The 121,896-nt window shown below is 33.9% G+C and overlaps 1 protein-coding gene and 1 pseudogene across 2 annotated transcripts; one reads left to right on the top strand and one right to left on the bottom strand.

Annotated features, from left to right (window-relative positions):
- Window positions 1-19,203: 19,203 nt before the first annotated feature.
- LOC118605721 lies at window positions 19,204-19,322 on the bottom strand (annotated as a pseudogene).
- Window positions 19,323-32,263: 12,941 nt separating this feature from the next.
- On the top strand, window positions 32,264-108,255 carry GABRG2 (gamma-aminobutyric acid type A receptor subunit gamma2). 2 transcript variants are annotated; one of them, XM_016167109.2, is made up of 10 exons: window positions 32,266-32,914; window positions 55,945-56,096; window positions 57,553-57,620; window positions 59,524-59,744; window positions 63,053-63,135; window positions 65,824-65,961; window positions 99,683-99,835; window positions 102,001-102,206; window positions 104,319-104,342; window positions 105,782-108,253. In XM_016167109.2, exons 1-10 carry the CDS (start codon window positions 32,808-32,810, stop codon window positions 106,055-106,057), a joined length of 1,428 nt encoding a protein of 475 aa, XP_016022595.1. In that variant the 5' UTR covers window positions 32,266-32,807; the 3' UTR covers window positions 106,058-108,253. The 2 variants fall into 2 exon arrangements, with proteins under 2 accessions (XP_016022597.1, XP_016022595.1); XM_016167111.2 differs by lacking the exon at window positions 104,319-104,342 and having other exon boundaries at window positions 32,264-32,914; window positions 105,782-108,255.
- Window positions 108,256-121,896: the final 13,641 nt, after the last annotated feature.

The following is a 121,896-nucleotide window of genomic DNA, read 5'->3' as shown; positions in this document are numbered from 1 at the left end:
GCTAGAGTGAGAGAGAAGCATTTCTCTCTAATATTAATCAATATATATTCTCAGAATTAATTCATTTTCTTTAGCTTTAATTATAGATGGGAAAAAGGTGATGCTGTGGGGTTAAAAGGAATTTCCCCAAGTGTATTAAAAGCAGGTATCCTGTTTTCTAGTCCAATACTTTCCTACAACATTGTTAAAAAAAAAAAAAAAAAAAAAACATTTTGAAGTTTGAAGCTTCTTCGTGACTTGTGAAGGTCACAGGAGCTAATGATGAAGGGTAAACAAAAGAAGACAAATATGCCCCAAAATTTCAACAAGGAAGATAAGACCCATGTTTATATTCCTGACACCCATCAGCTTGGGCCCTAAGAGCTGGTTTCCTCTGCTCATTGCTGCTCATTTTCAGCAAGTCTCCCTAACTAAAAGAAGACAAATAAACCATCGGCGGAAACTAATCTATCCACATTCAATTAAACTGCGAAGCAATTACTTCTTTTCCCCTCAAAGAGTGCAATTAGTCCCCTTTGAAAATTTACTCCAGCTCCAGGAGAAAAGCAGAACCTCTGAAAATATACGTCGAAAGCAAAATGTTTTGAACAGTCTCCTCACCCTTTCTTATCCATCTGTGACTTCATTTCTCCTTCAGGTCCCACCTCCATTTGTTCCCCTAAGATGACTTCCTGCAAGTCACTTTTTCCCAAGACTGACTTTTTCTCACAGTTCTGAGAATGCAGAGGCAGCGTGATGAGTATAGCAGAAGGCGCCCTGGCCTCGGAGGATGGCCTTGGATTTCTGGCTCTTTGGTGACTTTGGGCTTTCCCCTCTAGTCTTTTCTCTGAGCTTCAATTTCCTTATTTTTAATTTGAGGTGTTTGGATTTGCATGGATATTAGCACAGAACACTTAAAAAAAAATTTTTTTCCCATCCAACTCTTAAATAACACTCCTCCCCCCATTGTGCAGCTGCTGTAGTTGAAACAGAAAGGGGCAGTGGGGGTGGGAAAGGGCAAAAACTAGGGTATTATTCCCTCCCACTAATGACCAGTCTCTCTCAAGCTGTTGGGTATATAGGGAGCAAGCCACTGAACTAGACAGTCTATGAGGTTCTCTCTATACTGAATAACTTGATTCTCCCTAGTCTGTGAGTGTGATCTATCGGTACTAGAGAGATCTAAGTTTGTATTTGGGGACCTGGCTGAGCCCTGCCAAGTTATTACTAGGCAGATAGTTTCCTCTTTTGCAAAATAGAGGAAATAAAAATAAATTTCTCTGTGTTTTTAAATATTAATATACCTTTTCTGAAACGTTTTCTACAATGTCTTAGCATTCTTTCTGGAAAAGTAGATATAAATCTCCCTCATCTCTGTAACTACTTCATACTATTCCAGAGCACAGATATATCGTAATTACCATTCATCTATTTATTGAACTTTAGGGTGCTACCATTTTTTGTTTTTGTTTTGTTTTGCTTTGCTTTTGCTGCTGCAAATAATATTGCAATAAATATCCTTCCTTCTGTCTCCTTTCACGTGTGTAAATGAATATTTGGATAGTGGGCCTGAAGTAGAATCAGATAATCAATATTTTCCATTATAGTAAATAACATCAGATTACCCATTTTGCTATAACTGTACCAATATTTGAAGTCACCCTATTTTTAATTTGAGAAATGTAGAAAATTTGTAAATTTTGTGTTAATTTTATTTCTAAACTAGTTTAGATCTAACACTTGTTAAGTACTTAAAGAATATTTATTAATGACCAGATCTGCTTTTCTACTTATAATGAATATGAAAATAATAAAGTTTTATATAATTAGTATTTTTTCTTGTCACGTTAAGAAATTAAAGAACTTATGATTTTAGCTAAATTAGGAGTTAATGCTGATGATGGGGACATTTGGAAGCCAGGTCTAAGATAAGATGTAGTTTCATATTGAAATGAGCAATTCGTATTACTTTGAAGTTGGACAGATCTGAGTTTGAATCTCAATTCTCCCCCTTTTATTTATGTCACCATGGGAATTTTACTTTACCACACTATGCATTAGTTTCTAATTTATAGAGTGAAGTTTGGATAACCTGTATTTCAGGACTATGAAAAGGTGATTCACATATAATAAATATAAGAAAGCTAATTTGGCTCATAATTGCTACCAGGTTTTATTGATCAGACCTAAACAACATGACAGCCTAGTGATCTATGCTGCAGACTTTATATATCTTTTTCATTTAATGTTCCCTAAAACTTAATGAAACAGATATCAATAAATACATATTTTTTATTTTGTGAAATTTGGACTCAGTTTTTTTTTTGGGGGGGGGAGGAATTCTAGAATATACAAATTAAAGGAAAATAAGATACATTTCTAACAGTGAAATAACTGTGTTTTCAGTCCATCACTTCCCCAGCAGTAGTGGAAAAGGCCAGATCTATGACAGCTGCTTAATAACTTTTTTGGCAAACTTACCCTCAAATTCTGATTTCAGGACAAATTGAAGTCTGGAGCTTAAACAAGGACATACAAAACTTTAGCATTTGTTTATCTATCAATTGTCTGGAAGACAGACATAGAAAGACTTGTGGGTTGGAAGATGGGGCAAAACAATTAGAGTGTGATTTGCTCAATTATTTTTAATTCCACAAATAAGACGGTGGCCATCTGGCATTTGGCAAGGGAAAAATTCACTCACTTAACTCTTGGGAAAAGCTAGGGGCTTGAAGATCATTGCAAAAGATGAAGCCAATGCTCTGCATAAATTAAATAGCATGCTTGCTAACTCAGTGTCCTCACCCTTGCTCTTAGCAGCATCTGACACCAAGTATCTCCCTACTCAACACATTGCAGTCACTTTCCAAGTGGTTTCCATCAAGACATTAGTTCTTTCCCAGACAAAGAATATTAAATCACAACACAACAAAACCAGAAGCAATATCTCCCAAGGCAACCAAACATGGTTCCAGGGCCACAATTGACCTTTCTTGACTTCTAGGATTCTTCACCTTTTCTAAATCACATTTATCTTCAGAGCCTCTAAGGCTCATCCTACTTCACTCTGGAAACCTAGGATGTCCATGACCATGGTGGCTAGTCACTGCCCGACCCTCACTGTGACCTTCTGAATACTGCCAGTGTTTGATTACAGCCTGCCCTAATCTCTAACAGTGAACCTCTCTGAATTCTGCTCTTGGCACACCCATCTCCAGCAGGAATGCTGCTTCTGATTTTTAGATACCTCATGATTCCAAATCACCTTAAATATTATTTATTGCTTATGTTTCCTTCTCTCATGGTTCTACTTTACTACCTATTATTTCATTAATCTGTACTCTCAGATAAGGATAGGAAATCTTAAATCAACTATTTATCCAGCTTGCTCCATAGCCCATCATTTCCTATTTCTGCAAGGTTACATTCCTTCCGTTTCACAATATGTACCATTCCTCAGGATGTTGCCATCTCATGACTGCACTGTCACTGTAAAACTTTTTATTTCTAGTCTTTCCCTTCTTTGCAATATTCCAAACTACTGGTTGAAATTCCTAAAATATATATTTAGATGCATGTTGTAAAAAAACTCCTAAAGCATCCTGCTGAACATAGAAAATAATCCCATTAAACACTCAAGGCCCTTTATTCTCAGTACTTATTAACCACCTTTGTTCTCCTATAATGCCTCAAAGCTAGCTAGGCCTCCTATCTCCATTCCCAGAACACTTCCTTTATTCCTACTTTGCAAATCCTCATGCCATCAAATGAAATTTTAAAAAGAAGCAATCTTCAAATTATTTACTGAGGAAAGCTAGGGAAGAAATACACAGTGGTTTAAAGAATTGCTTATCTTGAAGAAATATGGTTAGGATTGACTTTTAATCCATTTTTTCTATAAATCTCTACTATCTACAGTCTTTAATTAAAAAGCACTGCTTTTTAATTCAGGAATACAAAGTCATTTTCCTACTTCAGGATCCATTCTCTTCTTCCTTTTTAGTATCAGAATCTATCTGTCTGTCTGTCTGTCCGTCCATTCATCCGTCCGTCCATCCATCCATCCATCCATCTATCCATCTATTGCTGCAAAGAACAAAAGACTATGTAGGGTCATATGACTTAGGTACTGCCAATGAAATGCAAGAAGTATTGTGTTAAATTTCCAGAAAGTTGGCTCATTAGGAGTTAAATTCAGCTATATTATTTTTATTTTCTATCTTCCTTAGCCATTTGATGAATTTCCAAAACTCCAGCAGCCAACTTGAACTGTGACATGACCTTAAAAGTGGATGCCATGTGTTAGAGTGTTGGACCAGAACAACAGGAGCCTGGGGTCCAGAGTCATAGTGTGAAACATTCTCACCTGTCCTGGCTTATCTACCTCCAGACTTCTTTTATGTGAGAGAGAAAAAATGGAACCTGATTTATATGGCTGTTGCTGTAGTTGTTTTTACTTGTTGTATGTACAGAGAATCCTCAACTTAACTAAAACAGGGAGATATAAAATATATTACAATCATGTTGTTAGTAATTTATAGTAATAAAATGTATGTTCTCATAAACAGCATTCAAATGATTTCGATAATTTATTGAGAGAAATAGCTAATTACATAGTCCTGGGAACCCTAGGTTCAATTATTGAGTGACATTTCTAGGCTTTATGGGTGAGGGCAGATTTTCCTGTCTTTATTTTCTTTAAAATATATATATATATTTTATGTTATAAACTTCTTTCAGGCCTTAGCCTTTTGAATTTTAAATTAACAAGCTCATACAAACTAAAATCTCTTGCTTTCAAGGTTCAATTATCCCCTAAAAGTTTCAAAAGAATTCTTTATTTTAACTTTTTTTTTCTGTACATTTGATTCATTGCTCTGATCTACTTTAACATGAATAGCTATGTAAAAAGTAGGGTGTGGGGTAGGGGAGGATGATTGATAGGTGAAGCTATCTCCAGGAGTTATGATATCAAAATATTGCCTCACCACAAATAGATTATTTTAATGCACTATGAAAAGTATAACATTCAGGTGTCCTGAGCCCATGAAGCCATGGCTTTGTGGTTATGAAACCATGACTCATATAATTCAGTTTCGAAAGGCCATTGCTATTATGCAGAAATATTTACAACCAAATATTAATGAGAAATTCTTATTTTTCTTCACATATTCTGAAGGCCATTACAGAAACCTGATTCATAAATACCTAGCAAATTTTCTAATGCATCCTTTTAATCTCCAAACACTAAGATACACATCCCCTCCTGAAGTTGATCCAAAGATGACTTGTCTTCTCATCCTACTTCTCACTAGATTATTCAAGACCAAAATCACTTACTCTAAAACAGAGTGGCACTTTTCTTCATGTTGTGTGTGTGTGTGGGGGGGGGGGTGTGGAGAGTGGACGGCTTTCTAAGTGAAGTTGTAATCCTCTTTAGATACAGGCCAAAGGGAAAGACTCAGCCCATGAAATTCCTAGCAATATGCACTAAATGCTGTGAGAATAGAGAAGAAAGGTCTCCACCTGCCTATAGGTGGGAGGAATGCCAAAGGTGGGCCAGGAAAACATATATGGAGGAAGTAACATTAAGTGGGGTCTTAAAAAAATGGATAATTTGCCAGAAGGAGAAAAGATGAGCTTCAAAGGTATGATTTTCCCTTTTCCCAACTCTTCTAATTCATACTTTTCTCTCATGCATCTATTAGTTCATATAATTGGTGGTTGTGTGTGGTGTCTGAACATTGCCTCTTCAATCATATGACACATTCCTTGAAGGTAAAACTATGTGTTACACTTATTATTCCTAACAGAGCTATTTAGTGAATTACAGATACTAACGGATAGTTTTTTGACTATTGATGAAAAGGTGATAAAGATTCTACTATCCTTCTATGTCTCTTCCCTCCATGAACCCAATCCTTTCATGCTAAATTCAGATTGTGCTTATGTGTGGCTACTTTGAGGCCTTCAAAATCTTCAGCCCATAGAAGGAAAGTGTGGAAACTAACTCAGAAGACACTCCTTTATTTAAGTGGAGCTGGGAATAGAAGTCTGGAGGAGGGAAATTCCACAAATGATCACAGGCATATTATTTGCAGATTAGCTAACATATGGCATGTTTAACTGCAGTTCTAAAATGACAGTGAGACTAAAATTGATGACTCGTTTTTAAGTTTCAAGTCGAGAAGACTCTTCGACGTCATTTGAAAATGTCAGTGTTTTGGTTGGCTATCAAAATTGCTAAAGCATTTTCAGAGTTTAAAGAATGAATTAGAAATTCCAAAATGGTTGAAGGTTTAAGGGGAAATAAAGATATTAAAGGGTTGGATTTCATTCATCTGGTATAGTCACAATCTCCCTCTTTCTTCTCCTTCACTTTGAGCAAAACCACAAGCAGTAAAATTAAAACACATTGCTAGAACATGATATTTATAAACTTTTTTGACATTCATCTTGAAAAACAACAATGACAACAAAGCATGGCAATCTAAAGAAGGAAAAGAACGACATTAACACTCCAGAAAAACATTGTTCATATTCAGCCTCATATTGGGGTGTGTGGACAGTGAAGAGATCTCCCTGTTCTGAGCTAGACCATGTTTTAATTCACTGTAATCACAGTGAGACATAAATTTCAGGACTCCATAGAACAGAGTGGACAAAAGGTTTCACATGACCACTATGCCTCATTAATTACAATTTCCCACTTTATTCCCACGTAGGATTTTTGTATCATTTAAATCCCTACTTGAAGGTGTACATCTGTAATTTTCTGGAAGTTCAAGGACTTGACAGCAGACACTGTATTTGCCTGAGGGAAGGGAATAATGAGTGCCAAATTTTTGCATCCAAGACTCTAGCAGACTCCACAACACGGCAATTCTGTTCTTTAAACTTTGGATACATAATGAGACCCAATTACAACTTTTTTTATAGTATTTTAAATAGTATGAAACTGAGTTTCTCACTAACATGTTTATGTAGATCTATTTATCAAAAAATCAAGTGAAGAATACTCCTAACCAAAAGTGAAATTTAACCAAGAAAAAGTGAATATCACTCTTCTTCCCTCTGGACAGATGTGGAACTAATCGTGTAAACAGATAGTTTGACTTAAGGATTTTATTTCTTATTTATTAGTATATACTTTCTTTTGTAAAAAGGAAAAAAAACATATTCTTGCTGTTGTAGACTGAATATTTGTGTACCTCCAAAAAATCCATAAATTGTGGCAGTATTTGGAGATGGGGCCTCTAATGAAGCAATTAAGGCTAACTGAGGTCCTAAGAGTGGTGTCCTGAACTTGTAGGATTAAAATCCTTTTAAGAAAAAAACACTAGAAAGCTCTCTCTTACAGTCGGCTTAGAGGAAAGGCCATATGAGGACAAAATGGCCATGTGCAAGCCAAGAAGAGTGTCCTCACCAGAAACTACTCCTGCCAGACCCTGTGAAAAAATCTCACATTTTTGTTGTTTAACCCACCCAGTCTGTGGTATTCTGTTATGGCAGCCCAAGCAGACCAAGACATATGCCAATACCAAGTAACCTTAGGCTACTTACTTATAAAAGGCACAGTCAGGATGATAATGCAGTCTCCAAATGCAGAAAATGTCCCCTGCAGAAAACTAGCCATGATTTTTAGGTTCCACAGTTTTCCAGTTTGTCACCATAGCCCCATAGTCTTAGTGAAACTTTTCCAGTGTCCAACGTAAGCCATCTGCCTGGGGTATACCAGAGCCTCAAGCCCAGAATTAATAAAAGCTCCCAAGAGAAAAACAACAATAACAACAACAACAAGAAAAATAATTGGTCAGCAGGTAATTATCCACTCCCTTAATCACAGGGGAGGCCAGCATGGTGGGCCCTATGAACTCAGAGACCAAAATTAACCACATAGGATAGTCCTAACTAAAAGCGGGTCATAGTAGGTAGTCATGTCCTGGGCCACTAGCTTCCTTGACAACAATTGATCTTTACCTTAAATGATTGTATTGTCTTTTTGAGTCTAAGATAACATATCCTTGGAATATCAAAGTAATTCCCTTTTTCTGGATCCCACAGGGTACAACCCACTGCACCAGAGCAGGGGACCACAGAACGCTCATTGTTTCTTGGTCCTCGAATACCATCTATATTAGCTATCCTGTACCTATCAAAGTAAAAGAAGTGTATCTCTTCGCTTTATTTTTTATCCAATACTAGAGATTTCTGTTTTGCTCTTCTCCTACCTCTTTATTCTACCACCAATGATTTCATGTAATTCTCTTTATGACTTCTTTAATTCTAATGCGTAAAATAAGCTGCAAAACTGCCATTCTCTGGAGCATTTTCTAAATCTGTTGAAAATTTGCTTCCCAGCAATTGTCATCAGTTTGGCACAAATAAATTCATTAAAATTCTCTACAGGTTTGGACATTTCTTTTGTCAACAATACAGTAAGAGATTTTGCCTATATCAACTATATTCTACTTAGAAGTATAAATCTGGTAGAAATTTTGTGAACAAATTTTATCAGGACTTTCTCAGTTTGTTACTTAAAAAACGATGAAATATAATGAATTTTATCAAATTTTTTTTTAATGTTTATTAACATTTGAGGCTTTTCTAATTTAATTTTTTAATCTGGTGGATTATAGCAATTAATTTTCTAAAATTAAACTACCTCCTTTACTTTTTGTGATACCTGTAACTTTCTTATCATTGATTTTTAATTGTTGGTTTTAATTTGTTATCATTTTGTTAGAATATTACTATATTGATAAATAAGCTTGAAACATATCTATGAATATATATATGTATATGTATGTATGTAAACATATGTAGAGAGAAATATCGATGGCCAAATGCTATCTAAATAAGTCACATACCACACTTCAACACCTTACTGTAAAAATGTCAATTAAACATATTTAGGAATATCTGTGGTCACCTATATTGAGATTGCATTTAACACTTCAAGATGTATGTAACTTTTACTCAAATTTACTATCATAATTACAGTGTTGTGAAATATATTCTTTAACCTATCATTCTTTATCCCACAAAATACTGGGAAGAACATTTGGTGTAAACCCAATAAACCTGTGATATACACTATTCTAAATGTGAACTTTTAATTTTCAGACACATTATTGTTCTCAAAAGGACATGATGAATTCTTATGCACCTACACGTGTACATACACCTACCATATGGTATCTTGTTCCTGGCATTTTCTCAAGAGGGAGCAAAATTCACTAAGGCTGTCATTTTGTCATCTCCAAAGAAAAGATTCTAATTTTAGTAGTCATCTATCAGTATGGGTCTAATTAACTTAGATTCACTACATCCTGACATTAATGCCTCAAAGTTCAATGGCTTGAGACTGTCCTCAAAAGCTTCAAGAACTTTTCTTTATTGTTTTCTAGTTTTCGATTTTATTGTCTTCAGCATTAATTTTCAAAATCCCTTTTCTTTTATTTGTTAAACTGATGTTTGTCTTTTTTCGGTTTTTTAAGGTAAAGATTTTGAATATTGACTTCAGATCTTCCTCTATTCTAATATATGCATTTCAAGCTATAAATTTCCCTCTAACAATTATTTTCAGTGCATTCTACAAATTTTGATTAGTTATATATTTTCATTCTGATTTAGTTCAAAAAAAATTTAATTTCTCTGGGGAATTTTTCTTTGACCCATATGCTATTTAGTAGTATGTTGATTGATTTTCAAATATTTGGGGATTTTCCACCTATGTTTTTAAAATTAATTTCTAGTTTTAATTCAATTTTGGTTTGAGAACATACTTTGTATAATTTTTATCTTTTAAATTTGTTAATGTGTGTTGCATACACTAACATCTAGTATCTTGGTGAGAATTCCATGTGGGCTAGAGAAGAATGTATATTCTGCTATTATGAAATAGAGTATTCCCTAAATGTCAATTTTATCAGATTGATTGATAGCATTGTTCACTTCATCTGTGTTCTTACCAATCTTCTGCCTGTTCGATCTATCAATTACTGACAAAGTGGAGGTTGAATTTTCTAACTATAATAGTGGATTTATCTATTTCTCTTTTTATTTCTGTCAGTTTTATCTCATGTAATTTGACATCTTTGATAGGCACATGTATGTTTAGAATTCTTATGTCTTCTTAGAGAATTTACTTCTTTATCGTATGTAATGAAATGCCCCTCTTGATCCTTGATAATTCTACTTGTTATCAAAGTCTTTTTTGTTTCAAATTAACATAACTACTTCAGCTCTCTTTTGATTATATCGATGTGATATATCTTTCTTTATCTTTCTACTTTTAACCTAGCTAAATCCTTATATTAAGAATAGATTTTATTAGACCAGGTATAATTGGATCTTGTTTTTTTTACTTGGTAAATCTCTGTTTTTAGACAATTCACATTTAAAATTATTGCTATAGTTAGATTAATACCTACCATGTTTAAAACTGTTCTCCATTCTTCATAATTGTTCTTCGGTGCGCTTTCCTCATTTTTTCTGCCTTCTGTTTTTAATTGAGAATTTCATATGTTCCAATTATCTTCTCTCTCAGCATGTCAATTATACTTCTTTAAAAAAATCAGTGGTTACCCCATAATTTACAATGTACAATTTTTACTGAGTCCATTTACAAATAATACGACTCTGTGTCAAATGTACAACATGTATCTTATATTGGAATATTCCTAATTTAGCACTCATTTTTGTTGTGATATTCCAGTTACCTTTTTAAATTATCTATGTGCTATAATTACATCAGATTACATTGTTAATAGTGCTACCATTACATTGTTACTATTATTATTTTAGTTATTTTTCAGCTTAAGTGAGAATAAAAAACAAAAAATACTTAATTTTATTTTAATTAATTCCTTTTCTAACATTCTTCCTTTCTGTACGTAGATCTGCACTTTTGAGCTACATAAATTCCCTTCTCTCTAAAGAACTTCTTTTGAAATTTTGTGCAAGGCCGGTCTACTGAAAACACTTTCCTTTTGCGAAATATCTGTATTTCTCCATCACTTTGAAGGATAATTTCATTGGATATAGAATTATAGCTTTTTAAAAATTTTCAATACTTCACACTCATCATACTTATATTATTTTTGAAGTCCGTTGTAATTCTTATCCTTAATTGTCTATAAGTAAAGTGTTTTATTCCTCAGGTTTCTTGCAATGTTTTCCCTTTATCTCTAATTTACCACATTTTAAATATAATATACTTAGGTGCAAAGTTTTTAGTATTTATTCTGCTTAGTATATTCTAAGCTTCCTTGATATATAGTTTGGATTTTCTCCACTTTTTTCATCCTTTTCTAAGTTATCTTTAATATATGATTATAGTTATGTTAATGACTTTTTCTACAATCGGTATTGTGATCATCTCTGGTTATGCTACCACTGAATCTTTTTCCCTCTTGATTACCTGTCACTTTTCCTTTCTTCCTCACATATTTCTTTTAATGTTCATTGGGCATTATGAAAGATATGTGATTGACATATATAATGTTACCTTCTTCGAAAGAGTATAATAATCTATCGGGCAGGTAAGTTACAAGCATCACCTTACCATATCAAACTTTGGTTTTAGGCTTTTCTTTTTTTTTTTTTTTTGGTGAGTTTATTTCATTTTTTTCCATTAAAATTATAGCATGATCTTTATTCCTAGGCTATGCCTCTCCCAGATGTTTCTGTAGCTGCTTCTGAATTTAAGCTCTACTTAAACAACAGTATGCAAATCTGAACTATCTGCCCAGTTCTCCAGCGTTCAGGCAGTTCTCACTTCTAGGATTTCTCGTCTTCTCCTCTCTATATATAGCTTAGGAGTTGGTATAGAAGCTAAGAAGGGTGACTTTCAAAGTTCCTTCCCTGCTTCCTTCTCAACTTCAACACTATGACCTCTGCCTGTTGAAACCACTACTATCTACGTGAAACCTATTTCACAAGTCCACATTTACAACAGAGAATGATAAAAAATGTTAATGGGGGTCATGGCTGTGGGTTACTGACCCCTGTTTTACAACACACTCTCAGGGTAAAAGTAAAAGTGAAGTTCAACTCTTTTGCATCCCTTCTCTCAATAATTTTGCCAGCCATGCAGAACACACAAAAAGAAATGACTGACATTTTAAGGTATTCTATTCAGCTTTTATAGATTTTTTTTTTTTAAATAGTGAGGTGGTCTGATGACAGCTAATCCAACTTTGTCAGAACCAGTGGTGATTTATTTCCACGTGAAGTTTATGGTTCAATTATAACAAAAAGTAAATATCACTTATATTGTAATGCTAAATTTCTCCCAGGACCTCAAAAGCAGATGTGAGGTATAAAGATTAAAGGAAGGACAGTGGGGGTGGAAATAAAGACAGACAAAAAGAGGTATAGGAAATTGTTATATATTTTTTGGCTTTAACCAAAGAAGTTACATTGTATTTCTGTCTCAAAAGTGATCTTGACTAGAAAATGTTTTTGCTTTGGGCTTTTTAATTTGGTTACTGCCAGTTTTCATTTGATTAACACAAATCTTAGATATGTTCTGATTAGAGAAATATATAAATATCTCAGAGCAATATATAAATAATTTGAAGCTTACTCTAACTTTGAAATTCTCTAAAGTATTTCCCATTTCCATTAACATGTATAATTCAGAGGTACTTGGTTGTTAGAAGCTGTTGTTATATTCTCCTGATCTTTAATTATTATTATTTTTGTAAAAGATTCTATATTTAATACATAAAAAATGCCTTCTGAGACTGTTGTGTTGTGTGCTAGGACTTAAATAATGTTATTTGAGAAGAAAAGTTACTTAATATAGTTCTTAACTTAAAGCTCAAATACCTTAAGATAAAAATTATTTTCCTTTAGGAGGGTATTTTCCAAATTCAAAGAAAAGAGACTGAGTCAAACTTGTTCCTAGGTAGCTAGAAAGTATTGGGAGGGAACCCACAAAACTAGGAGTAGATGATACCTATGTCTCAAGGTCATACGGGCATTCAAATTCTGACTTAAGTCAGCTCACATCCTTCTCTTGACTCTGAAGTGATGTTTGTGGATGTTGAAATAAAGCCAAGTCATTTGTGTCTACTAGAATTGCATTTGTAAAATCACATACCTATTGTAGGTAAATGCCCTTGAGCTGAATCCAATACAAAACGAAGAATACTAAATTGGCACAAAGAGGCATTCCCTGCTATAACTGCTGCAGGTATATTCATGCAGAAGAAAGATTAGAAATATTTCCAAACTATAGATGGTTAAATTGCCTCTGAGAAGAAAGTATTTAAAATACAACTGTAATGTCATCTCCTTATTTGTTATATAAATGAAGATCCCATTCTAAATATAAACTTTGATATGTAGAATTAAAGGACATCAAGAAAAATTCTATTTGACAGTCATTGTAATTGATGACCTATGGACAGGAAAAGCCACGCAGATTCCCATTGCAAATCCTAAGAGCAACCACTTATTGAGTTCTTAATACAGTGTCAGCCACTTATTACATAGGTTACTGTTATAACTTCCCCAAAGTCTTATAAAGTATTATCTCCATTTTGTAGCAAAAGAAACTGAGAGCCAAGATGGTTAAGTCATTTCTCACAATTCTGAGAACTAGCCATTGTGCAAGCAGAGGAACCCCAGGTCTCTCTGGATCCAAAGCTAAGGGTCTCAATGGCTGTGCTTCTAGCTAATATGACAGTTATGCAAACGTAGTTCAATAGGTTTATTGACTAGCCAATCATATTATTAGCTGGGAGGGAGTGAGATCACTTCTAATCTACCTCAAAGTCCTGTTCATTTTCATTATTTTGTTCTCTTGTGTTAACTCATTTAACAAATATTTACGGAATATGAATTCCTTAGACATTAGAAATTTAAAACAAGACAAAGTCATTGCTTTATGGAAATCACATACTAGTGAGGAAGACTGAGAGTAAGCATAATTAAGAAGAAAAAGTAATAAGATAATTTTCAATAGTGATAAATTCTGTGAAAATCATTAAATAGAAATGAAATGAAATTTAATAAGGGTAGTCAAGGGAGACCCTTTTATTGTATGTGTGGAACTCACATTGGAGTTGATAAAATGATAACTCACCCTCAACATTTTGAAGCCTGAATTTCATACCTGTCAAGTCTCCAGTTTAGTTAATTCAAATTCAGATTTGTTCTCCATTTCTTTAATGTTGCTTCACAGGAAGTGTTACTGAGCTCCTGACATGGAGATACATTCTTCTATTGCTAAAGTTCTTTCTAACCATAGATGTTTCTTTTTTTTAAGTGAACTTTTTTTGAAAAGAGTAATTGGCTCCTGGGATAGTGTAACTTCAAAGAAAATGATTATTTTTTTCCATTGCTTGTTCTTTACCATTTCAAAAGTTCCTTTCGCTCATTGTTAGTCTAGTTGGACAAGTCTCTAACAGTGAGAGACAAGTAATCTGCTTAGTGGAAGAGGTGTGTCAATTCATGACATGGTGGTGAGTTTCTTTCTTCCCTAATGTGTTAGGATAAGCATTAATTAACCAGGAGAATGGAGAAAATGTAGTCATAATACTCAATAGCCTTGTGGGCACTAGCGTTTAGTTGGTTTTCCTGAATCGTGTAACTGTTCACAGCTTGTGCAAACCAATTACTTAACTAATGCTTACCTTTATATATATATATATATATATATATATATATATATATATATATATAAATTACATATAAACACTGAATGTAGAGGCAATTAGAAACTTATTATATATATAATATATATAAAAGGAATTTATATATATACATATAAAAGGAATCCAAGCTAAAATTAAAATAATAAACAAGTTAAAATTAAAAACACCACAAAATTCCTTTCACTATAATACATTTCTATATTTATTGCCTGCTCACTTTACTAAAGTAACTTCTAAGTTAAATTTTTATTTGTAATGTTTCCTGATAGCATCAAATAAAAACACTGGATGTAGAGGCAATTAGAAACTTGTCTTACACTGGAGAATATGGGCTACTGACAAGAAAGGCTTTAAAAATATTCTTTGTTTGGAGGACAAGATATCCAACGCCTATTAAAACTCTGAAATAGCACTGTAAATGGTAATTACATATTGTTTTGCTATGGCCAAACTATGATTAAAAGAATATTTATATTCTTATTACCAAAAAGGTATGGAATATTTTTTCTTATGCTTCTTATTAATTGGAGTGATATAATCTCCAAAGGCGAGAGTAGAGCCATCTGCTCTCTTTGCTTTCTTGAATTATTTTGTGTTAGCTTCAACAAGGTGTTTTTGGAGGTTTATTGCAAAGCATTTCACTTCGCTGGAGCTTAGGCTTTACTGTATAAGCATAACCAAACTGAATTCTCTGTGGCTTGTGCTCATCATTTAAAAATAGCTATATTTCCAAAACAAAGCTCAAAATCTATTTAAAAAACAACAACAACAACAAACAAAAACAAGTTATGACAGGTGCCATATACAATGCATGATTGCTAAAAGCAAGCTTTGATAACCAAGATTAATTTTTTGTTAACTCCTTTAACTTGTCCGAATAATCATTACATGTCCCTAAATTTTTGTTGCACAGATATTCAGCTCTCTGTTTCTCTAGCACTTTTTGTAAAGCCCTTTAGGGATGGTTATTTGAAGAACGAACGTCTCCTGTTTTCTCCTACTAGCTATCCCTTCGTAATGGTGTTCCATAGTAATACTTTCTTCTCCAAGAACCATCTAAGGCTCAAGTATGATTTAATTCGCCTACCATGTAACTTCAGTTAATTTATTCAATTATCTGTGATCCCCAGAATTTTTTTTATCTCATCAGCATCTATATAAAAACTCACCTTCCCATCTCCTGTCCCTCTCTTCCTGCAACACATATATAAACACTGAAGTGTTTCCAGTAGGGCATCAGCAAACCAGAGAGCTTGATGTACATAATCTAACACTCAGAATGATCTATATACAGTCCTGAACTTGTATCCCTCTACCTGATAAAAAAACTTATACACATATTCATAAGTGATGTTGAAGCAAAGACATTATGAATCTCAACCCTATAATTATAGTGAATAATTAAGGTATTTATTTAAATATTTTGATTATCGTGAGAAGCAATTTTTATTTTTCTATGATTTCCAGTTATAGAAAGTTTTGAATTTTATTATTTAAATAAACTGAAATCAACACTTTCTGTTAACTTGCAGCCCAGCAGCCTGATATTACATCTCACACATTATCGATGATAATAAAAATCCTTGCAACATTTTTGGATAATTGTCAGTATGTAATTTAAATACTTTAAAATGTACCCTTCTTTTGACCTAACACAAATGCCAGAAATCTATCTTACGGAAATAAAGTATAAAATAATATATATACACACATACATGTATACATACATCGTATATATATAAAAATATGTGTATAAATATTCATTGTAACTTTACTTGTAACTTTACATTGTAACTTTACTGCAGGTTTATTATTATTATTATTATTATTATTATTATTATTATTATTGCTTTTGCCTGAATGGCTCACGAGAGTGGTTGTGTAAACACCCACTTCCCACCTTTCATCAATCTAGGTCTTTCAGCTGTACCGGCTACCATTAGGCAGGAAGCATTACATATAAAACATTACATGTTTTATAACAATAAGATGGGCCCGTGATTCCTTCAATAAGGAAAGATTTTGTTGTATTATGCTATGTTTTATGGACCTTCAAGAGTAAATTCTCTTTTTGTAAATGAGGGAAATAGAGATGCGAAGAAGGGAAATGACTCACATAAGATGTACAAGTTTTTGGTTACATGACTAAGGAGTTATGACTTGAGGGTCAACATATTTTAGACTTCTTCCTTCTTCCACTACCTGTCTATATGGAAAATTAAAAAAATATATATATACATATATATATTTTATATAGACATTACTTAAGTAAATCTAGAATGTAAAAATATTTTAAAATAAACATTTATTTAGATTAAGATTTAGCATAATATCCATCATTTAGTAAAATACTCAATACATGAAAGGAAGGAAGACATACATTTAACATACATTAATTATAAAGTATACCACCATTATTAAATTATCAGTTCATTTAAGAATATATCTATGGCTAAAAAGACTTAAGTAAACTTTAGAAGTATCATTTTTTTAAAAGATTATTTTAAATATATTTGAATGCAGAGGCTTTTAAGCAAAAACTGATGAGTTGTGATTTTCCCACGTTAAGTATATATGCTGGTTAACCTTGCATTTTCATGTCTCATTTTGTGCCTTTTGAGTTTTAGGGTATATTTGGTGATCAACAATGGAATACATCTCAATCATTAGATATGATACATTCATTAATCAAACAATTAATGATTATACATACATCATGAGGAGTTAGCTCCCTTGTACTCACAACTATTTATGTATGAAGAATATGGGTTGATGAATGTAAATGTTTTCTAAGTGAAGGGATAAGGATTACATACTCAATCACTGATTAGAAACTATAAAGATTATGTACTTAATCACAGCTTAGAGACTATAAAAGGGCGATCTTAATACCTCTTTAAAAAATTATCAGTAGATGATATCAAATGTCAGCGACTGTGTTGTGATACTAGAATACAGTGCTGGTAGAAGAGTAAATTTATACAGTGACTGAAAAATAATTAGTAAATGCCTGTTAAAGTTGAATTTGCACACACCTTAAGGCTCAGCAATTTCGTTCTAAAGTATATATTCTATACGTATGCACCCTATATATTCTCAATTCTTGTATACATGCAGCAGAATAAATCTTTAAGAATGTTTATAAAAGAATAGTTAGTAATTGAATAAACAGTGAGTTACCCAAATAACTACCAACAAGAGATGAGGTAAATAGTTTGTGAAACATTAATTCAATAGACTAAAATAGAGCAGAGGAAACAATTTTATTATAGCTACACAAAACAAGATGTGAACTGAATGAAGAGTAAAGAAGATACAGAATAATCTCATTAAGCTACATTTTGAAAGAAAGAAAATTTTTAAGGGACACACACATATCTATCTCAAAGAAAAGCAAAAGAAAAACAAAGAAATGATAAAAAAAATCAATATACTGGTTACTCTGAGGATGTAAAGAGGAGATAGAAAGAAAAAAGATTGAGTACCTGGAGAACTTCAGGCTAATGATAATAATCTTTTAATTAAACTGAATGATGTGCCGACTGGGGGTTACCATATCTTTATTCTTTATACTTTACATATATTTTATAAATAGTCTTCTGTAGCTACTCAATATTTAATTTAAAAGCCATTTAATGAAGAATGATCGAAATTATATATTTGTGTTTAAAATAGTTACTTATTTTTATTAAATAAAAATTAAAACCCCAAATAAAATTTTAAAAGAGGGAGAACAAAACAAACAGTACTGCTTGGGATTCCTGGCATTAGCTATCAATTACCTGGTGTTTCTCACTCGCGATGTGGTTGTGGCGAAACTCAAACTTTGCCTGTCTCTGGATCTTATTTCTGGCATGTACTGCATTAAAAAAAATAACTGGTAAGAATTAAAACTGCTGTAATTTCGACTTTCACAGAAGTCAGGTTCTTAGCTAAGTTTAGTCTGTATTTCCTTAGGGTAGGTATGTGTGTGTGCGCACGCGCATGTGCACATGTACACATTCCAAAAATATGCAGGACTCTGAAAACTGAAACCGGATAGACATTTTATCTCACTTGAGAAATCATTTTTCCTTTCAGGAGCTTACAAATATGTTTCATGAATTAAATGAATCCTGACTGTTTGATGACATGTCACTATTATTACATTGTGAATTGCCACTCGCGAGGGAAGTCAAAGCTACCAGGCCTCCCAAAAGACTTGTGGGAAGTAGAAAGCAGTAAAGTCAACTCACATAGGTTTCTTTTCCTGTATTATATGTCAAATGCCCAAGGCCCATCTCACTTCCTCTATACTCCTTGACAAGGCTAGGCTGGGGATTAACCAGTGCTCAGTTCTTTAATTACTTTATTCATCTAACACAAGTTCTACAAAATGTGTTTTCACAAGCAAATATGTGTGGGAAATACACTCTCAAACAAAGATAATAAGTTTCTTTACTATAGAACATTTTATTTATTCATACATTTATTTATTTATTATTTAGGCAAGGCAACCCTTGGTTGACCTCACAGATTGCAAGGACCTTGTCAGGTTACAATCCCTTATTTTTTATGCCAACAGCATCTGGTCTTTCAAGGTGATCTCCCATCCAAGTACTAACCAGGCCTGACCCTCCTTAGCTTCTGAGCTCAGACAGGATCAGGCTCGTCCAGGGTGGCATGGCTATAGACACTACAGAACACTTGAGAGGACATAAAACACTAACCTGCATTCTGATTCCCTTCTAAGTGGGCAACGTTGCACACATTTTTCTTCAAATTCATTTGATCATGTCGGTTTTTCCTCCTTGGAGGATCATCTTATAGGATTAGTGATTTGTGTAACAGACTTTGAGAAATGCTGCTAAAATTTATCCTATTAGAATCTATTATGGGGTGGCAGAGTAGGCATAGAAGCAAACTAAAGTGAAACACTATACATATACTCTATAAAATATTACAAAAAATATTTTATAAAATCATACTTTTTCATCTTTTGATATCTTAAGGTACTATTAAAGGTTCCTTTTGCCTTTAATATTTCCTCATCATCATGTTCCACCTCCCGCCCGCCAATATATTCTAAATTAATTAATTAAAATGAATATGGCTTTTAGAGTTTATATATATATATACATATATATATATATATATGTATATATATATATATATACACACACACACACACACATACATACACAGATATCTTTGGATAAATTCACCTTCTCTTTAATCAGGCCAAAGAATTTTCACTTTAAATATAGAACTGTGTCTCACTCAAGCTCCTCTACAAATATCATGCGACCCACATCCTACTTGGTTGTTTTTAGATTCTTAGTCCTCATAAAAGGATAAGACCGAGAGGTGAGAGAAAAAGTCAGGTGAATGTTCTGTATGAAATGGAATAAAACATTATTTTACACTCCATATGGAACTATGCTTTATTTAAGTGTGAAGTTGGAATAAAAATAAACTATTATCCTTTTATTATTACCATGTGGGTTTTCAGAATTTTCAGTTATTTTACACCCAGCCATTTTTTTCCACAACTTTATCAAGGTCATGCAAATATAGGATTATTATATTCGTTTCTATATAATGATTGGAAATGTGCGAGACAGCAAATTTAGATAACCTGTATAAAGTCACAGGGGCTGGTGTAACATTTATGGTGTAACAAGAAACTAGAGGGTGGGATAAAAGGAACATTAAGAGCTCATTCTGGATTTAACACTATTGAATTCTATATTGTGATAATGTTCTTTCTGGCCCCAATGTATTCCAGTAACATCAAGGAGATACAGGAACAATAAATACAACCAAAGTCCTATCTCAGAAAAGTCTTGATACTTGATACTAACCACATGGATAAATTTCTAAATCACTCATTCATCTTAGGGGTGAATGTAATAGCAAATGCTGACTGACCTGGGGTTCATTTCTGCTCTACTTGCTTGGGCATGCATCGATGGATATTATAACCCCTTGGTCTATAATAGGTGGAATTGTGCCTACTACTAGTCCATAAAACAAAAGAAAATGACATTCAGAAGCTAGATAGATTTTAAATAAATTAAACAAATAAAAAATAAGGCAAAGGATGTAATACTTGATTCCATAATTCATAGTCTATTGACTGGATAAGATTTATAGTTTTGTAGAACTGGAAAACTATCCTTCAAAATGATTCTATTGTATTTTACATACCATCAGTCTAAGATTGTGCTATAAAGTCTCCAGAAAATGAAGTTTGGTAGAAATGTCAGCTATGGGGTAAACAATTTTCAAGTATATTTGATAACGACTCTTGCAATTTCCACATAGATTGTACATATGAGCAAAGGAAAATCAGGAGTTGAGATTAAGGTATCAACTTAAGTGTAGAAAAATATAGGAAAAGGATACATCTCCATTCTTTATTGTGCACTGAGACTACTCTGTGGACTGAGAACATGAAGCAAATCTTTGATTGCAATGTAACCTCTTAAAAGCTTAGGAAACTATCAGTTGGTAAATGGCAGTGTTTCCATATGTCTATTTGTTACTTAAGCTTTGAATCAGTTCTTACAGAATACTCTGATTCACATTCTATACAATAGGAAACCATTCCTCAGACAGGTTAATTAAACTAATGAGACTTAAAAACTGGAAATAGCTATTACAGAATTCCAATTCAAATGTTTCTGATTCCAACAACCACTATCTTAAGCACTAAGACATGCTGTCCCTAAGAAAATCAGAAGCATCATTTAATGTAGAAGAGGTATCTTTTTGAACCTTGAAGTAATATTATTGTGATGTCCCCTATGTAGAAAGCCAATTTGGCATCACTCCCACATTTATCTCACCATCAGGGACAAATTTGTCCATATACAGATGTGAAATTCAGGATGGTGCAATTCTTTTCTACCTGTGAGATCTGAGGGAAGCCACATTCCCCTTTCAGAACTCAGTGTCCCCATTTCTACAAGAAGGTTGGAGCAGATGATCTTTAAGATCCCTTTCAGATTAAACCCTGCTCAAAATTCCATCCATTTTCCCTTTAAGCCTAAGATTTTAAAACTCTTCTAACACATGATTCTTTGGGAAAATTGAATCAAACTATAAATAAAGAGACATTAAGACTCTTCAATTTAAATATTATAGATCTACTTCATTTATTTTAAACCTTGTTCTTTATAGAATTCCTTGGTATTCCATAATGCACCAAGTTTATTCAGTTAAACATCTATGTGAAATCATAGATGCATACCTCCCTAACCCTGTTTAGTTATGCAGCAAAGTAGCATCCACATTTTCTATGTCATTTAATATTTTAATATAGTCTTAATGAAACATATATATTTCCTTCTTTTTAAGATTCTTACCTCTTTCAATAAAAGTAGATTGTGCTGTTTTTATTTTCTTGTTAACCTGTGTGTCAACACAAATTAATATTTTAGCTTCTTAAAAAATCCCCCCAAAGCATGGCATTTTACTCAAGAATTATTTATAAAATAAGTCAAAAGTGGCCTTGAATTTAAACTTACACTTAATCTGTGACTACATAATTCATAAATAAAACAGTCTCTTTAAGTAATTACACATCACATAGGAGTTTGAATTTTCCAAGAGTTCTTTATTCATTTAAAAGCTGAGGACCAAAGTCTAAAATAAAATGATAAATGACTAAATGGGTCCACCTCAGGCAGCTGGAGATGACAAGGTTAATATGATCTAAAGGGAAATGAAAAATGTTTGAAAGCATGAATTATTATGTTAGGAAAGAACATTTTGTTTTCCCTTTTTCTCTGCTCATACCAAAAGCTTTATGCTATCCTAGTTGAAATGAACGAATTTTTCTCAAATGGAAATAAAACTTATATCACTGGCTACATTTCTTTATACTTAAGGAATACAAAGTACTATTTAAAAAGTAACCAAAATAAACCAGTTGGTTGTCAGTTTGGCAATTACCTGGGTAGAATCAAGATTCCAAGAAAGAAAGAAAAGAATACCCGTCGAAGGAAAGAGTGGAAGTTTGAGAATGTCACCAACTCAATGGTGCAGACCAAGTTCTACCATTAAATCAAACCTGCAGCCAGCCAGAACTACCTAACTGAATCCCATCCCCCATGCCTTGAAGTAATAAACACTCCGTTTCTTCTGCATCCCCAGTATCATAACTGATAACTGCCATCCATACTGCTTTATTGAAACGTTAAATGTCCTAACTAAAAGCAAAAAAGTAAATCATCCTTTGAAGACTGAATCAAACAAACAAAAAACAGTCTCAAATATTGCAGAGTACTGAATAAAAAGAGCTGAAACAAATACTTTATGGTGATTGTCTTCAACTGCAAATTGAAGTTGTTTTCATAGGGGATGAGGCTTAGAAGTCAGAAAATCTGCATTTCCCATTCTGGCTCTGTTATTAATCAGCTGGGTAGCTTTGGACCAGTCATTAAGTCTCTCTGGGACTACATTTTCCTTTGTGTACAAAGAGAAGCTTTGGCCAAATATTTTCTAAATTCAATATTAGGTCTACCATTATAACTTTTTTTCACTGACTAATTAATTTGATACTGATTAATGTAAATGTAAAGGAAGTAACCTAAGTATTTAAAAGGTATCTAATTTCATAAGTATAACATCAATGAACTACCGTAATTTCAAAAAGTTTTAGCTCGTGGTCTATTCAATGGCAAATCCCCACAAGTGGCCATGTGTGATACCTTAGAATGTTGACGAATATTTCATCATCTTAAATCATTTTTCCAAAATGTACACATAGCTCCATAAAGGAAATCACCAGGCTGTGTTCCTCATGAATCTATGAGGCCATGAGGGGCTTGAGATGAAAAACCATAGCGGGCTCACCCTTCTATCCCTAGCACCTGGCACAGTGTCTGACACCTTAGTCAACAACTAGCAGTATTTGTTAAATGATGGAACTGATTAACTTAAAAGCATACTGGTTTGTCCTGGTTTCAGAAGATTAAGTTCAAAAGTATTTTCTATTAGAAATAGGATTCAAGCAAGTAGGAATAAATTTTTTAAATAAGAGAAGTAGCTAGTAGAAGTGAATTGAGCAGTAATGACAAAGGAATTCTCTGTCTTATTTACTGTCATAATGTCGTATAACTATCCCCACCATCTATCTCCGGAACTCATTTCATCCTGTAAAAGGGAAACCCAGTACCCAGTAAATGATAACTCTTCATACTCGCCTTGCCTCTGTCCCTGGGCAACTATCCCACTTCCTCTCTATGTAATTTTGACTGTTCTAAGAATTTCATGTAATTGGAATCATGTAGTGTTTTTGTTTGTTTGTTTGTTTTTGTTTGTTTGTTTTGTGAATGGTTTATTTCACTTAGCATGATGTCCTTGAGTCTCATCCATGCTGTTGCATATGTTAGAATTTCATTTAAAAAAAAAAACTGAATAATATACCATTGTATGTATATACTATATTTTGTTTATCCATTTATCCACTGATAAACACTTGGATTGTTTCCACTTTTTAGCTACTGTGAATTCTTCCTCTCATTCTAAGCCACAGATTGGGAGTTTAAGGGAATCACTCGAAGAGAATGACATGTGTTTCTTGGAGAATGTGGAGGACATAGGGATCTATACCTCACTCATAACTGTAGCAGTCCCAAGGCAAGAGGCTGAGACTCGAGCCTTCTGGTAACAGGAAGAGACTACATGCATGGGAAACGTTCTGTACCTTCAGAGCTTGGCAACAAAATTGTGTATTCACCATGAGTCAATTGTAGCTCCCAGGAAAGGGGCTTGGCTGTGGGCATCCTTAAAGATTCCACGTAAAGGACTTCTAATCAGTCAAATACACTGAGATCTACCTAGTGAATCAGAAACTGAGGATGGTCATCAATACCACTCAGATGCATTTTCTGCACCAGAAAACTTCTGGTGGCTTTCAGTGGGATCTCTTAGGAGCTCTCCAAAGTGCCTCAAAACAGACAGTGATTTTGTATCTAAGGCCCTTACACCAAATGAAAATGTGCTAGTTGGGTGGTTTCTTTTCTCCTTCCTGCCCTAGTTAATAAGCAGCTATAGGATGCGTACGTGTATATGTGTGTGTGTGTGTGTGTATGCGTGTGTGTGTGTGTGTGTGTGTGTGTGTGTGTGTTTATGTAGCAACAGAATGAGGGAAGGCATACCAAGAAAAAGCAGAAATATCAGTTAGTCTACTTTCCTTTTCAGATTTCTTATCCTGAAGTAAATTTTTTCAGTGCTACAAGCGTGTTTTAAATAGCAAGGTATTTAGAGTTTTGGGCTAAGTTGAGCTGCACGTGTCAATACTTGGTAAATACCTATTTATTTATTAGCTGACAGTGCCAGCTAATGTGAGGATATGCCTGGGATTTCATGAGGGAGAAAGAAGAACAAGTTCATGGAGAATTTTTGTGAGAAAGATCTTATAAGAACCTATGCCCTAGATACACTGAGTTGGTTATTCTGGGAGAATCAAGTTAAGGGTCTACTAGGCAGTTTGATATTTGTTTATGAAACACGGAAGGGTGCTGGAAAAGGGCAGACTTTTCCAGTAAAAGTGAGAATGGTAGGAAATCAAGTCACTGAACTATAACCTCTTCAAAGGCAAGGAATACGTTTGATGCAATTTGTTTAAATTATACCCAGAATGAGGCCCCATAACTATTAGGTACTAAGAAATGTTGATGTCTGTTGTTAAGTAATAGAAAAATACATAATAATAATAATAATAATAACAATAATGAATATTTTTAAAATATTTCATATGGGCCAGCAATTTTATAAATTATTTATGTATATATTAATTCATTTAATCTATACAGCTCTATGAGCTCAGAATTATTATCAGGCTAGATGCTGATGAGACAAGTATAAAAATCTTTATCAGTTGTGACCCAGGCATGATAATAAAATTTCTAAGACTTAAAAAGTGGATCTTTTTTCTTGCTGAAACCTCTCACTTTTTGACAAAGACAGTAGAATTTTTTAATGTATTTTTTGTAAGTACAAATAAGTCATGTTTTCTTTTAAGTATTAATTTGAGGTGCTTTTATTAGTTTCCACAATAAAATGGTTTGATAATTTTAAACTAAAAATCTTCCTAAAGTTTGGTAGATCCATAGTGAATTTTTTTAACACATATGTTTTCTGCTGATTCAAACTGTGTCAAATAAATTGTGGTATTTGCAATAATGACTTCATATTTTTTTTGCCACAATTAAAATTTTAAAAAATGAAATCAATTATTTAAGAAGTAATTAGCCTTTCAACTGAACCACAGACACACAAAAGGAAATTCATTTAAATGTATTCCAGGAATACCATAAGTTAGCACTATAATCATTTGCTGCCATTTTAATTTGTTCTTTATTTTATCCTACAGTTTTAAATCCTCTTTTATGGGGTACTTGAAGGAATTCTGAAGCCAATGCATACTATAGTTCCAGGCCTGGTGTCCCACCAGTCCGGGCCACTAACACTGTAGCACCGAATGACACTCCTGTGACTCCAAAGTCTAAAAGAAAGTCCCTGAGAGTCACATCATTAGCAATGAGAGACATTAGTCTGGGGAAAGCCCACCTCACCACGTCATGACTATCTAGAACAACTGAAGATCATTACAAGATAATATACAGCATTGATCAAATTCTTATATCATGTGCCATCCAGAGTGAATGTTGAGAATGCTCACAATTTTCAGACTTTAGGTTTGACATTTGGAAAACAAACAAACAAACAAACAAACACTATATCCAGTGATTTAAAAGAATGGCCAACATACACTATTATTCCAAATGTAAAATGACACAATATTTCTGGAAGATACTTTATAAGAATCAGATTTTCAGTGAACATTTACTCTATGCTAGGCCCTCTTTTTGGTGCTGGGGAGAGTGCATTGGATAAGGCAAGTAAATGCCCCGACATCGTGGAGAACTGACGTGTAGGTGTGGTACAAAAGGATGAAGACAGAAGTGGAGATGCCCTTTGAGGTGCAGACTTCAGAACTCACACATCTGATCATTCTGTTGGACAAAACAAATTCTGAGGCCGGTCCCAATTCAAGCATGGGGAGACTCCACCCCTAAGTCTGGCTCACCTAGGATCCCAAGCAATGAGGTATTTTGACTCTCCCATGAGATACAAGAATAAGATTGAGATAACTAAGCCAAACATTTGTCTCCAGTTTATTTTAATGTGCAATAGCATGGGCATCGACCCCTTTAATGTCATGCTGTAATTAAAAGAGCTAACTTATTTGAAAATGTTACAGATATTTTTTCCCACCTCACTCCCCAAAAAACTGCTCTCCAAATTTTAGGTCACCGAATGCTAAAATTGAAAAGATCCATGTATATCACCTTTACCATCCATCATTGTACTGATGAGAAAATAAGACCTAGGCAAATGAAATAATTTCCCCAAAGTCACAGACTTAATGACAAAGCCAAGATTTCTGACTCTGGGCTATATCCTTTTTTGTATTACATTATTTTGCCTCTAAAGTTTTACTGGAGTTGATAGTTAAGGAAGTGAATTAAGAACTATGTATTTATCACCACAATCATGTTCCTGAGACACTGTTTACAAACCATGCTTAAGAGTTCAGTTTATTATATCAGATTGCCTGGGTTTAAAATCTGCTCTGCCATGAACTATATAATGAGATCTATGGATTATCTTGGGCAAGTAATTTAGTCTCCCTAAACTTTAAACTTCCCATGTATAAAACCTTGATATTAATAGTACTTGTCTTATAGTTTTTAAATGAGGATCCAGTAAGACCTGTCACACAGCACTGTGCCTGTCACAGATTATGCTTATTGATAAGAATATTCATTTTATCAATATGATTTTTATTTAGGTGAAATTAACCTGTAGTGAAATGCTCAGGTCTTAAGTGTATAATTTCATGTGTTTTATCAGTGTATAAGACTGTATAACAACTTTCCTAAACAAAATATAGAATATTTAATTCACCTCAGAAATTTCTCTTGTACCTTAAACACTAAAGGCAACCTGTGTTCTGATTTTAATCGCATCGATTTACTTTGCTGCCTTTGAAGATGACCTAAATGGCATCGTCATGCAGTATGTACTGATTTTTGCCTGGCTTCTTTGGCTTACCATTCTTTAAGATTCAACCATGTTACTGGAAAGCATGGATGTGTGTATCTGTTTGTTATATGTGTTTATATATTTATATTATATATGCATGTGTTATAAACTCCAGCATGCACTGTTATATTTGCATTTAAAGCTGGATGTATTTTAAAGGAATAAAGATTTAAAAAATACACACCTTTTGTCTTTTTACATATTAACCATTTTCAGTGCTCTTAACTTGTCATAGATATGGGTTTCCATCTGGTGTCACTTTCCCTCAGCCCGAAGAATTTTGTTTGGTATTATTTTTATCTCAGCTCTGCTTGCGACAAATTCTCTCACCCTTCATTTATTTGAAAATATCTTTGCTTTTGTTTTTGAAGACTCTATTTACTGTATATAGAATTCTATGTGTACATTTTCTTTCAGCACTTTAAAGATTTAATAAGTCAGCCATCATTGTGGTATTAGCTTCCAGCAATAGTGATGTGTCCTTTTTCCCTATATACCTTCAACATTTTCATTTAATTTTTAGTTTTTAGATGTGTGACTAAAAAGTTTTCACTGAATTTATTCTGCTTCAGGTCCACTGAGTTTCTTGGATCTATATGTAATATTTGTAAAATTTTTGGAAATTTTTGACCATTATTACTTTATATATGTTTTTGCTTTATATATCACTTTGTCAGGAAGCTTGATATTATCTCACTGTTTCCAGTAACTCTTTTACGTTTTTTCAGTATCTTTGTGATTTTTACATTGGTCCTTTTTATTGATATGTCTTCAAGTTTACTGATTATTCTGTTTTTCCTACTGCTATTCTGTGATTGCTAATCTGCTATTAAAACCCATGCACAATTTTTTCTCTTCAGGCATTGTAAATTTCAGTTCTAGAGTTTTCTGTTTTGCTTGTTTCTTTAAATAGTTTTAATTTCTCTACTGAGATTCTCTACTGTTTACTCATTGACCATATAAACATCATAACCATTTTTCCTTTGAGTCTTTGAACTATTTAAAATAGTTAACTGAATGTCTTTATTTGCTAATTGTATCTCAGGTTTTATTGGTTTATATTGACTGCTATTTTTTTAAAATATGTGTTTTATTATGTCTCACTTTGTATGTCTCCTGGTTTTCTAACCATGTATCACGCATTTTATATATTATCACCATCCTAATTTTTAATACTCCTCTGAATGTTGATTTTTGTCCCAAGATGAGTTAATTATGGACAATTCATCTTAATTTTGTGAAGGATTAGTTTTATAGTGCTTTCAGGTTAGTTTCAGTTTCGCCTTTAGAATACAGCAACTCCTAGTTCTAAAACAGGGAAGAGTTTGGGTCCTTCTAGGATTTTAAAGGAAAGACTGAAGTGCTTAACAACACTAGCTTCAGGGGATTCAAATTCCAAATTCAGTGTCTCCTTCATTGAGTGGCAGCTGAAATATTGGGTCAGCTCTTTCAGTTTTTGCTTTCTTCCCCAGCACCTTGGAGTCTTTTTCCTTTATTCACTCAATTCAAACCTCTGACCAAAATCTGCATACAAATTTGGAGTCCTCCCTCTTTGTTGTTACTTTGTTTCTGTGATTTCCTCCTCAATACCAGCAGCTCAAGCAGCGCCACATTCTTCTCTTACACCTCAAACCAGTAAGATTGATCCCCTCTGCTGATTCTGGCCATCTCTGGGCTTAAGGGTTTTCCTGTCATGTGGGACTTTTTCATGCTAAAACCAGGTAAGTTCCAGGCAAACAGGAAAAAGTGTTGGTTATCCTTTAGGTGTCCTCATGGGAAAAACTCTCATTCCATTAAAATCTACGGCCAAATCTTCACCACACACTGCATGCTTTTGGTAACTTTCTAGTACTTCACAGAGTTATTTAATATTTTGCCTATCAGTTATAATTTTTTTTTACAGAATAATTAGCTTACTTCCTAATTTTCAAACCAGAACCTAAATAAAATGAAGTCCCAACCAATTAAGAGATATGGTATCAACAACTAAACTAGTGAAACTTTTGACCTCATAATTCACTTCTGGATATAGTAACAACAACAACAACAATAACAACAACTCATCGTTAAATTGAAATTAAAAATAAAACTTTTTTTTTTTCCTGAGAAAAATAACCTGTTAAACAATTCTCCAATATATTGACAATGACTCGTTTGGATGAGAAGATATAGGTGGTAGTTTTTTTCTTTCAACTTTTCCGTATTTAAAAAATTGTAATATAAATGTACACATATATTATTTACAATAAACATATATGCATCATCATTGTCAAGTAAGAGTTATTTAAATGTGTTACCTATGTATCTTCTTAAAAATGGGCAAAAATAAATATAGCTAAAAGGTGATTAGAAAAACATTACTAAATAAGATCTCATAAGTTACAGGGAATTAACATGTGTTGCTAAATTTTAGAAAATATATTAAAATACTTTTTTTTAGAGAGCAGCCACCAGATAGGAAAGATCCACAAGAGGCCAATTAAAGTTTACTGGCCAGGAATAACACAGTTAAAATTGCACTCAGATACTATAAATAGTAAAATTTTCTCTGTGGAATCTCTTAATATCCTCGAAGGTATTGCACTATTGAAAAAGATTATAACTCACTGGGATCATTATGATACTATTAAGGGACCGGTAGATGAAAGATGAATTACTGCTTTGTGAATATGGTAGCATCTATTTTCACAGTTTCAAAATGTTTATCACTAAACTCAAGAAAAAGAAATTATATTGGAAAATTGGAAATATTCTGGATAGTAGAAGAAAGAATTGTCAAGTAGATTTATTACATGGTATGAAACGATATTTGCAACCTAATAGCCTACATATCTGCTGGGCTTGGCCTCCTTTGTGTTTTAAAAATTAGGACATTTCTCCTCATTTTATTTCCATTTCCTCTGGAAACTGATGTAACGGAGCAACTCCATTCAGATAGGATGTGGTCGGTCTGGCGTGCGTGGTCTCCACCGCTGCACTGATTCACCAGCCTATCTGTTTCGTTTGTCTCGCTTGCTTGGTTTTTTGTAGGCATCTGAGTATGTAAGCCTTAGCCTACAAAAATATGATTGAATATCTTCACTAAAACAATTATATAGCTATAAACCACTTAGAGGGGGTTTTGTAAAAAAAAAAAAGAAAGAAAGAAAGAAAAGAAAATGTAAATATAAGGAAGGACAAAGTTCCTCGCAGTGCAACAAAAAGAAAGAAAATTACAGAAAGAGGGGGTTTACATTTGCTCTGACTCTAATTCAATCACAGTAGAAAGAAATTAACTGACTGTAGCCGTGAATGTTGTTGTTCTAATTGTTTTTTTTTTTTCTCCTTATGTCATAAAATAACTGTTTAAGGCAGAGTTCTAAAGGCATGAAGCTTTCCAGGTGTGTCTATTAGGCCTTTTTTGCTTCTTAGTCACAGTGTGTCTCCTCAGCCTATGTCATTAACAGAAGCCACAAGTAATTCTCTCTTGCTTCTCTTGGGTATATTTTAGGGTTGAAGATAAATTGCAAACCTGCTCATCTCATATTCTATTCCTATGCCTCCTGGACTCCTTATTCATGTTCCCTACTTGGAAGATTTGGTTCTTATAGAAAATTCACTGATTTTGATATTGACACCCTGCTATGTTCTAGGAAGGAGACCACTGGTTCTCTCCACCTCTATATGAACATCTTTGCTGTGGTCTTGACTCTACAGGAACCTTGAAACACTCTTCTACTTTCTTTCTCATGATCAATGAATGGAGTTTTCTCTGTGATGGATAAACTATGTAGGCACAGAGGCATATCTCCCATGTATAAGTATTCATAGTAACATCCTAGGCAAGAAGGAAGCATGATAACACTACTCATTCACTTCGGAAATTTTCAGGATTTTCACAAAGCGAAACAAACAAACAAAAATGTTGATCCCACACCACAAACAGAAATCCATTTATATTGTTAAATGTCCTATTAACACTCTCCTTTTGTCCAACTTCGCTTCAAAAAGCACTCTTTTATTTTGTGGTCTATATTGTTTACTCAGTCAGCTATCTCCATGCAATTATATTCTTCAACCTTCAAGTAGTTTGTGTCTTTACACTTTCACTGGAAATAGAGGACAGAAAAGGGAGGCGTGAATCCTGGGGAACACAGAATTTCTTCATGTCTTTTAATTCAATATCTTTTCCCTTCAGTCAAATTGAAAGTCATCAAATCTGCTTTCAGACAGAATCGTTTACAGAGAAACACACAGTCCTTCCCCAATCTCTGCTTCCCCCCTCCCCCCACAATGTGATCACGATTTCTAAGGCTGCACAGTATTAAAAAAGCATTCTTGGCAATTTGAGGAGACAAATCTTATGTCATTGGTGATAGTTTATGGGCTTGCTAAAGCATTTCTTGTCCCCATAAATGCCAGCCCTCGCATGCCTGTGTGTGCGGTGAAGGGTTAAAAAGCGCTGGAAAGACACCACGCATGTGTTAATTCATGCTGCAGCATGGTGCGTGCATCGCTTCCACTTTGACCTCAGAGTTAATCTGCGTGACAGTTGATCATGCAGAGATTCTCGTGATTTTTCTATATCTCACACACACACACACACACACACACACACACACACACACACACACAGCTCAGTCCCCTCTAAAAGAAAAATCATAACAAAGCAAACAAACAAACCTACAGCGATGGACCTGGAGGAGTATGTGTGAGTGTGAGGGGCATGAGTATGTGTACAAGTGTGCACGCCTTTCTCTCTCCCTTATTTGTCTCTCTGTGTCTTTCCCTGCGCCCTCCCCCTGCCTCAATTATATTATTACCCCAGACTTGGAAGCTGCTCCTGAGCTGACGCTTTGATGGTATCTGCAAGCATTTGTGCTGATCTTATTTCTGCCCCCTGAATATTAATTCCTGAAGCTGGTAGCAATACATCTCCCCAGTGACGGGACCTACTAGAGGCAGGCGGGGGGGAGCCACCATCAGATCATAAGCATAATAATACAAAGAGGAGGGATTCTTCTGCTACCGAGAGGCAAGAGGAGAGAGAAAGGAGAGAGAGAGAGAGAAAAAAAAGCGATGAGTTCACCAAATATATGGAGCACAGAATGCTCAGTCTACTCGACTCCTGTGTTTTCACAGAAAATGACGGTGTGGATCCTGCTCCTGGTATCGCTCTACCCGGGGTAAGATGTGCCGTTTTCGGCGTTTTGTTTCAGAGAGGTGGGGGAAGGGGTGGGTATGTGGCACCATGGAGACCACCCAGATTTAAAACACTCTTCTGGGATGTGGGGCTTTATAATTTAGGGGGACGTGAGTCTGCCGGGAAGGAAAAGGAGGGAAGAAAAAGGAAGGTTACTTTTGTTTATTTATTAATTTATTGGATTTACTTGTTTTGTTTTAGGTTGGAAAAGCTAACGTCATAAAGACTTTGTGTCTGGGGAGTAGTATTTTGATATTACTGCAAAATGAGGTCTAGATAGGCTGTACTGGTACATGCTCCTGTTTGAGGCCATGTTGGAGGCATTTTGGGTGGGGGGTCTGGGGGAGAAAACTGCAAATGAGTTCCTGGCAGACACCTGGGATATTGGAGATATGTGTTTTTTTTGGTGTGGGGAGAACGGGAGGGGTTCTGTTCCTGAACATGAAAGTATCACTTGCCTCTGCACTTTGGCATTCTTAAAATCAGTCAGCCAGGTTTTCTATCCAGCCCCACTGACTTAGCAGCAGGCTCTCTGACGGGCAACCATGGTTCAGCACCAGGGACAGCAGTCCCGCTTAGGGCCAAATGGAAAAAAAAAAAAAAGCTTATCTAACCAATTAGGACTTCTCTAAATTTAAACAGGACACCCGTACAGTGCAGAAAGAAGGACGCAGGGGCCAAGGGGCCCATCTGGAGACCCTGTTCTGATTATCCCGACCCCCCTTTTGAGATGGGAGGGGGACTTTTGGGGGCATGGACTAGAGAACCAGTCAATGAATGCATGGAGGAATGTATGTCTGCGTTGCTGCAGTATTGGAAAAAAAAAAAAAAAAATGCTGAACCAGGGGAATGTGATGCCAGAACCGTGAAGTATGAATTAATGCCTCAGAGCCTGGCTGCACTGAGTAGCAAAAGATGGGAAGGGGTGGGAGATGGATACGCCAAAACCCTGAGCAGGTGGGTACTTTGAAGTGCTTTGCACATAAATTTTCTTGAACTTCCTCTTATCAAAAGTACCAGGGAATATCTCTGCATGTACAGTTCACCATTTATCTACCCACCTAAATGGCCCATCCCATACACCTCAGTATTTCCGGCAAGGACCAAAGTCAGGTTAGAGTTCCACTATTTACATTACTTGCACTCTCTGTAATGTCATTTTGAAATAAAACTCTATATTTAAAGTAATTCTAAATTCCTCCCAAAACAGAAAGTAAAAGCTAGCTATAGAATATATTAAGCCATTGTCCTAAGGTTTTTGTGAGAGTTAACACTCTTATGTAGTAGTTATAACAAAAGGAGATAAAAGGTATGGGGATTAAACCATTGCTGCATTTTATTAAAAATGTCAGGCTAACTTCTCTGATCCTTAATTCTCTAGGGGAATTAATGGGAGATGCAGATTTTTGATAAAGAAGAGACCCAGGCAAAATAAGGAGTGAACATCTCTCTATGGAGTTTCTAAGCAGAGAGAAGTTCTGCTTAATTCTTCCAGCACTTTTCATACTTTCCTCATTTACTATAAAAATAAAGTGCATTTTCATTAAGAGTACAAGATAAGTAGCTTTCTCAGAAGAAGAGAGAGCCTTTTATTGGAAATGGTTTATGTGCAAATACATTTTAGTGGAATCCTGGGAAAACATTTTTCTATTCAAAATTTGCACACACATACTTTAGGGGGCCTAATGTATGCCACTCCTAATTTATTTCAGAAATTAGAGTTGATAGTTGCTTACAGACAGAAACTATCATTCTCATATTTCTACCTTTTATGAAACCTGTGGATTAAAATCTAGAGAAGACATAAGGAATTATGTTTTTCCTTCCTATTCATTTACATCCATCTTAGTAAACAATTTTATAATTAAATAGATGAGGATATTCTTATTTTTTTATCTCTAATGGTTTTATTTTAACCAAAAATGTGTAATTTTATTATTATTCATAATAGTATCACATTTAAAATGTCTATTTTTTATAACAGTCTCACATTTTCTTTTCCAATATTATATAAAAATTAAAACTTAGAGGTGCATTTTAATCTTCAATTTTTAGCACGGTAGCCTAAATGAGCATTTTAAATAGTTCCGAATAATGTGAGTTATGTGTCATGTAAATTCTCCTACGGGATAATTTCTCTGTTTTTCTCAGTAATGACAGAGAATCAAGTCATTGCAATTTGGTGCAGAGAATGTGATTAGTTTCAGTTTTCTGCAGTCCCATAAAGAAGACATTTGATTGACTGAATAAGGCTAGATAGAAATAAAAGCTTTGACCTGGAGCTGATCCTAAAGAAGAACCATAAGTGACTGGGAAAATGTGGGATCCTAGGAGACAATTTGAAAGAGGGGTTTTGGGTAAACCATGGCATTAGAACCACCTAGAAAGTTGGAGGAAAATTTTTTTTTAAAACTTAATTGACCTTTTCATTCACATAACTCCAAAGAATAAGTTTCCCTCCCTCGTTAAGTTGACTAAATCCGTCATGTTGTGTTTACACAAAAGTAAAACAGGGAGAAATAGAAAACACTGAAGTAAGGATATTAATAGTTAACATTTCTTGTTATATGTGAAAGTTAATTTCTGAAACTCAAAATTATCTAAACTGGCACATATTTTGTATACAGTGCTGTCATAACCATCACTTGAAGAACTTGTAAAATGATTCCTGGAACTTACACCTAAAGATCCTAAATCATTATGTATGGAGTGGAGTTCAGAAATATTCATTTTAAACAAGTACCCAAGATTGTACATTGAAGAAAAGTGGTATATGCCTCACTCATTTCCAAAAGTTTATTCATCACCATATTTAATGTTTACAAGTGCATTGATTGTTGATACTTTTTTTATTCAATTGAGTATAATGAGTCACATACAGATTATTTTGTGTAGATAAATTAAGCATAATATACAAACCATAAAGGGTGAGGGATAGTTACAAAACTTTTAATGAACTCACCTTATGTGTGAGAAAACATTTGTTGAAAATATAATAGAGACCTCCATCATTAAAGGTATATAAGCATGAGTATGTAATTATATTTATAAACTAGATATACTCCACATGCAAATATTCATACATATAGGTTTAAAAATAAATTTCCTAACTTTATAAACTCTTTTGATGTAACTACATTTCATGCCAGTGTAAAATTACCTTCCTTAAGGAAAAGAAATTGGGAAACGATAAAAAAATTATTTAGAGTAAAAAGGAATAAGTGCTAGAAGTAAAAGTGTTTTATTTTATTCTTAGAATAAAATAAGATTTTATAGTATACTTAGAGTAATCAAGAATTATTTTTCAAGGATAGATTGAGTAGAGGTGAATTTGATTAAACTCTGGATAATCTAACCCTCACTTTGAAGTGCTAGCACTTAATTTTTAAAAGAAAATTGAGTTAAAGATTTGTAAATATATTCTGTTCTTAGCTGTGGCCTGAACAGAAATACTTCAGGTGACTTTTCTTATGAGTTGCTAAAGTTTTTTTAAATCTCGTAACTCATTTTTTTCAGAGTGTTTATTTCTCAGGCTATTACTATACATGTAGAGGAATTTTATGATTCTTAACTATAACCCTATTTGATTACAAAATTAATCTCAACAGACAAGCTTGCTGTTTCCTTTCCTTCCTAAGGTTTTACCTAAAAAAAAATATATTCCTTGAGAATATTTAATTGTTTAGTTGTAGACATAACATTGCAAATAGTCTACTCTGAGGCAAACATCTACCTGAAAAAAAGACAGAAAGAAAAGAAAAACATATTACCAAGGACTTTCAGAATCCACTGGTCTACCACCTCTAGACAAAACATGTGGATTGTAGGCAAAAACTTAAAAATTCGCGTATAAATAATTAGTTACATAAATATCTCTCTGATATTAAAATAACTGAATCAGAATATTTAATGATAGAATCATCTGTTCCATACATTTTAAAATGTGCTTCATGCAATGATTTTAATAAAATTGAAATGAGGTTAAGACCGACATTAGAAACTATCTGTTTTGTAAATATTATATTACTAAAGTCGTGGCTGTTTCTCACTGTCACAGTTTTCTAGCCATTCCAAGACAGACTTTTCAGCTGAAGTATAATCAGGCTGTACTGGGATGATACATGCTTGTGGTTGAAGGGGAGCAGAATTTGCCATCAAAAAATATGCCTCTTTGGCATGAGGATTATGGCTGATTATTTTTAAGAAACAGCAGACATAAGAGAAGCTCGAAAAACTAGGAAGTTACCTTTTTATAAGAGACATTTACATTTATAAGGGAAGTCTCCATTTGTAAAGGGGTCTTTCTCCCTGTACCAAAAAGTGAAGGATGCCTAAATCTCTAGGAACTTATCAGTGGAGAAGGCAGGGATTTAAATTTTTATAATAACTATACTTTCAGTTTACTGTGCTTTGCCTGATAACCTCCCATGACCGGCTGTCCCTACCCCTAACATCTTTTGTCTTTAGCTGGAGATCATACGTACGGTAGTGGCTTGGGCCGTTGCAGGGAGTTACTCAGTTTTCCAGGTAGCTTCCATGTATACAGGAGATGTATGGTATACATGTTATTAAACTTATTTGTCTTTCTCCTGTTAATCTGTCTTTTTATTATAGCCAAGAACCTAGAAAGCTAGGGAGAAATTTATTTTTCCTCCACTACATGGTTCCCCAAAGTACTTCTGCTAAACTCACTGGTGGCAGAAGATTGGTTAAAAGTTATAATTAGCACAATTCAGGAATTGTTTGACCACCACGGGTGCTGGCACAATGTAAGTACTTAAATATTCGGGATTTCAACTGGAATGGGCATTCCAGATGTGATACTCTATACAGGTAGATGTGAAGAAAAGAACTCATTCCTCTACTGGTAGGTTATAAGAGATGTGTGACACCTTCAAAGGCAGTATGGGGGAGAAAGAAGCTTTACCCTCTTACGTTCTTTTGGCTGGCTGGTCTAATAATTAAATCTACACGAGACTGATTAGCAAGAGAAAATATCTAAATTTAGTTACACACGTATGCATGGCAACCTTGCATATATGAGAGAGTCAGAGATCTCACATTCATGAGAGCTTCAGAGATAGAAAGGGAAAATTATTTATATATATATATATATATATATATATATATATATATATATATATATATATATAAAACATTCTCAGCTTCAGAGATAGAAAGCTAAGGATGAGGTGAGGCACCTCAGGGCTTCAGAGGGTCATTGTAGGACAATAAAAAGACCTGGTGTTCAGTAATTGGTAGTTTGCCCTACCATATATGTATGTCAAAAAGGATATCTCTGATAGTTTATTATGGGCAAGACCCCTAAATCAAATTCTTCTGGGTAGTTAATGAGGATGGGGGGTTTCGCTTGAGCTCACAGGGTCTCAGTGGCCTTTAGCTTAAAATAATCCACATTCCACAGAAACACATCTTGGGGTGGCTCATTCAGAATCCCTACATCACCAATTAAATAGTCCCAACATAATATCAATTTCGGACTTTCAAAGCTGAACCAAAATTTATATTTTATAAATATATTTATATATTTTAATTAATACATATATATTTCGCACATATAAAAGTTAATTAATATATATTATATATACTTAATTTTTACTAAGATCTGTGAAGTAGTTATCGTCAATCACATTTGACGACTAGGAAATCACAATTATAGAGAGATTAAATCACCTGCTTAAAAGCAACACACGACTGGAAGTGATATAAAATAATAAAAACATTAAGTAATATGTATATGGATAGAGAAAGAGAGAGATATTTATAATAAGTAAACATGTATACATATTACATATGTATATATGTATATATGAAATATGTGTATTTATTATATATATTATATATTATATATACATGGAGAGAAAAATATATATATTTCTCATCCTGGGCTTCCTGTCTTGCTTCCCTTGGTGAATACCTTCCAGAAACTAGAGGGCACCTCTCAGTCCAGTCAGCAGCACAGTTATCACCAAAGTCACTGTGAGTCCCACCCATGATCTGCCAACAGTGATTCAGCTGGAGACTTTTCCTTCTGTGGCCCCCACCACTCAGCACTCACTCAATGTTTCTCAACATTTTCTCCCAGACCCCTCCTCCTCCAGCAGGGCCTCCGAAGGCCCATCACTCCCCTGCCTTGTCTCCTTTTTGTATAAATAAAAGACAATTTGGAGTTGCCTCTCAAAAAATAAACAAATATATATACACACATAATAAGGATAACAGGTTATATTTTAGATCTATCGTTAATTATTTTCTGAAATTTTCACCCATTTCATCCCATCAATATTGTTTTCTTGTAAGTGTAATACTCTAGATTATGTATATTTATCAGCTTTAATTTTTAAATTATCCAATTCCATCTTCAGACAATAGAATTTAAAATGTCTTATTTCCAATCATTCCACTGAACAAATTAAAATATTCAATCTGTATAGTAGCATGTTTTGAGATCCTTAGTCTCCATCAATCACAATAATCTTAAATTTACCTTCTTATTTTGATTGAAAGCTCTAGATAGAAATGCTTAGAAATGATATGCTATTCAGTTGTTTTATGAGTTCAAGAACATGTTAAATGGCATTATTTAGATCTGGGGCCAAAATTATGCTTAGAAAATATATTTTCGTAATGGCTACATCTATGTCTACGTCTATGTCTATGTAAACAAAGCACAGTTTAATCTGCATGTCATTCCATTTTCAAAGAAAAGATCTTGCGCTTCCATTGAGCAAATTTACAGAATAATTTGCTCAATGCTGTCCTTAAGTTTTTCTGCAAAAATCATTAGAAAAGTAAAAGATAAAATCAAGGCAACTATATTGAATATTAAAATAGAAATAACATTACAATATCTGGATATGTATATTCAATATGTAGATATTTAAAGTTGCCATTTTTAATCACCTCAATCATACAAGCAATTGTTTGGATACCTAGGGCATGCAATAACTTAATATTAAGTAAAATTTCTAGGGGATTAAGGAGCTATAATTCCTAAAAATTGGGGCTTTAATTTTTTCTAAGAATGCATGCATCTTCTTATCCGGTCTATAGCCTCAAAGAGTTAGATGAAGAAGATAATGTTTTGTCTTTCAAAGAGCTGTAAAATATTAGATATGGAGAGGTTACAGGACTTGTCCAAAGTCCTTTAATAGTTCCTGTACAGCCAGATTTAGACACCCTTAGTCTCGTTCTAGTGCTAACACCACATTACACAAGCACAGTCACCCCTTTTCTTTCTAAAAGAAAATAATTGGATTATTTCAAAGTATAAAAGGTCTCTTCAGTTTGCTTTATGGGGAGGGTTATTTGCTATTCATTTCTTTCCTATTCTAGAAAATAAATATCTTTTAAAAGGAAATAAAAAAACTTTTAAGTTACACATTAGTTTAAAAATAAAATTTAACTACAAATCATATTAACCCCCATAATATTATGAGTGTAAAATATGGTAATAATACTATGTCATTATAAAACTCATTGTATAATTCTATAAAGTACCATGTCTAAGTGCTAAATAAGTAGCATGAATATTACATTCTCTACCCATTCATAAAGAAAACCGAATAAATACCAATAACATACTAGTGGGGAAAACAAGAAATGCTTTTTTAGCAAAGATCCTTTGTAATAATTGAAACCCTACCATGAACTGAAATTTAGTTGTAGAACCAAAATTTATGTGGTGAGACAAATATATACTGAGCTCTGTAATTTATTTGGACTTATTTAAATAATATGGCCAAAACAAACTGAATATAACTTGTCAACATAATCTTAGGAGGAAGAAATAAATGGCTGACTCTTATGTTCTTTTGCAAGTTATCAGCCCCTTTTTTATAAATTGCTTTTGAAAACATACTTTAAATACATAATTGAGGAAAACAACTCTAGTTACAAAAGATTTGTAGGTGCAGGGCTTCTGCTAGGTCTGTGCTAGGAACTGGATATATAATCATGGGGCTGTGGAAGCCATGCTGTCTGTCATCATCAAGTTTGAAATCTCATGGGGTGGCAATGATCAAAAACATGTACAAATAATTATTAAATTTTAACTCAGGTAAATGCAACACAAGAAAGTCACATGGTGCTATGAGAGAATATAATAGTTCTCTAGCATAGTGAAAGCTTAGGACAAAAATACTGCAATCAACAAAACAGCTGAAACTGATCAACAATCATCTATTTGGTTTTAATATCCCAACATTCTTTTCTTGCTCATAATAATTTTTTGCTATATTTGGTGTTCTCTATTGGAGAGGTTTTCACTCTAAAATGAATAGCATTTTTTTTGAAGTGGTGTAAATTTTTAAAAAATATTCTGAAAAATATTTTCTTTAGTATTGAAAAATTTATCTATGTGATAAAGCCCATATTAAAGACAAACAAAGCAACATGGTGATATATGACATTATTTTAACGTAGACTAAATTTACAAATCAATGGCTAGTTGATGAGTTTTTGCTCCACTTACTTTCTATTCTGTAGATTTTCAAGTTACATGAATGAAAATGGTCTATTTTCCCACCATCATCTGCAACTGATTCATCTTCTCTGAGACTTTGTGAAACCAATAGAAGTAGTTGAAATACAGTCAAATAGTGAAAAAAAAAATTACCTTAACTATACATACCTGTTTTAACTAATTTCATAAAAATTAAGGCATGAAAACTTGGATATAATAAGATCAAGAAATAACAGTAATATGTTGGAGCTTTTTTGAACTAAGTGCAAAATACCCTAATATGACCTATAAAATACTCACAAAATGAGATTTAAGTGCCTCAGTGACTTTTCAATATTGATTCATTATAATCTAGAGTATAAATACTAGTGATTATGTGTTAATAAATTATCAACTGCTTTTTAAAAGCTATTTTACCTATTCTCTTCCAGTATCCCCATTCATCTTATTCTACTAGAATAAGCAAGTATTTAGTTCCTTTTGAATAATCATCATTCTAAAAGCAAGGTGTCCTATCCTCATGCGCACATACTCAAATCTGAAACTTTTGGATATTTAATTAAGATCTCGAGAGTCTTTTGAATTTTAGCAATAGCTAAAGTGAGGGTAAAGTTGTATGTATCAGGTGTTTGTTTTTGTTTTATTATGTTTTATTATTAACTTGTAGAAGTACTTTATGAATTTTAGGTTAAAATATTTTGCCAGGTATATAGTGAAAATATTTTTTGCAGTTTTTGGTATGGTGTGTATATATTATATATGCAAAATATTTGTCAAGTAAAATTTGTCATTTTTTTCCATTAGAATTAATATTTTTCTGTCCTAAGAAATTTTGTCTCCCCTAAGTTTGGAAAGATATTTTTATATATCTTTATAAGCTTTGTGGTTATAGCTTTTCCATTTAGCTCTACGATCCATCTCAAATTATTATTATTTTAATTAATACATGTTAGAAGTCAATATGCATTTTCCCTATGCATTCATCTAATTGTTTCAGCCCAGGTTTTTGCAAAGATTTTCCTTTTTTCATCAACATTTATCAGTAACTTTGTCAAAATGTTATTAGCATAAATGCCTAGGTCTATTGCTGAAATCTGTATTTCATTCCATTGGTCTTTTTGTCTACGCTTATGTCAGCACTATATGACTTGGATCATTGTAGCTTTATAGTAAATCTTAAAATCTAGTAATAAATATGAAATGCATTCGTATATATTCTTCTTTTGTAAGACTGATTTGTCTATTTTAAATCTTTCTAAAACATACAAAGATATTGTATGTTTTAGAACATTTGCCAATTCATACTAAAACAAAATAAAAATGCCCTCTTGTGTATTTATTGAAATGGAGTCAAATATACAGATCAATTTAGAAAGTACTGATATTTTGAAAATCTTAAGTCTTTCAATCCATAAACACGATTTTCTCTCAATCTGTTTTGTTTTCTTTTAATTCTTTTCCCTACCTTATTGTATATTTCAGTGTAGACATCTTGCATGTTTTCCTTAAGTTTATCCTTAAATGTTGTGTGTGTTTTATTCCATTTTAAATTACATATTTTAAAATTTATTTTCCAAATGTTTATCACTATTACATAGAAAAACTATTTTGTATATTAATTTTATATCTTGTTATATTAGTTCTAGTAATTATTAATTTTAATAATTTTTGTAGATTCTTTATAATTTTTATATATAACATTGTCATCTGAAAATAAAGACAATTTTATTTCAGGATGACTTCTTGAAATATGGTTATGTTAAATAGTTATGTTAAAGGTTTGCAGTAACTCCCTTTTCTCCTATATGATAGAATCCAATTGTCTTAGCTAGAGTTGTAGGCAATATGGTCATATATTTACTGTGGAAAATGGAGACATTTTTATAGTGAAAGAGGACATAATTATTAATAATTAGGTCAGGGCCACAGGTGCCAACTGGAACTTTCCCAGGCAAACTGGGCATATGATCACTCAATATGGTCCTCTGTGATCTGATCCCTGACAACCTCTCCAACATCAGCTCCTGTCCCTCCATCAGACACAGTTGACTGCCACACTGTATTTTATTATATTCCTTTAAACGCCAGTCTTAGTTTCCTACCTCCTGTCCATGTACCATTTTTAGGGCCTTTTACCCCTTTTCCATTTTCTTTTGAACCCTTTAATCTTAAAGAATTTTCATCTAAGAGATGTTTTAGGATCTGAGAGATATATTTATTATAAATCTATTCTATTTCATGGTTAAATAGATGTCATAATGAATGATATTTAACTCGGTTAATTATTATTTCTAAAAGCATGAAAAACATTCAATAAGAAAAGTGACTGACTAGATTAAAATTTTTTTCCAGTCATATCACATGCCACCTCACCCAAAAATTTTATAAAATAAAATAAACAGCAAATAAAATCAACTCACTGTGATAAAGCCAAGGATAAGTTGGCATCCAAATACTCCTTGAAACATCCATCTCAATTGACTATGATTTTCCAGGTACCCTTGAGGTCAACAGGCCATTAACAGTTTCCAAGATGCATGATGAGAGTTCCTTTCTGTAGATTTGCTGCCATTTACATTTCACAGATCCATTTCTCTGATGAATGAGCATCAAAGTAAACTCTGTAGAGAATCACATGAGGAAAGAGAGATATCCTCAATTTTATTCTACTTGACTTCGGATTCTAAGTAACCTCACAAATGCATTCTTAATAGATGCTTAAGTATGCACATAAAGCAGAAGATTGCAGAAAAGGGTTACACATTCTGATTTAGCTGATCTGAATAATACTCTTCTAATGCATATTTATTTAGTGGAATACGTTTTGTTTAATTCCTATTTGCTATGTTCATGGCACTGTACATAATAGCATATTATGTACTGCAACCATACTTTTACAAGTTTACTTATCAACCATATTCTACCTTATATTGATTTGTTTCACTTATTGCCTCTGATTTAAGGAAATTGTGTAACCATATACACATTCTACACAATCACTTTTTGAAATCTGCAAAACCATGTGATTCTGTTCTTTTCTCCCTTGACATAGACTAACATGGGATATCATTTGACTCTTGCTGAGCTCTAAACTGTGAGGTTAAATGTAGGATTAAGAAAATGAAAAGTGAACAAATGTCTTCCTTCTTGTTTCCTGCCTTCCTGCCATAAATAAATATGTATTGAGTTCCTAATACTTGTTTTGCACTAGGGGTTGGAGATAAAACAGTGAGAAAAAAAGACCTCTTCTTAATCCTCTTAGACTTTGCAGTCTGGGGACAGGTAGACAGTAAATAAATAAACTTCGAAACATAGTAAATATTGAAGATGTGGTGTCATGGAGAAAATTAAGGAAACATTTACGTCAGATAGGATGGTCAGGAAAGGCCACTCTTGAGCAATGGATAAAAAGTTGAGACTGCAAGGAAATGAAAAAAATCCAGCCATGAGAAGATTGAAGGGAAGAGCTTTCTCATCACTGGTAATAGTTGGAGCAAGGACGCTGAAAGGAATGATAACATGGCATGCCTTAGGAACTAAAAACGGGCCCAGATGGCTGGAGGACAGTGACTAAGTGTGGAAAAGTCAAGATATAAAGTTTGGGAGACAGAAATCTGCTTCCTATTGTATGGCCTTACAGCCATAGGGAAGAATTCGAATTATACTCCACATAAGGAGTTTGCCTCATGGGAAATACCTCATACAATAACACCATTTGTTTTATTCTTAAGGAATAAGTGTGTCTCTATGATTTGGGAAATGGTGAGGGTTGCAATTTATCTATCTATTTTCAATTGCTTGGCAATTAACTAAATTGTTGACTTTTAGCTTCTTTAAAGTTACACAGGGTTGTTCTACATTTTGCTACAAAATCTTAGCAGGATAAGTGATAGTTATTGATGAAGCTATTAAGTCAATTATTTGAGGCATAGTAATTATTTTATGGCATGATTATAAAAATCTTGCACTATATTTAACTGTTTATACATATATGTATGTATAAATATATATATATATATGTTTATAAAAATAAATACTTTGCATCTCAGAAAAGGGCAAATTAATCAATATGATTTGGGGGCATTTATTTGAATGACTAATTTTAAAATTTTAATGGATTCTCATAGAGAACATATTTAAAAGTACACTTATTTCCTATCTATAAAATATACTGTTGGACTTTATCTGTGTACAGCAGAACTAGAAAGGGTAATATCCTACCTAAAGCCTGAAACAGATACAAAAATCTATGTTCGGAAATAAAAAGAAACCACAGTTCCACTTCATTAATAACGTTTTCTTTCTTACCAGGAGATTTAAAAAATTTTAGGCTCCATTACCTCATACTTTAGTATCAGGAAATTTTACAAAAATCTCATGTCAATGAATATTCTGAAAAAAATCAGTGATTTACTTTCCAGCATAATAGCTTTGTTTTTATTTTTAAGTTTGCATAGAGAAAAATTGACCTTTATCAGTAAACAGTTGTGTGAATTTAAACACAAGTGAAAATTATTGTAATTTTGTATTCCAAGTCAAGATACTGAAAAATTGTATCTCACCCTCAAAATAGTTCTTTCCTGCTACCTGTTTGTAGTCACACCCTCCCCTACCCCTACCTCCTGGAAACAACTAGTATGCTATTGATCACCATAGTTTTTTTTTTTCTTTGCAAGATTGTCATATATGTAGAATCATATAGTTCACTGAGCATACTGCCTTTGAGATTCATCTAAGTTACAGAGGTGTTAAGCAGATTAAAAGAGGTTCAACATTATTACTCATTAGGTAAGTCCAAATTAAAACCACAATATGCTACCATTATCCATCTATGAGAATGAGTAATATAAAAATAATACTGGCAAGACCAAACGTTGGTAAAAAGGGAACGACTGGCACTTTTATACATTTCTAGTCAGTGTAACAACTGAAATGTTCATACCTTGCTGGTGGGAATAAAGAATGAAGAACAATTTGGCAATTTTGTATAAGATTAAACATACACTTAACATATTACTCATTTTCAATACATTTTGAATGTATTTGAATTGATATGCTTGAATATATGTCTAAATATATGTATCAGCCTTCATTAGTATCAGACAATTTCACAAAAATTTATGTCAATGAATATTTTGAGAACTTCAGTGATTTACTTTCCAGCATAATAGCTTTTAAATTTTTTTTTGTTTGCATAGAGCAAAATTGATCTTTTATTTGTATACAGTTGTGTGAATTTAAACACATATGCAAATTCTTATAATTCAGTATTTCAAGTCGAGATAATGAACAATATCAGCCTTCATTTTCATACACTGGCTCTCAGTGACCTTTAAACTATCCTAAATCTGGGATAGTTTAACTTTTTGTTCATGGACTGTGAGAAAGTCCATAGAGTTCTCTTATCCACCTGTGGCCTCCTTGTGAACAATTTTTGCATGTTTATACGTATTACTTTATACTTTGCTAAAAGAGGAAACCAATGTTTTATCAGTTCCCCAAAATGTTTTATGTTCTCAAGAAAAATAATCTTACAAAAGGAATTGAGATTTGGAAGTGATACAGACAACGACGATAGAAATAACCTTGATATCAAGTTGGAGGTACTGGTAGACAGAGATTAGTCATATTCCACCGTGTGACAATGTTTTTATTACTGCTTTGCACTGTTAAGTTTCCTAGCTTTTCACGTATTTGTCTCCTTGAATAGATGAGAGATGTTTTGATATCAGTGTTGTTTCTTGACCTTCTTTCCATCTGCAGCTGTGCCTTGCACAGAAGAGTCTCAAATATTGCTGATTAACTGAAGGGTCAAGAAATTTAAATCTATAAGTCATTGTGTCCCAAATTTGGCCAACTTCATGGTTGTCACCACATATAAGCGACATTTAGTTATTTTTTTACTTAATAGTTTTCATAAAACTAATATCTTTCTAATATAATTATTTGACTTAACACACTTAATAAATGCAATAAAACCTGAAAAATCAAGTTCACTTTTCATAACGTGGACAACTACAAAGTAAATGTAATGAAACTGAAACAATATTATCATGTTTTAATTACATATTATTATCTACCAAAAGTGATAAGCTCGATGTTGCTCTCCATAGAAAGTAGATTAGCAATTGGGAATGTGGTTAAAGACAAATTACAAATAAAATAACACTTTGTCCTTAATATAACTGGATATGCTGAAAAATGTTAAAAAGGGAAAAAGTGTCTAATTGCATATTTCCCTCTCTTTTAATGTTATGCCTATGTGACAATTCAAATTGTATTGGGTACCGGGGGAAGATGTCCTAAGCTTTGAGAAACACCATTATGGGGCGATCTTAATAGGACATAAATATTGATGGCAATCATGTGATGGCATGTAATTAGGCAGCTCATTTTAATATTAGCTACAACTGTTATATATGTATATTTGTAAAGAGAGTGAATTTTACCAAGTTAGTTTTCATGAACATTGAATCTTTAAAAATAACCCTTACTCACAATAATCCATTCAATATTTTGAAAAGCATTCATCTGGTGTCTTGTAAAGTGCCAGACACTTATAAAGTTTTGGAAAATGACACTGTCTAAGACACTAGAGACCTAATATTCTTCTTTTAACTCTTATGCCCAAACTAAATTTTCTAAATGTTTTTGTTGTTGTTGTGAGGTAAAAGGTACAAAAAAGTGTATAAGACATAAATATGGATCAGTGAATTATCACTTGAAATAAAAACCCACATAACCACCAACCACATCTAGAAATAAAATATTGCCGACGGTCCAGAAAACATCCTCATCCCTCTCTCGATCTCTAGCCTTTTATCTTCCCTGAAAGTAATCATTATTCTGACTTTAAGATCTACAGTCAAATTTCACCTGTTATTTAATTTTATATAAACAGAAACATACTATACATGTGTATGTGAATATATGTGTGTGTAGGGGCAGTGTATGTGCATGTAGCATCTTTTGCTCAAATTTTACTTTTTTATATTTATTTTGCTGCACATAGCAGCAGTTCACTAATTTGTACTGTTATATAATATTTTATTACGTGATTATACCATATTTTATTTATTCATTCTCCTGTTAATTTGAGTTTTATTACTTTCTATTAGCAATAATGCAATTACGAACATTGTTGTACATGTCTTTGAGTAGACACATGCATGCGTTTCTCTTTGGAATAAATGTAGCGTTGTTCCTTCTGAGTTACAGAATGCACAGGTGCTCATCATTAGCGGATAATGCCAAAATTTCCCTCCAGCAGTATATGAGTCCTAGGTACTCCATCTTCTCCCACTTTTATTAAAGAAGGGTTAAAACAAACAAACAAAACTACAACAAGGGGGCTAACCCAAAGAAAATGGACTTCAGTGATAATCTTAGAACATGATCTGACATTTTTGTTTTTATTTCCTGTTTATACCCCATTGACCCGCATAAACACTGTGGTTGCCTTCTCCACATTTTCCCTCCTTACTTTCTTAATTATATCAATTTTCATTTGGTATCTATGAAGCACATATGCTTTTTAGGAAACCGATTCCATCTTTTGATACTAGTGATGAAACATACAACTAGACTAAAATAGTCAATATAGTCCCATTTTATAGCCATAGAATTTGGTTTCAGATGCATGAATTCATAAGTATTTGGGCTAATAATACATAGAATGAAACTTTCTGGAGACTTTTAGATAAATAGGCATCTTACTGTTTTGAAGAGAACTTCTGGAAGAGTTTGTTTCTGTTTTCATGGATGTTAATAATAAATAATAGAGATAAAGAGTTACTGCCAACATCTTGTGGCCACAAAGTCAAACCATCTTTGGGTTGAAGCTGATCATGGATGATAGAAGGGTGAAATAAAAAGAATCTGAGTTTTTCCAGCTAGCACATTATCCTCTAGGACCATCTATGTTGTCGTAAATGGTGAGATTTCATTCTTTTTATGGCCAAGTAATATTCCACTGTATATTATGTATCATATATTTTTTATTGATCTCAGTCATAAACTAGTTTCTCATCCTAAGGGAAATGAGCCTGAGCAACCATTTACTTTGGATGATCTTTTTATTGATGAATGTACACTAACAGAAGCTTTCACCTCAATTCCTGTTTCACAGCTTTACGGCTTAATGGTTAAACATTTTGGTTTTGGCAAAATGAAGTGACGATTGGTAGATCTCACTGTTTTATTTCATCTGTAAAATGGGGATACTTATAGGAATATCAGTGTTTTAAGGATTAAGTCAGACAGAGAAAGACAAATACCATGTGATTTCACTTATATGTGAAATCTAAAGAACAAAATAAATGAACAACAAAACAGAAATAGACACAGATACAGAGAACAAACTGATGGTTGCCAAATGGGATGGGGGTTGGGGGACTGAGTGAAAAAGCTAAAAAGATTAAGAAGCCTCCCAATTTAGTTTAAATATTTGGGTACAATGAAATTCATATTAGAGAATAAAACCCTACACATTTTTTTGATATGGGTCATTAGTGAGTGCCAATAAAATAAACAGTTTGCATTTTATATAATGGAATATATAGTTTTGATAACTGACTCAGTTGAAAAAACATTTCCCAACAGCTGTTAACCCAATATAAAAAATCAGGTATGAGCTAAGGAAATCATTGTAAGTAGGACAATTCACTATTAGAACTGATACTTAATGATTTACTTCCCTGCTTTAACTCTCCCCTCAGTACATGCACACACTTGTCTGTACATGCCTGTGCATAGAGCACCCATCTCAACAGGTTCTATGCAGATGCCTTACATGTCTTCTTGGGAGGTACAGAATCCCTGAGTTCACTAAAGGCCCTACATGAAAAAGCTACTGCTGTCCCAATGCCCCCATTCACTGAACACCACCACAGTGTCCCTCAAGATCTCCCAGTCCACCTGGAAAGTACAGAGCAGAGTCTTCTCCTTTTATCAGATTCTAAGCCCCCCATGCCCTCTGAGGATATGTACTCACATACCATACCTGCTCCTACATTTTCTACCAAAGTTTACCTTCTGCAGTGTCTAGTGGACATTCTATGAAATGAACTAGCTTATATGCATGCCTTATCCTGGCAGTTTGCATGATTTCCAAGCCACAAAATTGTTTCAGTGAGGGAGTTTATCACAACCATTAAGTTAAACTGTGGGCTTTGCTTTTATTCCCTCCTGTGAGGAGATCAAATCATTGGTATCTGCTATGGCAAGCTTATGAAATTTGAATGTTATTAACTTTGTGTTGCAGTTAACGTACTTTAATTGAGCTTAGGCATAAACTAATTTATTATCCTAAGAAAAAAATGAGCCTAAACAACCATGTATTTTGGGTGATTCTATTTTTTGATGAATACACAAGGCAAATTCTTTGGCCTCAATTCCTATTTCAAAGCCTTGAAAGCATAATGGCTAAACATTTGGCTTTGGCAAGCTGAAGTGACTATTGGTAAATATTATTGCTTTTTACTTCATCTGTAAAGTGGGGATAATTATAGAAATATCAGTGTTTTAAGAATTAAGTGGGAAAATGTATGTGAAGTCCTCATTATTCCTAGAGCATAGTCAATATTTAACAGTAGTCATTGTAGTTTTTATTATTTATCTTAGCAAAACTAGTTAGTAAAAAAAATTGATTCTTCTTATTAATTAATCATGCATCCATGGAATTTATAGTCTAGCAATGCAGACAGACAATAAGTAAATGAATAAATACACATTATGAAAATGCTAAGAAGCAAATAATGGACTGGCTAGAACACATAAATGTGGGGTGAGTGACAAAGTTAGATAAAAATGAGGGACGTCCTCTATAAGAAGATGATATTTGTGTTGAACATTGAAAGGTAAGAAGGAATGAGCCATGGCAAATATTGTTTTTGGAAGTCGACAGCAGAAAAGATCAGAGGCTGTAAGGATAACATATGCCAAGGTACTGGAGTTTGGCCAGGTTTCTGGAACTCGACAAACTCTCAGGTAGCATGATGATGTAAGGAACAATACATTCTTCTGCTACTGATGCTTTAGGAGTGTGAGATTCCCACTGAATTTTACAGCCTGGTGAGAATTTAGATCCCTATGAGTGTAGTAAAAAGAAGGAATCGATTTCATGCTACATAGTGGAGATTCACAATACAGGTAATATGAACAGAGCAGAAAATCCAATGCACAGGAATTCTTGATAGAAAAGTTTCAAAATCATGCAGTTTATGGAATTTTACATTTTAATCCAGATATATCAGATTCCCATAGATTCAATAAAGCTCTAAGTTTTGTGGGGCTGGGGGTGGATCTAGTCATTGTACTCTCATTTTGCTGAAAATATGCCTTGGAAGATATATTTGGACATATTTAAAATACTCTGCAATTGATTCATTGTGCCTATAAAACAGAAGCAAGCCAAAACTTGTACCAACAAAATATTAGTGAAACTAATGTTTCGAAGGAATGAAATGCTAATCATTAAAATATTTCAAGAATAAAAATAAGTGAGATTTTATTTATTCAACTATTTACCTACATATGACAGAGAAAGACAAATATATACTCTGTCTTCACGATGCCATACACCAATAGATTTGAAGATACCTGAATAAAATTGTTCTTATATCTGATCCAAATGTTTGGTGTTGTACGGCCTTGGGAGAGTATAATGACTAGATCCATCCTTATCCTCCATGAAGTTTAGAGTTTTATTGACTCTCTGGAAATCTGAAATCCCTGGATTAAAATTTAAAATTTCATAAACTACATGATTAAACTTTACAGTGCCAAATACACAGAAAAATTCAAATATTTACAGTCTCCATTGAGATCAACCTCTCATTTAACTATGCTATCCAATATCTGTTTTGTTTTTATGTCACTTTTTTTCCCTAAATAGTATCATTATTTTTCTGATAATAAACATGAACTCATTACATGTTTGATTCATGCATAAATTTAAATCATGCAGAAAACTGTAAAGGTGAAAACAAAAATTAGTATTCTAACTTATAACATGAAGAGTTAGAATTGAAAGATCTAAAATAGGAACCTGGGAATCTGTATTTTTAAAAGAGCACACATCAACACACACACACACACACACACACACACACACACACACGAGCACCACTGTTTTGAACATTCTATGACTGAAATTCTCAAATTTTAATATGCATATGAATCACCTAAAGATCTTACCAAAATAGATTCTGATTCAGGAGTCCAGGTGCTACCCAGGGTTCTGCATTTCTAGCAATTTCCCAGATGCTCATTTTGCTAATCCAAAGCTCTTGGTTAGACGGTTTTCTAACTATTTTTTGAAAGCTTTCAAAGATGAAAACTTTAAAACATTTTCTGGTACTGTCTTTCAGAAATTATCACTCAGACTACAAAAAAAGTATTTCCATTAAAAGTTAATTAAAAAATAACTTCAAATTGAGACTTTTCCATTTACAAAATTATATTTTTAAATAAAGGGCCCAATAAAAGTAATCACTTTTAAAGGCTGTTTAACCAGATATGTGCCTTTAGCTAGAAGTTCGAGTTTGTGTTTGCTCATAGCTCATTCAATGATTAAGTCAGTTTCACTGAATCTTTATTAATCTATTTTTATCTTGGCATTCTCATGCCATTCATAATTCTACAGAATGCCTTATCTAATGGTCAGACTTCATTATCCCTAGATCATTCATCTATAAATGTGGATGCTCTTGACTCCAAAGAATTCTAAAGAAAGAAATAGCCAACAATGAATGAGAGAGATTCCTTTAAAAAGACAAATCTGGAAACAATCACAGTTTATACATCATCCCTATTAATTTAGACTTCAGTGGGAAAGATCTAGAGAATAAAATTTCATTTACTTATAAGGTAGGGGCTCATTGTTTTTGTTCTTGAAAAACATCGGTTTTTAGTTCTCAGCCCATATTAGAATAAAAACCCGGAAAAGCATCTGTAGAAGAAGGTTTTAGTCACATGGTTGAAACTGTTGCTACAAATCTAGCAGTGGACATTGTATTGCAATAATAATAAGTATAAACATTTTTAACACTATGTGTCAGGTGCTGGGCTAAGCATTTAATAAGTATTATCTTAACTTTCCACAAAAAAATGTGATAGGAATACTAGTAATATTAACATTATTTTAAAATAAAAACTTTGAAGTTTAGCAAGGTTAAATATCTTGCCCAAGGTCATAAAACAGTGACAGAGGCATGACACAAATCCAGAAAGCAGACCTGGTAATTTCCTACTCCCAAGTATATGCTCTTAATTTCTCTATTCTGTTCTATCTTTCCATGGCTAAATAGTCATCCTGAAGTATGAAAAAATCTGTCACTGACACTTTTATATGAAAGGTGATGATGCTGTGAGATTTATTGGTACAATTATGGAAAGTAACATTTCTACTAAGCAAGTATCCCTCATCTTTTCATTTAATGTATTTTCCTCCTAGTTCACCAGATAACAGTAGTGATGATGATACAGCACCATCAGCCTTGGGTCATTTATTTATTAAGTATGAGAAAGTGCTAAACACAAGCACACCAAACAGCTTAACATATATCAACTTCCCTTGAAGAAATTTTAATGGGGTGCATTTGGCTGACAGAGACAGACAGAGACAGACACAGAGGGAGAAAGGGGAAGGATGAAGAAGAGATTATTTTTGGAAAGGTCTTTTTGTATAAAAAAATTAAACAGTAGTAAAAAAGAAATCACATTCTTTTCTCAATGGAAAGATTTACAAATTTCTTAGCTATTTTTGTTTATATTTTTCTTCTTAAACTAGTAAGATTTAGGTCATAGGATTAGGGTTCTGTTAGGCAGAGTTAATAATGCTCTGAAGAAATGCTGAATTGAGGGATTTATTACTCTAGCAGAGAACTGGTCTTAGCCCATATTGAGGCCTTTCTCTTTGAGAGCTGTTTGAAGGTTTGTCCGGTTCATCATATTCTCTATGAGTAACCTATGAAATTCACATTTTGCTTAAAGTTGCTATGCTAACTAAAGTACAGAATGTAAGACACTGGCTATGTTAGATTTTATATAGATCTGTGGCTCAGTTTACATAACGTTTTCTATTCATAAAGCTTTAAAGGAATATAAAAAGGGATTTCTTACTTTCTAAATTGATTCATGACAGTGATTACTCTTAAAACTTCATCTACCCTATTGATTCTCACACCATATTAATCAATCAGCTTTTCCACCATATTTAATCATCTATCTATCTATCTATCTATCTATCTATCTATCTATCTAATCTCCAAGCTACATATATATAAAACAGAGCCATATGTATGACTCAGTATGACTGAAGAAAGGTAATAAACATGATATTTCAAAATAAACACAAAATATATGTATTAATATTAATTCAGGGTAATGTGGCAGTGATTTGACTTCTGACAAGACCCATTCTATATATTTAAGAAAATAAACTGAAGATGGGCATGAGGAAGGGAATTTTATATTTTATGTTTGTAACTTTTTTCACTGTAAACCACAGAAGTAACTATATTTATTAAGAGCTAATAAAAATGAAAATGGCAGCTTTTGCAAGGTTTTGCTTTATGCCTAGATCTGGAAAATATAATTATCTTGTGTTGAGGGAGGGAGGAGGATGGAATCCCAGGGGAAAGACAAGCAACAGTAATTCCAACATCCTTCCAAATTCAATCTTAGCTTCTGGCCCAAATGTGGGGGTGTTCTGAACAGGTTTGAGCATAAAAAAACTAAACCACAGAATCTGATGTAGCTTTTTGATCACTCAAAATAGGTAATTCATTTCTATAATTGTAATATACTAACCAATAGAATGAGTTTCCAGTTTAGGAACTTTTGCTGTAGTAGAGAGTGCTTTAAGGCCTGTAACTATATTTTTTTCTTCACAGTACCAGGTTCTTAACAATCAAAGATAAATGAACCGCCCTTGCCTTCAGTGCGAGTCAGGGGAAAAAAATACACATACACACACCCTGGGGGGAAAAAAAGGCAGCGAGACTGAGTTCTCCTTAGTAGTTCAATTGAGGGGGGAGAGGCTTGTCTGGCAGTTTGTGGGAGTGAATCTAATTATCAGTCTCTTACTTTCATTAATAGGTTTGGAGCAAGTTAACTTCTCGAAGGAAAAATAGTAGACATTATGCTTGAATTTGTGGACTACATTATTTTCATTTAAGCATCACTTTCACAAAAACAGTTTTTTGAAAGGTTCTTCCTAAAGCTGGGCAGGTGGGCATGAGTAACATCACCTATGGAAAAGGCAAAAATAAGTGGTAAAACATGGTATACCTATAGATGGTTGGGCAAGGCATTCTGAAAACCAGAGCACACTTTTATAAATTTGAATCTATATCTGTGCAGTTTAATTACCTAGACTACCCCTCAGATCAGAATTTTCACTATAATCTATTTCTATCCATTCCTGTAATCTGGTTTCATTTTTCTCATTCCAACAGTGGCCTGGGGGGAAAATTTAACTTAGATGTAGTCTGTATGTTTCCTGACCAACATTTTTGTTTTCTTAGACTCACTAGCCAAAAATCTGATGACGACTATGAAGATTATGCTTCTAACAAAACATGGGTCTTGACACCAAAAGTTCCTGAAGGAGATGTTACTGTTATCTTAAACAACCTCCTGGAAGGCTACGACAATAAACTACGACCTGATATAGGAGGTATGGTAAAGTCCTCTGTAGTGTGGTATAGTGAGAAAGTTATAAACATTCCTACCACATTAGAAGAAAATATCGGCATATTTCAATAACCAGAACTATTTAAATGATACTTTCATTATGTTGTAAAAATAGATAAAGGATGTATAATTAACATTCCAGTCTGGGGGAGGAAGGGGCATTGATAAGTTCAAATAAAGAAAGATAATTTTCAAGTGAAACTTGAGAACTAGAAACTAAACTTTTCTGAGATATCCCAAACAAAGGTTGTAAAAGAAAAGTCACACTTCTTTATGAAGTAATATCAAAAACAAATAAGCAAATAATCATAAAGAAAGGATATACTGATTACTTATTGCTGTGTAACAAACAATTATAAAAATCTCAGTGGCAAATAATAATATGCATTTACTTAGCACTTTGGTGGGGTGGTCTAATTTAATCTAAGCCAACCTGGGTCTGTTCATTTAGGAAGCTGTACTCATTCCACTCCTGGGACCAGCAGATGAGTAGGAGTAGGATTCTCATGGAAAGAGCTTGAGATTAGAAAGAGCACTTTCGTCCTTATCTTATTAGCCAAAGCAAGTCAGATGGTCAAGTCAAAGTTCAGAGGCAGAGAAATAGCCTGGGTTGACCCCAAAGGTGTAGACACAGGGAACAGTGAAGAATTCAATCCACCATAGAAATTAGGGCATTGCTCTTTCAAGGAAAGCGGATAAAAATGAGACAAATGTTCTTTTTGAATCAGAGCCCAGAATGATATTATGAATCCTTGTTCATTAAATGTCAAATGAAAATGGAGCACATGCATTTGGTCATGGATGTAATACTACATGATTTTTAATATTAGTCCTCTTTGACAAATAGATGTGTACTGGGTTTCCATATGGTTTCCTCTGAATCACAAAATCCATTAAGTCATTGAGAAAGATTAATTTTGTGTTGGTTAGAGGCGTATGAGGATAAAGTGATCATAAGGGGAGTCAACAGGTACAATGGTTTAAGAACGATTCATAATACTTGTTGCTCTTTATATCTACTTTATCTTTCTAATGCTATTTTTTCTAGGTTATTAAGGAGTTATTTCTTCTACATGGGTTAATTCAGGTTACAATGCTAAAAGAGATTTCAGAGCTTAAAGGAAAAATGGTAAAATTCAGAATATTTCAGAGAAGGATGAAGAAAATCTGATTTTTTTCTTATTTGTTCATTTTTATATAGTCTTGAAAGGATAATCAATTTCAAAACTCTGCTATGCTTACTTGTTATATATTTTCTACTTAAATGGAGATATCCCTTTGAAAATAAAGTTCTTTAAATGTAGCACATTAGTTACTGGCACCAAATTAGTTGCAAATAAATCATTTCTAATGTAGCAAAATAAATGTATTTCTAGGATCACAAAGATAGAAATATTTTGCCTCTCTACATGCACATATCTGTATGATTTTCTTTACAGTGAAACCAACATTAATCCACACAGACATGTATGTGAATAGCATTGGTCCAGTGAATGCTATCAATATGGTAAGTTTCCAATAGTTTGTCTATTTTGTTAACATATTAGAGAAGACTTGTAGTTATGATGCAGGTAGCAAGACATATGCCAACAAAAAATTTTGGAAGGGAGAGATAATCTTTCAGATTCTTTTATTCTCTCTTGCAATAAGAAGATAACTTTTTAATGATTTTACATGAGAATTAAATGTGATGTAAGTATAAAATTTCTGTAAAAATGCTGTATTCTTAAAATTTAAGGATAACTGCTTAGTACAAAATAAAATATAGTGCTCCACTAGTTTTTAGACTATTAATGGTGTGGAGAGGACATAGTTTGCCTTGAATCAGAATTGTTTCTCAGAGGAAACAGTTGATTAGATGTAATGATAAATGTAACTTTTTATTGTATAACACTTTCCGTTCAAATCTGAAATTAGAAACCATCGGAGGCTATAATAGGATAGAGTAGAACATGCAACATAACATAAATAAGCTGAAAACGTTAACATGGTTTTTACCAAGCTAACTATAAGGACACTTCATTGAGTAGAGAGATGAGAAATTTTAATTGCTCTCACTTGGGGTGAAAAAGAAGTATACCTCCACCTGCATAGTTTATGCAAATAAGTTTGTTTGTTTAATCATTAAACAAATGCCAAAATTCTCAGAATGTTTAGCATTCTGATGCAAATCGTAACAGTTAAGATGAAGAAGCTATATATGTAGGTTATTTAAGCATAGAACTTACAATGAGACACAGCAGCAAGAAATGCAAGGAAATAACATATATAAAAAGTATGATGAGGCAAAGGAATAATCTTTCTGTCATTTGGCGCTCTTCATCAGAAAACAGTGATAAGTGTAGAGAATTGAACTAGGAAATGTGGATGACTCTCATCCCTCAGTTCTCATATTCTAAGAATATTGTTGTTGTTGTTGTTGTTTTAAATTTCTCATTGATAGGCATAATTAAAATCAATTTACAAAATAATGCTAAGTAATACACAAATATGATAGTCAGACTACAACTTGGGCATTCTGACTCCAGGCCTAATTATCTAAATTTGCAACACACTTACTTCTCTTTGATTAAAATCAATCTCTTGCCATTTTAGTGATATATACTCGAGGATAATAATTTGTCATCATAGGACTTTGAGAATATGTCTTGTGACAGAGATTAGCACAATTTAAAATTATTTTTCATTGGTTAATTTCCTCTGGTTAGAGAAAGGACAACTATAATAGTTAAAACAAAAGTTATCTTACATATTGTATTGATGTTTGTTATATTTGCCAGATACAGTGAAAAGCACTTTATGTGTAGCCCCTTTTCCTATCCTCACACTACCTAACAAGATAGGTTCTTTGGGGTCCCCATTGTATTATGAGGTGACTGAGCCTCCAGAGCTTTAGTTAGGACTATTTTTGAGTATTGTGGACTTTTGCCCAATAGCAGGGTTTCTGAACTTTGGTGATTGTTTTCCATAACATATTTAGCAATGTCTAGAGGTATTTTTTTAGTTGTCATAACTTGGTGGGTAGGGTTGGTGTTTGTGCTACTGGCATCAGGTGGGCAGGGGCTAGGAATGCTACTAAGCATCTTAAAACACTCGAGACAGCTCCACAACAAGGAATTAGCTAGCCAAGAACACATGAGAAACTCTGCTCCATAGACACCAAGTGCAAATGATTGTATCAGAGCTATGATATTTTGCCAGAATTTATTTAGATGAGTCTATTTTTTTCATAAAGATATTAACTGGTCTACAAAAGCTGAGTGAGTGTTCTTTGCAAAGTTTGGACTATTCGAAGCCAAAGTAGCTTTGCTTCATGTTGGCAGTGAGAACAAAAGCGATACATACAAATGCTCTACGATATAATCCTATGTATTAAAAATGTTCTATTTCATCTTTTTTCTTTAAAATAGGAATATACGATTGATATATTTTTTGCCCAAACATGGTATGACAGACGTTTGAAATTTAACAGCACCATTAAAGTTCTCCGATTGAATAGCAACATGGTGGGGAAAATATGGATTCCAGACACTTTCTTCAGAAATTCAAAAAAGGCTGATGCACACTGGATAACCACCCCCAATAGAATGCTGAGAATTTGGAATGACGGTCGAGTGCTCTACACCTTAAGGTATTCTGGGAAAAGAAAGGCGTAATTGCTGGGAATAAAATAAAGATCAACCGCACTCTCTTAAGACAAAAGAAATTTCAAGCCTACCTCAGGGTTGGCATGTTTGATCAAACGTGACACTACAAAATTAGTTGTTCTTTTTGTTATCAATGAGCTTTTTCAAAGGACTAGTGATAGGTAGAAATCATTTTCCGTGACTTATGTGAGAACTCAGTTTTCTCACAAGGACATAAAATTTCCCTTTCTTTTGTAAGATCACCTGATCTTTGCATCAGTCTTGGTTTGTGTGTGTGTGTGTGTGTGTGTGTTACTGCTTTAAAAAATGAAAACTAAAATAGTTAGTCATCCTTGGGACCACCATTTGTTATGCTTGAAAGTGCCTCTGTTTCCAAGGAAACCATTGCAAAGGGAGAACTTTGATATGGAAATCTCCTGTTTGTCTTTCTCTTTGTAGCTGCACAATGGCAAGTAACTAGAATAAATTCCATCTCTCAGCCCCTACTCCCCACTATACTGATATAAGCTGTCTGACTTAATTCATTGGCTATTTTGGAAATAGACATCTTCTGGAAAAAGTTGGAGCTATATATATTTTTTTGAACTTAATCATTAAGTGACATTTGAAAGGTTTCTACTTAAATTATTTTATGCTATTATCTTAGCACTTCGTATTTCCTTGCATTTAAAAAAATTTTATGCTAAAGAGAATATATTATTAAACAACATAATAGGTAAGTGCATAGACTTAAGAATCTGAAAAATCTTGCTTTAGTGCTTAGCTCTATATCGTACCATCTGAACGTATTAGGGTAACTCTCCAGAATTTCTATGTACAGAACTTGGGGCAGCTACCTGGTAGTAGGGGTCTTGGTGCTAGAAGATGTGTCACAGAGCTTTGTTTGTATAGCAAGTTTAATATTTTTACCTGGTTACATTTTTAATTAGAGAGATTAGGTGGAAACTGACGGAGATTACCGGGAAAGAAGGCACCACTATTCCCATGATACCCACCACACCCAATGAAACAAATTCTTACCTTTCATTTCTTTAATGAAATGAAATGACTCTTATCTTACAGAGTTGTTATAAGAACTAAATGGGGTGATATGTAAAATGGTTAATGTGGAGCCTGATAAATAGGAGTTGCTTTAGCAGATATTAAATTTATTTGTATATGTATATTTTAGTAAAAGATATAAATATAATTTTTCTAGTTCTTAGTATCCTGTAACTTTTAGCTTCAAAATACTTCATGTTAAATGCCTTTGTGACATACTTTAGGCCTGATATAATATTCAACATACAAAATAAAATATTTTAAAATAGCCACAAAACTTTATATCAGTTAAACAGTTACATCAGTTACTAGGAAAAATGGCTACAATAATAAGAGAAATTCATTGCGTATATTTTGAATTCATCATGGGTTTTAAGTCAGAGATAAGGTAATGACTAGAATTAGAATACAGTGGAAATAAAAGTTTTTATGATAAATCAGATTTCAGTCTAGCTTTTGAAGTATTAAGGCAGTCCACTATCTCAAGTCAATTTATCATTCTCTTAACATTCTAGTCATTTTTTTCACTTCTGTTAATTTGCAGAATCACTATGCGAGATTTAATTAGAGAAACCACTGCAAAGATGTTGCTCAAGTTTGAATGAGTTGCCAATCTATACTAAGAGATTATTTTACTCATTTTTTTTTTTAAGGCAAGGCAACCCTTGGTTGACCTCACAGAAATCAAGAAACTTGTCAGTTCACAATCTTTTATGTTTTTATTTTATTTTTTTATGCCTACAGCATCTAGTCTTCCTAGATGGTCTCTTATCTAAGTACTAACTGGGCCCGACTCTGCTTAGCTTCCAAGATCAGATGGGACTGGGCTTGTTCAGGGTGCCATGGCCATAGATGAGATGGTTTTGTTCTTGTTCTTATCTATAATGAGTTATAAATGTATGTGTATGCATAGATAAAATATATGTATGCCCTATGTTTCTGTAATCTATATATTTTTTAAATTTCAATAATTCCAGTTTACTTTGGAGAAATAATACTAAAATATCAAATTTAATTATAATTTCTCTTATGAATAAAACTAATATTTTCTTTGGAAGAGCATATATTTAGCGAGTGACAATGATTAAAACGTTCAGCTATAGAGGCAGGCAATTGGGTACAGATCTCAATGGTGCCACTAACTTTGTGACTTTGTGCAAGTTCAAGTATAAAAAGCCATAATAACTCTTACTAAATGAGAAAAAAATTAACCTTACCAAGTACCATGTAAACAATTAATGGCTCAATGATTATTAGTTATATTTTAAGATCAGTAATTGCTCTATTATATCATAGAAAAATAAAATATCCCTGGTTAAAATTATGCTAACATAGAAAATCTTTTAAAGTAAACAAATGTTCATAAAACAACACTTTTATTACTTCAAGACTGATATCATTATAAGAAATAATAGCTAACAAATATAAAATTTTAAAAATCAGCGATCTTCAGCAGTACAATTTTAGAGTATGTTCAGACTGCTTCAAAGGTGGTCTAAATATCTGGAACTCCTTTAAATTTTCTCCCTTCTAGAATTCTAGCCTATACCGAGATCCAGAAAACGTGCATGTTTAATAAGTATCTTTGATGTAAACTATTTGAGACTCATTTCAAATATTTTTCTAGTATGTCTGCATATATGTATTTAACATTTCTTGTTTGCCATTAGATATTTTTTTACTTCAACATCCTATTTAATAGCTTTATAGTGTTCTACCATAAAAGAGCACAATACTCCATTGTGAAACATAGATATTTTTAAATTCACATATAATAATTCAAAGATAAAAGCTAACAAGTACTATTAACAGAAGCTTCTACTTTAATTAGCAGATAAGATCTGAGAATTATCAGCATTCATATATATGCAAACAGTAAATGAGCTTAAGTTCTTAAAACAGTTTGTTCTATTAAGTAACGTAAATACATTCACTGAGCAATTCATCTGTGCAATAATTTGCCAAAAAAATAATTACATGAGCATAAATTTTGAATGAATAAAGTTGAGGACAATGAGAACCTATTGTTTGGTCTGTTAAAATGAATGGATTGCATTAAGTCTTAAATAATTTTCTCCTGGACTTAGTGGATTTCTTCAGTGAGAATCACCTTGTGTTATCAATAAGAATATGAGATAGATATACTATCCAGGAATAAAGATTAAGAATGGTCGTTAGAAATTGTTCTACTGTACATTTTTAAAACTATGTCTAAAATCTTTCAACTTATGTTTCATATCTTTCTACTTAGGTTGACTATTGATGCTGAGTGCCAATTACAGTTGCACAATTTCCCAATGGATGAACACTCCTGCCCCTTGGAGTTCTCCAGTTGTAAGTAATACGCATTCTATGTTTTGTATCCCCTCTCACCGAGAATCTAATTGTAATACCAAATAACTGGGAGATTCACAGGGAATGCAAAATTGCATTATGCAATGTTGTTGATTTTGAAGATTTTGACAGTTTCTTTCATCCTAACATGAGTTTGTCCCTGTTAGAGATTCTTGCAAAAAAGAAATCTAATTTAGTGGGAATTACAAATGTTTCATTGAGGCGTAAACTTTTAATGAATTGGAAGTGGTTGCGTGGACTCCTTTGTTGAGAAAAACCTTAGAGCAAGGCCTGGTCCCAATAGAAAAAGGTAATGGTGGATTGTACATGCCCCTCCTCCCATGGGCCCAGAAGAAGGGAGGTGTAGCACATTTGCTGCTCATTTTCTTTCTTACCTTGAAGGATGCACAGAGATCCAACAGGGTTGTCTGCTCATTCCAATTTCTGTACACCTGTTAAAGATATCAAAATTGAAAATTACCTTCTCTTCCTCCTAGAGTTCTCATAATATCTAGAACTACTTACCTACCAGTGAGTAAAAGACTGATTTATGTTATTTTATGGGTCTAGTTCAAATCCCAACTCCATCACTACAGACTTGAGCAAATGCCTAAATCTCTCAGCAAGTTCTCATTTCCAGGTGCCCAAAAGAGATGATAAGACCTGCTCCACCATAATTGTTTTGTTGATAGAATGTACGTAAAATGCTTGGTATGCTACCTCACACATAAGATTCAATAAAAAGCTCTATTATTTTTATTATTAATATTATCGTCAGTAATAGAATAAAGTGAGATCTATGATGATTCTAACAAAAAATACAGTGAGATTTCATAATCTTCACAAATATTTCCCATCTGAATCAAAAACAAGCTTCAATTCTCCTCAAATGTTTGCCTTGCTACTTGTTCAGCATACATGTTAAATTGCTCAGTTCCTCCTAATTTTCGGTCTGCCAACTGTACATACCAAGCAGAATAAAAAAGTGATTATGAATTTTAAGTTTTTATTTTTATAAATATACTCTTCCAATCGGGGGGTGAGAAAGACTCCTAAGAGCCAACTAAATCATCATAATGATACTTTGAAAAAAAAAATCAATGAGAGAAGCAATCATATGTTTATCATTATGTCAATTCCAGAAGGAACAAGAAAAAACCTCACTGTATATCATATATATTTAGAAAAGTTCTCATTATAAATATTATTTCACATATTTTACTTTATCCAAGAATGGCATATTTTAAAGTGAAAGCTTCTCTAAACTTTAGGAGACTAGGTTTAATTTTTTTTTTAATTTTCCAACTAGGACTACCCCTCTCCTGAGTCAGGTAAAGCTTAAGAACTGATGATTTCTGTGTCATCAGGTTGCCTATTGACAACTGTCTCCGGAACCTGAACACAACTTAACATTCCTCATTTCTATCAAAAAATTAAATCCACCAATACATTCTCCACAGGAAGTTTCCTAATATCATTATTCTTTTTCTCAGTTTTTACCACATCCTGTACCCACCGACATCCCTGCTTCATACCAATCTGGATCTCCTGCTTTCTCTTTTATTTCTTCTTAATTATAAACACATAATAGACAAAGAGTTGGATCAAAAGAAAAGAAGGAAACATAAGAAATTTTATTCCAAGTGATCAGTCAGCTTCCATAATCAAGACTTATCTTTACATAGCATTGTTAGTAGATGCAGTTGAAATGATTTCTAGTTTTTTAAAAATATTTATCATCTATCTATCTATCTATCTATCTATCTATCTATCTATCCATCCATCTACCTACCTACCTACCTATCTATCATCTATCAGTCATTTTTACTCGATAGTTCAGTCTACTGTTTACTTAATGTTTATCCATTAAACATACATACATCAACCATCAATTCCATGAAATAAATACTATCAACAACCCCATAAGGAAAAAAATAATTTAGAAAAAAAAAATTATGACATTTGTCCAGAATGTCAGGGCTAGGTAATGGTACTGATAATCACTGCATTAGTGTATTTACTGCCTCTTTCATGAAGGCTTTCTGTTCTCTTGGCTGAACAAGACTGACCCCTCCGAACCTACACAGTGCTAATTGGGATCTTCCCCTTGGCATTTCCACTCACTGCTTTTAACTGTAGATTTCTATGTATATTAAAATGAAGTCCCAGAAAATTGACAGAAAATAATGTAAATAGTTGAGGTTATTTTTCCTAGTCATCTTCCACTCCAAGTGCATGCTCTGGACAGGAATTTGAGTGCATTCTTCTTTTAATATATTCTGTTTCTGTATGACTCCAAAAATGTTGCCCTGGCTAACTCCCCTTTACCATGAAATATCTTGTATATATACTATGCATTATGTACTGGCCACTCTTATATCTTATCCAAGACTATGTAAAGTGTGCACATATTATAAATACAAAATCATGTATATGTAATATGTTTTTAATGCAATTTAAGTGATTTTCAATGATGATTCTGACCTCATGATTTTTAAATATATCTACCCATCAGGATACGATGTCATTGTATTTATTTTCTCTACCGTGAAACTCTTTAGTCTGAGATTCTCATTAAGTCATAACTCTCTCTCTCAGTAACTTCCTCAATGTCTTGTTCTTGCAAGGTAGTTGCTACACATGTTATTTATAATAATTTTAAATACGTGCTTTCCCATCTCATGGCAGATGGATATCCACGTGAAGAAATTGTCTATCAGTGGAAGCGTAGTTCTGTTGAAGTCGGTGACACAAGATCTTGGAGGCTTTATCAGTTTTCATTTGTTGGACTGAGAAATACCACTGAAGTCGTGAAGACAACTTCTGGTAAGATGTGCTTGAAAATAATTTTGAGTGACCCTTCCAGAGTTAAAATTCTGGTATGTATGATTCAGAAGACTTTTTATTACCTGCCTAAAAAATGATATTCATAAAATTTGATGAAGTGTTTTAATTTACCAGAGAAAATTATCATTGGTATTCTAGTATAATGGATAAATATAAATGGATTCTATCAATTTGAAGCACATTGGATTCAAATTGAATAAGTAAATTATTTGCTTAATTTCTTTAAGCAAAAATGATTAGCAATTATTTAAAAGAAGAAAATATTTATTAGGTATAGGTGTAATGTTTCTTTTGGAAATATTTTATATATATATATATATATATATATATATATATATATATATATATATGCATTTAAAGTAATCTCACAGAAAACAAAACAAAACAGAACTTTCCACAAATATGCTCCTGAAAAGTGACTGTAATGTATGTGGACTAATTCTCTGTTCAGTAATTTAGTATTTTGAACTGACTCCATCACTGGTATGTCACCGGGTTTTGGTATCAAACAGGTTCAAATCTCAACTCCATCAGTTACCAGCTGTAGATATTGAGAAAAGTACTGAATTTCTTAGGGGATCAGTTTTTCCACATAACCAATGTGTATAAAATGATTTGCATCACACACATCCTGTGTGTAGAAAAAAAAAAGAGTGAAAAGCTTAGAGTGATATCTGGTACATAGTGAACATACAATAAATAGTAGGTTTTACTAATACGAATTATACTTATCAAGCATGACACCTTATGTGGTCAGGATTTCAAATTTTATAGAAAAGCTAAAATCCATATTTTTATATTAAAAATCATTATTTTAATGGTATTCATTGAATTAATTAAGGAGCCCATGTAGGGGCAAGTTAAACATATTTCCAGACCAGATCTGTCTCATGGGTGGACAGTACGAACCTTCTGCAATGCTAAGTATATACTCCATACGGATTACTCCAGCTATACCTGTTTAAACTACGTAAATTGAAATATGTCCCAACTTCAAATATAATCATAGTGTTCCCAGCTTATCATCTACTAAGACATACCTTTCCATGAATTAAGCTGTTTTCTGTCTATTTACTCACTTATGCCTGATTTTTTTCCCCCTGGAACTTACGACGTATTTTTTTGTGTTGACTAATTTAGAATAAGGCCTTGGTATTTTGTACAGAGAGAAGCAAATTTAGGAGCTACAATAAGATGGAAATTTAAGATTCTACCTTCATAAACACCATCCTCTAAATCATAGGGCTCTGGCCCCAATATTACTTTTGATATTTGCAGATTTATCCTAAAGACTCTTTTATTTTACAAAAAGAATCTGAAAGAAGGTCAAAGAAATGCTAAAGTATATTTTCAAAAAGTAGCTTTCTGCTCCCCTATTCTCTAGAAATCCTGACCATCAAGTACTAGAAGAGTTTTCATTTGGTGCCAAAAAAGATTAAGGATTGCCTTAGAACTGAAGTTTTCCATCTGTGAAATGCAGAATGTGTGTAAAAATAATCTCCAAGTCTGCATGCTTCCATAATGAGAAATTGGACATTGAGTTCTGTTGTATATTTATATTTCTATAATTATTCCAGCACCCTAAAACAGAACCCACAAATTCATGACTAGCCAATCTTGTCTTTAGTCATTTGAGCCCAAAGTAGCATTAAAATCAAATGGTTGTGAGAGAAGGGTTGCCTTTATATTATAGGACCTAAAATCATCCCCCTTCCCAATGTCTCATATTGAGAATGATCTAGAGTATTAATTGTCTCCTAAGAGATACTTCCAGAAGAAAACGATCCACTTAAAGCATGGCAATAAAAATAACCAGTGTGTCACAAAGCTATTAATTTTCTAGGGAAATCAAAGCAAAACTGCATCGACATCAGAATTGATTTTGGGTAGCATCATTTAATTGACTGCATCAACTCTTTGTGAATTTTAATATGGTCGTTAGCCTTCACTTTGGTCTTTTTGCCCATTCACTGCTTTCGTTGGTTTGCATTTTATATGGAGTGCTGTTTCAATTGCTTCTGTGAAGAGAAGGGCTGAACTGAAACTTAATGCCAATACAAAGAGGTGCATGATTCTTGTGTAATTAATTTTGTAATGATTGGAAGTTTCTGCATAATCTTTTGTTCAATTTCTGATGTCATCCTTATTTTCAAGCATAGCTCTGTAACTAGTTATATCTACAAAGAAGTTATATTATTTTCTCCTAGACTTATAGTAAATGTGTCTCTTTAAGAAGGCTCTGTGGAAATTGGGCAAGAACATTGCTTAAAATGTTACCCAGCTTACTGTAGGGATTTCTAACCTTCATTCATTCAAGCCCACCTTTCATGACGTTGCTATATCCAAGAGACTGTTGGTTCCTTAATATTTTTTTTTCTTTAAATTGATTCAGTGTTTTTTGTTAATTTTTTTAAACATAAATAAAAGTTGACATAAAAATATCACGAAACACAAACGATTCTTAAATTTTAAGTGCATATATTTGTGTTCCCCAGGCAGTGAGTATGTTGAAAGAGAGAGGTATTAGAGAAATAGTGAAGCACAGCTAGCATCACTGTAAAACATTTCCTTAATGTAATGAAGGATAGAGGGAGCATTCCACAGGAAATAATGTTTTCACAATGGAATGTAATCCTATTTGATAATCCTTGCATCTACCACCTGAATCGACTCCTGTATCACACTTGAGAAAAATATTGCCTTGGTGGCAGATTGACAAAACTTGAATCCATAGTCAATACATCAAAACAGATTCTGGACCCATAATTTCTCCCCCAAACTATCATGTCTTCCTTATTGTTCTATATCTAGTAATAGCGCCATCAATGTCCCAGTGAGCCAGGCATGAACACTCAAAGAGTCACGTCTCTGCCTCCCACATCTAATGAATCATGACGGCACTTATGCCTCTGAAATATCTTGCATAACTGTCCTCTTTTCAGTTGCTACTGCCACTGTCCTAGTTCACAATTTTGTCTGTTCTCATCTGGACTGTGTTGGTAGCCTATTAAGTCATGTCCCTGCTGTCAGTCTCTCTTTTATACAATTCAACCTTTACACATTAATCATAAAAGCTAATACTTACTGAGCAGTAACTACATGCACCGTAGCAAACATGTTATGTAAAAGATTTACTTTCTCATAATCATAGTCATATTTACTATCATCAACACCAAAGGTATCACATGCATGAGGAAAATGAGACTTCTAGGAGTTTGTTTATTTTCAGGGATCAGTAACAAGATCTGGACTATAAATTCAAGTGGCTTACACATAGTCTCAGGCTCTTAATTACTACACTATGTTATTCCCATGGTGGCCCAATGTGTCTTCCTGAAGCACGACTTCTACCATGTCTCAAGAGTCCAGTAGGATCAATTTAGCACAAGTCATTGTTCCTAATATATAAGCACTTGATCTCAGAAACTTTCTAGCTTTGTTTTCTACAATTTCCTAGCTTGTGATAGAACTAATTTGGTATGGTTTATTGAATATAACTAGCCAATCTCATACACACATTGAATCTCTGTCTCCTTTCTCTTTTGAATGGCTTACCTACTCATTCCCACCTTCTTTATGACTGTAAGGCTTAAATAAGCAGCACCACCTCAATGAGGCTTTTATTGACCTTACCAACAGAACAATGTCAAACAATTTTTAAGAATGTGCACTCTTGGAGTCAGGTAGCTCACATTTGAATACTGGCTTCTTTAAATTATTTAATACCTCTAAGTTCAATATCATCAATATTACAGGGTTGCTTTGAGGATTAAGATATTCCATTAAAAATGCTTAAACCTTTTGTTGGTACATAAACAGGACTCAGTAAATAGAAAACATTATTATTATTTCTATCATTATTTATCATTATTATTTTCATCATTATTATTCCACTACTTCCCCTCACAGAATTTTCAACTACCTAATGAAAACATAACTTCTCCTTCGGATTGCTTGGGCACTGGTTTTATTCCTCCTTTTCTGTTTTCATATCAACATATCACAAACTGCACAACAGAAGTTTTTTTATAATTACCTTTATTTTTGTATCTATGACGTTATTAGCATGGCGGCTTGCTTAGAGTTGTTGATTGGTATGTAATTTTAGAATTGATTACTTGTAATAATTACATTGATGCAACTGTACATTTTTCTCAGTTTAAGAAGCAATGCGTAATTCTAATATATGTATTTTCCATTACTCGTTGTTTATTCTAAAGTAGAAGCATTTGATCATGTCACCATTACCAGCTCACCAAATTAGCTGCACAATTTTGAGTATCAAGCAGAACATTGTTTCTTCATGTTCTCATCCCAAAATGTAGACTAGAAGAGTGGGGCAAATGAGGGAAACCTACATACACAGGATCTGAATACCATCATTCCGAATCAAAAAGAATATATTCCATTCTTCCTATATTAGAAAACCATTAAAGCTTCCATGTCGTCTTTAGCAATGCAAACATCAGTGTTTCATAAAATATCTTCACATTTTTTTTTTTTTTTGGCAAACTCATGTACCTTAACTATTATTTGCTTCCTTTGTTGTCTTTAACATCTTTTTTGGCTTAGATTCCATGTGCTAGTTATATTTTCTGATTTCTATTACAAGAAATGCATAAATAGTAAAAAGAAAAAAAAAGTCCACATATCACTAAATTCATCTTACTTTCTAATAGTGACGAATGTAGATGGCAATTAAAAAAAAAAAAAAAAAAAACAGCTCCATGGATGAAGTCCATGTTCATTGCTTGATTTCTAAAATATGTATAATCAACCTTATCACTTCAAACCTTGCCCGCCATCCTCCCTTTATCTTTCCTGACATTTTCTAGGTATATTGTATCTACTTCAGGTTCTTGTGCCCTATTTTCTTTATTTAATACCAAACTCAAGTACAACCTTATCTGCCTATATCAGTGTACATGTATTGGTCAAATAATTCTCCAAATAGGAAAAAAAAAAAAAAAAAGCTCCTACCTTCCAGGCTGCGTTTTAATTAAGATGACTTTTATTCATCATTGAGGTGAATTGTTTTAGAGGAAAGAGAAAAGTAAAAAAAAAAAAAAAAAAAAAAAAGATTCAAGCTAAGAGCGTGTTTTTTCACTGAAAAGGTTGAAACAAACAGACAAAAAATAGAAACCTAAATAATAAGAGGGAAAAACTACAGCATCAGCCCTACAGTCTTTCATCACCTTTGAGTCACAGTGAGTTGTTAGACCATTTTAGTCAATAAGCTTTTCAAACTACTTGAAGTAACATAATATCTTAAAATAAATCAGTGGAAAACTGCATAATAATAGATTTTTTAAAACTTTGGTTAATAAAAATTAACTGATTTCCTCAGGAGAGGAAAATATATGAATTACTATAAAGACTGCTGGCCCAGGAAGAGCTATGGGGAAGTCACTTTAGATAGAAGTTTCTTATTTATGAAAGAAATGCATTTGACTAGATGCTTCCCTGAAGTTTTTGTCCTTAGAGCTATTCATAACCTCTGATGTAACCAAGGTTACACAATAGATGTCTTAACACAGAAGCAACTTTCTTTATAAATTAATGTTTTCCTAGGTTGTTTTTCTTCATTAAGTTTTCAACATGTTTTACAGCCAAGTCAAATGCAAAAACTCCTTCAGGTTTTCAATTCAGGGGGAATAACACTCCCACTCCATCTATTTATCTATTTTGTTCCTAGTGATATGATATGTGCACACACACATAGTATTAACCAAATTTCTTATTTGTTATTTTCTTTAAGTTGCAATACTGGAATATTCATATATTACATTCGAAAACCTCACATTGGAATTTAAATTTTCAAGGCTGCTCTGATATTATATAATGGGAAGATAGAGCTTGAGAGTTAGAGATTGCATAGAGAAGTCATATAAAATCCAAGGAAAACTGGTGTCAAGGTAACACGTTTCATTTCTGCTCACATTCCATTGGCAAGAACTAGTTGCATGTTTCCATGGAGATAAAATGGGGCTGGGAAGTACAGCTCATTTGTGTGCTAAGAAGGGACATTCTAGCATCATATGACTTTCTAGCATCTGTGCAACATGCATGATATCATTTTACTTCTCACAATAAACTTCTGAGAAAGATACTATTTCCACTTGACAGGTGAAGTAACTTAAGTTTAGAGGGCTAAGTAATTTGTTCAAAGCTCTTCAATAAAGCAGAGTTATTTATCCAGATCCCAAATTGTTACCCCACTGCCTCTCATAAACATATTAGGTAAAGAGATGAATTAATTAAAAGTTATTCCTAAGCTTGGTAATAGCTAATTTTATAGAGGCAGTAAAATGAAGTAATAGCCCTTAATATGATAACCGTATACATGCATCGACAAAATGTTAACCTGTAGGAATAGCAATTATATTTATATATAGCAATAATATCAAGTGAAAAACAATTTAGCCATGATATCCTTTCATTTTTCAGAAACACATTTACTGCTTATGAGATATTATTATTCATTTGCTAAGTGGACCTATGGGTTACCATCAAAATCTGGCCTTAATTAAAAATCTGTTGGATCCAGTGTATTTGTATAAATTTTTTCCTTGCAGAAAAATCTCATCAGAAAGAAAACATAATGAATGGTTTGCATGACTACTATTTACAGTGATTTTGAAAATTAATATCTTATTTTGGCAGTCTATCAAAACCAACAAGGTCAAATGACATTAATTTTTATCCAAGCTTTTGGTGTTTCCTAACTCAATTGAAAATCCTATTTCCTACATATAAAAGACACCTCCATCAGTGTAATTGTTATAACTAATAGAGCCCTCCTGTCCAGCTGCTGCCCCCAAAGAAATTAAAATATTAAATAATTTTTAAAACTATAGAAATGTGAGATAATGGAGACTGGGTCTGCAGACATTATGCTATACACTCAAACTCACTCAAGTTTCTTTTCACTGTATTTAATGCAATTGAATAATTTCTTTATCTTATTTTTGCATTTTCAGAAAATAATGCTATTCAGCATTGTTGATATGCAAATTTAAGCATGTCAGAGATTGAAATGGGCAGCGAATATCAATAAGGAAAATAACGTTGTTGTTGTTGTTGTTTTTTAATTTAACTTTCTTTTTTTCAAAAGAAGACTATAATACGATCACTGCCCGATGCAATGCACAACAGCCCAGAAAAGAATGTGCCAGCTCTACAAGCTAGGGCTGACCAGAATTTGTTTACCATTCTCACCTGCCATTCTTGTAATCTGTTTTGTTATAAAAATCAATTATTCCATTCGAGAAGGGCCGAAAAGCCCAAGGAAAAGAGAATTGACAAATACATTAAACATCGCTTAGTATATTATTTTTCATTTATGTTTATATATGGGGGTCTCTGCTGTTCAAGAAATTGACAATGCTTAACATTTAACATCTTAATAACATCATAAATTTTTCACATTTTTCTTCCAATTTCTTCACTCCAAAATTAACTACTCTTTGCTATAAATCGTTTCTCAGAATAAGGACAAAAAATACAAAAAACAGTATGTTTTACTTTTTAAATTACATTTCTTCTCCTATCCCCACCAAAACCTAATTTTTTTTTTTGCCCATAAATGTTTCTTCATCAGCAATATAAGATACCTTAATTTATAAATACAAAATTTAATACATGATGTTGCTGATAATATGAAAGCTTCAATTTAGATAACTGAGTTTATTAAAATAGTTTCCAAAAGTGATTTCTAATCTGCCTATATTCATATGACTTATAGCACCATGCACCTTGATTTTCGTTATATCAATTGTTCACTGCTAAGTGGTGAAGAGGTATGTACTATACAATATACTATATAATTCATGAGTTGCATAATAATTGCTTGTTAAAGAGATAATGTAATCATGGACACCAATTGTAACCACCTAATGATTACATTTTCATAGTTGGTGATTCATTACCAGTATCAGTGACTGAGAATAAAATTAGACTAATAAAAAATAAAATTTTAGGGTTAAATTCTGAAGATAGGGCCAAATTGTAATTTTACTTGTAGAGAAATTACTCCAAAGAGGTACAAAGGGAGTGGTCATAAATTGATAGCCAGTTGTCTCAAATTCGACCTAGAGCATGGGTCATTAGACAAGGACAGAATTAAATTTTATTTATTTTAGTCAACATTGAACAATTGCATCATTTCATATGAAAACATTAAGCATCTTTCCATCTTTGATATCTAGGTATTCATTTACATTTGAAAACAACTTGGTAGAGCTTTCCCAGTAGGTGAGGCAGAATCTCCAGTTTGCGAAAGCCCCTACCACTCCCTGCTGCATTTTTAGGGCTATATGTCTTTTTTTTTTTTCTTTCAATTACTGCTTCCTTATTCTGAAAAATGATGTGCCTCTATAACTCTACTTAAAATCATGAAAAATTAAAGATAATGAGACCAAATAAGAGCACATATGTGTCTGCAGAAATGAATAGTCTCTTACCTTTCATGGCCAAAAGAAATATCTATCACAAAGCAACACTCTAAGAAGTGAATGTGAAAACGATTACTCAACCAAGATTTGCTTGAGAAAAGACAGTGAGTTACAGATAATTGCCAGAACCTGGTCAATCTAGGTCTGTCTCCCTCACTTTGTACATTCCACAGTTGGGTTTATTTTATCATAAACACCTACCACATACGATGCAAATCAATTTTAAGTTCATCCAGTTTATCTCTATGATCCACTTTCATGGAAGATGGACTTTAAATAGACACGGAGTTCTAAACTTTCACATATGGACTTCTGTGTATCTAGTCTGTATTTTTCTTTCCTTTTCAGGTCACATCTAAGCAGTTAAAAGCTTTGTTGTAATTTTTCTGCACATTATTAATTAGTAGTCTTGCATAACCAACTAACACTTTTTCCTATTGTACTTTTCTGAAGATGAATATAGTTTTTGTTCTGCAATAAAGCCATCTCATTATTATTATTATTATTATTATTATTATTTGATGAAATGAGACAAATGGATATAGAGCAAAAAGCTATGATTCCTATTGATGAGTTGCCTATTTGGGTTGCTACCATATAGTTGAATGATCTTAAGCAAGCCTTTTTTTATGGCCCTCAATTTCTTCATCTCAAAATAAAAAATCAGACTAGATTGAAACTGAAGGTCTTTTTCACTCCTAAAATATTGTGCTGTTATTTCCTGATATTTAGCACCTCTGTCATAAAGCAAACTTCTGGTGGATATTTAGGTTTTCTATGTCCTTACAAGTACCCGACAGAAATTATTCTGTCCTAATCTTTTATTATTCTGTAAAATTCAGAAATTAACAGATCTACTTTACCTGTCATGTATAGAAAATTTTGGTGGCAACTGAGGGAGCAAGGGGTCCAGAGTGCTGGCATAGAGATGGTTGGTAAGTTAAAGTCTGAAAAAATGAATTCGGTGCAGGAAAAATAGGTCCACTGTAGGTGTGAGGAGCGAGGGAGGATGTTAAATGAATTTACTGTGAATAAGAAATTAGGAAAGGGTGAAGATAGGACAATGGTTGTGACTTGGCTTTCTTAGAGGAGACAGAACAGACACTTATTGTCCTCAAACAGAAATAATACTTGCAATCAAGAGTGCATAGGATGGCCTTAATTATTTTACTTTTAAAAGCTTAATTATATAAATTGGGTTTATGTATACAGTGCTGTGAACTGGCAGTCCATTGAAATAGTACTGATACTGCACCTCTGCAATATTAATATGATATGCGAGCACTTGTAAGCCCTTTATATATATGTCATCTTATTCACTTTTCACAGTAATTCTACAATGTGATGCTCATTTTCCAGGTGAGATTACCATGTACAACCAATCTTGTAGAAACATATACAGAGATATTAAGGACCTTGTCCAAAATCATGGAGTAAGTTAATGAACGGACACTCATGTGTCTGTTCTGACAAACAAGTTGATGTTCTAATCCAGTGATGACTTGAACATCAAGGCTGCTCCTGAACCTATCTACTTATCTATCTACCTACCTACTTATTACCTATCTATCATCTGTCCATCTAAAGATGGTTGCATACAAGTATGGTAGAATCAGACTATATTGGTCAGTTTAAGATAGGCTATGCTATGGTAGCAAACAGCTTTAAATTTCAGTGGTTTAAAACTAAATTGCTGCTAAAAATATATATATATATACACATACATACATACATACATACATACATACATACGTACGTACATACATACATTCTTTTTTTCTTTAGGTAATGTTCTTCTCCCTGTGCTTTTTTATTCTGTAACTTGCTATTGTCATAGTCAAAGGGAGAAATAAAATAATAAAATGATTCTTAAAGTTTCCGCTCTGATAGAAATGAGTCAATTTGGCTCACGTTCTATTTGCCACAACAAGCCTGATGCCATGGGATGTGTTGCACGTTTTTCTTATACAAAGGACCACAAGGGAAAGCCTCTGTAGGTATGGACCTAGTAGAAAGAGATAGCACATATTTTGAACTACAAAAGCATAACCAAAATATACCATTAGTATCATCCTTTATGCTAATACATGGTCCCTCCACCTGGCCATGCAAGTGTCAGGATAAGTCATCCTCAGCAAGGAAAAGGAATGACTTACCAAGAAAATAGAGCATCAGCATACAAATTTCTCTCACACTGAGAACTATTCTCTTGAAAAGAGACTGTTTCGGGTCAAGCCTGCTTCACTTAGTCAGTGACCCAGAGCCATAATTTCCTACTTATGTAAAATTGGCTTCAGAAGGAGCAGGTGAGAAGACACGATATTAACATGAAAATGACTGTAGGGTGATGGGAACTGTCACATTTTATAAACATGGGCAACATTTCCCCTGCTGCACTGCTGGGGCAGCTTTATTAATTACAAAAAAAAAAAAAAATCCAACAAGAAGTCCATAAATATTAGTTTTGTACTAAATTCAATTTTACAGATATTAGGCAGTGGTAACTTCTAAGAAACAATAAACCAGAATCACCCTCTTGTCAGTAGGAGGAAGTAATTTAACATGATTTAATAAAGAATGGCTACAAAATAATGAATAGGTCAGGCCGTCTTGAATGCCATTACTTTTTGCATGGAAAAAAAAAATCCTTAATGGCTCTAATAGTTCTGTGTAAGAAGAGTGCAAAAAGTTTCAAATAAAACTTAAATGTTTTATTTAATCTTAATGATGAGCAGTAATTTTAACTCTTTCCTCTCTAAAACATTTTTTAAATTAATTCTGTTTCTGTTTTATAGATGAAGTATAGTGTTATTAGTAATTTCAAACATTTTCTCGTGGCCAGTTATTAGTAGAACTAGAGCTAACAAACAAGCAGCTATGTCCCCAAGCCACTGTCCCTTGGTCATTACCTAAGACTAACCTAATGTAAAAAAGAATTTCCATTTCATTGGCTGACACTGAATAAGTGAATAGTAGGAGATAGGAGATATTTTGATCCTAAAAATCTGCCACTATTAATCTATAAACAGATAAGTAGTATTAATACTGATATGATTGATGATGATGATGATGATGATGATGATGATGCAGCAAATGATAAAGCCAGCTTTTATTGGGCATTGTACATATGTACAAGATTCATGTAAACTTGCAACAACTTTAAAAAGTAGATCTCATTTTTACTTCCATGATCATATAGTTTACAAGTGGCAAGCTAAGATTTGAAATTATGCTTTAAGAGTAGGCCATAGCATATTTGTAGAAAGTAGTGATTTTCTTTTTATTAAGGAAAAATGCTATTCCCATAAACAGGTATGTAGGTGTATGTGTGTGTGTGTAATACATAATAAAGATAAAGAACACATGTTCTCCACCCATACAGTGTAACAACCTAATATATTTTGTTATTCAAGTTGATGGCAATATTTAGAATATTGATAATTGACTTCAATCTGCTATGTCCAACTTTCTTTTTACAAAGATAATGAGGAACTAATAGAGTATCTTAAACAAGTTTAGTTAAAATACTTCCTATTATTATCTATGATTCAAAGGAAAATTCTGGATAAAATTACATGAATACTATATTAGTAAAACATCACTTTTAACAAAATTTGAAAGGAAAGAATACTGGGCTAGCAGGAGGATCTGTCCATAAGTCCTAGCTGAACTTATCAACAGATTATGTATGTGTGTGTGTGTGTGTGTGTGTGTGTGTGTGTGTGTGTATAACAGTAGCAGGTGTCCTTTCTCGGAGAGGTGTGGAGAGAGCTGAATGAGATAATGGCTTTGAAAATCCTTTATAACATGTTGGGAGTGTCACACATATGCAAAATCATCATCATCATTGATTTAATAATTATATATAAGACTCTCTGTAGATCCAAAGTTCTAAAATCATGGCTGGAAGTTAAGACTTAAAAGATATATATCTTTGTGCTAGTAAGGAAACTGAGAAGCGAATCCTTCATCCCAGCTCCAGAAGGAACAAGCCTGAGAGTGTGACTCAGGTTCCTGCTTCTCACTCTGAGTTTCTGCGATCAGATTTTGCCATCTGCATTTAATAAAGATAACAAGCAGATAACAATCAAGGATATTATTAAAGCAATACAAAAGGCAAAATTCTGACATTTTATTGCTACTCTTGGTGGGTGAAACTTCCTTTAAAAGGTCAAAGCTAAATGTGGAAATAAAAAGATGGAGAAAGTTATACTCAGAGGAAGACAGAGGAATGGAATTTGGACAGCGTTTAGGATTAATGCACTTTTACCTAAAGCCGACAAGGGGGTCATGCAACACTTGACAGTTTTGAAGTCCCCAAGCGTTTCTGAGAGCTAAGCAGACTAAAATTACTCTAATTTTTTTGAGAACCCAAAGGTAAACTTTTTGATGAGAGATGTAGGATGGAAAACATTTTAAAATTAGAATTCATGTAGAGTCTTGGAAACAAATTCTAAGAGCACTGTCTTCTCATTTTAATGCATTCAGTACATTCTCCTGCCTTGAATTGGGGATGCAAGAGAAATTACAAAACTGCATTAATGCTAGTCTCTGTTCTGGTTGGCACTGATAGAAACAAATGCTTATTTCTTCTTGAAAACTGATAGCCTCGCTGAATATTTCTCTCAGGATAATTGCTGTTTAAGATATTTAATCACAGTTATTCAATGTTTTAGTAATTAATGACACGATTTATTTATTTATTTACTTAGAACATACTATTTGTAACAAACTGCCCATGGCAATTTCAACAAAGTATCTCTTTTAATCACCATACATAAAAAAAAAATGATTACTACCCATCTTTCAGAGATAAGAAAATTTTAACTCAAAGTCATTAGGTAACTAGTCCAAACACCTTACTGACATGCAGTAAGAGAAACAGAGAATTTGAAATCAAATTGTACCAGCCACAAAACCCAGGTTCTTAAATGCTCTGTTCTGTAGGATTCTTTACTGGAATGCCTTTGGTGAGGGATGGGAGATGGGAAAAAAAGGGAAAGCGTAATTCTGTTTTAGAAACCACTGTACACTGAGACCAGCATGCCTAGAAGTCACATGCCGGAATGTTTCTAGATTTTGCCAAAGACAAGTTCAACAGTGCTGCTTTAGTTTCTCAATCTAGTTCCCTCACCATGTGTTAACTAATGAAAAGAAAAAATTTAAAGGTCACCCAACAGGCACCTAAATGTGTCAGCTTCCTTTTTTCTTAAAAGGTTATTTACTGTTGCATTTCACTCAGGTAAATTAGTGGGTAAATGTACAGTAAACACTGGATAGAAAGACATTTCTTCATTGTTTTCTTTTAACTGGCTCAGGATTTTCATTGCTTTAAAGAAAATACACTTCATTTTTTGGGGGGGAGGGAAATCCAAAAAGACTTTTTGCTATGGTTATAACAGTACCAATGTTATCGAAATCTAATTCTCTCTATTACCCTATGCAGTGGGCGTTGATACAGCCATTTTACAAATGAAAAAACAGAGGCTCAGAAAGGATAAGTACCTTGCCCAATATCACACAACTCGTGAGCAGAAAAGCCAGGATTCGGAATCACTTCAGACCACAATGCCTGCCTATCTATATACATTTGTGTAAAGCTGCTAAATTCTATCAAGAGTGGCCAAAAGCTATCATTAGCTCTTCTCTTTGGGATTAGTTAAGTTCAGTTCATTGGTTATTTATTCAGGCCCTCCTATTTTTCAACACCATTAATAGGGTTCAAGACGATAAATTAGACATAGTTCTTGCCCTTGAGCAGCCCACAGTCCAACGGAATGACAATGAGCTGTATCTAACTGAGTTTTAAATAATTTTTACATGAATCTTTATGTGACAAGCCTAATGAGGCATCACACACAAAAATACTTTTTACGATAGCAGAGCACATTAACGCATACATGCTTCAATAGCATGTCATCCTCACTTTTTTTTTTTCCTGAATGAAGAAACCATTATCCTATAAATATCTTAAATTCTTAAAATACCTTAGTATATGTTTGGAATATAATTTGAAAGTATTGGGTATAGTCATTATTCAGTTTCAGAGCTATTGTAGTTCTTAATTGTGACTGCTCCAGGAGCTTATTTTAGCGAGTTGCCTACTTCCGCCCACCCCTCTTTCTGGCAGAAGGCATGCTCGCCCCATGCCTGCCACAGCTGGTGACTCCCAGACAGAGCTGGTGGGAGAGGGGTGTCTGCAGAGACCAGCTGCCAGCCCAGAACTCTGAGAACTGGAGTTGCTTGGGAAGCCTTTGCTCAAACATCAGCCAACGTAATGTTTCCATTGCTGTGCCAGCGTAATACTGAGAGATGCTGTGTGGTTTCTGCTTCCCTTCTCCTGTTTTTACTTTCAACGTTTGGCCTATGGAAGTATCAGGTATGAGCTTTACATCCAGATGAGTCAGATCTGTCTGTAGCTGTAGATATGATAGTGATGTGATGTTACATTTAAGCTTTCGATCCACCCTCGGTCCCTCAGGGGTCCTCTCTGGGGTAGAGAAGAACATAACGCATCATAGTCAAGGAGAGTGTTGAGCTCTCTCTGAGATCCAGCACTCTAGGATGGAAATTTCATATCTACCATGAGATTATACCTAGAATTCTCTGTAGAATGGTAAAATTAGGAAGGTGCAGTCAGTATTCCAGCATTGTAGCTTTTATTTGAATAATGCATCTTCTTAGCCTAAGAGGTAGACTTGAGAGAATTCTGGATGAGAAATCTGATCATCTGAGCTCTGGTACCATGTCTGCAAGCTGCATGGACTAGGGCAAATTTCTGAGCTAGTTTCCATGCTTATAAATAAGGATTGAAATAGTCTGTTTAGTCAACCAAATAGAATCTTTATAATAATTAAATGAGATTAAAGTATGTGAAAATGACTTTGTTACTGCAAAGCACTACATAACTCTATAAGATCATTAATACAGCATCGTACAAGGAAATTCACCAGTTTATAATAACAATTCTCATTAAAACATGGTATGAAACCCAACATTGTTTTCCTTAATCAAGATATTCTTCAATTAGTTACTTTGTTCATTATTCATTTAGTAGTTCCTGAGCACATGTGATAAATACAACACTGTACCAAGGGAGATTAGGTTAAACGTTATATGAGCCATGGATCTAACTTTTAAGGAACTTAAGGGCTAGTTGTTTTAGTTATTTATTAAAATAATTATAAAACTGTTGAAGCACTTTTTACCCTCCTTATTTAATTCACTCCGAACTAATCTATATAGCTGCCCTTTCTGCTATCTCTGTGGAAAATATTAACAGTGTTTCCTGAAAGATCTTAGTTTGGCAGCTGAATGTCTATGACTATAAAATGTGGGAGAGTAGAAATAATACAGAAGCTACATACGCAGGCATGAATAAATTAATGCTTTCACTTGCTTTGCAATGTCTTAGTGTTACAGAAGGCAAAAGTCAGGTTTTAAAAAGTTCTTAACTTTAAATTATAAAAAGAAGCATAATATAATTTGTGGATTTGAATGAGATGAGTTTAATATATATCTTTTTTTATTGCACTAGCTTAGAACTTGAAATATTTTGCTGACTTTATAAGGTGTATACACACACAAATACATATCTTTATTTTAAAACCTGACAAAATATGTACTTATATACTTTGAAGTAATTTTGATTTATTCAGAGTTAAAAGAAAGTTACATTGATTATAATTAAGCAGGAAGTTGAATATTTAAATGCAATCCATAGATCTTGTATCCTAAAAACTGTAAGAGATAGAACTCTACTGCAATGCTGTGCCTATAACAACCAAACCAAATCGAACCAAAACTAAACCGACTGGGCAGCTGTTCTATAAAAGAATTAACATTGTCTGCATCATGGGATTATCATGAGATGTAAAGGATACACTGTAGGAAATGGGCCTTGCCCCATAGCTGACAGAGTGAATGATGGGGTAGTATCAGTTTCTTCACTATCATCTCACTATAAGCAGATTGCCCCTCCTTGAAATTCTCAGCCCCTTTCTCTATGGTCAAATCACACACAACCTTCGAACCCAAGACCAAGTGATATTGCATACATGACATTTTTCCTGACTCTTGTTGAACATATTGCTGTCTTCAATATGTTTATTGCACTTACAGTTACTACCATGCAGCTAAGCTCTTTGTGTTTCTTTAATCAATGCACATGTTTTTCTTGCCTTGTCAAAGACGTTGTGAATTCACCGAAAACATAGATGTATTAAATGAACCCCTCGCGTCACATGATATTGAGTGGCTATTTGGTGGAAGCTTAGTGCCTACTTGGGTCAGTTCTAAAGCCTAGTTGGTCACTGGTTCTACTCGAGAAAGAACAGTCTCATTTTCCAAGTTATTTAAAGATATTTATGTTCCCTTTGTCCCAATGTAGGCTAAGTAAAATTTACTTTCAGAATCAAAATATGTGTCAGACAGGATTACTTAAGTCACAAGTAGCAGATTCAGTAACTCAAAACAATGTTTACCAAAGATCTGGGTTCTCTCTGTCTTCCATACCCTATCCATGGTTTTGGCTTCATCCCCAGACTCTACATGATGGCCCCATGGAGATCCAGCTTCTCACTCTGCAGTAATACAAAGGCTGCAGTGAGACCAGACCTCATATCTTCCCACCACACTATCAAAGAGACCCTCCTCTCCTTGGAGTTTCTGGTAATTCTTTTTACTGGTTCTAAATGTGGCCAGGTTTCACATCCCTGAATCAATCACTCTAGCCATGGGGATAATCTCAACTCTGGACCTTGAATGAGATGATTACTCAAATTCAATGGCTGAGAAACAAGAAAAATAGATTTCCAAAGAGAAATTAGGGAACTTTGGTCAAAGAAGAAGGAAGGGATAAAAGATCAGTAAACATCCATTACAATAATTCTCTTTTTCTTAAACCTAGAGAATATTAGAATGAAATCCCTATAATAAGAAGAAAGCTAAAAAAAAGAACAATCAGTTTAAAAATATATTAACATCAAATTTACTTCTCATTTAATGTTAAGAATAGAGGTTGAGAGCAATCTTTGGCATCAGATCAAAAATATATCAAAATATATTTTCTTGTATTCCTTTAACAGTGTTTCGTTGGCAAAAATGCCTCAGGATAGAAATCAGTGATCATGTCAATACAAAAATGATTATACAACCTTATTAATTGATGTTTACTTTGGTCATTTTATAGATTAGGAACAGAAACTGAAGTTAATAATATAGATGCAAAGTAGCAAAATTGGGTAACAGCGGATTATGGAGTCCTGTAACATCCAGGATTAGGCTACAGCAGCAATCACATGACCATGCGTAACTGCGAAGGGGGTGGATAAGTGGTTTTCTAGCATGGTCCAGAAAGAAAGGAGAATGCGAATGTGTGAATTGTACTAAAAACTATAGGAATGCATGAATTTATTATGTTATATGCAAAACATTTTAGGAATCAATGAAAAAAGATTTTAAAGTTGCATTTATGTTGGCATTGAAGCACATTTTTCTTTGTTAATTTAGCTGTGAATGAGAAGATTTGTGAGCAGGGCAGTCTAGCATGGCATAAAGGACATCATCATCAGAATCAGATCAGCCATGCCCTGATCCTGGCTGTGCCACGCACTGGCCTGTCTTTGAGCAAATCTTATTGAAAATGAGAGCAGTAAGACATTTCTTCATAGGCATATAGTAAAAACACACACAAAAAACATATGTCATATATAAAACACTGAGTGCAATGCCAGGCAAATATCAAGTATTCAATAAATTACAGCTATTAAAAGTCCATAGTGTCTTATCCACAGTATTTAATCTCAAGTCACAGCATTAATTTGAAAATTAAAGTTTTTATTTCGTTGTCATAAAAATAACATGATTTGATCTCAACTCATTTGGCAGGGGAAAAAAAATGACCTAAAAAGACATGAAGCTTGTTACAGACTTTGTCCTATTTAATATAAATATTCATGAATTTTTCTGCAGAAACATTAACATGCTTGATTATGGCTACTGTCCCAGACTCTTCTAAATTGTTCCACAACCCGTGTCATATGCAGTATTACTATTTTAAAATCTTTTTTAAAAATGGCTTCAAAAACACATCTATCCCCAAGAGGTGTGGGATAAAGGATTTCATTTCTTTACTTAAATCTCTTCAATTGATATAGATGATTGTGTTATCCACTCATGTCTGTCATTAAAATGACTTGCAGAGACAATCTATTCTTTTCTGCTTAAGAGCAATGAAAGGGCTTCAAAATAAAAAGAGGAAGGATTGGAATCATTCCAAAACTTTATTAATTGGTCCTCTACCTTTTTTATTTTTTAGAGACTGATTTCTCACAATATGTTACCAGTACTTCGGTATCACTTCTGTTTCTTATTCAAAATGCAGATTTCCACCTCACATCTTATTCTGTGGAATTTGAATCTCCAGAAGTGTGACCTTAGAATTAGCATTCTAAGCAGTTTTCCAAGGTGATTCATAGGCATAATAAAGTTGGAGATGCAGTTTCTTTCTTACTACATCTGACCAAAGTTAGTAAGAGGTGTATGGTGAAGTAATGGTCTCTACAGTCAAACAATACTATAGAGCTTCAAGTGTTTCAAATGCAAACATCTAAGTAGTCATTATTGTATTACCTTAGAGCCATTAACTTCCAACTGGCCAAGGTTCTTTACACAAACAGGGGAAAATAGGGTTCAGGAGTTGGAAACAAACTGAGGTTTAAATCACAAACCCACGATTAACCAGTTTAGTGAGTCATTTTATGTTATCTGTTTTAAATGGACATTTCTTCATCTATAAAGTAGAGAAAATAATGTTTACTTGGATTAAATGAATAATGGAGAAGACAAATTACAGTACTTGACATTTTGTGTTTTATTTAACAGAAGATTATCTTCAACTCATTCTAGAATTGGATTATTTTCTTAGGAAAATATCTTCAGATAAGAATATCAAAATGCTCTTGGGAACATCCTCATAAACAGCACAAGTGGAAGTTACTAGCCCCCAAGAAAACAAAACTGTTTGTTGAGCTATTTATGAATAACCTCTATGGGTGTCAGTGACATGAATGGTAAAATGGAGATGAATATGAATTTACAGATATAAAACTGTTTATCCCATTGGCTATTTTTAAACTCTGTTGGACTCCTTAAACTAAATTCAACATTCGCAATTTCTTGAATAAGCTTGGGATTTCCTTCTCAGGTTTATCATGTGCCTCTGTGCCTATACTTTGCGCTGCTTTAACTCTAGTTCTAATCCTAATTTGCCACTAGAGATCCAGTCCATCATTCCTAACTCCTCTTAAATATTCCCAGTAGCAATTAAATAGAACTGAAATAGTCGTCTGCAAAATGTCTCAAGAGATCTTATAAATCACCTAGGGAGAGCATTTCTTAAACAAAGAATAGCCTTGAAGTAAATAAGATACACTGTTCTCTGTCCCTTTAGCGAAGGAGGTACATGTGTGTATATCTGCACTTAAGCATATGAAAAAAATGCATGCAAGACAAGGTTTCTCAGCTTGGATCATGCTATTTTTTTTTTTTTTGGCTGTATCTCATCTGTGTTCAATAGTTCAATAATTAAATCTGGAAAGATAAGACCTTGAGATGAAAATTCTGTATCCTGAGATGTGAGAGACTTGTACTTTTCGGTAGAGGGACAACTAAAGAAATCTATTGCCTGTTTTTTGTTTCTTCTGAATTCCTAGGATTTATATCTATTTGCTTGCAGCAGAATCTTTGGGCCACTTATATTTGGTGCTGGAATCTTTTTTAATCCTCTGGGTATTCAAGGTTGTCTTGCTATTTCCTCATGTATCCTTTTTGTCATTAGTGTCTGTTTTTACAAATCCTTTTAAATTTTATTATGAAGGTATAAAATAATTGATGGATGTCTGGGATCACATGACCAGGCTATTTCCCACCAAAATTGTGGGTGACAAAATTCTGGGCACCAAAGAGGACTCAGTGCAAACATATATAGCAGCTACACTTTAAGGCCTGATTTATAAGGTTTGTTGGGAACCTGTACACCATTCTGGAAAGTTAGGATTCCCAGCCTTCTATATACTCCCTGTTAATCACCTTAAAGTGACTAAGGTGACAGGAGGCCTGGACCGTCTTAGGAAACAACAAGGTCAGTTTGTCTGGAAGCAGAAATGAAGCACAAGGAAGTCTGGGATTAACGAAAGTGATTAAATCAGAAGGGAGGGAATGTGACACAGAAGAGAGTTGAGTGTAGAAATGAAGAAATTGAAATTCCAAGGAGTTAAGTAATTTACCTAAAGTCATACGCCCAGTAAGAGCTAGAGTCATGCTGCAGAGCCAGATCTGATCTCAAAGCATAAACAATTAGAGCACAGAGCATTGCTCTGGGCAAGCAGGTGAGGAAAGGCCCTTTGTCAGGTAAGGCAGAGGATGAAAAGGAGATCGTCGGTCACATAGGACAGAGAGCACCCAGAAGAAAAGAGCAGAGAAGTGGAAATCATGAGAAATAATCAGCTTTTATCATGCTTTTGCTTAGATCCTCAGAATTAACCAGAAAAAGGGAAAATCTTGATTTTTTTTTTTTATAACTGCAGGTCCAGTTTCCTGAATGTTTTTCCTTTCCTGGTGATTAAGGAATGTGGCCACATGCCAAGCCAAGTATCTCTTCTGCTTGGCAATCCCAAGTTCTCTTTCTTGGCTGAGATACAGTGAGGAGGTATATTGATTTCAGCTCAGATTTTCATCTGGGTCATTCATCCTACATTCAGCAAGTGGCATTCTTTTACTCTTGGAGGCAGACATACTGTCTCTCCCTGGAGGACAGTTGACTAAGTGTGGTGAGACTGTTTGTTGGCATTCCTTCCTTGTCTAGGTTTGTTTTACATAATACCATGCCACAGCTCTTCAAGAAACAATGCTAGAAAGTACCCTGGCTCCCCTTCTCATGACATGTAGGAAGAAAATATCAGCACTTGCAAAATGCTGCTGCTCCAAGCTCAGCTCTCAGCAGGCAGATAATCAATTCTCCCCAATGTCAAGCTCCTTTCTCTCTTCTAGTATGTTGCTAGAGATTTCTCTGCTGCTCTACAAAAGACGAGCTTCACATGAGCTTGGTGAATTTGCCATCGGGGCTGATTACAGATTGTCCACCAAAGCAGGCACATGGCAAAAAAGAAAAAAAAAAAAAAAAGACCTTTTTCTTTTTTTCAGAACATGAGTCTGAAAACATCACCAAGAATATCTTCCTTATCACTGAAAAAAAATTCAAGATACTGATATTTTAAGCAGCTATATGCAATTCTATAATGTCCTATAGCTTGAAATCTAGTTTTTACAAATTTTTCCATTAGTACTTCCATGCCACCAAATCCAATAATACAGTAATGTTAATAAATTCTACAAAGTATGCATCCTACAGAAACTGCTGGAAAAGAGATTTCTTTTTTTCTCCTGCAAGGAAGGCTATAGAGAGGAAGGGAGGGACTTCAATTTGCTCTGTACTTAAAGAGCAGATTTCAAATAAACTACAATTTCATTAATGCCAACATCAAATCCTCCTTGAAAAATCTCTCGATCATCTGGCTGAGAAGCTATTGCTTCAGTGCTGAGGGGACAAATAATACTTTTGCAAATAAAATTTTTAAAATTAATTTTTAAAATTAATAATTATTATTATTTTTCCATATAATTCTTTGCAAATCATAAGTGTTGTTACTCCATAGTAAGAATTGTTTAACTTTGAAGATTTTTCAGGAATTCAAGCATGGGAAATAAGAGAAAAAAATCTAATTAAATCTTTAATGCATAAAACCATAATTCATGTTTACAACTCATAGTTTTTGATATGATAGTATTAATAAAAATAATAAAGCACTCAGGTAAACTGAGAGACCTAGCTTCTGGTACAGGTTCTACGGTGTGAAACATGACCAGTCCTCCTCGGAGCTCTACTTTTTCATCTGTTAAACAAAGAAACAGGCCTGATCTCTAAATTCCTTTTCAGCTCTGATGCCTACGATCAAAACCCAAACTCTAATTCAACAATGAAAGCACTGAAAATTCCCTATGTAATGAGTCCAAAGACAGCTTCAGTTTTGGTGAGCAGAGTGTTACACCATTGTTCTTGAAGCTGATTAGACATGGAATGCCATCTGTGAAAATAAAGCAAATGCCAACTCAAAAAAAAAAAAAAAAAAAAAGAAAGGATTGGAGGGCTGGAGGGCTTTTGATAATCTCCTACATAAATCCTGCAATAACAGAAACTGGATATGAGGCAGATACCACAAACATTGGTTCATATGATCCTTTTCTCAAAGCAGTTGCTCTCAGAGGCCTATTTTTCTCAAAAATACTATTGTGGACAGAGAATGCTGGCCATCAACCCCTTAATCTATACTGTCCTTTTTAAAATGAATGAGACACAATACTCCATGGGGCACACAGATTGATACTAGAATTTGTTCTTTAACATATAAACTGGAACCCAACAGAGCCTTGAATTTGAATCTCAGATGCAACTAGAAAATGGATATGGTTGCTTGCTTCTCTCAAGATCCTTTATGTAATTGAATTAGTTACATTTTATAAAAACAGAGAGAGAGAGAGAGAGAGAGAGAGAGAGAGAGAGAGAGAGAGAGAGAGAGAGAGAGAGAGAGAGAGAGAGACCAGAAAGAAAAAAGATTTACCTAAGGTCACAAATGATCACAGCCAGGCAGGAATCGGACAGAACCTGGGTCTGCTGACTTGAGTTGGCTCCTTATCAACAGAGAAAGTTTATTCAGAGAAGTTGAGCTTTTTCTTTCTTTCTTTTTTTTTTTTAGAACAAATTCTATGTAGTATGCTGTAATATACAAATATATTATTTTTATAATGGTAATGATTTTTGACGGCTATATTAAAAATTCCCTTGAATATCACAAAATGCAAAACTTCCTTCCTGGGTGAGAGAACTCCGACAGGGAACAACAACAAAACACTTTAAAATTGAGTGCTTGGGCACAGAGCAAAGAGCATGTGAGGTTAAGTTTGTAAGCCCATAATTTTGCAGAGTATCCCCAGGAGTGATTTCACATCTCAGGGAACATTTTGTGATCTGACCTTTTGCAACCATTGCCTACAGTTGACTGAATTTAAACGTTCTTTTTCCAGCTGCTTTCAAAGCCATTTTAGAAAGCTTGGTATTCTGATAACATTAGGTTTCTCAAGCTCTGTGGAGTCTTTTCTTTAAGAAAATGTCAATGCCTGGGTTAGATTAACCAGGTCTGGCTTCAAACACAAAGTTATGCCAGACCCATCAAAAGAGTAAGAAAGAAAGAGAGAGAGGGAGAGGGAGAGGGAGAGGGAGAGGGAGAGGGAGAGGGAGAGGGAGAAAGGAAGGAAGGAAGGAAGGAAGGAAGGAAGGAAGGAAGGAAGGAAGGAAGGAAGGAAGGAAGGAAACTGTTCTTATTAATATGCTTATTTCTCCAGAAGTTTCTGGATTTTGAATTATAACCATTAAATAACATTCTTCTTTTTGCTTCCTAATTTTGGAACCATTTGTGAGACACATTCACAAATTCAACGGAGTTAAAATACCACCTTCATTGCTAGTAGTATTGTTTTATAGGATAAGTCTGTGGTCTCAGATGGCATTCTTACTCTCTCATCCAAACTGACCTTTGGTATTAACAACTTGAAGGACAGTGAGTGTGCAAGACCAACATACTTGCTTAGAATACCTGGCTGGCACCTACTGAGTACCTAATGGAGGGGGCGACTGAGACAAACTTTCAGATTAACTTCTAAAAATTAATCCATGCCTTGACTCAGGAGAGTTAACAAATGCATAACAGATGCTATACGTTATTAGATCCACCCAATAAGGAAATACCTAAGTGGCCCAGTGTCCTAGTTTTGCCAATCACATAACACAGAATGAATAAAGAAGGAGGGAGTCAGCGTGGAATCTTGTCTTTCCAGGACTTCTAAAGGGTGGGAATTCCTGTTTATTGGGTCAGAGAACAATGAGAGATGACAAAGGGAACCACATTCTGTGGCCCATGGCCTACAGAATCCATTTTCCAGGGAATTTTGCAGACCTGTGGACCATGACTTTCCTACTGGGAAATCTTGCTTCTTTCTGCGGATCACAAATAGGATTTCTACTCATTTCTTCTGTGAACTGCAGTCTCATCATTTCTATGCCAGAATGGCAAAATATGACATATTAACCCCTTCTCTGGGGCCGTGGGTTACAACTGGGACAGATCAGTTATAATCTCTGATTCTAAGGAACATAAAATCCCTCCTCATTAGCACTTACCTATCTATGGTTGGCTGAAGGTAAAGGACTGCTATTTTTCTTAGGGTGTCTCAAATTTCCATTGATACACCTATTAAACCAGTTAAATATTATTATCAAAGTTGACAAAAACAGATTTAACTCTACTATTGTATGTGCTACTTACTGATATTTCTCTTTGGAGCTGTTGAAAATATTTCCAGTAAGCAACTTAGAGCCATGAGAACTAAGAGTGGAATGTGAATTCACATTTTAAAATTTCTCCTGAAATGAGACTTCTGAATGAGGTAAATTAGAAGATGTGTCACAGACTCTAAACAAGGAGTATCCACACATAAAAGGGTATTTTGTTGCCTTTGATTATCAAGCCAAGTTGACATGTAGTGTGTAGTTCAGAGTCCAAATTGAACAGAAAAGAATATGTAATTTTTGTGACACGAATCTGTAAACTATATTAAAATGATGATATTCATTGTTTTCGTGGAGACATTGAAGTTCATATAAGCAAGAACAAGACTGATGGCTTATAAGAACAAGACCTACTACTATTCCTGACTCTTTGAGCAACCCTTTAACAAAGGCTAAAAAATATCACTCAACAAAAGGCTTACCTACCAATGCTATAAAGCTGTTTTGCAAAAACAACTATCCTTAAGAAGCTGCAAGTACCACCTCATCTATACGTTGTTTCTGAAAGGTTACAAAACACTTTCCTTACCATTAGCAAATATGGTTTTCCCAACAGCCTTAGTAATAGGTATAATACCCCTATTTTATTGAGATAATTTAAATAATTTACTCAAGCCTTTCTACCTTTAACATCACTGGTACTTGAATCCTAGGACTGAACCTTGTATAATTTCTGCAACCATGAACTACTTTGCACTTACAAAACAAAAAAACAAAACAAAACAAAACAAAAAACAAAAAACAACAACACATTTTATTATCTAGTCAGATGTTTGTGGGAGTTAGATTTAACTATGTTGGGAAATCGCATTCCCTCTGGATGGATTAAAGTGGCAAATGCATTCACTGGTATCTTCAAATTCAGATTTCTAAGCCAGAGTTGTTTTATTTATGTAAATCCCAGGTGAATGTATTTGCTGCACTGTTGGAATTTGATGACGGGCTCAAAATAATAAATTGTATTACAAAGGCCATATTGAGTTAAGAATCTGTGGTGGCTTTTTTAGAGGGCAAGAAGGAGAAGTTGTAACACGAATAAAGAGAATTATCTAGTAAAGGAGTCCAGAGAACTGAGATATTAGCGAATACCTAGGTCCACTGTGTTTTTCTAGAGAAAAAAACACTAATCTGTAGAGGTTTTGCAAAACTGCGCTTCCTTTTGCCTAAAGTGATTCTCTTAGTGGGGAAAAACTCTCTAGTATAGTCTGTTGAGTCAAATAGGCTTCAGACAAAAGAGTTACTTCCCATCCTCCTAAAAGTATTATATCTATTATATAAGGTTCGAGAATAAATAAATTGTTCTCTTTGTGGTTGGGGCTCCCAATTACCCAAAACGGCTTTCTATTTTAATCACATTCAATAATTACTCAACTTTCCACTGTTTTGCTTTATATCTATGATCCTAACTACTGGCTCAAAATGAGCAGGCTATTTACTACAGAAGGAGTACGAGTTTGGGAGGCAGGAGTCCTTGGTCTGCTGCTAAACAGTCTTGTCTCCTAAAACACCTATCTTCTCTGAGGAATGTCAATTGCTTAATCTTTAAAAGAACAGAATTGATATGTATAAATTCAAAGACTCTTTTTAACTTTAGTTCTCTTTTGAATGTTTAGTAACATTTCTTCTATTCTTATATGCACCAGAATAGTGCTAATTATATTACATAAATTACATTACTTTGTAAGAACTGACATTAATGGACCTTTTACTATGAGTCAGGAATTATATCAAGCACATTATATGTATTAACTCTTTCCTATCTTCACAATAATCTATGAAGTGAGTTCTAATAAGGAAGCCGACACTCAATGAGTTAAGAAACTTGTGACGAATCACACAACCAGTTAGTGACAGGACTAGGATTTTTGAACCCAGCCAATCTGACACCACAGCTTTAGCAGTTGGCATTACTAATGTCCACGCCTTCCCATGACCTTCTCTGGTTTGTGCATCCATTCCCCAAGCGTTGCAAGGGTTAGCTGCTAACAGCCCACCGCTGACTCCTTTTCTGGAGAACTGCCTTTGGCCAAAATAGAACCATCTCAAATAGGTAATGAAGACCCCTCCGCTTCAATTTACAGAGATTACAAATAACCCCTCCTCTTGCCTCAAGGTAGGACTAATCGTGATACATTTTATTCCAGAACCATCTGGAAGCTTCCTTCCTTCAACTGAAGTAAATCATGCCCAGCTTTTTTCTGCTGCTCTCTCCAGCTTCCCTCATCCCCTTTGTCTGACAGCTAAATCCCAGCAAGTCACCCTTGCAAGAATTCTGGCCTCCGGGTCTGCTTCTAGGGACCCTAACTTGAAGCAGCCCTTATTCTCTGCCACAATTCTATGCTCTCTTTCCTCAGTGGGGATGTCAAAGGGAGTCTTTAAAAGACAAATTTAGCCTGGAAAAAAATAATCATAACTTATACTTTCTAGTTTTCGTTTTATTTTCTCTAATTGCTATTTTATTCTTTTCCAACATGTGAGCTTAAACAATCAACAGATGAAATAAAAATGGTGCAGTTTTGAGATGAAAATGCACATATTAGACTTGACCTGGAAGACTGTGATGGTTCTGTCTACACAGCCAAGCTCTTTGTTCTCCTCTCTCACTAATTGAATCTGGCTGAGAAGCTGAAATCACCGATCAATTCTTTAATAAGCATAATGCAGCCACTCCGATGTAGCTGATTTCCCTTCCCTTTTTCTTTTTTGGCAAGTAGTTAAGATTGCTACAATGTGACTTTATATCCACATTGTGAGGGTTCAGCAAAGTATCCAGTAAAAATATTTCCAGAAGTAATACTTTCTAAAGTAAAAGTTTAATATTTTAAAAGCCCATGTTGATCTCTGCCTTGGTCTTAAGTACTTTTGGTGTAGAGTTCACCCAGGATTTTATTCATGTCCTTCTGAACTCAGTGATATTTTATTCGTTTAACAAATAATTGTTGAACTCCTCCTATGTATCAGGCACTGTACTAGATGCTGAGAGTAACATCAGTGAGCAAAGTACAGCTACTTCACTCACAGAGCTCGTGTGCTAATTATAATCTAGAATGCAATCCAAATTTATACCTCATATACCCTCAATTATGACCAGCTCTATGATAGTCACATGGTTCTCTGAGATCTTACTGAAGACATTTGATCTAATAAGGACATATGAAAAGACCCTAAGGCAAGAAGTTGCAGGGGGCATTAAAGGAACTGTACAAAGCCCAGCTGGAGTGTAAAGAAATACTATTTCAGATGCGGCTAGCGATGCAGTCAGGGAAAAGACCACCCAAAGTCTTACAGAATAACTTAAAGACTTATAATATGTCCTGATATCGATGGGTAATTATGGAAGAGTCTGAAGGTATGTGTATGTATGTGACATGATCAGAGGAGCAGAGAGTATTCCAGAAATTTGAGGTAACATATGGCAAATGAAAACAAAAGAATGAGCAGGGCCTTTTGGGAGGGAAAAAAGTAAATCCACTTGGGTGGGCATAAAATGGGGATGTTATAAGTGGTGTGAGACATGGCCGCGATGGTTCGGTAATGGACCAGAGCAAAACGGACTAGAATCATGTGTTAAGCAGTATGGATTTTATAGTGAAGAACCTGATAAAGCATTCTAGAAAAGTTAATTTAGACCAGGACTGTCCAAATGAGCTTTCCACAATGAAGCAACTTTTCTACTATCTGTTCTATTAATTACAATACAATAGTTGCAAGCCACATGTAGCTACTAAGCAATTGAAATGAAGCTTAATCAACTGAGGAAGTAGATTTTTAATTTTATTTACTTTTAACATTTATTGAAGATGGCTACCATCTTAGCACCATCCAGTCACAGCGTAGAGCATGTATGTGTGGCGGAGTGGTTGGAGAGGGGAGGTTGTTGGGAGGCGGGAATGAAGAATGGAGTAAGGAGATGAGTTAGGGATCTGGAGAAATATGATGCCAAGAAGAATAAAGACAGAACGATTATAGAGCATGAAACGAAAATATTTAATTTACCTTGTCTAGGGTGCAGAGAACATGAAACGAGTAACAAGAGAGAAAAACCCAGGTTAAATTCGGATTACAGACAGCCTTTCATGCCAGGCTAAGGAATTTGAATTTTTTTTTTTTTTTGCAGAGGAGCATGAATCTCTTTAGAGTTTGTGATGATTGGCATTGTTTCGTCAGAACTTCCGGAAATGTGCTTGCCAGAAACTTCATCTAATCATAGTATGTAAGATGAGCTAGCATATGTATGTTTTATGAGAGCCCTTGACATTGATTGAGCAGTGATGCTATATTCATGTCTTTCTCAGCCTGAGGATTCCTTGAGGCCAAGGATTATAGGTTAGCTCTACATTTTCCCCTCTCTGGACTTCACAGGGCTTAGTTGCTGGAGGAACGTTGATGTGGTTCAAGAATAGTTAAAGAGAGCCTCAACCACCACTGGGAATGGTGGGCAGGGGATGAAACACTCGGGGGTGGCATGCATGGAAGTTAGCAACTCATTAAAAATAAAAGTCTTTTCTCCCCCTAGAAAAGACTCTAGACTCCTTGATCTGGGATTCTGCCCAAGGACTTGGTATTCTACTCCTTCTTTCGGGCACACAGCAAACTTGGTACCGACTGAAAGCAGTATTTAAAACAAACGAACAACCAACAACAACGACAGCAAAAAAAACCACCATTTTTTCTGCAGTGTTTATTCCAGATATCTAGAAGAAAAATGTTTTTTATATACTTCCAGATTAGCTTCTGAAAAATTCACGTCAGTGTGTATACCCTACCGAGGGTGTGTGGTTCTGCTTTGTCCACATCTTGCCAGTACTGAAAATTATGTTTTTTCCTCAATTTAATAGGCAAAAATGAAATGCTATTATTTTACTTTGGATTTCATTGATGACTACTGAAGTTGAGACTCTTCATGTATTTACTATCGATGAATAGTCCATATATTTTTGCTTAGTTAAAAATGTGTTTCTTTTCCAATAATCAATAAGAATTCTTTATATATCAGTGATACCAACTTTTGATTTTTTATTTATTTTGGAAATTATTCAAGTACGATGTTTCTACATTATTTAAAACAAAATATTTATAATATCGATGTTCTAAGTTTTAAATGACAAACCTGTAATTTTTTCCCTTTATGCTTTTTATATGTTATATGCGCTTGATGAAACCTTTTCCACCCTATGTGTTATAAAAGTATTTTACTATATTGTTTCTTTGTGTAGTATTTATATTCACACTTAAATTTGAATATCGGGTTATTTATCTTGAATTTATTTTTATGTGTTCAGCAAGGTACAGGTCTAATTTCAGAAAACAATTTCCTCAAATGAAAATGTAACCAGTCAACTATCCTGCTTGCCTACAATTAAAATCGACCTCATAGGATTATGCCTCAGATTTAAGAGTTTAATAAGGAATGATAAAGACAGATCTAATGCATTGTCTTAGCTTATTATTCCTTCTATCTGAGTTGTAGTCAGTGAAAAATTAATCTTGTCCCCATTTAATTCATTTAATCTAGAATCAGTTGTGAGAGTCCATCTGTTGTAATCTCTACATTGCCTAATATAATAGTACCCTATGCATAGCAGTGATTAAAAATATTTTTGACTTCAAGATGAGTCTACAGAAAGGAACGTAAAGATCATAACAGTAATTATTCCTTTAAAGTTAACCTAGTAGAATAACATATACTCTATTCACTATATTTAAGTGGAGTAAAAATCATGAGAGAGAAATAAAGTGAAGTCTTAGCTTTTTCACCATTCCGAAAAAGTGATTAGGATATTTAGACATAAGATATGCAAACCTTTCAGCCCAGTGTGTGCACATAATAGGGCCACATTACTGGTAACTAGGAAATAATTATTTTTACCATTTCAGTTGTTCAATGGAAGGGAAGACTTTTCTATCATAGAATCTTCAAGTTTTTAAGAGGAGCTAGTTCCATATATTAAATAAGAGCTTAAAAACTCTAATAAATCTGAACTTTGTATGGTTTAATCACACTAAAGAAATAATAATAATTGGAGTTCATTGTTCACTGATATTGATGGTCTCTTCCTGAAACTAGACATAAGAAGCTTACAAAAACATAAAGAACAGACATTAATAAGTAATATTCAGATTATATGTGTTCTCTCCTTAATCACAGCCTGTGTCTCTTATATTCTAAATAGACAAAAGCAGAGACCAAGCTAATTTATAAAATGCTACGACTTTAGCTATTGATGTTAGCATAACTCAATAAAAAGAATAAATTCGAAGTGGTTGAAACAAACACCGTTGACTGGTAGACATTTAACCTTTGGGCTTGAGAAATCGCTGATGTGGTACATTCAGGAGGTTTGATTTTATAGGCTCCTTAGCCCAAGAGTTTTTAAAAATACAAAAAGTGATGTGGCCTTGGAGATAAGAAAGGCACCAGGCTGCCACTGTGAAGCTGCTTCACTTTTAAATGGCCTGTTTCCAAGTTTGGATCTGTAATCTCGTGGTAGAAAAGCTTTGAGTTTGCTGGTAAAGATGAAAGATGCTCAGAAGCTATTACCTTAAAATGGAAATCGATAGATAAATAGGCCATGGAAATTTAGATTCTGACCTAAAGGGAAGAGGAAAATTGAATCGAGATAATTATCTTGTTAACTTGAGGCAAATTTAAAGTTCACCTTTAAGAGAGTCAGATCATTAATGTCGAAGTGTAGGTTCTTATTCATTTACATAATAAATAAAGTTACTCAAATCATCTAGATTTATTAAAATATTATAATTTGTAAAGTTTCATTTAACACATTTAAAATAGGTAGAAAACTCTCAAGGACTTGGAAAATAAGGAGAAAAAGTACCCCCGAATGTTATTATTTTAAAAGAAAACCTCTTTTGTCTTTCCTAGCTGTCATTTGCTTCTCATATTTAGATCAAAGAAACAGAAAAAAAAAATAGACATTAATAAGGGTTACTTCAAATTAAATATCTTTAGTCCATAATCATGGCCTGCGTATATGATATTCTAAATTAGAACAAAAACAGGGACAAAACTAATTTATAAAATGTTTTGAGTTTAAATAGCTGAAGTCCAGATAAATGAACACAGAGAAGTATAATCTCAGGGAACTAACTGAAATCTAGTTATCAGTAAGAAATGCATACCTTAAGGTTTTGAAAAATAATCACTAAATATTTGTTACTTATTGATCTCTAAGAAGGAACTAATATTCCAATAGAAGCTAAATTTTCCAGTTAGCATCTAGGTCCTTGTCACTACCTTAACCAGGCCTGACCCAGACAAATAATATATTGCACTAATCCACCAAAAGGTAGTGTTGGGAGATATTCATAACCCATCTAGAGGAGCCAATGAGGGTTTTCTGTCTCAGCAACTTAGAAGGTTTGAAATAAAGCTTGAGAGTGGGAGAAAGAACTGGACTGAGCTATAATAACTCATCCCACTAAATCAATCTTCTCTGCATGAAGCTTCTAAAGCACCTTATTTTCAAATCAGTTCTAAATCAGCCAAGTAAGTACAGAAACACAGGCATGAAGCCAAATAATTAAAATAAAACATGATTTGGATTTCATTCTTCATCAATTTTAGGACAAATTATAATTTAGTAAAAACAAAAGCAAAAAAAGCAACATCTGAAAACTGATCTCTCTTGAGTTCATCTCACATTGCAAGAGCAAATACAGCTTTTGAAACTGGTGTTCTCTAAGAGTATAAAGGAAACATTGATGTATAGTACCTAGGATATGTCTACACAGCATATTTTCCAAATTCAAAAATTAAAAGTCCTCAAAATTTCACTTGGAATCATATAAAATGAAGGGCATGGAATTTTAAAAGTAACACATGCATTCTAATTCTAAAAAAAATAGACATCCAAATTGTGTCACATTAAATGGTTCTAATGCAGTTATATGGTTATTCTTTGATTCTTTTATTACTCTACTTTCTAATTTATTTACATAAACTTTTTTAACACATATATTCCAGAATACAGCTTCTTGATTTTTTAAATTATTTTCTTTACATTTACATTTATAAATGAATTCGTTCATTTAATTATTCAGCAAATGTTACCAAATACCTATTTAGAATCAAGCAGTATGTTAATGACTAATAGTGCAATTATGAGTTAAAAGAGGTACAGTTTGTGGACTGTGATGAAGTCTAATAGGAGAGACAGTTATTACAAAAATAACCATACAAATTTATGAGCAATTACAACTGAAGTAATTGCTATGAAGGAAAATATGATTCAATGAAAACATGAGAAAAACTGTCTTAACATAAGAATTTCATTATAAACTGAAGAAATTAGTCATTTGCTAGTGTCAAGCACTAAGATATTCTCTCTGGTTTGTATGCAGACAGATCCTGAGAATAAGAAGAAACTTATGAATCTTAGGATTCATTTTAGGCAAGAGAAGCACACTGCTCCTCTCCTTCCCCATCAAATGAAAACAAATTTATATTGTGTGTATTAAGCAGGAAGAAAAGATACCATGAAAAATCACATGAAAGAAAATATGATCAATATGCTCAAAAGTGTTACTTCTGCCTGGTAGTCATATTGCTTTTAAAAAGCATCAGACCTCAATTTAGTTTGGATTTTGCTTTTTGTTGTTATTTTTGTTTTTAACCCAAATGGGTAGAGGATAGTTTTCAACATACCCCTGTATAGAACTCTCAATCTAAATGTGTAAATATGAAAGTTAAATACATGTTTTTTTTTTTAAATGCGCTCCAGTTTTTGATAAGGGCTTGTACGATGCTATATTTATTTTGTTCTAGGAGATTATGTGGTTATGTCTGTCTACTTTGACCTGAGCAGAAGAATGGGATATTTCACCATCCAGACCTACATCCCCTGCACACTCATCGTTGTTCTATCCTGGGTGTCTTTTTGGATCAATAAGGATGCTGTTCCAGCCAGAACTTCTTTAGGTGAGGCACATCTGTTTGTGTTGTAGTGTCCCAAGGTAAGTACCCAATGCAAGTAATCCTATTCTGCTTTCTAAACTGATTTGCTTCTAGTTCAGTCAGCAATTACACAGAAACACATTTGTTTCATTTTACAGAAAATTAGCATATTAAAAATGAGAGTGTTCATTGTTTTCCAAGTCTATTTTCCTTATTAGTTCAATAGTTGTTTGTTTGTTTGTTTTAAGTAAATTGTCTTAAGAAATTTAAGGTAATTAGAAAAAAATAAGTTCTAATTTCAACAGATTTTTTGTTTTAGTCTCTGGGTAGTTAGTTACATGACGGAGCTGCTCAGACCAGCTCATAAAAGCTGATCATTTGTGCTTTTCCAACTGTGTGTCTGGACAGATCGCACTGGCAGTTCGACATCAGGCAAGGTGAAAACACCATGGAAATTGGCAAATACTAAAAATCGCAACCTTCATTTTTTTAAAAGTCAATGGTTATACATTTACCAGCACACCCCTGACTACTAATTGATTATAGCATGCATGTCATGTTGACATTTGAAGACACACATACATATTGTCTTTTTCCAGAAGAGCCACTGAAAAAATTATTTTGGAAAAAACGTAATTCCCCATGAAATTTTAGGAACTTATTTCCATACTTTTAAGATTATTTACAGTTTGCTCAATCTACTGTATATAGTAATATTCATTTCAGATTTTCAGATATTTTTCCTCACATGAAGAAGAAGGCACACAGAGTTTATAACAAAGCCACAAGCTTCAAAGAGACATTGGAGTTTACGTCCACAAATAAAATTTTCATACTACATAAAATTCCCTAAAGCCTTAACTAAGAATACAGCTACTGAAAGAGGAATCACAAAATCATAATCCCTTTTATCAGTTAAGTGAAAATTAGAACCACATCTCTCACTCTTTGGCTAAAGAGGCTTAATCATGCAAATTTAAGAGCTGGGGTTTTGAACTCTAGATTATCTTGATTTCAACCCACAATTATAATATGGCCTTGGTAACAACCTTTAATCTCTGTAAATCATAGTTTCTTCACATGTAAAACGCGTATCATTTCCTGTTCATAACTAGTGAGGTTTTATTAGATTAAGTAAGGTATTCTATGCAAAGTGCACAAAACATAGTAAGACGTCAGAAATGTTAGCAACTATAGTCATTTTCTGACAAAATGATCTGTAAAACTAAGGGCAGAAGAGATAACTGGGGGGAACATCGATCATTTCCATATCCGTCCTATTCTGAACATAATTTAGTCTCTAATCTGTTTCAAAATAGTTATTTTGATTTTTTTCTGTTATATGCAGTACTTTATGTTACAAGTCCTATTCGATAATTATAATAACTTGTCTAATGCTACATGCTGAAACAAACCACACATGTGTTGAGTCTATTACTTTAAGATGATTAATCGTCACCGTGAGCAGAATGTATTGCATTACATTCTATGTCTGTCTCTCATATCAGCATGCAAATGACTTTTTTCATTCTCAGTATAGTGCCTGGCACATAGTTGGTACCACAATGATTATTTAAGTAATGTATGCAGTTATGAATGGATGGAGCAGATGGACTGATACATTCCAATTTATCCATCTCACAAATATTTTAAGGAAAATATTTCATATCAATTTCTTCTCTTGAAGTCTAGACACTTGCCGGTCAAAATCCTTCTTATGGCAACTCCAGTAGCTCATTTCAACCACTTATTAAATAAATGCTCAGTGGCAAAAGATCATGGTGGGAGAAGGGATCAAGGTGAGTGAGCTCAAGAATGAGGAATAAGTGAGAAACTCCTGAGCAAATAGCAGGTATGTGCTATTTATTCATCATGGACTACAAGTCAGGCATGTACAATATGGTCTCCATACCTTTCTACTCTTCACAATAGCAGAACGTAGAAGTTGTTGTAATTATTATAAAAATATAACATTTTTTAAAGTTGAAGAAGCAGAGGTGCTACAAGTTTAAATGATATTCTCAAGGCAATAAGTATTTATGAGCGTAGTGAATGAATTCCAATTATGCTTCCTTTCCCATTATTGAGGTTGCGTATCAAGTCACAAAAGATGTTTTGTTTCCGGAGTGACTCAGTTACCCAACTTGCTGATGTGGTCACATGGTCTGTTTTACTGTGCCTCTCTGCAGGTATTACCACCGTCCTGACAATGACTACCCTCAGCACCATTGCCCGGAAGTCACTCCCCAAGGTCTCCTATGTCACAGCAATGGATCTCTTTGTATCTGTCTGCTTCATATTTGTCTTCTCTGCTTTGGTGGAATATGGCACCCTACATTATTTTGTCAGCAACCGGAAACCAAGCAAGGACAAAGACAAAAAGAAGAAAAACCCTGTATGTATCACTTCTCACTGGGACCACTGAAATTTTTATGCAGGAAGACCACCAGCTTTTGTTTTTGTTTGGTCTTGCTTAGCCTATCTGCAGGTTAAATCTCAACACTTTGGGCTCCAAGATGAAAAGTGAATATGTGAGTTTCATCAAAATATAAGGATTCGATATAGTCATAATTACTTGAAAGAGACCTGATTCACTAAGGCAGACTCTCGCTTGCTTTCTTCATTTCACAGGAAGTATAATCACTGCTGAGAAATGCATTTATTTTCTAGCTGTTATTTTTCTAGGGTTTATCTTCCCGCCCTTTTACTTTATTTTTAAATTACTGTGTTAAATTAAAATTTTCATCTAGAGATTTCTGCTAGGAAGCCACAAGATTCTTGAAATTTCAAGGATCACCATACTTTTGCAAATAGTTTAATGTGTGTGTGTGTGTGTGTGTGTATGTTGCCACCAGAAGACTTCTATTGGTTTCAAATTCAAAATGTATCTTTTTTGTTTTAAAAGAAATGGCTCATCTATTGCTTGGCAACGTATTTAACCTTCCTGTGTCTTTATTTTCTCATATATGAAATAATTATTGTAAACAAAACAAAACAAACAAACAACATATCTCATAGGGCCATTGTGAGAATAAATGTGGTAACAGAGGGAAAAAGCATTACATAGTAACTTATACATGAAAGCCTTTACCATTAATAGTTGATGATAATGATTGTTGTTGATGATTTATAATTACCAACCGGGATTGATCTCAGTGATTTGGAAATAGGAAGGATGACTTCACCTTGCCACTAAACTTTAAATAGAGATGATGAAGCACAAATTTGAATGCCTAAAGCAACTGTCTTTTATTATTAATGTTAAAGAGAGCATGTAGATAGATACCCATTTACCCTCCTAAGCACAGTGTCTGGCTCACAGAAGGCCCCATGGAAGTTAGAGTCCGTTCCCTTCCAAGAAAAGAGTTAAAGGAATTCCCCTGAAGTATAGCCTTTCCAGGTCTTTCACTTGAGGGCCATGGGGGCTTCGATAGTGGCTGGCTGTCTAACCCACAGACCCTGGCGGACTGAATTCTAATGAGGAAACCTAGCTGATGCATCTCCAGGAACCTCAGTGAAATTCGATAAATAGCATTTATTTGAATATAAGAATTTATAACAAGTAAAGAAGTGTCGTTATACTTGATGATTAATAAAAAAAATAAATGCTTATCTTTAATCTCTCAAATAATTGCTATGCTTTATGCAGTCCTTTCTTTCCCTGTCTGATCTTCTCTTTGCCTTCGCATATTCTTATCCTTATTTTGGTTTTCTTGTTGTGCTGTTTATTTTGTTTGTTTGTTTTCTTCCCCTCCTTCACTTTCCATTTCCTTTTCCCCCAAGAAGATGGTTCTGTTGCAACCCAGCATTATTACCTGCCAGCAGTAAGGAGGGTATGAAGACTGGCTTTCTCACAAGAATGAAGAGTGCTGAGGAAAAAGCCCTTTGGCCCTCTAACTGCTAGGTCAACACCTGGATTCCTTAATCCAGGGTCATGAAGATGACAGAAGAAAAGAAGGCAGAGGAGGAAGGGGATTAAAGAAACTGAGAAAATAAAATAACCTTAGAATTTTATGCATTTTCTCCTTTTAATCCAGTTGGATGATTTATCTAAATACGCAAGAGCCTAAGGTGTGAATTAGAAGCTGAAATTTTATTTTCCCAATTAATATGCTTTCTGGTTCATTATGTCAGGATTCACCTATTAAGGCTTTCTTGATGATAATTAGAAAATATATAAAATCACAGTATTTCTATACATGGAAACCAGGCTACTGAAAGGTTCCTCATGAATGAACGACACTGGCTTTTGCAGTTAGATAACTGTGGATTAATTTATTGAAGATTTCACTAGCAATCACCAAATTCCCTTTTCCAGCTTTAGGCATATATTTTGTTCCAAGTTCAGAACTGTCCTTCTGTGTTTATAATTTCAGTTCATTTCACTTACTATATTTTGAAAATGTATTTTTAATTTATCTTATTTTGTCTCTTTCTCTTTTTTTTTCTTTTTTCCTTCTTTAATTAAAAAAAAATGCACTTCTCTTTTCTGTCTACAAACCCAAAGCTTCTTCGGATGTTTTCCTTCAAGGTATAATGTTTTTGGAATGGAAATTCACTGCATGCAACTGCTGAATTTAAGTATTAACGCTTACATGGTGTTTTATTTATTTATTTATTTTATGGAGTAGACATTTAAGCATTCTACTAGAGACAACACAGTTGAGATGAAGAAAGTTCTATAGATTTCTTGACTCGGCAACCCTACACTAATTCACAGAGGTTTTGACTTTACATGAAATTAAAAAGTTGCAAGCTCTCATTACTACTGAGAACTCCCTTAAACAGCAAAGCCAAAATGTACCTTCTCTTCTCAGATGAAAATGGAATCCAATACCACTACCTGCATCTCCTGTGTACCATATACAGCATATATGCCCTTAAAATTTAATTCTTTAAATCCTAATTCAAAACAGGATTGTTTTTCAATACGTAAATTTAATAATTACCTTTATCTAAACTCTACCTGTCAGTTCTATAAAAACAATACTCTCTTTGAAATGCTGTTAAGTTAAAACACCCTTCCTTCTAGGGTGATCCAGAAGCCTTTTGGCTCTATCGTGCAATATTACAAGGTTTCTATTCCCATTTGAATTGTGACAGTTGATTCAGAGACATTAGAATTTATATTTATACATAATTTATTTATGTATTTATAGTATCCTAAAACTAACTCCTCTACATTGAAGTGAAATAGACAGACCATTGAGTCTTATGGCAATTTTAAAATTGGTCTGAAGGCAAAAATTAGATTAGTATTCAGTTAATTGCTACTATTTTCTTCTCAAATGCTAAAAAAAAACTTTGACAGGTAGTAACAGTTTTTTTCCCCGAAATTTCACCCACATGTAGGTAAACACTGCTGGCATTTTGAAGCTTCTACATGGTGAATGTTAGACAGAACACTACACTCCTTTAAAACATAAGCCATACTATTGTAGTATAAGCTCAGAAAACTTATATATATATATATATATATATATTTTTAACATTTTTATATTAAAAACATTTAATACATTTGCTTAGTATAATGGAGTTTACTATTTGCCTATAGGTAAGCATGACAGAAAATTTAATTTTAAAATTGATGCATTTTTATTTCTTTGTTCTACTCACATGCAATATCATTAAATGCCTTCATGTAACCAACCTCACATCTAATATTTACCAGAATAAGATTCCATGTAGTTGTTTGGTTTAAGTCTGAGTTCTTTTGGTGTTTAATCTTGCTCTAGCTATTAGCTTAATGGTATTATTTTCAGCTGCACTGCTTAAGCTCAAAATTTGAAATCTGCAAATGTGCTATCCTTCTAAGTTCAATTTTACCATTGTAGATCATAATGTCATAGCGATTTCCTGAGCACTCATTTTCAGATTCATCATTCACATTGGTAACATTTTGGAGAAATAGTCTAGGACTTACTAAATATAACTAACCCTGATCTCCCTTTTTCCCTGCCCTTGTCTCAGGCCCCTACCATTGATATTCGCCCAAGATCAGCAACCATTCAAATGAACAATGCCACGCACCTTCAAGAGAGAGACGAAGAATATGGGTATGAGTGTCTGGATGGCAAGGACTGTGCCAGCTTTTTCTGCTGTTTTGAAGACTGCCGAACAGGAGCCTGGAGACATGGGAGGATACATATCCGTATTGCCAAAATGGACTCATATGCCCGGATCTTCTTCCCCACTGCATTTTGCTTGTTCAATCTGGTCTATTGGGTCTCCTACCTTTACCTGTGAATAGATATGGGTTTTATTGATAAGAATCTTATTCACTAAATCTCATGGAAAGAAGATGTCCTTTCTAAGTCCACTGAAAAAATGCTTCGTGTGGTTTATAATGATCTTAATTTGTTTCTATGTCCTAACCTGGTAAATTGTATTAATGTCATATTGTTTGCGCCCAACTCCCCTTCGATAAGTGTGATGTTTCTGTGCTGCAAAGTTGCAAGGCAAAGTGAAATTAGAGCAAAAACGTTGAAACCAAATAAGACATTTTTTAGCTATGGCAATCAAATAGTAAAAGCCATGACTATTTACAGTGGTGGTATTCTTATTCAATTCAAAATACAATTAGAAGCAAAAGGTCTAAAACTACCCTATGTTCATCTGGTGTTAGGTTGTGGTAAATTTGATCCCAACAGAATATCTCCCTCATTTGAGACAAATCACAACTCACTTTAAATTTAAGAACCTAGACAATAAATCTATCACGCTTCAATCACAAGATAGGAAGAAAATTTCCTCCACATCACATGTACAATGATGTAAATATTTCAATAACTTAGAATGCTTCAAGTTTAATGCATGCATGTCTTTAGAGCCAAAATAAATGGATTGAAGTTAACATCGTAAAGTATTGTCTTTTATTCTGCTTCTTTGGGCTATAAAAGAATCATGAATGTAATTATAAGGGTTTGAGTTTGGAATTAAAAGAAAGAATTTTCACTATCTTCTCCCTTATGCATGAAGATTGGAAAAGCTTATTTTTTTTCCTTGTATGACATATTAAAACACTTTAAGTAAAATATAGACTGAATTTACCACCTCTAAATATACCCAATTCCAGACTATAAAGTAATTATATGTGCTTGCTGCTATATTTTCTTCCTTTTAGTATGATAGATCTTAACAGAAATTACTCTCCACCTTAAAATCTGCTTCTAGTGATCGTGAGTGCCTCATGGGCAGTACCCTTGTCATCCCTTTCTGGGTTATCAGCAGCTGTAGAGTACCTGGCACATAGTTGGTGCTCAATAATATGGTTTGAAGTGAATTGGCCCCATAGGCTTCTGGTGAAACTTTCTGTGCTGGCCTGGAACCAGTGATTCATCTTTTCACATAGGCATTGTCAAGCAATATTTGATCTTGAAGAAATAAATAGAAGGATCCAAAGAACTCCAGCAATTTATATTCATTATCAAAAATTTATTTTAGCCAATGCCCATACTCCTTTAAAAACAATAACTATGTCCTATATTTGTATACAAAAATGAGTCTACTAGCAGATGATTAGAGTTTGTGTACTATTTTTCCAGCTTTGGGAATGAGTCGTCTTTGACCTCCCATAAAAGTGCTTGAGGATATATGACAGTGTTCAGAATATAGTATTATATGTTCTGTGAAAAGAAAATATATCTATATGAAAGATTAAGTTTTAGAGAGATGAAAGAACAAATGACTCACAAGGAGGTTGAGCCTATGACTGCAGCCTCATTCAATTATATACTGTAATCACATGAAGCAGTTGTTCAAGACTTCAAAAAAAAATGAGTTGGGCTCCATCTTCATGTACTCATCTTGAATCCTTATTTTTCTAAAATAGCACCCTTTGTCCGTTCTTCTTTATGGCAATCGTTGCTCTAAGTCAGAATTTCATCACAGCCAGTAAAACTTCATAGACAACCTAAAAAGAGTAGAAATGAAAAGAGAATGACTTTGTTTATATAAATCCATATAAGGCATCATCAAGTCATCTGGATGAATCTTGAATCACATATAGCTGCCAATTTTATAAACCTTTAATATATCGGTTCTCTAGTATATAACCTCAACACATGTAAATAGAATTATTTTCTTGTTTTGAATTGTTATTAACATATTAAATATTGACTCTTTGGGAGAGTTGTTGGCAAATTTTCAATGGTGAGAAACATATTATTGTCAACTTGAAATGTATTCCATAATGGGGATACTCAAAAAAGCTAGCTTTCCAATGTGTGCATAGTATTGGCAATATGAATATATATTACATATAATCTAATTATTAATTACCAGCTTCTCCCTATCTATGTATTTGAAAACCTTTTCACAAAAGGAATTGCCTAATATGTGGACTTTTACAATAAAAATGCTGCATTCTAATCCATGATGGCATGCCAGTGGTCTGTTTGGACTTTTTTATCTAAAACATTATGACCTTTCTTTCCTGCCTCATTCCTCAACTGCCTTCCCTTTATGTGAGCTCTATTTATGAGCAATGTGATGATATTTTGTTAAGATGCTCCTCACTTCAAAAGAATTAATAGATTAATTTGAGGTGTGGCGTGGAGATGGAAGGCAGAAATGTCATGCAGTAATAAAACTCATACCTTCTATATCTCAAAACTTTGCTGTGTTTACAAATATGGACACTGGTGTTAGACATAACAGGTCCCAAACCTTCTTTTACCAGTTGCTTGACAATTGTTAATTCAGCCTTAATAAGCCTCCATTTTATCATCTATAAATTAGGGATAATAATGTCATCCTATGTAGAGACACTCAACAAGTGGTCAAAAACTCTCTCCCTCAATTCTAGTGCCTCCAGTGCTCTGATGCCATGTAGTCCCATCGATCAGCTTTCCTAAAATAATCCAGCAGTAGTTATACATGCCTTAATGTGACGCTACACCATGATGTTTCATTTTAAAAGAGTATTTATATTGCAAACCTTCTTTAACCTATAGGCTGAAAACTTAAGTCTGTTGTTGAGAAAAATATCACACATTAGATTAGTTATTTTTAAGGCAAAAGGACCCCTCTCTGTACTCTCAAAATTTAAAAACATAGGGAGCCATGTTGCAGAAACCATGCCACATTTTCTTGAAGTCCTTTGAAGTTCTCAAAAGAATAGCTTAATTTTTGACAAACATAGCTGCCCTAACCATCCTCTGCCTGTCATTCTCTTGGCCCCTCGTGGCTTCCTGCATCCACTTTAAACACATGTTTCTCACTTTCCAGATATGTGAAAAAAAAAAAAAAAAGTTTTCGCCTAGGCCTTGCCTGCAGTCTAACTCAATGTCCTTATCTTTAGCTGAGTGAATATTTAGTGTATGTTTTTCATCCCTTTTTTTTTTAAGTCTCAATATTATTCCAACAAGCAGCAATAATTTTTATCTGTGTTGAAGGTCAAATTAACCAAATGACGCAGTCTTTGCTGATTATGTCAAAAAATTGCTATCTCTATGCTTTGTCACTATGGATTTTTGTCAGATGTGTGTGAGAAGGGATTATGACCTATATCAACAGCACTGCTACATTTTTTAATGCTTGTTGAGTTAGCAAAGGTCACATAGCTTGTTAATGGTAAACCTGAAAGAGCCACGGGAGCTATGCTCTTTCTGCTAAAAGTGTTTCAGGATTTAGAAGGAACATTCTGAAACACTTTCTCTTTCTGTTAATGCTTTAGGATCTGCCAAACTTGAGGATGCCTACTTTCTTTAATCTTGACCTCATTTTAGTTATTTTAATTGCAATGAGATAAAATTTTTAGAATACCTAGCAACAGACAAGTTGATGGAATTTGTACTTTTTTATTCTCTATTTAAGATAACTAATTAATATTTAGTGTTACCCATTGCTTTTAGAATTCTGTTTAAAAGAAGAGATCTACAATCATCTGAAAAACTGCAGACCCAGAGTCAGCCTTTGTGCCTCAGGGCCTGGTATTATATAACCATGAAGATTCCTATGACTAGTCTGTATGCTGATCCTGTCTGCTGTATCAAGAAAGTGATAGGAATGAACTATTATTACTCATTCTGAGGTCAGAAATTATAGGGTAGTTAGAAAAACCAGTTATAACTTTCTTTTGTGATATTTGGGATAATAAAGAAAACTTTTCACTTACTAGTGTTTGCATTAAAAAAATGAGAAAACAGAGGCTTTTGATCTAGATTGCCTAGGTTCAAATCCTGGAACTTTTGAGACTTGTTACCCAACTTTTCTCCGCATCAGTTTCCTCATCTGAAAAATAGGGATAATAATGGTTCATAACTCATAGCTTTATTGTTAGGAGTGACTAAGTTAATACTAAAGAATAATTAAATGTTAGTAATTTTCCTCGGCATAGATATGAAGTATCGGAAAAGAAAGAGCATAAGGATCACAGTCTACCTTGCTTAAGAATAATTATCTTATTTATGAAGTTAATTACTACATTTTTCCATTTTGTGGGATGCAGTAAAATAAACATCTTTACTGACATCATGCCATAGTTGGGAAACTAATGTTCAGGAAGAAAATTGTAGAGTTAAGTACCAGTAACTATTTCCAAGAGGAATAGTGTATCATTTAAGTCGCTATATGAAATATATGTAAAGATCAGAGTGTTAATTGATGTTTATGATTTTAATATTTCTGAAGGCTATTACAATGACATGGATATGTGCCGAAAGCCAAATTTTTAAACCTTTTGTTTTTTTAAATGAAGAAATATTTTGAATAAATCTTATTTCAAAAGAAAGAAAGAAAGAAAGAAAGAAAGAAAGAAAGAAAGAAAGAAAGAAAAAAAGAAAGAAAAGAAAAGAAAAGAAAAGAAAAGAAAAGAAAAGAAAAGAAAAGAAAAGAAAAGAAAAGAAAGATAGTTTCTCTAAAAAATATAGAAATGCCAGACATGGTTCCATAGTGTAGCAATTAGCACATCTGCTTTACATGCAGAAGGTCCTGGGTTCATGCCCCAGTGGAGCCATAGTCCATAGTCTACGACCATGCCACTCTGAACAAGACCAATGTCTGATCTCAGAAGCTAAACAGGATCAGGTCTGATTAGTACTTGGATGGGAGACTACCTAAAAAGACCTGGTGCTGTAGGCATAAATAATAATAAAAATATATATATAGAAGTGCCTAATTGGATTGCTAAATGAATAAACACAAGTACCATTATCAATAAATATGTACTTTTGTTTTAATATAGTATTTTTTTACAATATAACTAAGCTAATAAATAATTTTGTAGCTAAATTCACCAAATTCTCTGAAATGAACATGTGGATTCTCAATCTTCCCATAGAAAAAGAAAAAAATAAATGTCACTGGACCAGGGATAAGGAACTCAAGTCACATCTGGGGATTTTCCTAAATACCCTAACTTGGGAGACTCAGTGTCTCATATGTCAGTGAAGGTATTATTTGGTCCTTCTTCTTCTGACATATTTTAATTCTATACTCCTCTGCTGTTATTATGGTGTTATGTTATTGATCATCCTCTAATATTCAGCCTGCCTTCAACTGTCATATCTCCACATGGCTATCTTCACTCATTTGTCCTCTTTTCTCCTTGAGCCTTCTCTAAAAGAGTGCCATATTCCTAGAACGCCTTTTCCTGCTCAACAAACTGAACAGTCACTTACTAATGAAAGATTCTACATGGTCCATGAAAACTTTCTGATTTGACTAAAGCACAAAAGGCTATTTTCTTTTATCTCTTCCAGTACTTAATATGATTTTTGAGTAGCCTAATCCTAATGTTTATCTCCACCAAGTACTTACATTCATCCAATCCTCTTAGTAAACAACTTTTAAATGAACAATTCTGTACAATATGATATAAATAATTCACTATCCATTTGCATCGTCAATCAGGTTGTTTATCTTCTGCTTGTCTCCTGGCTTTATAAATTTGCCTCATAGTTCTTTCTGTTACTTCTATTTTTTATGGTTCTGGAAATAAGTTCCTAATCAAAGAAATTTTGATTAAGCACCTATAAATTCAATTCAGTATGAAGCATTCCATAAACATTTTGAAAGCCTCACATAGGGTAATATGAATGTAGGAAAAAATAAATTTTAGGGCATTCTCTGTTCTCAAATGCCCATAATATGATAGAGAAATCAGATAAGAACACAAGTAACTATAATGGAGCTGCACAAAAAAAGTTGAGAGTAAAAGAAATCTAACTTCAGGTGAAACCAAAAAAGATTTTTTTTCTGTCATACAAAGCATTCCAAAACATGTGAAGAGGTCCCATTACTGCTTTAAAACTTTCTGTCTGGCTATTAATAAAAACCTTGTAAGAAAATTTAAAAATATAAGAAAACACAAAAGAAAAAATATTATCCTTTATCTACTAGCAGGAGTTAACCACTAAATGTATCACTTACCTTTTTTCTCTTTTTTATTTTTTATTTTTAAATATATTTAAACAGAAATATGATAGATGATAGATAGATAGATAGATAGAAAGACAGACAGACAAATATACATAGTAGTATAGGTATAGATATAGATCTGTTTGGTAGCCTGTTTTTTCACATAATTATGCATGTATGTATGTACACATTAACATAAATATTTTCTGGCATTCTATTATTATATCATACGGCTGTATCATAATTTAGCTAGCCCCTATTCTGAAAATTGGAATTATTTCTTGTTTTTGTTGTTATAAACAATGCTACGATATCTATCTATCTATCTATCTATCTATCTATCTATCTATCTATCTATCTAATCTCAGGCACTGTACACATTTCCTACTTTTTCAATAGAATAAATCTCTAAAAGTGGCTTTGCTGAATGAAAAGGTACAAGCATTTAACCAAGTCCCAGCAGAAATCAGATCATACACTCAAAGGAAAAAAAATGAGGAAAAATTAGTGAAGGAGTTGTTTATGAAGATGTGGGCAAGGTTACAATACACTAACAGGGCAGCATAGTATATAGGTCTAGCAATAGTGAAAAGCCATAATCACCTGAATTAGCTTCTTATTGACACTGTATCAATTTACTACAAATGTTGTGCCTTAGAACTGCATAAATTTATGATCACACCTGAAAGTTGGAAGTCTTGCTGGCTAAAAGAATGGTGTCTTCTGCTCTGAGTACCTTCTGGAAGCACTAAGGAAATACCTGTTCTTTGCTTTTTCCAGGTTCTAGAAGCCTTCTGCTTTCCTTGGCTAGCAGCCTTCTTCCATTTTCAAAGTCAGCATCACTTCAGCCCAACCTTTTTCCTTCATTGCATCTCCAACTCTAGCCCTGGCCTCCTGCCTCCCACTTATAAGGACCCTCGTGGTTACATCCAGCCCACCCACACAATTCAGAATAATCCACTCACTTCCAGATCCTGAAATATCCCTTTTACTAAATAAGGTATCACATTCACAAGTTACAGGGATTAGAACATGGATATCTTTGAGGGCCATTATTTTGCCAACAACCCCATTCTCATCCTGAAAGTGCAAGAGGAAGCAGCAATAATGGGACCTAAAAATGCTGTAGAACAGAAGCCAGCCAACAGGTGCTGTACCTTTAGATATGTGATACTGCCAAACAGTAGGCAGGCAGGGAGTGAGTGTGAGAATAAGAACCCAGAATTCTCTCTTCTCCTACCTAAAGCATCTCATTGATCAGATCAAGTGGGAACTAGAGGACAAGAAGCCCAGATAGTGTGGCCCAACAAGGTCAGCCTCACGGCACACGCTGCATGGGGAGGAAGGGTAGAGAACAGATCTAGAGAAACAGATGGACAATATCCAGCAAATCTCTCCAAAAGTTAATACCCGCAGAGCCTCTTTATTTGCACCCTAGTCATAACTCTCTAATGATAAAGGTAAAATTTAAGCCTTTTCAACTGATTCCTATTCCATGAAAAAATAGAGTCTTTTAAAAGGAATCACATTTGGAACACTAAAGACCGTGTCAACATAAACAATTTTCCAATTTGCTTTATAAGGGTCAAGCAAATGCCTTCAGAAAACTGCTCTTTGGGAGTTAATGTGGGTTAATAGCCATGGTCCTCTGGTGAGCCCTATGCAAGGGTGTCAAGCCAGTCAGTGATTTGCAGTCCAAAGCAGCCTAGAGCTGTTTTAACAAGGGGTGGATTTTCTGAGCCAATATTTCTCACCTGCTATTGCTTAGTTTAAAAAGAGACAGGGCTTCTGAGTCAGTGGGAGCCCAAGGGTACAATTCTATACTGGGTTCAAGGCTAAAGATAGCAAAGCCAGAGTCCTATTTTTGTAAACAAAATGACTGTAGGGACAATTAAAACTTAATTGGTACAACTTAACCTAAAGCGAGGATAGCTGAACCATTTGGAAAACAGATTATCTCAGTAGACACTCTGAACCCAGCACCCAACAGAATAAGACTATGACTTTCTCACCAAACTGTCCCTACTCCCTTGAAAGTTCTCATCAGGGCCAGATCTGAGCCCTGTTGAAGAGAAGAGTAGGACAATTCTACTTGGTACTTAAATTTAGTTCCTTTTTTTTCTTCTAAGCCTCTAGTGACTACCTCTCCCCTTTCACTTTTTTTTCCCACACACGTAAAAAAAAAAATGGTGCCTTTGTAAGATAATGAAAATGTGCTTCAATTTAATAAGTATATTGAGCACCGACTATACACCAAGCATTGCACTAAGCTTCGGAGACATGGTAAAAACTGCTGGTAAAGGCCTTTTTCCTATAGAGTTTATAGTAATAACATCCCCAAAAGTATTAAATTTAGCATCCAGTCGGTGGTGAGAATTATTAATGTACAAGATGTGATCACAAACATCTTACCCTTCCTCTAATCATTCGTGTGTGTGCGTGTGTGTGTGTGTGTGTGTGTGTGTGTGTGTGTGTGGAGATTGCCTTAAGCTGGTATTCTTTCATTAATTTTAATATATTTATAAAATATATAGAAAAAAGCCTAAAAAATGGTGGATCATTGGGGTTCCCTAGTATAATGCATTTTTCATTTTTAAAAAATATCACTAGATTATAATTACTCATGATACTTATTAAAGACAATAAGAAGTATTTTATTCAAGAGGGACTACTGTGATGGGGGTTTTGCAATAGGGGAGAGAGACTGGACTCAACTACAAATACAAAACAAGGAGCATGATGGGATTACTGGATAAAAAAGAACACGAGGAAACAGCAAGGCTTGGGAGAGTTTTGCTATACTAACTCAATAGGATTCTTGTTGAAACTGGGCAATGCAAAGATGAATACAGATGTCCAAAGGTTAAGCTTAATTGAGGAAAAGTCTCAGAGGAATCTGATTAAAGTTTGAAGGAGAGAACCCTTGTCAGTATCTAATAGAGTACTGAATCAATTCTTCTTTCAAAACCTTTTCTGACATATATATTACATGAAGTTATACAGCCAATGTGCTTTTCTTTTGAACACATATTGGTTTTCATGCATGGTGACTTTTACCTAGGAATTAAACAACAGAGACTATTGAAATTCTCTGAAAGGTGCTTTATATTAAGTTCTTGACCTCTCCAGTTTGGTAATGGAGAATGGGTAGCAATTATGAAAGTAAAAACTTCCTGCTGCTACCATGAAATCTGGGGCTTTCAAGTTTCTATTGATGTATAGTAAGAAATCACTTTACATTACAAACTAACACACATGCACTACACACTATGTAATGGAAAAACAATTAAATTTAAAATTCAGTAGTTAGTGAGAATTATCATTTCGGAAGTACAGAAGCGATCACACATCCTTACCCCTCCCCAAATATGCAAAACGACTACATGGTGTGTATCATGCATACACATAGTTTTCTGTAAAGCATCTTCCTACAAAGGTTTCTTGTAAAGCTAGAAGATCCTTAAAAGTAGGGGCTACAGATTTCACCTCTGAATCTTTACCTACTTAGCAACATCCTTTCCTTTCCATTATGGGCACTTGAGATATGGAGAGTTTTCAAAATAAAACTGTAAAACAAATGCCACTTGATGGCTATTTGTGAAATTTTCACTTAATATACTCACTTTTTTTTTTCATTTTTGAAACAGATTATTCTTATTTATTTATTTTAATTTAATTCTTTATATCTCTCAACAGTCATCCAAGGCATTCTACCCACAAATTCTTCCTCAAAAAAGTACACTAACTTTAAGAAATTAAAAGTAATCTTCAGGTGCTAATGTAAAACCAACATGAAAGCCAATATCTACTAAAAAAAAAAATAAAATAAAATTTCAGAAAATGTAATGAGTTTGTTATTCACTGATTATCAATGACAATCAACAGATTCAATTAGTTTTGGGGGGAAATAAGAAAAACATTTAGTTAAATTAGATTTTGCCAGGTGGAATCTGCCTAACAAAGGGTGAGACTAGTAATACTTTTCTTTCTGATATTTTAGCTATTATTTATAATTTTTTCAATTTGGTTAAGCCCTCATGAAACTCATTTTGTGTACTTCTTGTTTTTCATACATAATGTTCTAATATCTAATCAGAGGTAAAAAAAAAAAAATAAAGAGATGATTAGTTTATGGTTTTTCTGTATATCTTTTATATTCTTCAAGGAATTATTTTGACTACTTCACACACTTGATGTAAAATATAATAAATAGGTCAACTTTAGATCTTCTGAGTGATTGACAGTAAGAGCAAAACCAATGGAAAGTTAGAGAGAGTAATTAGCACCTGAGGAAAAGGATGGGGATATTTACATTTTCTGATCAACCCACTAATGTTAGGAGTCATCTAACTATAATTCTAAACACAATAATTCTGTCATATTGTGATTTGAATTATTTGTCATTAAAAATTTGCATTAGCTTTCATATTTCCACTTGTAATAATTTTAGCACTTATATATATATGTATATTTAATAGAAAATACTTCACAATTTTTCAAAATGTTCTGCTTTTTATGACATAAAGCTTAATCATAGTATGCTGCTCATAGCTGGCACCCAATGTCTGCTTTAGTGACAATGCTAATAATGACAAAAAAATTACATACCAAGAAAGATATGTCTCTATGTTGTAATACACAGTCTTCTTATAAAGTTTACTTCATAGACATTGTTATTTTTGATGTTTGCACATACCCAGATTATTCTATTCCTGCCCCCTCCCCACAACAAATCATCCTATGTAGAGCTATCTGTTACATAATTCATTTAAAAAATTAATAAAAAAAAATAGGTCCTTGAAGGAAGAAAAGATATATTAGTCAAGATAAAGAAGGTTCTAATCATAATGTCAACCAGCGATAAACTGGATTATATTAAAATTAAAGCTTTTTATCAAAAGACACATTTAAGAAAGCAACCTATTGAGGAGTTACAAGTATTCTGTAATATATATGTATAACAAAGTACTCACTAGAATTCCATAAAGAAGTCATATAAATCAATAAGAAAACATGACCCAATGGAAAAATGGGCAAAAAGTGAGCAGGCTCTTCACAGAGGAGGTTACCCAAATAATTTTATAGAGTCATCATTGGAATTCAAATGAAAACTACACTGCCATGTTCCTATACAATTGCTGAAATTGATTTTAAAAAAAAAAGATAGAAAATTTTAAGTGTTGGCCAGTATGCAACAATGCAAACTCTCACACCTGCTGTGGAAGTGTAAAATGCACAATACTTTGAAAAACCGTTGAAAGAATCTATTAAAAATAAACTATACATATCTAAATGATGCAGCAATTCCTCTCCTAAAGACATCATCATGTTCACTAAAACAAAAATGATTACAAGATTACTTACAAGTGCTGTTTTTTTATAATTTATATCTTGAAACCACTCAAACTCCTGTCAACTGCAGGATAGAAAAAAAAAAAAAGCTGTGATATATTCTCATAAAAGCATATTCTACACTGTAGAACTCACAGCAATCAGAAAAACTACAAGTAACAATATGAATGAATCCACATCTGTAACAAAGAGCAAAGTGACAAACTCTAAAGAGAACATCTGCAATATTCAATTTATATAAAATTTAAAAAGGATCAAAACTAATCTACGCGGCAGAAGTAAAGAGAATTCTCGTGGGTATGTGTGTGGGGTGAGGATGCCTGAGCATAAAGAAAGCTTCTGGGACGTTGACAATACCATTTCATGATCTGGATTCTAGGTACATGGGTAGGTCATTTTATGAAAATTATTTGTCAGTATGCTTTTCGGTACATGTATTTTTTTCAAAAAAAACTTTAAAAATTCTTAGAGGGCTATATTTACACATATACATTTTCTAGATTCATTTACATCTATTTACAAACACTATCAATCTATAATAAAAATAAGATGTACCCTTTGGCTATAAAACAGTGGGCTGCAATATAAAGGATGTTGATAGAAAAATCAAATCTATTTTATTTTAGCTCTGTTTTTGCAGCTAACTAGTATTGTGACCTTGGAGAGATGTCGGAGGGAATGGTAGGCTCAGAACTTTCTCATCAGGGATTTAGACAATATTAACTCCAGATTTATCTTTTTCATGTCTTATACCTTATGTAAGCTATGTATAAAATTTCACATAAACATCCCAAATGCTAATACTGGCTTTGAACAAGAATAAAGAGAAAAAAGTTTTTTTGAGTATCAGTAGACCCATTGCTATGTTTACTTAGGCTTATATGTGTTTACTTTACAAAATGCAGTTCTTAGGCTGGTTACAAGTTTCAACTCTGCAACTGCAAGTAGAGAAATTAAAATAATATTTTAGTAATCAAAAAATATTCTCCAAGATATATGAACAGAATAATCAAATTGTTGTGAAAAATATACCTATTAATATCTGTAAGGTACCCTTCTCTTAGTCTGAGAGAATCATGAACCCTCATCAAATGAGGAAACCCTTAATCCTGATGTGTGCTATAAATATCTACCAGCCAAGAATTCAGCACATAAGAATTACCTGCCTTTGTGAAATGTGACCTGAAACCACTGTTTTCTCTATTCATATTGTCCATACCAGTGAGCTTGTCATCTCTGACCAGAGTCAAATGGCCCTCTGGCTGGGCTGACATCTTAGCCACTTTAAAGCCAGCTCCCTAAGAATGACCTTCAAAGAGAATTATCAAGTGTTTTGCCACCCATCTGAGAATAAGCTACAAAAGTTACTCATGCTCAAAGCAAATCATGACCCGCAACTTCTCTGGGAGCTTAATCCTGGGGTCCTAGTAATTTTAAATAAGAAAACCATATAGATAACTCCAAAATTTGATAGAAATTAGATAGGTGGGTGAATATAAAGATGATAGATAGATAGATAGATAGATAGACGATAGATGATAGATATGAGAAAAACTGCTAATAATACTTATGTTTTTTTGAGCCTTGAGATTATTTATGCTTTTCTCAAAAATCTCCAGTTTTCTAAAATCCTCAATTGTAATTAATTAAATTTAATTAATTTAATTTAATGTGAATTAATTTAATAATCAGAAAAATGTTATGTTATTAAATTAGAAAAATGCTATGATGTAAATCTAAATTTTTAAAGTGCATTACATGTGGTCAGTATATGAAAGTTTTCTTAAAGAACAAGAAATTCTATCTAAAAAAATCAATACCAGAAAAGCAGACCTCAGTGGTACATACATACATATGTACATACATACATACTCACACACATAATTCACAAAAAAAAGAAAAAAAATTTTTTTAAAACCATAAATGGAGTGCATTCACTTTCTGCTGTTGCTGAAAGGCATTTCCATCGTCCTTTCCTCCAAGCACTTCCTGTTCCAGACGGCATTTCAGAAAGCTGTGTGAAGATTCAGCCTCTCCCACACCCACACCTCCACTTTCGATTTCATTTATTTTTAAATATGGAAAATGTTCCTGGGGAGCATCAGAATGATAATTCTGGAGACTGGAATTCTCTTACATTTCATTCTGTCGTTAGTAAAGCTTGAGTGACAACAGTCTGTCTATGTTCCACCATCCCGCAGAGTAGTTTTTAAATGTTTCTGATGTGACAGGGCCCTGAAACTGGGTCATGGTGGCCCTCCCCCAATTAGTCATAGCCTTTCTGTTGTGAGGCTGATGAAAGAACTTTGCAATATTCTCCTTCCCTAAGGAAGGTTGGCTAAGGATGATTAAATAGTGTGCTTTGCTCTCCGCAGTGCCCACACAAAGATAATAAAACGACATGTTTCAAGAGGACATTATGGAAGATGCATATTAATTTTTTTAATATTATAATATATAATAGATTACAGATAACCAGAATCTTAAAGATCATCTACTTTATTCAATGAGATCTTTATTCAATTATTCATTCATTCAAAATATTCATTAAGCTTACTAAGTGTTAGAAATGATGTTCCATGCTAAGAATAGAACAAATGACAGAAACTTGCTTCTTGCTTTTTTTATGAAAAAAGTTCACTTATTTAATATTTTTGAGTATCTACTACATACCAGACACTGTGAGGGACTTAGTCTAGAACAGTAAACAAGGCTGTAGCAAATGCTATGGAGACCCAGATCTACCACATCCGGTGTACCCTACGAGCCTAATCTTCAGCTGCCAGCTCCTAAATTTCTTGGCCTGGGGACTTTTGAGTCATTGGAGTTAATTTTGCCATCTACAGAGCAGGCTGGAAGTCTCAGGGAATCAAAACCCTCTCCACCAGTCACCTGGACTCCCCTTAGCTGCCTTCGACCAATAACTTAAGAGCTGGTGGCAGGGTGATTAACTAACCTAGATTGTCTGGGACTGAGGGGTTATCCAGGGCTAAAGCTGTAACTTTCAGTGAAACTGGCATAGTGTGTGAATATTCTCTCTTAGGATGGGGTAACTCTGAACCACAGATTTTACACGGGGACCCAGAGGGCCTCAGCATGTTAAGCTCCACTATCCCAGAGTGGTAATGCACTTGAGCTATTCGTATTCCCTTCCCTGTTTCACTTCTTTCCTCTGCCTCCAGTGTTTACTGAGATCACCTCCGAACTTACTTGCACTTGAATCCCTCCCTCAGGCTCTGCTTCTGGGGAAAATGAAACTAGAATAAATCATGCTGCCTACTCTAAAAGGGGCATAAAGGGTAGTGACAGAGTCAGGCAAGCAAGTGGGAAATGGTGATGCAGTGTGATGGATTTTATGATTAGGAAATGACCATGTGCTCTGGGAGAACAGAGGGGGATTTTAGTAAGAGGAACGAGAAGGCTTACCAGAAGTTTCATCTAAGTGAATTTTGAAAGATGAGGTAAAGTTAACAAAGAAAGATTCAGTGTTTTTTTTTTGTTTGTTTGTTTGTTTGTTTTTTTGGTCAAGATAAAAAAAATAACTTAAAACTTTAGAACTGAAATAAAGCACAGCTTGCTCAGGAATTTTCGAATAGTGTATGCCCAATGATTGGAGCTTAGAACAACATGAGTAATTTAGATAGAAGAAGCCAAAGATTTAAGGAGACGCTAGGTCACAAGTGACCTTGCATGTCCTGGTAGGGAGTTCGGACTTTGCCTTGAGGACGGTAGAATTGACATACTTTAAGTAAGCAAGAAAATGACATGATCAGATTTGACTTCAGAAAATCGTTCAGACTGCAATGTGAAAAAGGAATCGGAGGGGCCATGACCTGAAGCAGGGACACCAGTCACAAAGCTCCTGCACGGATTCGGGGGAGGGTTAATGGTGTTCTGAACAGTAAGGATAAGTAGAAAGTGCTGTATTTTTAGATTGGGGGCAAAGAGAGGGATATAGACTGAAAATATCATCTGAATTATGTTGACATAAGAAACGTCCAAACCTATAAAGAATTTTCATAGAATTTTATTTGAGCCAACTGACAATAATTGCAAGGAAGCAAGATCTGAAATGCTTCAAAGAATAACAATTTTTCAGTCTCTTTTATGCATTTGGAATTAAGACGGGAATTTAAGTGAGATAACATGAAAGTGGAAGAAAGCAAGGTGGAGAATGGATTACAGGATAGTTAAAGATTATATGCTCTCTTGAAGATGGTTAGCTTATTTCAAAGATGTGTTAACCTAAATGCACGAAAACAATGGGATGGAGGTTGTTTAAGGCAAAGATAAATATTTTACTAAAGAAGTTACATACCTGGGGTGTGACTACATTCCATAGAACCCCATTTTTGTCCATAATTATTAGAATA

Source organism: Rousettus aegyptiacus, unplaced genomic scaffold (assembly GCF_014176215.1).
Source record: "Rousettus aegyptiacus isolate mRouAeg1 unplaced genomic scaffold, mRouAeg1.p scaffold_m13_p_7, whole genome shotgun sequence".
In the NCBI taxonomy this organism is placed as follows: Eukaryota; Metazoa; Chordata; class Mammalia; order Chiroptera; family Pteropodidae; genus Rousettus; species Rousettus aegyptiacus.
The sequence above is the reverse complement of the archived record's forward strand: the minus strand, read 5'-3'. Positions and strand labels throughout refer to the sequence as shown.

Excerpts from the sequence above, each read along its gene's own strand:
- GABRG2 (XM_016167109.2), top strand. The coding sequence starts at position 32,808 with ATGAGTTCACCAAATATATGGAGCACAGAATGCTCAGTCTACTCGACT. Across the intron at positions 32,915-55,944 it reads CTGGTATCGCTCTACCCGGG|ACTCACTAGCCAAAAATCTG; the intron begins GTAAGATGTGCC and ends TTGTTTTCTTAG. Across the intron at positions 56,097-57,552 it reads ACTACGACCTGATATAGGAG|TGAAACCAACATTAATCCAC; the intron begins GTATGGTAAAGT and ends TTTTCTTTACAG.